The sequence below is a fragment of the Leptinotarsa decemlineata genome, unplaced genomic scaffold (assembly GCF_025532065.1).
Source record: "Leptinotarsa decemlineata unplaced genomic scaffold, Ldec_3_MD MMD2_tig00026340_RagTag_RagTag, whole genome shotgun sequence".
In the NCBI taxonomy this organism is placed as follows: Eukaryota; Metazoa; Arthropoda; class Insecta; order Coleoptera; family Chrysomelidae; genus Leptinotarsa; species Leptinotarsa decemlineata.
This window is the reverse complement of record NW_027412694.1, coordinates 1,777,584-1,921,762: the sequence shown is the minus strand read 5'-3', so window position 1 is coordinate 1,921,762 and position 144,179 is coordinate 1,777,584. Positions and strand designations below refer to the sequence as shown.

The window sequence follows — 144,179 nt, the reverse complement described above, 5'->3', positions numbered from 1 at the left end:
TCTGCTTCTTATGGTCATTGCTTCCTTAATCCGGCGCATTTGACCAGTGCGCCTCCTATTACATAATATAATAGGAGCTTCGTCGGGAGGTACAGTCTGACTTGCTCGAAGCAATACCGTACCCTATATGTAACATCACTTGTCTGGTATTAACTTCTCTGAAGTTTTCGTGTGGACAATTATTTATTACTTTGGAGACTGGCTATTACGGTCTATTATATTGCTTCTTTTGTGCGAAAAGGTAGGTCGTTGGAAAAGGTACAAAGAACACAAACAAAGAGTCTATAAAAACGTGAGAAACAGAATAGCAGTACCCCCATCCCCCATTTTACAATTTAATGTTATTATGTTTCATGAAGTGAATTATTATTTTTATAATAGAGATATTTAAATTCCCTAATACTATAACCATGTCCAAAGGAGCTGTTATGCCTGCTGTGACAAATTTGTGGTATATATCGTATTCAGGAATAACATTAATAGGACATTCTAGAAAATATGGTTAATAGTTTCAATTCGACCACATTCGCAGTAAGGGGCGGGAACCACTCCAATACGGTACAAATGTGATTTACTCCAACAATGGCCTGTTTTCATACGAATAATGCAGGAAATATGTCTTTTGTCCATGGCAGGTATATTCCAATACCATGGCTTCATAGGAAAGTCTGGGTGGATTTTACAATACATCTTTCCTTTAACTCGTATATCATTTTGCCATTTGTTATGAAAGCTATTATTTATTGTTTTCTTCAAATGAGGTAAGAAATTATTTTTGTCAATTTTTATACTCAATGGAACATTTAAAGTGGTACCTACTTTCGCTAATATATCAGCTTTTTCGTTACCCTTAATATGTTCATGACCTGGAATACATGTAAATTTGAAGTTATGTCTTAATATTGTAGAAAATATAATATTTTTAATTGTTAGGCTGATATGATCACTATTTACCTGAAAGCTCGCATGTTTAATCCGTTCTAATGCACTCATAGAATCTGTGAATATTAAGTTTTTCCTGCTACCCTTTTCTATACAAGTTTTCATTCCTTGATATATGGCAATTACTTCTGCATCACAAATATTAGTATAATCATTGATTCTAGCTGAGAATGCAAAGTCAAATTGTGGTATATTTATACCAATCCCCACTTTATCATTGTTCTTTGAAGCATCAGAAAAAACAAGAGTGTACTCTCCCTGATATTTTTCTACAAAACTGAGACATTTTTTATCATTTTTTAGTTTACTATCGATGATGTCTACCTCTTGTAAGTAAGTTTCGTAGTTAAAACTAAAACCTGGTATAATATCATTGGTGTATAAATGACTTGTTATTGCTTTGCAATTATGTAAGGCTTCCACCAAGTAAGGCGGTTGTTTATTTTTCCAAAAATCATTATTGTTTTGATAATATAAAATTCGAATAATTTCCAGAAGGTTCAAAAGATGGGGTTCAAAATCTAATCTTTTCATTATAAATTTGTGCGCTAACCATTGCCTACGAGTTTCTAAATCGACCATACCTGCTTCTGCTAAGATTGCATTTCGAGGTGTAGATTTCATACAACCTAAAATGATTCGGAGTCCCATAATATACGTTTTTTCTAATTTTTCCCAATTTTTTTTGTACACGGTCTGTATAATATGGAGCTATAGTCCAAATGAGTTCTGACCAGCCCATTACCCACATAGCAATAGATATTCCAGGTATATTTCATGAATATACATTTAAGGATATTGTATTATGCTATGAATATGCCATGGATATATATATCTTCTGGAGAATATTCCCTGGAAGTGCTCCTGGCGAACCTTTGATATATTTTAAGAATATTCCTTGGGAATATTCTTGGAATATCTTATAATATTCTTAGAATATCTAAGGTATATTCTATTAAGAATATTCCAGGAATAGAACCCGAGGAATATTCATAAAATATTCAGGATATTCTTAGTTTATTGTAGGAATATACAATAGAGAAACACCATAGAATATTCTTTAAATATATTTTATGAATATTCTAGGAATATTTGGAATATTCCAAGAATGTGACGAGTAACCGCTATTAGGCATGTATATATTGCATTTTGATACAAGATTCACACAAGTAATAAAACACATAATATTCATAAACAAATATATTTTAAAAACAATATACACTGAAATATTTGGCGTTTCAACCAATAATAAAAATAAAAAATCTAATTCAAAATATTTATTCACTGAATAAAATATTCCTGAATACTGTCATATTACAAATATTAGAAATGTATTCAAATTAGGATGTTCCTACTCTCGAACAAATGTATACTAAAAAATATACTAAAATTAACAACTCTGTGAATTCATCAGCACTAATTAAAAAATAATAAATATATCATTTCATTGAAAAAGAAAAAGTGTATTACATCAAGAAATAGGTTAGGTTAGGTTTCTCACTTAGAAAAATAAACCCACAAATGAAGTATTTAAAATGAGTGGTATGATGGGTTCTTCAATGAATTTCACTTACTTAAAGTTATTCAAACTTTGCTCACCAGAATAGTTTTCCTTATATTTGTCCAACAATGCATCAGCCAGTGTTTCAATAGTAATACCTGGAACAAAATGTACATTAACGTTCATTATCACTATTTGAAAGTGGCACAATAAAACTGGAATAAAAATCAAATAGATATTTTTCGCATAGGTTACTCATGAACATTTACAACATTTTATGACTTGGAGAGCAACTTGCATTGTCTTGTTGAAAAGTAATCATTACGTTTTCAGTTTACTATCGATACTATTGCATTTTACTTACTTTTCTTGAAGACTGAATAGATGCAACTCTCCTGTTTGAAGATCCAAAATCAAACTATTCGCTGTACTGCAAATTGGACAACCCCAAATTATAAATGGTACACTGAACGTGACAGAATTATACTTTGATAATAACACCAACACATCATGCATTACACACGCAAACCTGCCACGTCAACCGCCATGTTGAATCAAATGTCGAATTTAACGCAAACGCAAATGTACCATGCATTAAGGGACAGCCGCTTTCACAGAGCTTATTCGACTGTCGCGCGCTACACTTCAATTGACCAATGAGAAACGTTTACTCCAATTATTCACTTCCCCATTTCTCTGTTTCCAGAATTTTTCGGTTTGTAATTGAATAATTTCAAATACAAAAAGACAAATAGGATGAGAATTAACCAATTTATTGATGCAATTGGTTCATTTATTGGCCCATTCAAATTTTTTTTGTCGTTTCCAACAGTTGCTGTTGGAGCAATTCATCCAGAATCTTCGCGTTGAGTTCAAAAACTGGTTAACACTATCAGGGTTATATACATTAGGTTATGCATTCGATTAAGATCTTCAAATATTTTTGTTTTTAATAATATTGAATTATTTGAATACATTATTATAAGATAATTCAAAATTCCATTGTATAGAATATTCCAAAATATACCGTTGGGACATATTCTAAGAATATACCATATGGTATATTCGATCGACAATATTCTTAAAATATTCAAGGGAGAATAATCCATTTATAGACATTCTATGCACATTCTTTCGGGAATAATCCTGCCATATTCATTCAAGCATATTCTATGAATATTCTAAAGGTATGTATATATTCCAAGAATATTCTATGAATATTTGGAATATATACGTTCGTTTTATGATATACAGGGAATATTCCAAGAATATCTAGTGCTGTGTGGGTAAAGGCCATCAGCATTGTCTTGGGATCCGCACCCCACCATACTTTACAAAATGTTTTAATAACGTTAATTCCTTTGTTGGCGCGACTAATTGCATTATCGACATTCTTATCCCATTTTAAGTTAGATGAAAAAACAGTTTCCAAGTATTCAACCTCATTTTTTGTCTGGATCCTATTATTGTCTATCATAATTTCTTGTGTTCCTGAAAGAGGCCTACCTTTCTTAAATATTATACTTTCACATTTCCCTAGTGATAGGTGAAAGTCATGGTTTTTCATCCATGAGTTTATGTGTGTTGATGTGTCATTCATTTTAGCTATAGTGTCTTGAATATTCTGCCCTTTAAAGAGTATTAATACATCATCTGCATATGCAATTATTTTACCTATTGATGGTATTATGTCAAACAGCGAAATTAAGTATATATTAAATAGTATCGGACTTGATGGTGACCCCTGCGTTAGTCCTTTCGAATTTATGAGTGGACCGTGCTCCATTCCATTTTTATCAACTATGAAATTTTCCCTGTCATTATTTATTCTAAATATCAAATTCGCTAAGTCTGTTTCTATTCCATATTGTAGAAGGTAATTGTATAATATATTGATGTTAACATTATCATATGCCCCCTTAATATCTAATAATACTGCCACCACGCTCTGATTTAAACTAAATGCTAGTTGTACATATGTAGTTAAAAAAGCAGTACAGTCTGTTGTACCTAATCCTTTACGATAACCAAATTGGTGTCTTGATAAAATTTTATTATGTTCACAGTACCATTCTAGTCTGAGTTTAATTAATTTTTCTAGGATTTTTAATCCACATGATGACAAAGCTAATGAACGGTATGAATTATTTGTGTCTGTTCCTTCTACTGAAGGTTTTTTTTAATGCCAATTAATAAAAATTCCTTCCATGTTTCAGGTATTGTATCACCTTTTAAAATGTCATTGTAGGTTTGGAGCAGTGATAGTTTAAGTTGCATAGGGAGGTGAAAAAACATGCTATAGGGTATTCCATCTCTTCCTGGAGCAGTTGCTTTTTTATATTTTAAACAAATTTCGAGTTCGACTAAAGAAAAAGGTTTCGATTCTTTGTTGACAGGAGATAATTGAAATTCTGGATTTACACGACATAATGAATGTTGCTGGAGCAGTTGGTTGGCTACTCGCGCATCTGGTGCATTGTTTGAGTCATATTTTTTAAGTCTCTTATCAGAATAGCTTCTGATTATGTTCCATACATATGTGAGGTTGGATTCGCGATTTAGAGTCGAACAAAAAATCTGAAAGCTTTTTCTTTTCTTTTTTTTTAATCGTTTCGTGCTAGCTAATATTCTTTTAGCTTCTATGTAGTTTTGTATTATTGGGTCGTTTTGAAAGGTTATTATTATTTGTTTCCTTCTAAAAATAGCTTGCTTACATTCGTTGTCCCACCAGGGGCTTCGAGCGCACTGCAACCGTTTTGGTTGATAAATAGGTAAAGTGGCGTCAGCAGCCTCATTCATTAAGGAAGTCAATTCTTCATATGACCTCACAGCACGGTTTCCCACCTGTCCATACAAGTGTAAAGTATATGCATTCCAATCCGCTTTGGAATAAATCCGGGTCTTTTTGTTGTCAATTGGTATTATATTTTCCATCACATCGTTGTATCTGCAGATGGTGGGATAGTGATCACTATTTCCACACTCCTCCAGTACCTCCCAATGACATTTCACTGCTATATTGTTGGAAGTTATGCATAAATCCAAAGGACTTGGGTTTTCAGAAGGGTTTGTGAATCTAGTAGTTTTCCCGGTGTTTAAAATTACTTTGTTTTGAATATCTAGTATTGTGTTCAATATATTACCATTATGATTACTTATGGTACTGCCCCACAAGGGGTGATGCGCATTTAGATCACCCATTCATATAGTTTTTCCTTGAGTCTGAGTCTTCATTAATGAGATCTCTTCAAAATTTAGCCTATTATTAGGCGGGTTATAGGAATTTATGATATTTATATTGTTAACTTTTATTATTATGTATCGAAATATTCTATCATTTTCATTGATGCCATGTAAGGTAATAGGAGTATAGGTACAATCCTTTCGGATAAGAGTGACTATTCCTCCATAAGCGTCATCCCTATCCTTCCGTAAAATGTTATAATTTTTTATTTTTAGGTTACTCTTAGGTTTTAACCATGTTTCATCCAACAAGATCACATGAGGCATGTGTTCTTGTATAAAATTAAGTAAAAAGTGGTAATTGGCATAAATACTTCTTATGTTCCATTGAATTATATTGAGATTATTGTTATCCCCCAGACTTTCGAATGTTTCTAATTTATATTTTAGGTTTACCTATATCTTTATATTTTCCTGCATTTCCGTGTGTATTTATGACGTCAATTATTCTAGTTTTTGTATTTCCAGATAATTTAACGAAAAATTCATAAAAGTTCTTTATTAATGTCAAGTTATAGGCTAAGCGCTAGGAGCCTGAACTTTCTCAAATCCATTGTCTTGAAGATGCGATATGAAAAATAGTTAGAACATGGCGTCTACCACCACAAGTAATAAACTGGAGATATTCGAGGAACCTATGTTCCATCATTTTTTCGTCAGCCTCCATGAGCACACATATAAACCGTATGGATCACCATGTTACAAAAATTCATATGAAATCCGAATCCCAATCAATTTTCAAGATTTTATACTCGATATTGCAGACAGTTACATTTATTTCGACTAATTCCCAAGCCAACCTCCTTACTGCAGAATCCAAATTTACTGCTTCTGACCACGCTTCGGCATATGTTCGTAGGAGAAAAAACCCTGAGGCGCAGAGCTAACCCATTTTTTACAATAATATACCAAATTTTTATACTCTTTACAAAGATGTTGAAGATATATTCAATCTGAAATATCGAATTTGACTAGTGAGCGCGTTTTGGCACCAGTGTAATCTTAAGAACTTTGACCCATATATGTAAAAATGAATTTGACTTTGGATAAAGTCACACCGCGAATCAGTTCTTCTGTGAAATGTTCTGTGACACGTTTTGGAAGCCATGATTTGAAAGAAATATCATTTTCCTCGTCCAACAAAAGTACTAGAATGGATTTACGTGGGGACAGCATCGACATCTTCTCAAGTTTTTAACCCTTTTCGATAGTCAAAGATATTAAAGGCCTCTGCTTCATAGCCTCAGTTTGTTGAATTATTGCAGAATTGACCTTTTCGATAATACATATCAAATGATCCATTTCGAATATATGTTAGGATCACTTTACGGAAAACATCATCTCGTTTGGTTTGTTGCAACCCACGCAAAAATTTTTCTGTGTTCATACATTAAGAGCCGTAGATGTGACTGGAACCTTCGGTGTTAAAGAAGAAACATTCGAATGGAGCCCAATTTCTTAAACTCCAAACGTTTTTGTACTTGTTTCACGTTTTCACTATCCAAGTTAGCATCTTCAGAAGTGAAATTGATATTTAACATCAATTAATAAAATGCTAATTTGGTTACTGAAACGTGCATCGCGTACAAGTATGGTGTATGGGAAATTGAGCTCTAATCAAAAGGTTTCATTAAGGGGCGATTATAGTCTGGTATGATCCTCAACTTGGGATTATCTTATTTTTGTCAGCATATCTCATTTGTTGAATATCGCCATCCAATTGTTACAAAATTCTGCATCACTTCTATCAATAATAACAGCTTTATTCTATAATATTTCACAGTGTGAAACAGGGTAATAATTGAAAAAAAGTTGATCATAAAAATCAGAAACGCAATAAAATGTTTTCTCTATCAAATATTGTTTGAATTTGTTCTTGAACTTGTATTTGGAGTCGTCTAAATTTCAAATATGATCAAATTCAGTTTGAAATTATGTATGAACTCGCTTGAATAGAAAAATTGATCAATCAGATTAAAAGAAACGATGCTCAAAAAGCGACTCACAAACGTTAGTAACTGAAACTCTCAAATAAAAATGCAGTTGATTGTAAAAAATGTATTAGTGGTACCTACATACAAACATATATACATACATGCATGTATGTATGTATGTGTATCTATAGTATCTTTCACAGATAAATAATTTGTTCACAAAAAGAAGGGGGGTTTCTTCTTGAACAACTACTATTAAAGGCTTTGTATTACATAGAAATAACTTTTACTTGAACAGTTTCTATATTATTTATAATTTACATATGTACCTTGAATCGGTCAGATAACATTTATAAGATTACACATCATGTATGTATGTACTGTACAGAAAAGTACAGTGTGAATTTTAAATACCTATATTCATTCAACCTTGGAAATCTGTATGTAATCTAGTAACCCAGACAAATTTGTTTTTGCAAATGACAGCTATTCAGAGAGCTTTATCTAGTAAAGGAGGTTTTTCTTTCCTATTTTCAATGATTTGGTGAAGTAGAAGTCGAACACAGTTTCATTCAAACAAAATAATAAGTTTTTGAAAGTTATATTAACTATCATAGATTCTTCAAGTTTTATGTAACTTTTTTTTATTTCATGTCAACAATTTGATACCAAAATTAAACTTGACAGGTCCACTGCTTTTGAACATGGCCAACATAGCGACGCAAAGTATATGCGCGTACTTTTCCCGCCCAAGAGAGTGTCCGTGCTGATTGTTAGGTAAGCTCTGGTGAAATGGTGATCCTTCGACTATTTACAGAACTTGTTGATGGAGAGGGGGTGTCCTTCTGTACCACAAGCTGGGTATCCGAAAATACTGTTCCGAAGTAATTTTGTCTCCGTTGTGTGACGTAGTTAAGGGTCATTCAAAGTCAAACATTAAACACCTCTTAAACTTCACCTTGACTACATTGTGTAGCGTAGCTCAAAGCTTCAAAAAAGCCGTGTAACTGGTTCAAGTTCATTCGAAGTCAAAGTCTCCTTGTTGAACATATGGGAAGGGAATGAAGGTCATTCAAGATAAAATTCAAAACACTACCTAGAAGTCACCTTGCTTGTGTTGTGTGACGTAGGTCAGGGTCGTTCGAAGTCACCTTGCCTGCGTTGTGTGGCGTAGGTCAGGGTCGTTCAAGGTCAAACTCAAAACACCTTCTCAAAGTCAATTTGGGTACTTTGTATGACGTATGTAGAGGTTATTTCAACGTTGAAAATGATGGGAGAAATTATCTTTTCGAAAATATAGGTAGATACGAATATCTTATGGAATTTGTCTGTACTTTCACATCAGGTAATGTTCTTTGTATTGGGGCCTCTCCAGGTTCATTGCTTCTAGGAATGTGAATAGTTATGTGGAGTATTTTGAATGTTGAATCTTGTGATTTGATTGGTATTTGTATTTTTTCTTTGATAAGTGGATTATGGCTTTCGAATTTATGGATGTTTGGGTTTTCCCAGATGTTCTTACGATTTCCTTTGATGATTTGTACGAAGCTTACGAAAAAGATTTGAAGTTTCAATAACTCCTTCTTATTATATGCGAGCGCTTTCGATAGCAGGCTGTACTATCATCTTCATGACTCTACTCAAACTGACGTTTTATCCTCTTGTTTGTTCTTTTATACGGTTAGAACGCCTTCAAATTTGCCTGTATCTGGGTTACATCGGATAATAGCCTTTGTGTTGGAGTTTCTCTAATTTCATTGTTTCTAGGAATGTGTATTGTATTGTGTAGCATATTGAATGTTAGGTCTTGTTGTGTTTTGATTTGTATTTCTTTACCGATGAGTGAATCATGACTTTCGAATTTATGGATGTTTAGGTTTTCTCAGATATCCATACGGTTTCCTTTATTGACTTGTTTTATGAGTTTGATGTTTTCTGGTGGGGGTAAGTTATTTTTGTTTTGTATGGCGTGTGTTGCGAGGTTTGAGTGATGTGTTATTGGGTTTATGTATGGTTTTTTGTGCTCGTCGTAACTTTGGAGCAGTTTTTTCTTGGTTTGGCCGATATACAATATGTTGCAGCTGAGCATTGTATGCAGTACACTCCGTTTAGCCATATTTCGTGATGGTGGGTGATTCGAACTTGCGGGTATAGTGGTGTTTGTTTGTGTAGGTTTTCTGTATATTGTCATTTGAAATTTTTGTTTTGTTCTTGTTATTTGTTATTTGTGTTATTCTTATTACTTTGTTTTGTGATATGTACAGGTCATCATCAACGTATCTGTCTGAACCATTCTCCTTTTTCATCGTGTGTTTTTATTATTATTGATTTTCTCATATGAAGTTTGCAGGTATATTTCGGATATAATGCTAGATAGTAGGGATCCCATTGCTAGCCTTCTGTTTGTTTATAAATTTTTCCTTCGGATTCGAAATAGGTTTGGTTGGGTATTGTATTTAGCGGGGATTCCATCAGGTTAATGAATGCCTGTTTACGTTTACAAGGACTGTGGAAGGGCACAAACGTTGCCTTTTTAAGTATGCAACATAAAGGTATTCTCTAATCGATAAAATTACTAACCGATTCTGAGATATTTGCAAGAAACTGAAAATGACAGATTTTATTTTTTTTCTCTACCGCCTGCATTTTCGATGAAATAAAAAAATGACATAACTTCATTTTATGTTCTCCATGATCTGATTTGACTCATTTCTCAATGCGACGTTCCTTTCATTGAAATCCATCAAGGAATAATTTTTTTAAATACATATCTACTTGTATATTTTTTCAAACATTTTGGTAATCATTATAATTACAAATTCACTGATATATCACAATATATGTATTTCCCGATCTTTCTCCCGAAAACGCATCATCAATATTCTATTATTTTATTTTTGAGAGCTGGAATTTCAGAATTTAATTGAAATCCAAACAGAGTATTTCCGTCGGTGATGTCTTCCATTGGGATCCTGAATATCTATATCCACTGAAATCCAAATGTATTTCTGTCAGGGTTGTCTTGAAAAAGAGGAATCAATAATCTTTGTATCATTACCAAGCCAGTCATAATTCCTAAATATTTCTTGAAAATTTGTAGCTATATCAACAAAAACTACCTACTAGAAATACTGTATAAAAAAAAAATCCGTTTGAAAGCTGTTTTTCCCTTAACCAGATGTCACCCCCCTACAAACGACAACCCTCAGAAGTCAAGCTAAGGATTACCGAGGTCTTACCTTCCAACGTGCGATTCCTAACACGGGTTGGACGATAGCAAGTGAAAATCGTTCGTTCAGACTAGGGCTTGAACCACCGACCAACACGGCTGTTAATTCGAGTGAGTGAACAAAACACCCACGTCGAATTCCCTGGCTACCGACCGATCCATCAAAATTATAGATGATATTCAGGAGAAACATGATGAGCGATAATTTCTTGTTTTGAAATAAGTCATAAAGTACATGAATGTTAATGTCAAGTTCCAACGAAATAAATGAATTTTTCCAATGACGAAAGAGTGGATATGTTTTTTGTTTATTCGAGATGTTTGAGAAATGCTACTGAATCTCTGGTGTATCAGGTGTATCCTGAACGACGAAAAGCTAATCATATTTATTTTCAAGTCATCGAAGATACTTTACGAAATTTTGGATCCCTTGAAAAAATCTCTATAAAAATGTACTGTTACTGAATGTGGTGTCTTTAATGAAATCATCGTTTCAGGTTAGTTGAAAAAACTCACAATAACGATGAAGTAAATATTACTGGAGTTTGTCTCAACACTAAGCCGTTATTTTAACACCGTCACACGTGTTTCGATCACCACGTGATCATCTTCAAGAGAAAGATTGAAGTGTTTAATCTTCCAGTTCAATCTTCCCCTTGAAGATGATCACTTGGTGATCGAAACACGTATCAAAGTGTTAAAATAACGGTTCGTTGTTAAAAAAAACTTTAGTAATATTCATTACGGCACCAAAGGTTCCTAACAGTGCATCACAAGAGCGATAAAGTGACATTAATTTGATTCAGGATTTGTGGAAAATGAAGAAATTGAGAACAAGGAACTATACTTGAGGAAGATTGCTCGTAATTGGACGGTATTCACTACGTATGTACAGGAAATTTTGAAGAAAAATTAATTCAGGCCTTATTGAGTCCGGAAAGTCAGTAGGGGGCCAAAGCCGTCACTTAACCTTCCCCCAACAGTTGACCTTGACTTTCATTGAGGTCAAACGACCTTGAATGGCTTCACACCTAACCTTATTCACCACTTGCCCTTGAACATTGGCGTTGACCTTGACATTCGGGCCTTTGGTATGCTACCTGGAAGTTATATTGTCCAGTTGGCCTTGAATGTAACCTCATGGATTTACTTCGTATATGGAAACAAGACCCAACCAATGTGAACATGAAAAATAATTATCTAACAACCAAAAAAATAACTGAGAAAAAAATACGAGATGCAAAAGACGAGTATCATGGAAAGCTAATGGAAAATGAACAGAATACAAGCAGAAAACTATGGAAAACGCTTAATGAAATTCTGAAAATCGAAACAAAAAAACAAAATAACATCAAAAACGGGAAAGGAGAAGTCGTCACCGATCAAAATATAATCGCTGACATGTTCAACAGCTTTCTCGTGAATGTAGGAGGAAACCTAGCAAAAAACTCAAAAAAAACTTATTTACAAAAATGAGAAAAATATAAGGAATAATTGAATTTTTCTCACACCTACAAGTATGAATGAGATAAGGAATACTATACATGAATTGAAGAATAATAAATCTCCTGGACACGATGGCATCAAAGCCGAAATTCTCAAGATTATTATTGAGTTCATCAGCAAACCTCTAATGGACATCATAAATGAATCATTTCAATCTGGGATATTTTCCTCAGTTCTGAAGAAGTCAATAGTACCTCCAATTTTCAAATGCGGCGAAACAGATAATGTCACAAATTATAGGCCTATATCCCTTTTATCATCGATCAGCAAAATTTTCGAGAAAATTCTAAAAGCCAGATTATGTACATTTCTAACCAAATATAATCTACTGTCAACATCTCAGTTTGGGTTTAGATATAATAAATCTACTACTGATGCAGTCCATTCCTTAACAAGAACCATCTTTGAATCTTTAGACTCAAGTACCCCTTCAATAGGTGTTTTCATAGATCTGAAAAAGCCATTCGATACGGTCGACCACTCCATACTTCTAGATACCTTAGAAGATATGGGCGTAAGAGGTACTGCACACAAATTACTAAAAAGCTACATAACAAGTAGAAAACAAAAAGTGAGAATTGGAAGCCAAACCAGTGCAGAAATGGAAATGACATGCGGTGTACCTCAAAAGACAGTACTGGGGCCAGTGCTATTCGTGATCTATTTGAATGACTTATTCATACAAAAAACAATCGGGAAAATTATAAGTTTTGCAGACGACACAGTAATATACTATAAAGATGAAGACTGGTACAATCTTGAACTACACATTGAAAAAGACCTAAGAAATCTCAAAGACTGGTTCGACAGTAGATTACTTTCAATTAAATTTGACAAAACAGTATATATATATATATATATATATATATATATATATATATATATATATATATATATATATATATAACAAAAAAATATATGTTACTGTGGTGATTGGTTAAGAATGACCACTCGGCTAGCCTAGCGGTTTTGTAGGGGGTGGGTAAGGTAAATGAATCCACCACTAGAGTGATGTTTTGAAATTAACCTGATTTATTGATTTATAAATTAATACACAACAATAAATATGGAAAGGCCTGCTGAATCTAATTAAAAACAAATAAGAGCTTGTGTGATCACACCTCATCTACAATGGCAGCTACCCCAGTTGTATATGAAATATTGTTATAAATATGAAACATATGAACAATATGAAACCGAAAATCACTAATTCGGTGAGATGGCTGTCTGCGAAGCGGATGTCACTATTATGTGCACTATAGTCTATGCATAGCATGCATGAAGCGTTTGGTGTGATCAAACTAACTGGAAATTCTTCGATGATGACTATTACTGGTTGTTATTCAGCTGTTGACTGTCGCGTAAGCAACAAGGAAGGTTGCAGCATGCCGGAATTGGAAAATATGATAACTCACCCCAGGCGTTACCTAGCACTTATCTTGTTATAACTTATTCCTGCAATATGGAGGGCTGCAAAACTGTTTTATACCATGCAGTGTAGAAAGCAGGGGTGAATTCGAAATGAAGTTGGCCTGGAACCTTGGATCCGACAATCTGTCGATAATGTCGCAAGAAAACACTAAATCTTGCGCCTTGAATTGTCTGCTCTGTTTGAAACTCGAAATGCTTTTCGTAATTGGTAAAAACCACAAATTCCACCAAAAAATACAGAGAAGACGTGTTGCTCCCATGCACAACCATTACTGACTGCCCCTCCTCTCATTTTTTTCCCTCCTGTCCCCTTTTTATGCTTCTCACAATACACTGGAGTTACCTACATCTATTCCTCTGTTCTATAAGTTCTAAAATTCGCGGAAAATTCAATAACAACAGTTGCGACCGTTAACGGTTGCGTAACGTCACTTGTGATACGTTTAAATAACTAAATTCAAATATTGCCGCCCGGAACTTGAATTGACCAGCTCAGTCATCTACAATCAGTAACATCCAATACCTACTGAGCAACTGACAAGAATTTGACAAACGACACATATAAAGTTTACAATTTACTAATTAATTCTATATCTGATTCTGTACAATAAATATTCGTTAGGTAAGTAACAAGTTATACTACTACGTAATATTAAATCACTTTATTTCTCTGAATTATTTTTTTGAATGTTATTTCCAGGTACTATTGGACCAGTGACTAATCGACCACAAAGAATATAAACAAATTACAGAAATCGGATCAATTTTCAAAAATTATTGCTACGAGCATTCAAATGGATGCATATTTACTGGAATTACCGATATAATATAGGCATCGTACCATCGGCAGACGAAACGTGGCCAGATAGTGTTCGAGTGATAATTCCTGATACTGAATAAAATTGTTTTTAATAAGAGACGACTTGATGTTTCAAATAATGTGCATTCTGTTACGGTTCTTTGTGCATCTAGATATACTCTTTCTCTTGTGTTTTGAATGATAATCTCTTCTTTTTATATAAACTATGCTATTTTAGTTTTCATTTATTTCTGCTATGTTTGATATGCAACCCATTATACATCTCCCCGATGAACTGGTTGTCTATTTGAAAGGTGAAGAGTACCCATGAATTATTCCTTCAAATGTTTGTTACGTGGCAATACTTTGGCACATTACCCCCCTTACCTACAAAAAAAATTATTTTTTTTTCGTTAATGTGTTGGTTGTAACCCATCATCGTCTTCCTCATTCAAAGATTGATACGTAGTGTCTGCTTTGATGTCCTTCACGTTCCAGATTTCTCCTGATTTACCTTTGGCATCAAGGAGCTCATAAGCCCAGGGCGAAATTTTTTTGTGAATGGTGAAAGGTCCTACAAATCTCGGTGCCAATTTTGCTGAGAAATAATTTGCTGCATTCGATTAATGATGAGCCTTTCTCCAAACTTTATCACCCACTTGATACTTGACATCACGGTGGCGAAGATTATAATGATGCCGCCCCTTTTTATAAGCTTTATCCAAACGCGTTCTTACTTCCTTGAAGATCTTGTTGAAATGATCTGGTATATTTTCCACATTCCAACTTGGATCAGAATTTGGAAGTCTATCTAAGAGAATATGATCTTTGGCATGCGAGCACATTTCCCTTCCAAAAATCGTAAAATAAGGCGTTTTTCCAGTACTCTCGTGGACGGCTGTACGAATTGCGCAGGCCGCCTTTTGTAAAATTTGATCCGAAATTCTCTGATTATCTTGTATAAATGACCGAAGAATCACCTCCAATGTTCGATGTTGTCGCTCACAAGGATTCTCCTGCGAGTGATAAAACGGCGTTCTAATAGTTTTCACCCCATAGGAGTCCAAAAACTTCGACATATCATGACTGACGAAGGGCTTGCCATTGTCCATGATCAATGTTTTTGGTACTCCAAATAAAAGAAAGAGACGGTCTTCTAGAAGTCCAATAATAGTTTTAGAGTTTGCCGTTCGCATTGGAAAGAATAAACAAAACTTGGAGAAATAGTCTGATATGCTCAAAATATGACAGTATCCTGACGACGACTTAGGTAAAGGTCCGATAACATCTATAGATATTGTATCCCATGGTTTGTCTACATTTGGTCGGCCACAAAGTAGTCCTGGTGGAGCCTTCTGCTCTGGTTTTTGTGCCAAACAGATTGTACAGCCCCGAATGTAGCGAACTATGTCCACCTTCATCTTTGGCCAAAAATATTTTGCCGAGATGCGATGATACGTTTTATGGACACCTCCGTGACCAGATGTTGGGTTGTCATGGTGAGATTTCATAATTTCTTTGCGATGGGATTTCGGCACAACTATTTTCCAGTAATCCCTACATCTTTTATAAACATATTTTTCATCACACCGCCAGAGTGGAAAATTCAATGGAGATTCCATTATCTTCTTTCGCATATTTTGAAGCCAAGGATCTTCACTATTTGGAAATAAATCGTGCTCGGCATCTATACTGTCCACGATGGGAACAGCTCGCGACAGAGCATCTGGTACAATGTTATCTTTGCCACGACGATGTTCTATATCAAAACTATACTGTTGAAGTTTTACGCTCCATCTGGCCAGACGACCCGTGGGATCTTTCAAGTCATTGAGCCATTTCAATGCAAAATGATCGGTGATGACTTTAAAGTGTGTCGCTTCGATATACGGTCTGAATTTACCTATCGCCCAAAGTACACCAAGACATTCCTTTTCCGTCACACTATACTTTCGTTCATTTCGAGACAATGACCGACTGATATAGCTGATCACCTTTTCATTTCCTTCACTATCACTTTGAGTCAATACCGCTCCCAATCCATAATCACTAGCGTCCGTTTGAATGCAAAAAGGGCGGACAAAATCTGGGCAGCTCATTACTAGTGCTGAGATTAGCAGTTCTTTGATTTTAATGAAAGTTTGTTCACATGACTCCTCCCAAGAAAATTTCACAGTCTTTCTCAACAAATTCGATAAGGGCGCCACCATAGTCGCAAATTTTGGTATGAATCGCCGGTACCAACTAGTCATACCCAGGATACGTCGTATCTCTTTTACGTTTTTAGGCCGAGGCACATTTAAGATCGCCGACACCTTTTCGGGATCAACATGAAGTCCATTCTTATTCACTATATACCCAAGGTATTTCTACTTTGACCTGCAAAACTGACATTTCTCTCTCCCAACTCTCAAACCAGCTTCCTTAAGTCTTCTGAAAACTTCTGACGAGATTTCCAAATGCTTTTTAAATGTTTGCGTTACAATAACTATGTCATCCAAGTAGACAAAAACGAAATGTTCCAGATCAGCACCTAATACGCCATCTACCAAACGCTGCCACGTTGCGCTTGAATTATGCAACCCGAACGGCATACGGGTAAATTGGAAAAGACCACGGCCAGGAACCGTGAAGGCTGTAATCGGTTTCGACTCCTCCGCCAACGGCACCTTCCAAAATGCACTCTTTATATCCAATGAGGTAAGAAAGGCTGCATCTCTGAGTTTATCCAACGTAGTAGACACAAAAGGAAGCGGATAAGCATCTCTATCCGTGACTTTATTGACTTTTCTGAAGTCTATACAGAATCGATAAGTGTCGTCTTTGTTTTTGACCATGACAATGGGAGAAGACCATGGCGATGACGATGGTTCCACTACCCCTTGATGCAACATGTCTTTAGCTGCTCATACACATGCTTCAACAATGCCGGTGACATAGGATAAAATTTTTGTTTTATGGGCTCAGCTTTCGTTTTGATGACGTGTTTTACTAATGAGGTGCATCCTAATCCAGACGGCATATCTTCAAAAATTTTCTCCACTGTGTCCTTCAATTGCTTTCTCTGAAGATCTGATAAAAGCATGTTGTCAGTAATGCTCGCTATTTCAAACGCCGCTGGTTCATTTGAGAAAGTCCAATGATTACTTCTAAGGTCTGGAACAATTCCAACTTGTCGCCAGAAATCGGAACCCAATATTAGTAGGTGCGGTAGTGACGGTACCACTAAAGTTTTCACAACAACAACGTTATCAGTCTCTTGAAAAGGTAGGTCATAATAACCAATTACTTCACACTCGTTTCCATTCGCGACAGTACATGATTTTGTTACAGATCTATTTGATTTCAGTCCCAAATTCTTAATCATCTCATAACCACCTTTCCCAATGATTGTCGCTGATGAGCCAGAGTCCAGCAAACCCGTTAAATTATTACCCAAGATATTTACTCTGAGATAAGGTCTCTCATCTCCTTGGACATTGGAAAGAACGTAATCCAACTCATATTGCACACGTACATAATTAGTGTAATTAGAAGTGGCCGCGTGGCTTGACCCTGAGTTTACGATGCGGCCTCCTCGCAACTCTCCTCTGCGTTTCCCGGATAACGGGAATATTTTTCGTCTACTGATAAGTTCCTGCTGGGGTTGCCACATTGGTGACATCTTACAATCTTTGGCATTTGACAATTTCTTGAGATGTGACCTAGTTTTCCACAATTGAAACACTTAATATTTTGCACTGATCTGACTCCTTGTCGAAGAGCTGCCAGTTCGAATGTCGAGAACAACTCCTCGCTACCATTATCTTCTGGGTTTGGTTTATGTTCATTTCCGATTGTATCCGTGCGGTGCCTCCTGGAACTGTACATGAATTCTGTTTCAGTGACAAAATTTCTATTTGTTGGGGGTGGTCTCATTCTCTGTGATCTCATTTGAACATCCTCAATCCATTTACCTTGTCTCAAAAGTTCAGAAAGCCTATAGATAAGACCTAACGGCAATCTTGTTTGTATGACCTTCAACATGCGCTCTCGGATGAGTCTTACTCTCTCTAATCCTGATGGTTTCTCTTGCAACTTTCCAAAAAGGCTTTCCATATTGATGATGTAAGTTGCCACTTCTTCGTGTTGACCCTGAGTGCGATTCCCGATATCATTCCAGATGTCGTCATTATAATATGATGATAAGTATAATTTCCTCAAATGATAAGTGATATCTTCCCAAGTATACAAACTTTCAGTAGTAGTTCTGAACCAATGAAGAGGTGTACCTCTCAAAAGTATTAGAGTAAATCTTATGAGTTGACTTTTCGGAATATTGCAGGCAGTACTCAATTTTTCAACTCTCTCTATGAACTTTGTGACGCTCATGTTCTGTCCATCAAATACGAGATTCCACTTGGAAACGGTGTTGAAGTTTCGAGCGGTTGTATCTTCTCCCGTGCTACCATTCCACCTTAGACCTTCTTGGCCTAGTCGCGATTGTAGCATAAAACTTCCACTTCTGATATTATACCTTCCATCATGGAATATATAATCATTTCTCATTCTGTTAGTGTCCCATTTTACTCGGTAATTATCTTGCATCCTTCTGTTATCTTCAAATCTGGGTCTGCCATCCTCGACTCTTCTTGTGTAGTCACCGAATCTTAGATTTTTCAAATCCGAAACGTTTCCGCAGTAACCCCTTTCCTTGTCCATTTCTATTCTTCTGCGACTATCTTCATGAACTTCTGAATCCCAGTTCTGAAAAGATACTTGACGTTGCATAGGTGACTCCAGTAAATGTACATCTTCTATGTTCTCTTCAACCTCGTCTTCGTCCACCTGAGTACTTGCTTCCTTTTTCTTCTGTTCCAGTGGCACGTTCTCGTTTTCCAGTTTCATATTTTCTAATTTCTCACATAATTCTGCACTTTCTTCAAGAAGTTCTTCTTTTCTTTTCTGAGCACCTTCAGCCGCTATTCGACTGAGTCGATTCGAGACGTGTAACAATCTGGACATGATACGACTTTTTTCATTTTTTGCGTTGTTGTGATCAAAGTTTTCAAACTTGTCACGAAGTTCAGTGAGTTTTATTTCACAAGTAGCAATCTCCGCGTCCGCATCCAGTTCGAATGTGTAGGAAGGCGTATAACTACCGCGTTTTTCGAAATAAATACGTTTTCTTAATCGTGCTCTTAACTCATCAACAGTACCGTTCAACGGTAATGCACCCCGTATTTGAAGTTCATATGCTAATTCATCGGCTCTAAGTCGATTGACTTCCATTTCAAATTGTGTAGGCAAATAATAAATCATTCGTTTTCATAAAACGACTTACCCCCTCCCTCAAAAAAAAAAACAGATACTGGAATGAAAACAATCTTGCTATCTGGGCGTACTATATAAGTTAAAAACATTAAAAAAAAAGATAATCAGTCAAACCTTCCTAGAAACCGGTGAAACTATATTTCTTTTAATTAATTTTTTTTTATCTACTGAAAACTGATCCGAATATCTGAGTTTTTTTTTATTTAATAAATAACAAAAAAGTTAAACCCACACAAAAATATAACTTCGGAAATTGATATTCAATGATTCAACAGCTTGAAATATAATCAATGGTTCAAACAGCCACCAAGAAATCTTCCAATCACAAACTCCAAAAATACAAGAAAGCACCCTTCCCAAAACACCGCAGAGCTAGGCAAGCGCCATTTTGTTACGGTTCTTTGTGCATCTAGATATACTCTTTCTCTTGTGTTTTGAATGATAATCTCTTCTTTTTATATAAACTATGCTATTTTAGATTTCATTTATTTCTGCTATGTTTGATATGCAACCCATTATACATATCCCCGATGAACTGGTTGTCTATTTGAAAGGTGAAGAGTACCCATGAAATATTCCTTCAAATGTTTGTTACGTGGCAATACTTTGGCACAATATATATGTATATATATATATATATATATATATATATATATATATATATATATATATATATACCCGGTGTCCCACATTTTATGTGACAGGCAATATCTGGTTTGTTGAAGGAGATACACAAAAATGTTTCATACAAAAGTTTTAGGAGTTCATTAGAGCTATATTTTGATATAATTTTTAAATATACAGAGTGTTTGGTGTAGGTGCTACAGACCAAAATTCTATTTTTTAAAATAGAACGCCCTGTATATCATTACATATTCAGATGCTACGTTAAATTTTGATATCATTTCATGTTTGGTTTTTAAAATTCGGTTACGGCGTTGTTGAGTTATTGCTTAAAATGTAAAGTCTTGAGAACGACTATTATTTTTAAAAAGAATATCTCATACAATTATTCTCTCTGCATCAAATCACATGAAAATTAGTCAAAATTTTGGATGTTCGAAGTAATGGTTTCAATTTTGAGTTGTGGAATTCAGTCAGGAATCATTTTGAATATGAAACAATTGCGAAATTGAAAGAGGTGTATTCGAAAACAAATCTTTAATTAATAACAATGTAAATAATATAACTTGATAAATCATTTCATAAGAATGGTAGATACCTAGAAATAAGTCATAAAAATTGTTCAAAGTGATGCCCTTTAGATATTATACAGGCTTCGAAACGTCGAATCACTTCTCTCGTGCAAGTCGCTCTTATAATATCAGGCGTAATATCAATGCACGCTAGTCGAATTTTCATTTTCAGATCATCCACATTCAAAGGGGGAGTAGTGAAAACAATATTTTTCAAATAACCCCATAGGAAAAAATCAAGCGGTGGTAAATCTGGGGAACGAGCCGGCCACCGAATTGGACCCTTATTACCAATCCATCTATTTGGGTACGTTCTATCCAGATATTCAGTAATAACCTGTGAATTGTGAGGAGGACCACCATCTTGTTGCCACCAAATTCCCTGTCGTTCTGCTATGGAAATATCTTCCATCAACTGGATCAAATCATTTTCTAGAAAATGTAAATATCGCAATCCATTGAGATTTTCATTGAAAAAGTAAGGTCCTATGATGCGGCCATTGAACAATCCACACCATACATTAATACCCCAAGTAGTTTGAAAATTACTTTCGCGGACCCAGTGGGGATTTTCTTGAGACCAATAGTGACTGTTATGTCGATTCACAACTCCATTATTGTGGAATCGCAATTCATCGCTCCACAAAATTTGACTGAATATGTTAGGACTTTCATGTAATATTACCTGAATACAAGCAATGAATTCAAGTCGTCGTTCAAAGTCCGTGGGTTTCAAACCTTGTTCCAGCTGAATTTTGAATGGGTGGTATTTATTTTCTTTCAGAATTCTCTGAACATTAGAGTTACTCACACCGACTTCTTCTGCAAGAGTACGGATAGAAACATGTGGATGAATAATAATATAATCCAACACATTGATCTCTAAATCTTCAGTTCTAACAGATCTCGTATGATGACGATGCTTTATAGTAGAAGGAAATGACCCAGTTCGCAATTTTTCTACAACTCTCGAAAAAGTCATTCGTGACGGAATGGGTCTGTCTGGAAAACGTTCTTGGTATAGACGTTGTGCTTGACGGCAGTTTTTCTGACATTCCCCAAAAATTATTAACATCAATGCAATCACTTGGACTAAACGCGAAAGGCATACTGGAGTTTTCGCACAAAGAACACAGTTACTGTTTTGCAAAGAATCACTGAATCGAACTGACAAGTAGATACAATTCAACAACATTTGTTACTATGGCATCAACAAGCATAAGCTACTTGATGAAATTGTGCAATATAAAGCAATTCACCCTCAAGTTAGTCACATTCTCAAGAATTTCAATATTATATTCAACTGATATCGATATCGTATCGTAGAGGTGAGACTAATGGTTTGTATTCAGTAGTAGTCTAGTTCAATTTAATAAAAGATATAGACTGGATTCGTGTACGAGTAAATAAGTTTTTTTGAAACTTTATATTTAAGGAAAAGTGCAATAAATAACTCAACAATGCCGTAACCGAATTCCAAAAACCAAACATGAAATGATATCAGAATTCAACTTAGCATCTGAATATGTAATGATATACAGGGCGTTCTATTTTAAAAAATGGAATTTTGGTCTGTAGCACCTACACCAAACACTCTGTATATTCAAAAATTATATCAAAATATAGCTTTCATGAACTCCTAAAACTTTTGTATGAAACATTTTTGTGTATCTCCTTCAACAAACCAGATATTGCCTGTCACATAAAATGTGGGACACCCAAATATATATATATATATATATATATATATATATATATATATATTTATATATGTGTGTGAGTGTGTGTGTGTGTGTGTGTATGTATGTATATTGTATATGTGTATACCCATTATTCATTAGACATATAAGTTTTCTGCAGATATTGAAATGTATGTATGTCTATACTATTATAATATAAACCAATCAGGTATAATTTTAATTGATATATTTATTCTACACTCAGTTTTATATTTTATATTATCATGACTGTCTCTATTGTAATTCCACAAACAAGTATGTATGATACTTCTGTGGATATTATTATGTTTATTCATTTCATACCCAACTCTTATATTATTGTATCGATTTTATTTTATCACGAATAAACGTCATTATTATTATTATTATTTTTTCACCGTAGTGTGCGCTGGTCAGGCCCTATCCCCCGAAGCCCCGATACATTCGGGAGGGCACGCCAGCATAATCAACCAGTGATCATTGGGTCCGAGAATCATGTGCCCTGAGCAAACGCAGTGAGCCAAGAATGACAGCCTTCTGCATCTGTGCCGCTAAGATTTCTGCCTTAGTGCGGCAAGCCGGTATGATTTTGAGATTCGAGAGTAGAGAAGACATCATTCCACCAAGGACTCCAATAATCAGAACGACCGTCTTGACAGAGTGATCTGGATAGAGTCTGCGGAGTTCGAAGAGAAAATCTCGATATTTTATCCGTTTTTCCTCCTCTTTTCTGACGATATTCGTCTCGCCAGGAGCTAAAAACTCCACGACAAATATCGTTTTGGTCTAGTGGTCGAGAAGGACTACATCAGGCTTATTAGGTTGTATGAGCCTGAGGGTGGGGAACGAATAGTTCCAATAAATTCGGCACTTCTCGTTCCCCACAACGGATTCAATATCCCCCGGAGCGTAGGGCAACACCGGTGTCTCGTCAATACCGAAAGAGTGCCGTAGATGGTAATATAGCACTCTTAGAGCCGCGTTATGTCGATGGATATAGGCCGAGACCGCATATGCTGGACATGCTGATAGCAAGTGCATTAGGGTCTCGGGCGCCTAGCGGCAGGCTCTGCACCTTGTGTCAGGAACCTCTATACCCATCACGCGACTGCGGTAGACTAAGGTGTTGAAGACACCATCCTGGCAAGCCATGATGAACCCCTCAGTTTCCGACTTCAGCCCACTCCACCTGAGAAAAGCGAACGTCAGGCGCTTTGATAAGCCAAGGTCTTCAATATTATTGAAGAAGACCCCATGCATTGGCTTATCCCTGTGTCTCCGCAGAAGTAAGGTGATCTCTGCGGCTTTTATCAGAGCTTTTTGCTGAACGGGTTCCAACTCGGTGACAGAGTTGTAGTCACCTCGTTCAGAGTCGAAAACTATACCGAGTTCATCAGCTGCTCGAGAAGCTGCCCTAAGGAGAAATGCTCCAATTCCTGCTCTCTCATGGTCACGGACCATGCAGAGAAGGGGATCCGAACTCCTGACGACTTTACAGGCTGTATCCAGTACCATTCTGTCATGTAGACACTCCAAACTCAAAAGTCCACGACCTCCCTTTGTCGGGGGAAGTACAACCTTGGAACGGACGATTTGGGATGCAAACTCCTATAGAGATGCATCATTTTTCGGGTCCTTACGTCGAGTCCACTTCACTACTCCAAACGAGTAGAGTAAGATTGGAACGCAAGCATATTTGTTGCAGCAACTTTGTTCTTCCCCGACAGCTCCGATGAGCAGATCTGTCGAAGTTTGTGCTGATACTTGCCGCGGAGAGAGTTTTTTACTGCAGTTACCTCTTGTGAGTGGCGTTGTTCCACCCCGAGGTAAGTATACGTCTCTCCGGTATCCAGATGGTGTAGGATGCTTCCATCTACGAGCTGCACATCCTCTCCGTAGTCCCCGCATCGTCCTCTTTTGAGATGAACCATTGCACATTTGTCTATCCCGAATTTCATACCGATAGCATGCGTGTACTCTTCCACCACCCTCAAGGACTGATGGAGATCCTTCTCTCCAGAGGCATAAAGTTTAAGATCATCCATATAAAACAGATGGGTGACCTTGTGCCTCCGGTTTCCGGGGGTGCCACAGTTATACCCTCGAGTGTTTCTGAGCGCAACGGATAATGGCAATTGGGGATGAGAACGGTCTGCCCCTCGACAAACCAATCCGGAATCGGCTGCTCTCCGTCTAGCCATAAGTTGAAAACTCTGGCCAGATGGCGGTGGGTACTTGGTAGTTTTTTCCACCAATAAGTGTTGAGCCCATCTGGGCCTGGAGCAGCAAAGTTCTTGGAACCAACAAGGGCTCTTCGAACGTCATCCGGGGTTATCAGGTTGCGCAGTTCATTGAGCTCAGGCTGTCGAAGCTCTCTGTTGAAAGCTTTGAACTGCACTAGGGCTGAAGTGTCTAAGTTGAGTGGCTGCGGGTGTTCATAGATATCCTTCCAGAAGGATTCCACCTGATCAGCAGTCGGCGGATTATCCACAACACGTGGAGGCTCTTGGAATAAGCGAGAAGGTTTCTCGCGGAACCTAAGATTTTCCGCGATACTTCTCGCTCGCCTCACTAGTGACTTCTTAGCAGCCACTAGCATTCGTATCCTATCAAGGGAATGTTGTTTGGTGGTCAACAGCACGCCTTGGCTATTCGCCGCACTGCGGGCGTGAAAGGCCTATTGGCCGCTCTGTAGTCCATCACACATTGGATACGAGACGTGTGTTGTCTCGCCGACGTGATCTTAGCCTCCATCTTGTGTACACGCCGTTCAATCTTCCGAACCGCAAGGCCGGGATTTCGTCCTTCCGATTCGGAAAGCGATTGGACGACGTTATACACGGCGGTGTTGATTTGCCAGATATCAGCCTCTTCTGTTAGAACACTATGAACCTCCGCATCCAAACAAGCCAGTTCTTGTGGCTTCAGGGGCCTAATTCTGTGTAGCGCCCTGCGTGTTCTGATTGTCGTCTCCATTGGTGGTATGGTGTAAGTCTCCTCTCCAGCCGTGCCAACGGGCTGGAGAGGAGAAACGCGGAAAAGGCGGCATGCTCCGGATGGGTTTCACACTTTAGAGCATGCAATCTCGCCATGTACCCTCTTCGCGCGGGCTGACTACTCTCGTAGCAATGCATAAGGCTATCTCTCAGCTCATGCGTCCACTCAAAGCGTCCGTTGTCGTTGCCAGGGTTGTCATCAGTAGGCAAATCATCGTTATGGGCCCCACCACCTTGCCTCTGACCCCTCCGAGCGGGTCGATTGTGGGGGCCCCTTCCTTGATCACTGGGAACCAAGTGTTGGGTCCACCGGGTGGTTAGCCCCGTGGACCCACGGCCGGCACCGGAGGGAGAATAGAGTTCTCCTTCCCGGGTGCGCCTGGGCTGCCGGTCCGGTTTTGCACCAGTTGCTCGGGTAAGTGGTGTCGCAACTCACCAAAGGCCAAGGGTATTAGTGGCCATCCCTGCATAGACCCTCTTCTCACTGATGCACTCGAATATACTGTAAAGAAATATTGAAACCAAAATAATTTTGATTTTTGTTCAAAACATTTCTGACCAGGAAAGTGTGTGGCACTCAAAGTTGTGTTTCTTGACCAGTGTTTGAAAACTGTTTCAGTTTATTCGTCATTGAGAATGTTTCTGAGAAGATCCCTTTTTGCACTTAGTTATTTTTTGGTACCATTAATTCATATCTCATCTTCGTAATTTTCTCTTCTCTTTATATTCCTCAAAACTTTTCATCCTGGCTGCTTTTCATGTGTTATTATCATCTGAGAATTTGTAAATTTGAAAGAAAAACAATCATTCATTGATTTATTTTTTGAACATTTGCTACAAGGCTTCGTATAAAAATGGCAGTGCAGCACACAGATATATAGGTATATAAAATAAATATTCTCATATCAATGAATATTTACGAGTCATATCAGAACAAATGAAACATTATAAATTTAAGAAAATCTGATTTAAAGGAACCAGTTTTCGTGCATTCATTGAACTGTAATTGATTCGGAAAAAAAAGAACAAAAAAGGTATTGATGACATTATTTGTGAGGAGGTGCAAGAAATTCTTTGATTGTAGCACTAAAAATCCACAATGAACATAAAAAACTCTCAAAGCTACAAAATGTGAATAAAATTAAAACATTTTACTTTTCTAAACTTATTTTCTGAGTTTTGAATTAGATATCTGAAACCTTTATCAGAACTGTTTACAGTTGTTTACAGATTATTTTAACAAGTACTTGTTCACATTTTCTGAATATTTTTTGAATGCTTTCCATTTTTAAATTATATTAAAAAGGTTATGAAGATTCAACGTACTCAATGTCGACAGCATCAACTATTAGCAAAAATGTGAATTAAATCTTTGAATACATATATATCACAGATATTTATTTTATACATTTCAAAAGGGCAGCATATAACTGATCAACTTTTTTATTCATATTATTCAAACATAAACGAATATTTCTAGTCCTAAAACAATATACTCATCATGATTATATGATGGAAGATTTCTCTCAACTGCATATTTCCTAATTTTTACCTTCCTTCAAATAATTATTCCATTCATATAGTAAATAAATAACCAATTATTCATCTACATTTGAAAAAGACCAAATATGATACATTTAATGATTCAAGAAATTAGTTACACTCGATCTGATTAATATTCAACCAGTTTGCCACCTCCATAAATAATGATGCCCAATATTATTTTTAGCCTGCTTTAAAAGGAGAAACAGGGGAAATGATGGCCACTTGGTTAATGGTAATCATCAAATATTTATATATACAGCCCAATATTAGTTTACGATGACATATGTTGCGCAATCTATCTTTGCTGAATTCAAACTGAACGTGGAGGAATTTTAGACAATTTCAATTTGTGGCAAATTCGGCAAAAACAGAAAACTCTGGATGCAGTGCAGCATTTGCGGCTAATGAGAACACAAAGATTGTGTCAGATTATATATTTGAGATTATGAATATGACCGCTTGCAGAATTCGTTCTGTTCTATTTAAACATGTTCATAATTACAATAAGTATTGAACTTTGACGTGTTATTTACGTTAAAAATATGGATGCCCAGGCGGCCAAAATTTCCCTTATCCTCCCTATTCCCGGCAATAAACGTTTATATATTTTCTAAGAATCACGTCAAAATAATATTTTGATAGCCATGTCTTGAAAACCTTTGAATATTTTTATCATACTATTTTTGTCTAATACATTTAAGAACAACATAGAATTGAATCCTATCACTAATGAATAGTGATTAAAGTAATCCCATAATATTCGAAGTCTATGATTATAATATATGCTAAATCAATACATAGAATATATTATGGCCCGACTGTTTAAATACAATATTCAAACCATATATTTTTGTGTATATTGAAATAATATCCAGGTATGAAGTTTAATTAACACCTCACTAGTTTGAAATCACTTGCTATAGAAGTATGAATCATACATGTGACCATTTATTCATAAAATATAAATCCAATCTGTTTCTAATAACTGTTATTATAGTCCAGCTCGCATGGATGATTTTGAATTTCAGTAGATATGGAACTGATTTCTCAGTATTATAGTGTTTTCAATTTGATCGATAATTGTTTCAATGTAACTGAAGAAAACTATAGAATGACAATAATATAGAGTTGACTGCGATCATTTATAATAGTTCAGAAATTTTAATGTTTCAACTGCAACCACTCTTCATGAGGTAGGAGGTTATTCATTCTTTGCCACTGTTTGATTTTATTCAATCTCCTAAATAATAATTAGATAACCACACGCCACTGTTTATTCGAACCTGTCACTCGTGATATATGATATCTATCTCCATTATAATAAAAACTTTTTTTTCAATTGAATGTGAACATCGAATATTTCTGAACAAAATTTCTACAGTCGGCCTGGAACAACAACCTTTCGAAATAAACAGTACTAATTCAATTAGAAAGTAACATTCGACTAGACTTCAAACAGTCAACATGTGTCAACTGCTATGTCTCGTTTGTTTCAAAACGTGCTCTATATTTATACACTCCAATACTGCAGCACCGATGGAGCTTCTTCTGATACTCATCGGTGAGACAACAACCCATTTATTGCTTTTTGGATCATACTGTTCTACAGAATTCAAACTAGAGGAACCATCATTTCCGCCAATCGCGTATATGTAGTTATCTATGGCTACTACTTCATGAGTTGATCTGAAAAAAAACATATTATTTTTTTTATTCAGCCACGGAGTCAACAGTTCAAGAAACGCAAGAATGGCTTCGGAAGACGAGAACCATCAAAATATATACAGTTGCTGCCTATTAAAAAGTTGATTTGTTCAGTTTTGTGTTCAGTTTCATACCGTGTCACTGAGACGATATGAAAATTGAATGCTGTAAGTGATTTTACATATATTTTTCTAGATTCTCAACTCACATCTATACTACAAGATTAATAAGCAATATTCGACCGAATATTGTTGGTAAGAATACCCTAGAACGTGTATCCCTCTCTGTTTCAAACATTTGTATCGGTCATATTTTCGATCTGAAACATGATGTCGAAGTATTGTGAACATTCGAATACAGTTACCGACATGAGAATATGTCTAGCATTCCGCATATAGTGTGCGAAGATGTGAATTTCAGTAAACGAATTCAAGGTCAATAAACATGAACATGTATGTATATTGAACACGAAAAGAATAATACGAGTAGAGCCTAACCAATTCATCTTATATCTGTTATTCGAGTAATTTACTTCCAGAAAAGATGGTAATAGGCAATAGTGAATGATGAAAAGGTCCATGGAAATCTTATAAATAATTGCGACGTTAATGGCCATGTTACGATTGTGCAAGACTGGTGTAAACCTCGGAGTAGGAATGGGTCAATTGAGGCTGAGCCTATAGCAAGAAGCACTTGGAGTGCTTACTGCGCAACCTCTGCTGCAAGCAACCAGTGATGCAATTGAACCCAGGTTTTGTAGGGTTTAACAAACCCTACAAAATACGAATAGAACAGAACACAGAGTAAGATGCTACGAATGCAATACGCATATATACAGACGGCTCAAAAACCGAAGAAGCACACCCATGTTCAATCCCTGAAGAGGTGGGGTGGAATCAATGCCTACAATCTTGCCAGGATCACCCTGGGCGACCCTGGGAAGCTGGCGCCGAAGAAATATCTGGCGATGACCAGGAAAAATCTACACTTAACAGTAGGATTTCTTACAGGCCACTGTCAATTAAGAAAACACCTCCACAATATAAGGCTAGTGGACACACCTCTATGCAGCATGTGCGAATAGGAAGATGAGACTGTCAGGCATGTCCTATGCGAGTTTCCGGAGTTATTATCAATGAAAGAGTGTGTGTTCGGCAAGTCTTGGCCTACACCTACCGATATAAAGGAGATGTCTCCAAGTGACCTGTCCACCTTCCTGGAAAGGACAGGATGGACGATGACCTAGGAGGACAACTCCACGGGAGGATGTACAATGGGTCACATATAGCCTAAGTGATGTGGGCTTACAATCACTTATACAGATACAGATCTTATACATAATTGTGACGCTCAAAATGAAATATCAGCCTTAGCTGATTTTACCTCAATAATGTAACCACATTGTTGTAGTTAATCACATAACCATATATTAACTACAAACACACTATTCGTAATTATTTTCAAGCCGTGAATCGACTATGAGAAATATAAGCAACTTCTGCAGGGTAACATATAGAGAAATATTCTCATGTACTTAATCGATAACATTTCTGTATCTTACCTTCGGCTGTTCATTGAGGTTATAGGTTCCCAAGCATTTCTCCTGATGTTGAACTTTTCACCACTTGACATGCACATCGTACCATCATTTCCTTCAAAATAAAATCATTTCATAACGAATATATCTATTGTAATTGATACTGTACCTCCTATGCAATAAAGGTGGTTATTCAAAGCAGCAACACCGCAGCTGCTTCTTCTGGAGGACATCGACGGAACTGCACACCAAATACCTTCTCTTGGGTCAAACCTGGAAAAGTAGGAATCAATATCAGTTTATCACTTCATACTTTTAATAAGTATCGTGGACACCTATCCGTGCTGGTAGCAGTCCTCCTGAATGGAGTCTCATCCTGAAGTTTGTGTATTCCTCTAGAAAAAAAGTATGAGTAAGCCCATTCAGTGTCACTAACGGAATCATCGAGACGCTCTCATCATAGAAAGCTTTGTCACGATAATGTACTATTCTGTCGCGACAGACATTTTTTCTCTAGCTACTCATGAAACCTTTGTGGACCGTGATATAACCGAAGAACCCAGACCCAGAGTCTACAGATGAGATGGGCTTCATCTAAACAACCCTAAGAGTTCTCCCTGTAACATAGAACCAAAAGCAAGAGCTGCTCAGTTCTGCAATACTCGACATGTCAATAAATTCACGAGCAGGAAAAGCAGAATCTATGACATCTGATGCACAGATGCTATTATTTTGAAAAATTATTGTGGTCAATAACAAGGACGTTTCACACCTTGAACATTTGATAATAACCAATCATCTGGAATCGCTTCAGTATGCTTGGTGTAGTGTGTCCAATTGCATACTATACTACTATGATTCAGCAGTAATCAAGGATTTTCCAGATGATGATCCACAGGTTACGATTGCAGATTTGCATAATCCAACTTGGTTGGCTTACAGATTTCAAACCTGTTTTCCTTTCAACCAGCTGTCAAACGGCAAGCCTCAAAAGTAGAAACTTGTGCGAGCTGAAGATTAACAAGGCCTCACCTTTCAACGCGAGATTCCCAGCACAGGTTGGACGTTGAACCTGAAAATCGATCGTCTGCCATAGGGTTCGAACCACCGTTTCACATAACGGTCGACTGAATTACTATCGTGAACCACCCACGTCAATCCAATTGGCTATCGTAACAGAGATGATCAGGAGATGTATTCTAGCTCCTTCTCCAGATAGTTTACCTACCCACTTCACAAAAATAGTCGAAGACTTACCGTCTATCAGGTTATCACTACATTGAAGAAAATCTATCATGGTCCGTCAAACTTAGGGTGAATTATACCTCACAAGAAAATTCAGGCCCTAGTAGCAGGGCACGAACTTTATGCATGTGTCGCTGCGGACCGGGTCAGATTTTCAGAATGTAGCGGAGTCCCACCAGTTACTCATCAAAACTAATCCACTTCGTCAAGGAACTGGATTTATTTGGTCGAACTGGATCTATTTGGTCGAACTTGAATAGGTGTAAGCGACAATAAACTCCCTCGGCATGTAGTGAAGGATTGAAAAGACCACTCACTTCATTATCCAGATTGGTACTGTACTACTGAAGAGCCCTAAGGCAAGTGTCTTACGGCGAAACATTGATGTCTACCAGTGAGGATGACAGTGTTCCATGTAAGTGAAATTTTCATTTTTCATTTAATATATCGTGTAGAAATTATGTGAATGATATCACATCTAGGTACAGAGTTACTTCTTCTGAAATTGATTGCTTCCTTCCTTTTTTAGAAAAATCCCACATTTTTAGTAACAAGATGAAGTAGTAGAAAGCCAAAAATTGTCAAATTTTCTCTAAAAATATTTTGCTAAATCCCAACTTAAACACATTCATCCCAGTGATGAGGCTATTTTTTAATGTGCATAGACACAATGTGGTCAGTTGAAAACCCTTGACTTTTTCTTGACAGTTTTCCCAAAAAGATAATGTGTGGGCGGCAATATTGGGTGACCACATAATAGGTCCGTTATTCATTGAGGAAAATCTTACTGGTGTCCTCTATTTGGAAATGCTAGAAACAGTGATAGATCCACTGAAAGTGGCAACTGTCGAAAATAGTTCAGACGAATTTGACATTGAAATTATTTAACAACAAGATGGAGTTTCTCACCATTTTGCAGTTGCAGTGAGGACTTATTTAAATAGTGAGTTTTAATCTTCCTCTTTGAAGATGATCACTTGGTGATCGAAACACGTGTCGAGATGTTAAAAATAACGATTTGGTGTTGGGAAAAAACTCCAGTAGTATTATTTGAATACTGTTTATGCAGGACGATGATTCGGGCGTCAAGACGATGATATGTGTGATGGCCCCAAAATCACCAGATTGAGATCCTTTAGATTCTAGCGTTGCCTAGAATCTTAAGTCTACGAGACTCAGTGTCATTCTATTCAGGAGTTGGGTGCGTGGATTATAGAATTACTGGCGATAATTGGCACAGCGTCCGGACTGAAACTGATAATATACTCTATTTTTGCCAGGAAGTCAACGGGGAACATTTTGAACATTTTACATAACAGAAAAAGTTTTTGTTAGTTCAGTTGCTGTTTGTGGTGTGATTCTTTGCACGGTTGAGTACAGAATAAAACCCCTCTTCAATCACCACCCCATCATGCTATTTAAATTTTTCGACAGGGTTGGTCTTCTCAAGTGAGGAATTGAATTTGGGGTGAATTATTCATACAAAAATGTACACTGTAGAAATCAAAAATTGACGTGTCTCGACGATTTAGATAGGGTTAGATAGGGGAGGTCATTTCCTTATTAATTCCAATTCAAGATCTGCCGGACAGCTATCCAGGAATGGCATTGGAAAATGAATCCACATATTTCTAGAAAAGATACTTCTCTTGGTTATTCACATTTTGTCTTCGCCCGCCCGCTAGGCAGACGGTACTCGATTATATATAATTTTAAGATGCGGAGTTGAGTGCCAGTAAATAGTGGTGTAGACTGTTTTAGCGGTAGTGGCGTTGGGGTGTGTGTGTATAACTTATGATTTGAAATAACAAGTTAGAGTATACTTCTATTGAAACTAACTGAAAGCAATGGGAACTGAAGCTTCATATTTGTTTTGATAATGCATGCAAAAACATGTTTCTATATTTTGTCTGTCGCTAGCAACTCGGCTTCGCTTCTGTATCAGAACATATTTATATGCCTACATTTTTTGTTCCAGTATCAGCTTGTCCATAAAGACGGTTTCTAGTTCAACACATAGATGTGCCCTCGATGATATACGGGCAGGAGTTTCCGCCCTCTAAAACGTTCTAAAACTATGTGGAGCACTCGAGACTATGGAATGATATATCTAGTGCGTAATTAGTTTCGACCTGGTGAATAGCTGAAAATGTATACATGGGAATATTTTCTTTGTCTGAGACATTGGGGGTGTGTGTGTGTTACATCATAATAATTATTCGACCTTCAGATGGGCGAGGCGCATACACGGTAATGCAGATTATCGCTCATATGTGCCAAGTATAAACTATATTGTACAGAGCATACATGTCTGAACACCAAAAAGAAATTCCAACTAATGAGCAATCTGTGAGCTCATCTAGTCAGTGAGTGACAGTGGAGGGAAAGGGGGTAATGACATTGGAATTTGCATATACGGTGAAGATATCCTTCATAAATATAAAGAAGAGATTGCATACACGATAAAAAGCATAATCCTTCATGTGTATTCTGTACAAATCAGTTTGTATAGAATACACATACACGCACACACAAGCCAACATCATTAGTAACATCGAAAAAATCCACTCGAAACAAAGGTAATAATTTATCTTGTACCATTCAGTCCATTGGTGAAAACCGTATGAAAATTCGATATTTAGTTTTTCACTCCATTTCATTCAGACAGATACGGCGGGTATTGATATTGATTGAATACTCATTATTTATTCCAATGTTAGTTTACTTTATGTTACATTACCAAAGTTGTAAAGACTCAATTTCATTGAAAACCTACCTCTCTACGGACGCCTGGTAATTAGTAGAATCAAAACCTCCTAAGGCATATATACAATCGTCTGTAATGAAAAAAACAATGGATATCATGATTGATAATGACTCCTGAAATATTGTGGAAGAATCATTACCTACAACAGCAATTCTGCAGTAACGTCTTCTAGTATTCATTGCAGGACAACTACACCAAACCCCTGTTAAAGGATCAAATCTCTCCATTGAACTCAAGCAGGATGCTCCATCATAACCTCCACACACGTAAATGAGACCATCAAAAGAACAAATGCCTGAAAATAATAATGAATAATGATGATATAATTGAAAAAAATAATTGAGTACACATGGAATTATGGAAAAAGCAACCAAAATGTTGCGAGATATGAAAAGGCTACATGAAATGTTTGTTTTGCGAAATGCAAATTCCTCTGACACTGACATTGAATTAAGGTTATCATCTATTCATACTAAAAGAATCAATTCAATAGAAGTCACAAATATAATGAATATTTGGTATAATCTTCAATAATCTATAGGCGATTTAACTATTTTCCACGACAACTAGAATAACTGATAATAATTTCTGTCAGTTGAACAATATTCTTCACTCTATTGATGAGTTTCATATATGATATGATAAAACGATATATTACATTTTTAGTCACTATAATATTCACTACAAGAAAGTCTCATTCCATTTTTATAGCAGTTGCCATTTCAAAAAGTAATTATACCGTTTTCTCACACTTTTATTGATTCAAAGCAAAAAAGTTGTATTTGAGGCTAGGTGGAATAATTAGCTTCTGATTTGCGAAGGCAAGGGTTCGAATCAGTTCTTGATGTTTTTTATAGACATTCAATCATGAGTAGTGAAAGAGTTGGCAAATTGAAAAGTATTATCCGATATCCACCCAATTTTCAGAAATACTGTACCCCTTTCAATACTTGTCATTGTTGACCAACTGAGTTACATTGGAATAGAAGACACTTTGAGCATACCAAGAAAATAAGGAATACAGTTTACTTGAGAGTTTTGATGGAGTTTTGCATACCTAACCTTGAAATGAATGAGTGAATGAAAATAATAAATAATCAATATTGAATGTCACTATAAAAGTTCTGAAATTTTCTACTTTCCAGTTGTTGTTTCAATAAGAAAAGTAACAAAATCTGAGTCTCATTGTGACGAGCCAGAAAATCAGACATCGTATTTGAAGTAGGTGAGCCCAGAGAAGAATTAAATTAATCAATTAACGTGAAGTGAACGGCGCCGTTTTCCGAGCCCAATTAGCGAACGCCACTCTGTTCGCCGACCGACGATGAAGATAAGAATTGTCGGCATTGGTGTAATAATCATAAAACCTGTCACCGCTAATTTGCTGTCGATGATTAATGGAGTCAGAATCTCGCGACTCACGGAGACAGTCACGTAGGCGCACACGTGTTCACATTATTTCATCATTATTTGCACTATAAATATGAGGACAGAATCTTCATTAATTCCGTCCAGTTTGGTAAGTCAAAGTGAAGCTATATCCGTCAGTGATAGTGAAAATACGCGAAGGAACAACAGTGAAATGTAATCAATTGCAAAGTGAAGTTCCGTTGATACCAGTACAAATTCCGAAGTAAATAGACGAAAAAACATATGACATTCAATCATGAGTAGTGAAAGAGTTGGCAAATTGAAAAGTATTATCCGATATCCACCCAATTTTCAGAAATACTGTACCCCTTTCAATACTTGTCATTGTTGACCAACTGAGTTACATTGGAATAGAAGACACTTTGAGCATACCAAGAAAATAAGGAATACAGTTTACTTGAGAGTTTTGATGGAGTTTTGCATACCTAACCTTGAAATGAATGAGTGAATGAAAATAATAAATAATCAATATTGAATGTCACTATAAAAGTTCTGAAATTTTCTACTTTCCAGTTGTTGTTTCAATAAGAAAAGTAACAAAATCTGAGTCTCATTGTGACGAGCCAGAAAATCAGACATCGTATTTGAAGTAGGTGAGCCCAGAGAAGAATTAAATTAATCAATTAACGTGAAGTGAACGGCGCCGTTTTCCGAGCCCAATTAGCGAACGCCACTCTGTTCGCCGACCGACGATGAAGATAAGAATTGTCGGCATTGGTGTAATAATCATAAAACCTGTCACCGCTAATTTGCTGTCGATGATTAATGGAGTCAGAATCTCGCGACTCACGGAGACAGTCACGTAGGCGCACACGTGTTCACATTATTTCATCATTATTTGCACTATAAATATGAGGACAGAATCTTCATTAATTCCGTCCAGTTTGGTAAGCCAAAGTGAAGCTATATCCGTCAGTGATAGTGAAAATACGCGAAGGAACAACAGTGAAATGTAATCAATTGCAAAGTGAAGTTCCGTTGATACCAGTACAAATTCCGAAGTAAATAGACGAAAAAACATAATCAAACTGACAAGTCTTTCGATCTTAAAATAAACTGATTATAAAACGCGAGAAATTACATGTAAAAAATTAAAGGAAAGCAACCAGTCTCCGATATTGAAATAGTTCAAACAGGTGTTATCTCTGAATTTCAAGGAAAGAAAAAGGGATAGCAACTTATTACCGAATCAGAAAGATGAAATGTTATATTTTACATTTATCCTTAAGTGAGTATCTATCAGAATGATAGGAAACAGAACTTTTCTTGATAATTAAGGCGCAATGTCCAGAATGACAATCTTCGAATATTGATAAAAGGTGTCGTTACTCTCTTCTCGAAAATCTGTTCGAAAAATGGAAGCCATGGAATCAGTAGCGTACAGGCGTACAGGCAAGAAGGACGGGATAACAAATATCGACAGAATAATAGCGACGCCACGCAAATCAACAGGGATTCTCGAGATGGGACAAAATATGGAACACAAGTTCAAGATAGACAAGAGAGGAATAACCTTGCGAGATGTGAGTTTTGTGACAAGTTAGGGCACACAAAAAAATATTGTTTCATAAGATAGTGATTATGTTATTTATGCAGAGAAGCAGAACATAGGGCAACTAAATGCCCATTAAAGCAACGAATGAATTACCCCAACAGAGAAGTTTTTAAACTTCCGCCGACTTTCTGTTTTCCCTTGGAGAAAGTCGAAGAGAATTAGGGAATTGTTGGACGACCATATCTGCGTGCACAGACAAAGACGTTCAGAAGAATATCGTAACAATAGAGATTAACGGGATACATATGAAAGTATTGATAGATACTGGAGCCCTGGATTCAGCAAATATAGTAGATAGTAGAAAAATTTATCGCGGTAAAGAATGTGCCTTACAAAATGTTAAGGGAAAGTTGATACATTACAGGGGATACACGATGATGCAGATGAGGTCAAACAGATAGAAGATTTTACTACGAATATTTTATTAGGAATGGATTTTCTGTAAGGATATAGGGTTAAGATGTGTTGGAACACAAACATGATGTTTTTATTGAACCAAGAGGTCAAATAAGGAAGTGAATCTACGCGAGTTTTTGGAGCCAGAAAGGCTGATAAGATACAAGAGAATATGAGTAAATTAGAGAAAAGGATGAAACGTATAGAGGAATATTCGATTGCTAGCACGAAGGATATGTTAGAAATTTCCCAGATGAATTTGGTGTCATCACCACCGAGTTCGCTCAGCCGAGAAAGGAGTGATAACCCTTTCCGATCTCATGAAGATGGATTTTTCTCTACGTGTGTTGTCCATGAGAATGAAGATTATGTGAATCAAGTTTATGAAGAACCAACGACGTTCTGTAGCAAGTCGTGCTCCAAGATGGAATATGACAATGAGAATTTTAAGGTAGGACAAGGTACGTCTGATGATGAGAGGACAAGTCTAGAAGCAGATGAACGAGAAAATAGGCGCAGTACTTTCCTGTATGCAGAACCTGGTCGAAATCCTACTTCAACTGTGTACCAGAGAGAGCCTCGAAATGAAACTGGCTATGGTTACGATATAAGTGGTCAGCGTAGATATGAAAAGACTGGAGAATTGCCTGTCATTAGGTGGGAAGAACTTGAAACAGATGGACTGAAAGGTAGACGCAATACTTTTCTCAAAGCAGAGCTTGGACATACGATCAGCCCATTTAGAAATCAAGGAGAAAACCCAGTAGAATCAGGACACGAATACAGTGGAAATGAGATAGAAAATGAATTAAGTGTGTATGCAAGGAAAATGAAAGAAAATAATGTGAAAGCGGAATTCGTATCAGGATTGCAGAAAGAAATAGAAAGTAAACCAAGGAAGTAAGTAGAAAATGAACTCCCTTGCAGCAGTTTGAAAGAAAACGTAGTAGTAAAATCAAGTTGCAGAGATACAGAGATTAATGTAATTAGAGTAGATAGAAAAGTGAATGGCACCCTCAAATCCGCAGACGATAATAAGATGAATATGAAATTAGCAATGAGCAATGCAGAAAATTATCATAGTAGAAGGAATAGTCTCGAGAAATTGGACTTCAAAATGTGCACGACGTTTAGAAGTCATAAGTAAGACGTGTAAGCCAGACTGATTGGCGCTTGGCATTTACGATCACAGATATAATTTCAAGGGAGAGAAATACGATACTGAGCACGGAGATAACAGTTGGAACTAGATTCAAACTAAAATTAAAATAAAAAGTGAAACTTAAAATTGAACTAAAATTGTCTACTGTCACTAGTTCAGACTTTGAGAGACTTCTTGGGTACAAGAAGAGAACTGCGAGGTCTTGGAAAAAGGTTGATGTTACTGCATTCTCCTAAGTCGTCTTGATACGAGACTGGTGTTTTTGGTGGACTTTCTCGTCTTTTCATCTCGCTGAGTTGGATTGCTGGCGGGTATAACTGACTGTGACTGACTTAATTGTGGCAATTTATACAAATGTCAGCGAGTTTGGTTGGTCGGGGACAAAACCTTCCAATAATTGGAATCCAGCGACAATCGCAGCATCGACAACAGCAACAATAGAGAAATACCAGTATAACCTTTGTCACAATGACTCCAAATACAATGTTGTACCATTTGGAGTATTGAACGATAAATGGCTTGTTGAGATTCTGCTGTAGTATTTCATCGAATTGTTTGAGTTTGTGCTGGGCATGTCGTAGATCGTCCAAGTTGATATTATCCAATTTCAACGTTTCCATCTCACTTGATGAGAGATATTCTTGGATGTGGATGCAACAGTTATCTTGGGTGATATTGATCTCGGGGATGAAATTGGTGAAAGTTGATGACTGATTTGTGGTGTCTATTAGAAGTGTGGAAAATTTAAAACACTTGCATGATGTTCCTATAGACAGGATTCCAACACCTTTCAAATTTATGTCAAAGATTTCTGTGCTGTTGAAACAACTGATCGAGGCGGTGGTAGACTGAGTTAGCACGTAGAGCCATTGATTAGTGCTAATTGGGTGCCATAGTTCCATGATGGATTTTATTGTTTTTGTCGGAAAATCAGATGAAATCTGGGTAGTCGGTTGAATACATAAAACAACTTCGCAAACAGGCTGATCTGTAGTCAATTTGATGACGGGATGGTGACAAATGTATTCTCGTTCGAATAGTTTCTGACAACTAGATAAGTCTTTCAATCTGCCAAATTGTGTCTTGGTAGTACTCATCAACAGGTATGGGAACGGAGGATCAATAAAGGAATAAATGTTTGAATTATTGAAAGATGATGGCAATGGGATTAAATTATATAAGTTGAAAGTTTGATCTCGTACTAAAGGAATTTTAATAGCAAATATCAAAATTTCGTTATTATAGATTACTGATAATTTAGATATAGAAAAATAATTGTAGATCAAATCATAATTATCAATTGGTATAGGGAATTCCATATTTGATTTTAATTTGATTTTAGATAATTCGTCTTTCAGATGTTTCGGTGTTATTACTGACGGATGCAAGATATTTTGTTTTGAAAATAGTATAGATTGGATTATAACATCATATTCTTCATTTAATTCATTTATGAGTTGTTCCAAAAGATTTACATGGTATGTTATTGTTTGTGTGTAGGAATGAGCTCTGAGTGAATGAACAGTGCTCTTAGAGAATTGATTGAATATTTCAATATTCGAATTTAATTTTTCCTCATTACTTTTCAAAGCTAGATACGACTGATTATATTTTGATATAGCGTCTGATATTATTTGAACTTGTTGTTTCATTAATATCTGTACGTTATGATTTTGTTCCATGACTACATTGATCGAACTAGTGTAAAATTGTGCATCATCCGCATCGGGAATACCGAATAACCATTTGAATGCATAGGAAACTCCATCAAAAATACCACGTTTATGTTTTCTACCGGTTATATTGAAAGAATGACCAGTTGAATGGCTTATGATTTCGAACTTTTCATTGAGCTTGGGAATTTGTATTTTTAAAAATTTAAGTCCTTCACAACAATGGAATGTATGGACATATATCTTGTCATTTTCGTCTGAGTTATGAAAGTTTTTACAAATAGTTTCAGATTTTATAAAAATACTTTCTATAAACTTTAATAATTTTTGTTGATAAAAAAAAATATTGAGATAGGTTAGCAATGTGAAATGATCATTCGAAACTGATGCTAATCCTAAATTATGATAGAAAATTCCAGGATTTTTGTCAATAGGGTTAATTGTGTAATAAGGATCAGATGAAAGACAATGGGTTTCGGTTATATTAAGGAATAGGATTAGAAGGACCAGAGTCGTCGCAATTTTCCTCATCTGAAACAAAATGTTTCAATAAATTGTTATGATATGTGGTTATTTTATTAGATTTTATTTCTGAGTCGCATGTTTGATTATCGTTGACTTTCACTATTTTATATGGCCCTTTATAGTTTGCTGAAAGTTTTTTATTCAATCCGGTTCTAGTTTGTTTATTGAGAACGTATACCAGATCATTTATTTCGAAGTGTTGATGTCTTGTATTTCAATCATAGTATTGTTTTGATTTTTCTTTGGATTTTTTTATGTTTTCTCGTACTATTTGATAGGATTTATCAAATTTTAATTTCAAATTAGAATAATAATCATCGTAAGAATATCGAAATTCTGGATTTGCGGTTAGCGAGTTTGGAGTTGATGGTTTATGTCCAAATATAAGTTCATATGGGGTAAAACTTGTACTTTTGTGAACATGACCATTATAAGTAAACATTGCTAAACTTACAAATTCATCCCAGTCATTTTGTTGACTGTTTATATAATGTTTCAGATATTCTTTTAGAGTCAGATGGCTCCTTTCTAAAGCTCCATTCGTTTATGGATGATATGTGCTAGATAGTATATGTTTGATTTTGAAGAGTTTATTGGTTTCATTAATTAAATTTGAGGTGAAGTCGCTTCCTTGATCGGTCAATAATGATTCAGGAATCCCGAAGATCGTTATAAACTCTAATAAAGTGTTTGCTACTGTTATAGCTTCGTGATTTGCTGTTGCTTTTGCAAATGAAAATTTTGTTAAGTCGTCTTGCATAGTTATTATAAATTAATTTCCATTAATAGTGAGAGGTAGTGGGCCAACAACATCAATTGCAAGTCTTTGAAATGGTTTTTCCGAGGTTGTTGTAATTTGCATTGGAGATTTACCTGGTTTGTGGTTTGTCTTATTTGTTTGACATGATTGATACCTTTTTATAAACTTTTTTATATCCTTTTTCATACCGGACCATTTATAATTTTCCTTAATTCGTTTGTATGTCCTCAAATATCCTGAATGACCTGATACCGAGGATTCGTGATTCTCTTGAAGTATTTTAGTTATTTTTTGTTCATCTTTGGGTTGAGTTTTTGGTTTATTAACTAAAATAATTTCTATGTTGGATTTCAAAAATAAATAGTTCATCATATCATTGATCAAATCTTGCTTAAGGTTTGCGTTATTCTCAATAGGATTTTTCAAGTAGAGTTTAGTTATGTTGCTACTGGATAATTCAGTTCTCATATTTTTTTATGCATAAAATATATCTTTATAGGTGACCTTTTCGAAGTGATTGATTTTCGCAAATGAAAGATAAGTTATTTTACTTTCGTCATTTGTTAGTTTCAAGAAATCGTATAATTTCAAATCAGACGGAATCTGATTTAGATCATACATATTGTTCAAATTTTCTAAATGTTCGTTGTTCTCATCTAGGTCTTTGGAATAAAGGAACATATTTGGAAAATGTTTCATTATGTTGTCATTTATGATTTCTATTTCTGGAAGTTGAGTATTCGTATGATGACTTTTGATGAAGTTATCATACGTCATAAGTTTGAATGGTTAGAACAGGATTTCTCGAAAGCGAGTCAACGTTTGAGTTGATTCGTCCAGGTTTATATTGAATCGTGTATTGATACTCTTCCAATTTGAGTCTCCAACGGAGAAGGCGTGAACTAGGGTCTTTGCAATTGAAGAACCATACTAACGGTCTGTGATCGGTTTGGATAGTGAATTCGCGTCCATAGAGGTATGGTCGATAATGATTCGATTGCGAGGAGTTCCTTTTCCGTAGTGGAATAATTTATTTCGTGAGAATTTAAAGTTCGCGAAGCATAAGCTATTGGAAGATCTTTACCGGTTGTGAGTATGAATTCCTTTTCAAAATCTGGAAATTGTAATATTGGTGGATGAGTCAAGACTTCTTTGAAATATTCGAATGATGTTTGTTGTTCTTCGGACCAAATAAAAGGATTATCTTTTTTGAGGAGGTTTGTCAGAGGTTTAGCGTGCTTGGAAAAGTTTTCAATAAAACGTCTATAATATCCAGAAGTTCCTAAGAATTTTTTGATTTGTTTCGGATTTCTTGGAGTTGGGTATTCCGTTACTGCCTTAACTTTCTTGGGATTTGGAGAAATACTGGATTCGTTGATTTCATGTCCTAAATACGTGACTTCATGTCTCATAAATTCGCATTTATCTGGCTGAAGTAGTAAATTGTTTTGTCGTAATCTATCAAAAATTTATTTGAGTTTTAAAGAATGTTCTTGAATTGAACTTGCATATATTACAATATCGTCGAGATATACAAAACATTGGAGTCCAAGGAGTCCTGTCAGGATATTATTCATTAATCTTTGAAATATAGCTGGTGCTGATTTTAAACCGAAACTCATACGAGTAAATTCGAAATGACCAGAAGGGGTAGAGAACGCTGTTTTGGGTATATCGGATTCTCTTATGCCAATTTGATGAAATCCAGATGCTAGGTCCGAAGTGGTGAAATAATTAGAATGACCTAACTGGTCCAAAATTTCTTCAATGTTGGGCAATGGGTATGCGTCTCCTATTGTGACGTTATTTAGTTTCCGGTAGTCGACAACTATTCTTCATTTTTTTCGTTCGAAGCGTCGGATTATTTTGGAACAATCCAAAGTGAACTATTGTAAGGTGATACTGAAGGTCTGATGATTCCTTGCTTGAGCATTTCCGTGATTTGTTTATCAACTTCATTTTTATGAATTTGTGGAAATCTATAGATTTTTGACACAATGGGTTTATTATCTGTGGTATTGATCTCATGTTCAACAGCATTGGTTGAAGTCAAATCATCATTAGGTAGATATAAAATATCGTTGTATTCGTTGCAAATATTCAGTACCGAATTTCTTTCTTCTGAATTCAGATGATTAAGCCTGTTGAAACTTCCCTGGTTCCTTTCGTGAATATTTAAATTTGTTGACTGGTTTTCGATAAATGGTTCAAGAAACAGTTCTATATTATTTATTCCTAATTTTTTATCGGTTGTATTCAAAATTGTGGTGATGGCTTTTTGATTTACTACTTTGATGATTGATTTTGCGAGATAAACTCCTTCGGAAATCTGTATTTTTGGACAAATGCCATCTGTGAGGTTTTGGTTTTTGATGTTAATTTCAATTATAGTCTCTGATCTTGGATCTAGAATATGAGGATTAGATTTAGAATTGATTGTAATTGGATTAGGAATCGATTTTATTCTGAGTTCATTTTTATTGAGATCAATTTGCGCTGATTCTTGTGTAGCTAGAAAATCGTTTCCTATTATGCCGTCGTATGGGATATTAGATTCTTGTTTCACGATATGAAACTTGATAGGATATTCGAATTCGTCTACCTGGAGTTTGAGATTTATGGTACCCACGGTAGGAATTGGGGAGTTAGCGTTGATACCGTTTAACGTGATTATTTCGTTAGGATTATAAAATGATTTCGTTTGTTTAATCTTTTCCGCTTTTATTATAGATACGGTTGCTCCTGTGTCTATTAGGAATTTGAATTCGATTCCTTGATAAATAGTTCTGATATAATGACTATTGTCTGGAATGGTATGAATATTGGCGAGTTTTGAGTGATTTTGTTCGACGTTTGAGTTAGGAATTTGTTGAGAATCTTCACTATGATTTGGTTTTGGTAGATTTATTGATTTGATTTGAGTTTGTGGGGGTGTGGGGCAAAATTTTGTTGATGACGTATGAGATAGTGCATTTAAACGTAAAGCTTTTCATTCTTCGATTGATGCATTGAGAGCTGAATTCATATCATTAATTTCTTTTGATCGTAAAAATCTTGAAATGTCTGGCTTTGAATGGTATATGAATCTTTGTGAAGCTATTTCCCGGACAAGTTCAATTCGACCTGATAATTATTCAAATTTATTATTCTTGTAACTATTTTGTCTAGTCTATTATAGAAATCTATTACTGACTCTTCAAATCCTTGTTTGAGTGCACTAAGTTCTTCCATGAGTTGGGTAAAGTGTTTTTTATCAGCATAGATTTTTACTAAAATATCTTTCAGATCATTCCAGCAATTAGCTTCTTTTCCGGAGAGTTGAGCTTTGGCACTGCCAGTTAACCTTGAAAGAATGAATGCTAAAAGTGCTGTTTTTTGATAATTAGTTGCAAAGGTATCTGCATTATCGCAATTACTTATGAATTCGTGCAATTCTAATCTATTTCCATCAAAACATCTTGGAATCAATGAACAAATGAAAGACATTTTCAATTCTACGTTATTAGTCGAATTTGTTGAATTTGCTTGAGGCATGATTTTTATGTATGTGAAATGTTATATGAGATTCTGGATTTGGATGAGAATAAATAAACAAGTTTGATAACATAATTGAGTTCAGTTGAGTTTAAATACATAAATCGTTCAACGTTTAGATATGGATGTAAGGCTGTTAACTAAATCTCCAAATATTGATATACGAATGGTGAATGATAATGATAGGAAAGTATACGGACTTAAGATTACAAAGTTGACCCTTACGTGTACATAACAATCTATGATATGGGAAGGTATCTAACACAATGAAGAGGTGCCTTTCCTAATGGTAAACTTGTTGGATAAAGAAATTAGAATATCCGGCAATCATAAAATCGCTAGAAAATACGGTGCCGATACTGAGGAGAACCAGCCGGAAAGAGAGAATAATGTGAAAATAAGGTGCGTGCAGCAGAATCACGAATACGAAATTTTAGATTTGTTAGGTTTGAAAAGGGACTTGACACCCGACCAAGAGAAGCTGCGAAATCTAGTAAAAGAGTACATACATACATAAAAAAATCCCAGATCTGTAAAAATACTAATGAAATAATTGATATGTTAGAACTTACGAGTTGAGGTTGACAAAAAAGGCTTTTTTGTGTTCAGATTGCCTCTCTAATAGTATAAAATGAAAAGCGGAAAATAGAAATATTATAAAATATACAGTGTGTGAGAGAAAAATGGAATATATTCATTATTTCAGTTACGGTACATATTTTAACGATATCTCGAAAAACATCAAATTTAAATTATAATTTGACATACGTCAACGGAAAAATGCTACCGGAACCTTCAACACCCGTTGAATGACAGGTACAATCCCCAATTTCTTAAATGGGAAGTATAGGCTTGTGATATATCTTTCGAAGGTTTCTCTATTTTCTATTGAAAATGTTATCGCTTTCAAGTTCATTGCAACAATTGAGATAAAATAAATAAAAATCATGTGGTTACCGAAATTCGATAAAATACACTAGAAACTTATTGCAATATACTCAAAACTTATTTCATGTTGAGGTATTGATAATGAGAAAGTAAGCAAAAATCATAACTATGTTATTTTCAGATGGTATCCTTTAAAAAACTGTAGATAATTTTCGTGGCAACGTTAGTTTAAAGAACATTTTCAACTTGTTTTTGATGCTACAACATTAGTTGTTAGTATTTTGATTTGAGTTTGAAGTTTGTTAACTTCAAGTCTGACAAATGATTAGATTAACGGAAATGCATAAAATAACAGTGTAACAAATACAACACAAAAGAAAGTAGCTCGCTTATTTCATGCAAAATTTACTCATTGATGGACATGTTGGACATGATGGACATGTTGGATAAAAATGTCATCCAATTGGAAAATGTTGTTTTCTGATGAGTGTACTTTTTCTCTTAACGGTCATACTAATCGGAAAAAAATTGCCGCTACCGGTCAACGGAAAATCCTCACTGGATGAGAGAACACACGCAATACCATCAAAAGGTTAATGTTTATGCAGGGATTGTAGAAAACCATATCATTGGTCCCTTTTTCATTGAGGTCAACTTGAATGGCGATACTTATTTGGCACTATTTCAAGCTTGGCAAATTTATATCCTGATTCAGAAAACCCCCAATTTCCAGTGAATATTATATAGTTTCAGCAGGATGGAGCACCACTACATTACCAAGTTAATATCCGGCAATACCTCCATACAAAATTTCCCAATCGGTGGATAAGGAGGGAAGGATCGATTAAATGGCCAGCGCGATCTTCCATCATTAGATTTCTTTTTATAGGGATATGTAAAGGGTAATGTGTAAAAAACTAAAACTTCAGAATTGAATGACTTAAAAGAACGAATAACGCTTGGGATTAGGTCAGTCACGCCTGATATGATGAATGATGTTACAAGACAGTTTTATTTGAGATTACGATGCTGCCAAGATGCTCGCGGTGAACATTTTGAACATCTTATTCGTTAACAACCATAGATCTTTTTCGTATTGTACATTTCATTACATTTTGCATTACATTTTAGTTTTTGAGTGTGTTTTATCGAATTTTGGTAACCACATGATTTTAATTTATTTTATCTCAATTGTTGTAATGAACTTGAAAACGATAACATTTTTGAATAGACAATAAAGAAACCTTTCAAACGATATATCACAAACCTATACTTCCCATTTTAAAATTGGGGATTGTATCTGTCATTCGAAGGGGGTTGAAGGTAGGGGTGGCATTTTTAAGCTGAAGAATGTCAAATTGAAATTTACATTTGATATGTTTCGAGACTTTTTTCAAATATGTACAGTAACCGAAATAATTGATTTATTCCATTTGACTTTTACAAACTGTATATATGTGAATCATAAAAAGTTTTATCATTTGATTTCCTCAGTTGGCCTCAAAACATTTGTTGGTAACAGAATGGTTTGATGTTTATCAACTTTCAACCACTGTTATGGCCAATTTTGTCACACTTCATAGAAAATAGGGTTTCGTGAACTTTTTGGAACATTCCTAACTCTAGAAGGCCCTTCATTTCATATACATTTATAAAAACAAAACTCAGTTAGAGGACTTGAATCTGTTCGTTTGTTTCAGTCAAATTTAGTAACTTAAGTTTAACCCTCTTCTTGATGACAGATTGATCTGATATTCAGTACACCCATTTGGTTTTGATGACAATACAATTTAATGAATTCTGTATTATTATAGAACCAAGATGGCCGCAGCTGATTAGTTCGTTTGATGCCTCAGTATTACAAAGTGATATGTAATCCACCCTTTTCATTTTTAAAACAGTTTTTTACTATAGTTCTGTCAAGTGAAAACAATTAAACACTAAAAAAAATTGCATCCACTGTCGAAATGATCAGAATTATAGTGTCGTAAGACTCAAAAGTAATTTGTTTTTGTTATTATTGTAACAAATTAAAGAATGAACTGTCTTAATCAAATATATTTTGAACAATATTTCACTATCACAACTAATTTATGTACAACACTTAGTAACTAACGCTTAATTTATCTTCACAATTAGATTCCTTTCCTTAAACGCACGATTCACTTTCTAAGTACAGACTACCCCTCGGGATGGAGAGCGACATTTTTTATATAGTCAATGAACGTTCCGGATTTCTCTGCGGATTTCGGGACCCATCCACACCTTTCCCGCTGTTTCGCGATCAGACATGCGTTTGCTGACTGAGACATCGGTCAGGGCCGGCTTCAGATTCATTGCATTCATTGCCCCCTTCTTGAAGACGTTTCGCCCCGAAATGTCATCCTTGGCGTGTGTCGATGCCTGCAGAACTCTCCATATTTGCACTGTGAAGTTCGATGGAAGTAACACTCCACAGTCTTTATGCCCGGTCGTGGAAGATGGTTACCACACACCAAAATCTGGATACCGCTGGAACTGAAGATCGTTTCCAACATGCTTCTCACAATCCTCCAGTCCAGCCTGTTGAGCCCAGAGGCTAATTTCGGGATTGCCAACTCCACGAGATTCTGGTCGAGCATCGTCTCCTTCAGTCTGGTAAGACTTCTCCAGACATCTTCATAGGACGGTTTTTCTCGAGAATGCTTTTTGGTCACCAAATAGAAGATGTTTCTCTGACCCTTCTTCAACTGTAGCACTCCTCCGACTTCTGGATTCTGTTCTCGTAATGTTTGGAGCTGACCGAACTTCTAGTTGAATACCACAGCGATACCCTTGGACATTTTGAGATCCTCTGCCACGCAGTGAGCTAGTGCGTAATCAACTGGAACTTTGAAAAGGTCTCGTGGCTCTTCTCGAGTTACCCCATGTACGACCTTCTGTCCGTTCGAGTATAAGGCCATGAATTGTTGGAACGTCATTTCTTCCTATGGTGGTCTGAGGGCCCGAACTTGGTCGTGATTTCCAGCATAAGGAGCCAGTCTATTGAAATGGACGACCCTAGGCTTTCCTCGAGGTGGCTTATGGATTCGGTTGACGAGGTCATTAATCTTTTTCATGATTTTGTACGTACCTTCCCACGAGTTCCGCAACTTCGGTGATAAACCACGGCTTCGCTTAGGGTTGTACAGCCAAACTAGGTCACCAGTTTCGAATTCTCCAGCATTCGCCTTGATGTCATTCGCCTCCTTCATCCTATCGCTGGCACTCCGGATGTTCAGACGGACTCGTTCATGAATGTCGTCCATTCTCTGCCGAAGCTTGCTGACATAGTCTTCCCCCGCAGTGTCTTGTTCTGGAGGCGTCCCAAATATTAGGTCGCAAGGAAGCCGCAGCTCTCTTCCCATTATAATACTGGCAGGGGTTTGGCCGGTTGACTCATGCACTGCCGAACGATAAGCCAGCAGAAACAGGAGGTATTGGTCCCAGTCTCTTTGATGGTCAGAGACTACCTTGGACAGGTGGCGCTTTATAGTCTTATTCATTCGTTCCACCATTCCATCGGACTGTGGATGTAAGGCTGTGGTTCTGGTTTTTGGAATGTCCAACAGTTCTCAACAGAAATCGTCTTCCATTCACGTTTTTGTAGAATACGTGTATGGACGTGTAGAATACGTGTATGACTACGGCCAAGAGCTCCCGCCTGGTGACACAGTAATTACGCTCTGGTTTACTGAGCGTTTTGCTGAAGTAGCCAATAACTTTCTCCTGTCCATCCTGGATTTGAGAAAGGACTGCTCCAAGTCCCACGTTGCTGGCGTCCGTATCCAAAATGAACTTTCCGTCAGGTAAGGGATAGCTCAAAACAGGAGCGTTGATCAAAGCTCTTTTCAACTTCTTAAATGAGTCTTGGCATTCCTCAGACCACTGGAACTGGATCTGCCCTTCTGTGAGGTGGGTCAGTGGTTTGGCGATGTTGGCAAACCCCAGCACATATCGGCGGTAGTAGGTGCATAAACCAAGGAAGCTCCGAAGCTGATGTATGTCTTTTGGAATGGGCCAATCCTTAACTGATTTGATCTTTTGTTCGTTTCAATCCAGAACTCCTCAGACGCATGAACACCTCCTCCAGATTTTTCAGGTCATCGTCGAACAATTTTCCGACCACGATTATATCGTCGAGATACACTAGACACGTCTTCCATGAGAGCCCTTTGAGAACCGTCTTCATCAATCGCTGGAGCATTACAAAGCCCGAATGGCATAACCGTAAACTGCCACAATCCTGAGGCGATGATGAAAGCTGTCCTTTCTCGATCTTCTGGGGCCAATTCAACTTGCCAATTTCCACTCTTCAAATCCAAGGTCGAGAAAATTGTGGAGCCGGCTAGTGTGTCTAGACTGTCGTCGATTCTTGGAAGAGGGTAGCTGTCTTTCTTTGTCACGTGATTTAGTTGGCGATAATCCACGCAGAACCTTGTCGAGCCGTCCTTCTTCTTCACTAACGCGACTGGGGTCTGTCAGAAGGTTCGATGACTCCTTCTTTTCCCATATCGCTGACTATCTTGTCTGCCTCTTCTCTCTTGGCAAGAGGAAGTCTTCTAGCCGATTGCCGGATTGGTCGGGCATTCCCAGTGTCGATTCTATGCTGAACCATATTCATTCTGCCGCCTTTTCCTTCTCCAATATCGAAGATTTCCTGGTACCTCTTGACTAACTACCTCAATTTAGATCGGTGAGTTGATGGTATGTCTTTGGAGGAAATGTCAATTAACTTCTCCAACTCTTTAGGCAAGTTGTTGGCTTGGCTAACTGAACTGCGTACACTCCGTATAACAGAGGAAATGGACGAACAGTGCCCCAGCATTGTTCCCTTTTTCAAGGTCACGGGAAAGTAGTTGACATTCATGACCCTGACCGGCACAACTTTATCAACACGCAACAGAGTCTTCCCCAGTGCGATTCCTCGTCCAATTTTCTCGTCATGTATCTTGGGCTCGAACATTACCACATTCCCGCTGCTCGCACCACCGTCCAAGCAAGCCTCTAGTATGGTTTCAGCCCTCTCAGGTACGCACACGTCTTCGGCCAACAGGACTCTAATCATCTCTTCGCTTCTTTCATGAAGCACCAGCTCTTCTCCGCCGACACGTAGGACGCCGTCTTGAAAATTCAGCTCGAACCCTCTGGAATTCATTATGTCCATTTCAATGATCGCATCGTCCTCGATGTCCACCACCAATGCACGATGTTTCAATTTTGTGCTGCCCAACACCAATTCAATTGGTAGTTCTCCAAGTACATTGGCTGGCTCCCCTGTTGCAGTGCGTAGCTTCCAGCTTGACGGTTCAATTCTTGCCGGTGTTTTGGCAAAGGTTGGCCCAAGAATGGTTCTCGTTGCACCTGTATCTAGCAGCATAGTGCAACGCTCGTTGTTGATGAGGCTGTCTACGAAAACACCTTTGTCTTGTCATTGGAGAATGGCAACATATGCGTTTTTTACGGGGGCTTGCTGGATACAGGTCGACGATTGCCCCTTCTCATCGACCCCCCTCTAGTTTTCCTGATTTGGTGTCGATTCTTTGAAAGCTGGACATTTGCTACGCACATGTCCAATTTTCCCACAGTTCCAGCATCTTATATTTTTCCTATCAGGCAAAACTTCTTTCATTACTTTTCTGATGGTGGCATCAATATCTGCAGGCACTTGTCCATCCTTCTCGATAGCTCGAACTTTGCTCTGGCTCTTGCAGGATTGTTTCGCAGCCTCAAACTCCAGAGCGCTTGCCAGTGCATCCACGAGATGTTTGGGATGAGCTAGCGTCAAGGCCTGCCTCGTTTCTTGGTCGCGAAGTCCATCCAAGAATGCCTGAACTGCTAACCGCTCCATTACATTTTCGGGTGTAGCAGGATATGCCAGACGGACCAATCGAGCTATGTCGGCTTCAAACTCTTGTAGGGATTCTCCTGATTTCTGGCAGCGGTTCTTGAGCTGTGAATGGTAAACGTGCTCTAGGTGGGCCTGTCCATACCGCAGCTCAAGATGCTTTACAAGTTGGTCATAGTCTTCCTGTTCCTGGGCCGTGAGGGTTTGCAGGATATTCGTTGCTTCTCCACGCAACGCCAATGTTAATGCTACCGCCTTTTCCCCTGCATTCCATCCATTGGCTCTGGCCGCAGCTTCGAATTGTCGGCGGTAATTTGCCCAAGGAGATTTTCCGTCGAACTGGGGCGGCTTCATGGAGAGCTTTTCTGGTTCAGAACTGAGTTTGACATCTTTCAGTTCCGGAATTGAGATATCAGTAACCGTTTCTGTGGGGTGGGCAGAATTAACAATTTTGTTTTGCAACCTGCTAATTGTTTTCTATATCTCGCTGATTTCTGCCTGAACTCCGCCTTTGATTTCTTCTACTTCTGTGTTCATTTCCTTCCTGATTTTATCTATCTCTGTCTCAATGATTCCTACTTTTCTTCGAGTAGGCTCGCCACACTACAAAGCTCTTTCTTGAAGCCTTTTGCATTCTCAAGAAATTTATCTTTCGAACTTTTAGAATTTTCCAGAAGCTTCTCCTCCAGGCACTTCGAATTTTGTTGAAGTTCATCTTTCAAACTCTTCGAATTTTGTTGAAGTTCATCTTTCAGCGATTTGGTGTTCTGCTCGAGTTTGCTCATTATTGAACTCTAATCACCCCCAGAAACTTCGAATAAATATGTTTCGGGATCTTCTCTTGATTCAATCAAGTTGTCCCATAGTCTCTTCTGGAGTACTGATTTTTTTCCGGAAGAATCTAGTTCTCTCTCCTTCAATTCTTGCTTCAATTCGGCGACTTTCAAGTCCACTAGGCGCACTTTTCTTGAACTCATTTTATCTCTTACTGTCTATTTTACTCAAAACTGAATATGTCCACTCATTTAATGGAGTCCGAAACACTTATTTATTTTCACAAGTCTATTTTTCGTGAGAAAGGTCAATCAGTTTATATTTCCGTCGTCCGGTACTGTCCGCTTCGCGAAACACAATGAATTACCAGTCTATCTGCGCGAAAGTGCGAAAGTTTTGTAGTTAATTTCACTGTGATACAAAAATTGTCCACCAAGCGCTCACAAATTTATTTTGAAAATCCACTTCTGATCACCAATTGTAACGAATTAAAGAATTAACTGTCTTAATCAAATTTATTTTTAACAATATTTCACTATCACAACTAATTTATGTACAACACTTAGTAACTAATGCTTAATTTATCTTCACAATTAGATTCCTTTCCTTAAACGCACGATTCACTTTCTAAGTACAGACTACCCCTCGAGACGGAGAGCGACATTTTTTATATCGTCAACGAACGTTCCGGATTTCTCTGCGGATTTCGGGACCCATCCACACCTTTCCCGCTGTTTCGCGATCAGACATGCGTTTGCTGACTGGGACATCGGTCAGGGCCGGCTTCAGATTCATTACATTATCATATTCAGGTCCGATTTTTAGTTATAGATTTCTAATAAGAAGCTACAGAAATAATTAAATAGTCAAAATCAATGGAAACAAAAAGTATTGAAATAAAATTGAAAATTATCATTTTATCAAATGTGAGTCATTCGAATTTAGTCCCCTTTACTAGCCTGTCTTCATTTTTAAGGAATTTCTTAATTTCCTTTCGAATGTTGGGATAGAGTGTCATGGAAACAAATGAACTATTTATACCCTAGATGTCAATATGGAAGTGAATGCATCAGAAACAGTAACGAAATGCCCATTGAACGTCTCTATATACGGGAAAAATTGAAATTATACGGTAGTTTGTTGATGGTGCTCAAAGCAGCAGATGAGTTGTTTAAGAATTCAACAGAAGATATCCGCATCAAAATTGTATTCGACATGGAATGGCAGCCTCCGTGAATATACGTTTTTCTTGAACACGAAGTGTAACAAAGAATCATCTAACTATTGACAATCCACATCGAAATCGAAGGTATCCTAATGCCAATCCTCAAATCAGTTAACGTAAATAGTCTGAGCAATTGAATTCGAGTAGGGAAAAAATAAAAAGTTGTTTCGTTCGTTATAAAATTGAAACTTTAAAACCAAAGTTTTTGCAAACATTGAAAGAAACTGACGAATATAAATCATCAGATTATTGCTTTTGGGCTAAACGATAGAAGTTTCCTAAAAAAATTGTATTCACTGATGACGCTACGTTCACTACCAATGGAATGATATCTGCTCAAAATTGCAGATACTGGTCTACTAAAAATCACCACTGGGTTATAAAGTATAGGAACCAATATGTTAAAAAATAAAACTGTTTGAAATCTGTTCTTCGTTAACCAGCTGTCGTACCCCTACGAATGACAACCCTCAGAAGTCGAAACTTGTGCGAGCTAAGGATTAACAAGGTCTTACCTTTCAACGTGTGATTACGAACTCATAGTATGTGATACGTTGCTGTATTCACGATGAAAAAAGGAGTCGTATGCTGGGTATACTTTAGTTTTCGCCCAAATAAAATATAAAATTGATGATGTTCTCTAAAAGACGAAACGTCGCAGAAAATGCTGCTTACGTTATCGTGTAGTCCTTAAAAAGTGTCCGCAAAGTACATTTCGTTCGACAATAAAGTTAGGAGAAAATTAAAACGAAATGTTCAAATTTCGGTTTTTTTCGGATATCTCCGAAACTCCTCGAAATATTAAAACTTTCTGAATAGCATATTATTATGCACATAAATCCGCTACTTTTCTCTAATTCAATCGACCCTGTATCACTTACCGTTTCCGATATCCCCATGCTGTTCATTCCTATCTTGGACACTGTATAGTGTAATGTTTTGTTATATCTCAAAAAAAAGGCGACATTTTTCATTGTGTTGCTTTCCATCCACACACGAATAACTTCGTATCATCTCATCCAAATCACACAAAATACCGATAAACTATACGTCATAACTTTCTCCCAAATTGAAAACGTATCGAATATTACTTCACTGTGATATTTTCACGAAACAATTCACAGAGTCGCAGCATGCATTCAACAATACAATAGCTTCTTCATGCGTGTTTAACAGTAATGAATGTATCCTTCTGATTATTATTTTCAATAAAACATTAGGTAACACTAATTGAACCAAAAGCTTTCTTCTACGTGATGAAACACTCACCCAAACAAGACCTCTTCGTACCCATGGGCGTGATAGAATACCAAGAGTTATTAAGAGGGTTATAGTATTCCGCTGTCGCCAGGTCAGACGCTCCATCGTACCTTGAGAAATAATTTCAAAACAATAAACACAGAAGTATATACGTACCCTCCAACAACATATAGGAGCCTTCTTAGTCCTGTTACTCCAGATCTAGACCTTCTCCACTGCATGGGAGCTATTGCTGACCAAGAATCTGATTTTGGATTGTAAACTTCACATTCGGAATGAATGGCAAAGAGAGATCCACCACCTGAAGATAAAAAATGAATTAGTTCAATAGAAATACAACAGAATAGTTATTAATGGATTTTTCGTGAATTATAGTCGGACTTCAAAAGAGAAAACATACCTATAGCAAAAAGATAAGGGTCAGCACCGTTGGGCTTTCTTTCCATTGTGCGCGTTGTAGATAAGACACATCTTCTTTCAGGTGCTAAGTGATACCTCATTGCCTCAAGAAGGAGTTCTTTACATTCATTATTCTCTATAATAAGTTTTTCATTGTCTACCCTCGTCATAAGAAAATCCCTGTTCACCAATGGAAGTCTGACGTGTTGCATCAACTAGAAAAACATTGCATTGACTCTATTCAGTTTGTCACTACATTTTTTGACATGTATATTGAAATAAATATAATTTTTGAAAACCCCATGTATGATGAGTCAGAATAAAAATAACTTCATTTCACCATTCATATTTGTAACAATGATAATGAACAATATTGCCCAGAAGAAAACAACTAAGTAGTACAAACGCAACAAGTCGATATTAAATTTAGATCAGAGCTGTCATAGAACGAAACAATGTGTTGCATGTTTTTCGAGAACAAAATTAAGATGGTCAAACCAAGAAAGCCGGATATCTATGAAAACTCCTAGGAATCAAATTGAATGCTTTAGCTCTATAGATTCGTTATTCAACTTTACTTAGAAACTTTTATCCAATTCACGAGTTGAGAAAACCATCGGATCGGTTTCATTTTCATTCAGAACGAATCCATTTGAGAAGCAATAATTTTCATTTTATGGACAGAAGCGGATGCGACACCACTCAAATCAATGAAATTTTCAGATGAAGATGCTACTACTGTATCATCTGCCAAAAGATATAAATAGTGTCCCTCCAATCAACCAACTCAAATCAATCAACCTAAACGCCTTAACTTTTGAGATACAGGGTGGCAAAGTTTTCAAAAATAATCAGTTTTTTAATAATAACTGAGATAATTTTGTAGACATCTTTGGCATATTTGGTACATATGTTCCATGCCTCAAGGCGCATTTTCTGATGTACAATTTTCTTAATTTTTGAAATGTATATTTTTGGCAAAAAAATACTACGCCACTGCTTTATCTTGAATTAAAAATTATTTTTAAAATCTCCATACATTTTTGAGCACATTTGATTTGCTGGGTTTTCTTTGTTCGACGCATGGTTTTCGCTCAAAAAATTAAAAATCGCTTTACTTAAGGATAAATTCCTTAAAAATCTGATGCGGTATCGTGCATCGACTGAAAGCAAACTGGTATTTGTTTGTTGACAGATGCACTGTTCTCAATTAAAATTACGTCATAACGCAGCACCGCTTAATAATTTTTGAAAACATAAATTTAGTTATCCTGGAATAAATGACGTGTAGCAGAATTTATTTACTGCACCTCTCGGAAATTTGGAGTTTGTCGATATGTGATTTCTTTTAAAGATTAAAAGCAGAAAAAACAGCGTACCCACCATAGCAATAAAAAACGAATTCTCTGTATGTACAAACGTCAGTAGCTAATATTAATGTTGGTTTAAAGTAAGGTGTTGGTGTTAAAATCTGTCACAGCGCGTTTTGATTGATTTTGAAGTATTATTGAAGTTATTTTGGTAGTCCGCTGTTTTTCTGAATATCAGTAAATATGGTAAATTATACGAATGCGGAAATGGCGCAAATGCATTACCTATATGGCCTTGCCGATGGTAATGCAACAGAAGCCAGGCGCATTTACCAGAAAGATATCCTAATCGTGCCTTACCACATAGCCGAACCTTTTCAAATATTCATCGTCGACCTGGGGAAACTGGTAGTTTCAAGAAAGGGACTCCGGAAGGTAGACCTCGTGTAGTAAGAACTCCTGAAATTGAGGAAGCGGTGCTGCAAGAAATTGAGGAACATCCTGAGACGAGTACGAGGAAGATCGCTAGAACTCTGGATATTTGTCATCAAATTGTTTGGCGTATTTTGGTTGATTTTTTGTTATACCCATACCATATTTCAAGAGTGCAGGCATTACTCCCCAGAGATTTTCCACAGCGTGTGAACTTCAGTCAGTGGTATCTACAAAGTATTGCACTAAATCCGCAGTTTGGGACACAAATTTTGTTCACAGACAAAGCAAATTTTTCTCGGAATGCCATTCAAAATTTCCATAACAATCATGTGTAGGCTGAAGAAAATCCCTATGCAATAACCGAAACCCATTTCCAACAGCAATTTTCGGTTAATGTATGGGCAGGAATTATAGGTGATCATCTAATAGGCCCATTTTTTCTACCAGGACGCCTTGATGGTCGTTCTTATTTACACTTTCTCGAAGAAGACTTACCTGGGTTATTGGAAGAGGTGCCACTTGCGTTAAGGAATCGAATATGGTACATGCACGATGGCACCCCTGCTCATTTCAGTGTGATTGTCTGAAACCATTTAAATACAGTTTATCCTAATCGTTGGATAGGTCGCGGAGGACCTCAGCAATGGCCAGCAAGATCCCCCGATCTCAACAGTTTAGATTTTTTTTTATGGGGTCACCTTATAACTCTTGTGTATAAAACTCCCGTTAATACTTTAGAAGATTTAAGAGAGCGAATAGTTGTCTCGTGTGAAACTATACGAAATACGCCGGGAATATTTGAACGGGTGCGTAATTCCATGCGTAGAAGGGCGGAAGCATGCATACTAAGTGCAGGTGGCCAGTTTTGGTATTATTACTAATTAACAAATTTGTGCCATTCGTTTAGACTTACTGTCACAAAATAAAATAAAACTCGTTTTCATAAAAATTTTTGCAGATTATGTTTTCAAATATTATTAGGGAATTGGTAATGCGTTATGAAGCAATTTTCAGATTCTCATTCATTTTAGAATTGATCTAATTTCTTAATCTGCTTTCTGTCGATTTTTATTTTTTTGAGTGAAAATCATGCGTCGGACAAAGAAATACCAAGAGATCAAATTTTCTCAAAAATGAATGAGGATTTTAAAAATGATTTTATTTTGAAAAGAAAGCATTGGCGTAGTACTTTTTCCCCAAAAATATTCAATGCGAAACGTAGGGATGCCACTGTTTGAAAAAATACAAATTTGTGTACATCAGAGAATGCGCCTTGAGGCATGGAACATATGTACCAAATATGCCAAAGATGTCTACAAAATTATCTCAGTTATTATTAAAAAACTGATTATTTTTGAAAACTTTGCCACCCTGTATATCAAAAGTTAAGGCGTTTAGGACATACGTCCATAGGTTAGGTTAAGTTTTTTTCTTAAAATAGGTCTAAAAATTACCTCATTGAATATTAGCATGTGTTTGAAATAAATAATTTTTTTTTTAAATTAATATGAGTCACAAAAAGGATTTCAAGCTTTATAACTCCTATTTAATTATATGCGAGCGCTTTCAACAACTGGTGGTGCAGTCATCATCGAGGCTCTAGGAGTAGAGCCAATTATTAGAATAGAACAAAAATTTGAAACACAATCATCTGAATTGGAGCTGTTTCTCAGGATTTTAGATGAAGTTTTTCAGTTTCACCAATTGGTTGACACCACTGACCAAGCACCCTATTAGAATTTTGTGAAAATAATTGTCCAATTGATACCTACTCAGTTTTGTTTCATTATTTTAAATGATCTTTTTGTATATAAATCAATGAAAGATAATGCAACTGAAAGTGATAACATGAATATAATCGAATAAAATGATGTTGTCCACACATTGTTCAATATATCATTCAAATAGTAAATTTTTACCCTTGAGAAAATGTATTTCTAGAAGTATGGGTGAGTGCTATGTTAGTTATTCCATAGGTTGAAAAATCCAATGATCTACGCCCCATATATATTCTTCTGACAATTTCAAAAATTCTGGAAAGTGCTGTTGAGTATCTCCTTCTAGAACCTATTGCGAACATTGGTCTTTTGCCTGGATTTAGAAAAGTTTTGTTGCATGCTGTTGATGATATTTTCAGGACAACTGATGAGGGATGTACAGCTTTGATGTCTCAGCAAAAATATTGACACTATCCATCATATGATATTATTATCAATTTCACAATACATTTTTCGGTCAGATTCGGCTGTAATACTGCATACAAGGTATATCAAAAATCCAATATTGTTTGGGAATTATATATTATTTGTAATTTCGGAAGTAATAAATACGTTCATTATCATTATTATTGATCTAGGTCTGGGCCAGACCAGCTCAACCTTATGATCATCATCATTATCATTTTCATTGAGGTTGCATTGGTCGGACCCTCTTCCGGAGCTCTGACACATTCAGAGAGCGCGCGGGTATGACCAACACCATACCCTTAGGTGAGTGATGATTGAGTTCAAGAATTATGTGCTCTCAGTAGATGCATTGAACCAACACTGACAGACCTCTGCATTTATCCGGCCATATTATTATTATTATAAAACTAGTAACCCTGGAAACCATTCAGTGCTACCCCTTTTCCTGAATCTGCGTGACTGAAAAATTTCTCTACTCCAAGAAAAAGATGATAGGCTTCCAGAAGGCATCTACCTTGATCTCTCTTACGTTATTGAAATAATTTTTTGGACGATCCTCACCCTCAAAAATTTAACTGATAGATGGAGACAGTTGTATACATTCAAATTAAGGTAGTTTTTTGAACAACTGCTAACATATAATAATAATAATGATAATAATAGTAGTGATACAGCACTCTTACGGTATTGACGAGACACCGGTGTTGCTTTACGCTCCGGGGGATATTGAATCCGTTGTGGGGAATGAGAAGTGCCGATTTTATTGGAACTATCCGTTCCCCACCCTCAGGCTCATACAAGCTAATAAGCCTGATGTAGTCCTTCTCGACCACCAGAGCAAAACGATAGTTGTCGTGGAGTTTTCAGCTCCTGGCGAGACGAATATCGTGAGAAAAGAGGAGGAAAAACGGATAAAATATCGAGATTTTCTCTACGAAATCCGCATACTCTATCCAGATCACTCTGTTAAGATGGTTGTTCTGATTATTGGAGTCCTTGGTGGAATGATATCCTCTCTACTCTCGAATTTTGAAATCATACCGGCTTGCCGTACTAAGGCAGAAATCTTAGCCGCACAGATGCAGAAGGCTGTCATTTTTGGCTCACTGCGCTTGCTCAGGGCACATGATTCTCGGACCCAATGATCACTTACCCCACGTTGTGGGGAGTGGTCATTGGTTGATAATGCTGGCGCGCCCTCCCGAATGTATCGGGGCTTCGGGGGATAGGGCCTGACCAGCGCACACTACGGTGAAAAAATAATAATAATAATGTTTTATTCTTTTGAAATGATCATTCAACAATGATATAGGAAACGTCAAGTTAAAATAATTGTAATCCATGTACTGGATTACATGGATTACAATTATTTGGAAGTATACTCAAAATACTCATTGATAAAATAAATACATCCCTCTAAAAGGTATTCTTCAACTCTCCGTTTGAAAGTAGACATTAATGGGATAACTCTTCATATTTGAAGGTAGACAATTGAGTAGCTTGGAGCCTGCTAGAAAGGGTGATTTTTGAAACAATCTAGTACGATGTTGCTGCAGTTCAGTTAGATTTCCATTTCTTGTTGGGTAACTGTGACACTTTGAATGAGTTTCAAACCCAGACTCCTTCTCTTTTACAAAAAGTAGACAATTATAAATGTATATAGATGGTAGTGTTAGTAAATTTTCAACAAATGCTCTTCATTCATAAACTTTTTATGTTGTACCAATGCGCAAAAACTGGTGTTGATTCTCTTGCAAACATAATTTATGTAAACTTGCCAACTCAACCCAGAATCTATATGAAGTCCTAAAAATTTTGTGGTTTCCGACAGATAGATAGTGACATTATTTATATCAACCTGTATCTAAGTGTCTTCGGTTGAAGAATTGAACTAACACCGTTTTGTCGGCATTGACTATAAGTTTATTTGTGTGACACCATTTCGTAAATTTACGACTTACATATGCCTTGTATTATTCAATGAACATGCGAATTTTGTTGAATAATTATGAATCTCCAACGACAAATCATAAATACATAATGTAGGAAATGGCATGATTTCGAGCTTTTTTTTCTGAAATCTGAAAAATGTAATTGATTGTGAAATGCCCCCAAATCAAGACTGGAATAGTGAATGATTTAATATCTTCAGTGTCATCAAACCTACAGCATTCGTCAACTGTTCAAGAACAAATTAAAGACTAGACAGCTCACGAGTGTTTGCTTCAATATGGCTGGACCAATTAACTCTGGCATCAATATGAATACCTAGAAACTTAACACTGTCTCATAGAGTAACAATGGTGTTTGAGGATATCACAATATTCTGGTTTTTTTTATCGTTCAATTTCAGTTCACTCATATATGCTGTGAACCAAGTTTTTGCAAAATTTTTATTTCTGTCAATAATTTGAGGTAAACTGGTATGTGATTTGTCTGAGCATATGAGGGTTTTGTCGTTGGTATACAAAACACATTTTGTTGGTGAAATAAAGCTACATAAGTCATTCATATGAATGATGAATGATAACGGGTCGAAGACATAACCCTTAGGAACGTCATGAACAATTGACTTTGAATCTGACTTGATATTGTTGACGTCGTCGCAAGAGCAATGTCTCTTATGTCATATCAACTCAATTTTTGAATGAGAATAGAGTAGGAAACAGAATAGAAAGCCGTGGTCAAGTCACATAGGGTTAGAGAATTATGTTTACCCAGATCAAGACCCTTGACTATGTTCGTCACGACTCAATAATTAGCTCGAGCAGTGGATCTATTTTTAGGAAAACCAAATTGGGATTCGCTAAAATAGAATACAACCGAATTTTTAAAATAATCTTTATATCTTTCCGATAATTTCAATAATGCTAATAGGGCGGTGATTATCAGGTGAGGTTCTGCAGTCCTTTTTGAACAAGGGGATGACCCTGGATATTTTAAAAATATCAGGAGAATATTCCAGTTGAGAACATTTGATTTATTATCGATGTTGAAGGCACTACGAGTATATCAGTCACCAAATCCATCTCTGACTATTTAAGTCATGTATATCACGAGAATTTAAGTTTTTCATCGAATTAATTGCGGAATAAACTTTTTGTGGACAGACTGGTTCCAAGAAGGAATGAGTTGTTTTTTCAATCAGCACAGATGAGAAACACGCTAGACACGAAAAATAAGACATTATTGTTGTATTTTGTAACTGAGACACAAATTTTCACTCGGTAAATGATTCAAATAGCCCGCAAATATGTTTTTTCGATATATAATAATGAAGAATCTTGAAAATGAACAATGAAAAATCTACTGAAATATAATAAGAAGAAAATGAAAAGATTTTTCCAAGATATCACTGCGTGATATGAACCACTGTAGAATCCACTTGGTCTGTAACTTGTTTTCATAAATATTGCTTACAAATTGAACAATCAATACTTAACAATCTTCAGATAGTTAGAGACAATCAGAAACAGTTTCACTACTCGCCAGGATTCGATCAATGAAATGATAAATATGTATTATTCATCCAAGTTTATTATATTACCTCCAAAGTAGGACTCTCCTAAAATAATACGTGGCGTCCAACTAACAACCCAATCATCAAAACCTTTTTCGACAGCATGTTTTTAATCGACTTCAGTACTCGCTGCCAAATCACTAAAATGATATTTATTGACTGAAAATGAGTGCTTTGAAGTGGTTATTTGAATTTCAGAAAAATAGAAAATTGGCCAAAGACATATCAAGTGCCTGTTCAATAAAATTTATTGAGTTTTTGGTCAGAGATTCTTGCCTTGTGAGATGCGTTATCGCGGTGCAAAATACATGAGTAGTTTTTTTTTCCACATATCTGGTCTATTTCGACGAATTTACTCTCTCAGACACCGCATAATGCCCAAATGATATTTTTTATTTACTCTCACACCTTCTGGTGAAAAATTTGAGTACGCAACACCGCGATAATCGAAAAAAACTGTTAACATCACCTTCACTTTCGATCGACTTTGACGAGCTTTTTTTGGTTTCGGCTCAGTTATTCGTTATTGATTGGTTTGCATATCTAATTCGTCAATCTGTGTGGGATCGAAATTGACTCATTTCAAAATATTTCCAGGGATTTTTACGCAATTGAGTTTCTGCAGAAAATTTAGGTATTTTGGTACTATATCCCGGCTATGATTTCCAATACCGATTCAGACGCAACTTTGGAATATTTCTTCTTATCAGATTCGATTTCTCCTGTCAACGAGAGGAAATGCTGGAACCCCGAAACAAACTGAACGTTTCAGTTTGAGTAGAGCCTTGAAGATGACAACACAGCCAGCTATCGAAGGCGCTCGCATAAATGAATAGAAGTTACAAAGCTTCAACTCCTTCTTGTGACATAAATGTCTTCATTTACTTACCCTTGAAACAAATTGTTTCCTTTCAATCAAGTCGTGTTTGACCCAATTCAAAACTGCCGTAAATACATCTTCCTCTGAAGAAATGTTCAACTGACTGTTGGATATCAAATCGTTCACCTAGGAAAAAAAAATGTTAGTGTGATGTTGATCAAACAGTGTGGAGCATCTGTTAACCGAAACCACAAATGTGCGGCTGGCTTCTGTTAATGACTTCGTGAATTTGTACCTTTTTTGACAACCAAGTGTTGCCCATCTGTACACGTTCTAACGATGGATCGAAAGCACGAAACACGTGTCTATGGGGTGACATTTTTTGACTGCTATGTCCGATCGATAAATATCTCTTGGATATACAGGGTATATCTTGACGAGTTGATGCGTGCTTTATATAGAAAACTGAGAGTAGGGCGATTCTGAAAATTGGTAGGATAGGTGGAGAACTAATGAAGAATTCAACTGAAATATTTTCGTTGATGTGACGTTTCCGGTTTCTCCGGAAGTGACGTCATCTTTTTATTTTCAATGGCAAATCTTCTATTCTTTTCATGCTTTCAATTCAAACTATACCAAAAATGAACGGTTTTTGAGTTATTCCAGTTTCTTTATAGAAAGTGACAGATGCAGCTCTCGAACATACGTCAGTTTCATGTGAATTGACATTAAAAAAATATGCATTGAGTGAATCCTGAATATTGTAAGGTGAATGGATCACGCACTATTTTCATATCCACTGAATAATTCACAGGGTGCGCAAAAATGTGAGTTCGATGAGTAAATGAGAAAAATGAAATAACTCAACTTCTTCAAATGAAAACCCCTTTTTTCTTCTTCAAGGTTTAATTCTATTTTGAAAATGAGCCTTAGTTATAATACACTTTCCTATACCCAAAACTTATGATTTTGGAGATATTCTATTGTATTATCTAATTTTACATACTTGCCCGAAATGATATTTCCAGTGGGCTGCTGTCCATCCTTCAACTCAATGTTTGGTGACAAATGAAATGAATTTATTTATTGTCGGATTCGTACTCTCAAAAGGAACAATATGACTTTTGTGGTTTATAATAATCAAGATTTCTTTAATTCATTGGACATTTATGGCGAATATAATAAAGTTTCAACAAGAACATGATTTTGCTACAAAGTATCCAAAAAATTGGTAACCATCTCCAGATATCATTAGAAGAATAATCTCCAATCTTACGAACTTGGACAATATAGATAATGCAATAACAGTGCTTGTGTACTTCACAGGTTTTCCAGAAGCATCTTTGGAAGACGCGGCACGAGATTTGGGATTGAATAAAATGTCCATGCAGAGAATATTAGCAAAATATAAATGGCTTCCAAATTCTCATAATTTAGTCAATGGCCTGAAGCTATCCGATTATGGGAGGAAAATCAACTTTGCAGAGTTCTTCATGATGAGAAATCAAAAAACGACCAATTTTTTATGCATATTCAATGAAACTAGAAAGCAAAATTTACCAAAAATGGGATATTCAACAAGCCGAATTCCCACTACTGGAGCGATACACATCCGTATTCAGTTCAGGAACGTCAATTTCAAGACCATTGGAATTTCAATGTTACTGAGCTGTGAAAGACAACACCATAGTGATGGTGGTCTTTGAAGAGAGACCAATAGAAGAATTTTCAACAGGGCCTATGAACATGAACTAGCTGTTCGCAAATCAGATTCAGCATCATCTCTCTTTAAGCACCACCAGGAAACAGGCCACACAAGAAGCTTCGAAAACGCCAAGACTATTGCTAGAAAAAAAAATTTCAGGACAGGATGATTCGGGAAGCAATCTAAATTGAAAAACACCCAAACTGCCTTAACAAGCGGGATGATTCGCAGAGACTACCACAAACATAACTCAGGCACCCGGTCAGGCAAACCAGATAATTGCTACAACAACATGTGGGTCTCGAACAACAGAGTGACTGCCATTTGCCAGCCGCCATTACAGTGTCAATGGTAGCGCGACGGTTTTCACTTTACAGTGTGCCAATCCAGTCAAAACTTCAAAACTGTAGCGAGTTACTGTTTTCTTATAAATCTGAGTTCTTTGTCGGACATCGCGTCAAAGGACTGATGACGTGTTTCCAGGATACTGATATTTTTTGTTTCAGATCACTTTTACTTCAACAGTTACAGTGTATAGGTATTTCTTCAGTTTATTTCAGTTTGAAACATGATGCCGCCTACTGAAAAACCGAATTTGACTGGGAAAGATGTATTGAAAAAGAAAAGATATTCTGAAAGGGCTCGCTTGGCAAGAATCAAAAGTGAATCCATCAAATTAGCTGAATGAAGAAAAAAAACGAAAGAATATTCAACAAACTATAGACAAAAAACAAACCACTCACAATTTTATACACCAGAATACTTTAACTACTGACTATGAAATGCAGATAATAGTTCCTGAAAAACATATTGTTAACGAAGACCGGATAGCAAAAGAAGCAAAAAAAGTCAAAAAGCAATTGAATGTAACATAGTACAGTAATAAATCAATGTTTTATGTATTGGCTTGTAAGCTGCAAGACATGTGCCCTAATTTTATGAATTATACTTGGAACTTTCATGAGGCTGGGAAAGGGAGCACCCGTAGTTTGCTACTGTTATTCGCGAGAGATGTCCTGGTGTAGAAGTAGATGTGATCGAAGGCAGTGAAATAAATTAACGGAAAAGTGTCTGAAATGGTCGCTTTCAAGGGGACGCTGTTGGTCCATCAGATGGTCCACTCAGCCTGGAAACAGATTGACAATGAGGAATCTAAGTTGTTTCTGCGACCCTGATGAATGTGATAATTTTTGTCGGGTGAACGATGATATTGCATCATCTTCGGAGTCTGTGAATACGGTAGAAGTTTGCAGTCATGTACGTTCACTAGACAAAAATGATCACATCCATAAGGATCGCAGAAACAATTTAGGGGTATAGACCCCTATCTATTAATACAAGAAACCACTCTTAATTGCATATTCCACCAACATCAGAAGTTGGCGACTATTCACATTAACGAAGTCGTTATAACAGTGGTGATTATATTTTGGGCAAATATGTCACAAGAAAAACAGAAAAAGTGATTTGACACTGACCAAAACGGCGCTCTGTTGAAATTAGATGATATATACGTCTCTGAGTTCCGCAATGAATCAAATAATAAAAAAATACCAGTGTCAAACCTCGTTACAAAAGAGAATAAAGTGTTTTACCAGTTTATATCTCATTTAATTTTATTATAGTTTTGTTTCTTCTGTTTATTACTTTGAATAATTAATATTTTTCAGTAAATCTACCTGAAAGTAGAATAAGTAGTATGCCATTATTAAAAATGTCTAAAGACTGCATTTATTGAATTGAAGCGGTTATATTTTTAGGAGTGATTAATTTTGTGGGAAAGAAAGTTTATGGCTTTCTACTACTCCATCTGATACAAAAAAAAAGTGTTCTATGTGAGTACAGTTTATTACCATTCATTCAAAGTAGAACTCATGTGAATGATATCTGATTCTCATTCCACAACAAATGTTTGAAATACAAACTGAGTAGAGAAAAGTATCTTCTGTATAATTCAGTGTTCATATAGAAATATTTGTTTCGAAAGAATTATTTTCTTTCGTGTAATTCAATGTTTATATGAAAGTAGCTGTTTCAGGAGGACTTTCTTTCAGTTTTTGTCTGAAAGTTACTTCTTTGCATGATCTACACATTCATGTATAGAGTTTCAAATTGATTACTTCCTTCCTTTCTTTGGAAGATTCTCTCATCCCTTTTTTTGTATCAGATGGAGTAGTAGAAAGCCAAAAACTTTCTTTCCCAAAAAACTGCATTTATGTAATTCATTCTCATAGTATTACAATGTAATTATTGTTATTATCAGCTCAATATAAAGTCATACGTTAATTTATATTATATGTTGATTATGTATAAGTAAGTAGAACTATCTGAAAATAAAATAATATTATTACAAGACTCTCACGAAGGCTAAGATAGGTTCTTTCTCACAGTATTGCAATATTTATTTTTATTTTTGATTCACTTGAAACTTATAATTTAAAATAATTATTGTACCATTGTTACTTTGTAAGAGATTTGTTCCGAGTTTTAATAAATGACGTATTTTTTAAGATTTTGTGTATTTCATCAGTATCGTGTTACCCTCGTCAGTTTTCTGGCAATCAAATTCTGAAAAATCGAAATATTTCAGAATCTACCTACCTTGAATTGACCGCCCTAGACCTTCAACTCTAAGGCAGGGTGCATTCATTGATGGCGTTAGCGATATTGCCAATTCCACAATCTACTTCGTCACAACCGTTGTTTTAACTATTTTAGCGTGTTGATCAAGATAGATAAATAAAATATATAAATGAAAATCCGAGGATATCGAACATCATAGAATCATGGAAAATTAAAATGAAAACAAAATAATTTCTTACTTCTGAAAAAGGTAGTAACAAGAATTCTTCGGTACCAACTACTTGCTGGAAATTCTGAAGGGCATATATGTGTGACTTCATATGTAACTCTTTACAAGAGTGGGTATCTGGAAAAAAGTTAAATTTTTAATAAAAAAATCATTTCAAATAATGGAAAAGGCATGCCATTCCCTCCAAGCATACCATTATTTCTGAGGAACTTGTTAATTTCTAAACTCCAATTCAAATTATCCACAAGATCAGTCAAACTTTTTGAAGGCTTGATTCTATGAGAAATATTTTTTTATCAAGAAATCCGGGATGTTGAATGTTGGAACTCTTCAATCAACAATAATATTGGAAATACTTTTCAATAATAAAACCAATAAACTTTCTTTTCACTTCAACTCTCTTGAAACATAATGGTTGACTGCATCTGCTAAACCTACTTTCATAATTAATTTTGAATAGTTTTCCGTGAATTGTTAATGGAACAATAGAACTATAACTAAGTTTTTTCATATCGCTAATGATCTCAAGTTTATTTATTATTCATAATAATACATTACATTAGTTCGAACTTCCATTGTCTAATAAATGGGAAAAATGTACAAAGGCCAAAAATTAATCTATACTGAAAATATACTTCTTTCACTTTGAAAAACATTCCTATGGCTGGGACCAAATCATTCAAGCCAATGAATGTCACTATGTACTGTCATCGTTGACATGGGTAAGTTTAACATATTGGTGAAATAAAGTCGTGATTTTGTGAATGAATTAAATACTTCATCATGTGATATGATGTCTGACTCAATTCCATAACGAATGTATGAAGTACTGAGTAGAAAAAGTATTTTTAGTATATTTCAGTGCTCAAATAAAAGTAGTTGTTTCGAAAGTAATTTTTTTCGTGTAATTAGAAGTTCACATGGAAGTGGATTTAAGAGAAAGCTTTCTGCTCCAGTTCTTGCCTATATATCTCTGTATACAGTTTATTTCGAAATCAGTTGTTTTATTTCGAAACATCGGATGTTCAACATTGAGGATGACAGTGTTCCATGTAAGTAGCATTCTACCTCTTCCATAACGAATGTCAAAAGTAGAAACTGAATACGAAAAAATATTTTTTTGGATAATTCATTGTTCATGGATATATAAATAGTTGTTTCGAGAGTGTTTTTTCATGTAATTCAATGTTTATATAGTAGTTGTTTCGAGAAGGCTTTTTTTGAGTTTGTGCCTTGAAGTTACTTTGTTGCATGAACTACAATTATTGTTTTATAGAGTTTATTTTGGAATTGTTTTCTTTATTTTTTCCGAAAAATTCTACATTTTTTGTATAAAGATGGAGAATTTAGTAATCAAAACTTTTCTTTGTCAAAAATAATATACATTCCTGTATACTCGTATAAAACGGTCCACAGACAAAAAATATCACAATATTGAAAGCAGCTCATGGAATTTCACTATTATTTGGTAACGTACAATGAATGTATTCGTTTGTTAAAGATGCTGATGGTTGAGCATAATTTTGTGCAATAACCAGCATACGCATACAATCTGCAACACAATAAAGTATCAGTTTCTGGCGATATTTCATTTAGTAAGTCTCAAGTAGTCCATACTATGTTCAGTATTATGACATACCCAACTAGCAGTTTTATATTTTATAATAGTTTTGGAGAAACCTTTTCGCAATTTATAAAACAGGTATATGTAGGAAATTGGCACCGTTTTATAAAACATTATAGTCTTTATTATATTTTTGTAATTCCTTTCACAAACACTACAAAACAGTTTCATAAACATTTCGGCAGTTACTATGAAAATTTTCTGATATTCTTAAAAAGAAGTTCAATAAAGATACTTATGAAATAATCGGAATATAACTTTATAAGAGTTCTTCAATAGTTCCAAGTGAGAGTTATGAAATATAATGCAGTAAAACGAGAACGTTAGAGTAACGTTGATGTTGAAAAGTGTTTAAAATGTTTTCTTGAAGGCACAAGAAGTAATTTCGTATTCGACACTAGGAAAATATAATATTTATGTCACCAACTAAAAACTAACAAATATAATTGTTGAAGTCATTTTAATAACTTCACTTTTGTACTTTTGAAACCGTTAAAGACATTGTTTGTGCTTCAAGAAGTGATATTTGAACTGCGAATGAAATTTCATCGACAAATGGATCTAGTCTATTATCAGGAGAATTTAAGCGCACCACTCTTTTTGGAAAAAAATATTAATTATACAAAATCTCACTCTGTAAACAGGGCTCCGTTTCAAGACCTTGGTTATTCATCATTTATATAAATGACTTATTAGCATATAAATGCGTAATCTATGCCAATGATACTACTTCCTGGATACTAACCAAAACTGTGAGAACTTGCTCGCCACAATGAAAACTGCAGTAAATCAAGCTGAGAAAGGGTTCAATACTGAACTTTTTACCTTTTGAAACTTAATAGAGATAAAACTCTCTACGAATAATAATATAGCAAAAAGTTAAACTGTCAAACTACTAGGCATCACCCTAGATGATACTCTGAATTGGCCATACCACATCGAAGAATTAGGCTCGATACTTTCCAAATACCTATTTCTACTCAGGCAATTGAAGACTTTTGTCAACATGAATACTCACCAATCAGCATACTATGCTTTTTTTCATTCTCATATTAGCTACGGAAACTTTACTTTGGAGAAATTGCACCATTGCCCGAGAAAATATTTTTACTACAAAGCGAGCTATTAGAATAATTTCAAATGCCGGTTTGAGAGATACCTGCCAGCCTCTTTTCAAAAAACTAAACACAATGACGTCACCCAATATCTATTAATCTCTATTGGAAATTCAGAATTACAAATAAGAACATTTGACCAATATACAGGTTCTTGAACATAACACTAGAGGTACCAATCTCTTAAGACCACGCAGGCTGAAACTACACACATTCTCGATCAATACACTCAATGTTAATATTTATAACATGTTGCCACACACTGCTAAAGATCTACCTATATTTAGTTTCAAGAGTTTTACAAAAATGTCTTGACAACACATTGTTTCTATAGTGTCAACGAGTACCTGACCACACCAACTCGCATGTTTGAATCTGAATCATTTTAATCGTGGCCTTCGATATTAATATATATTTTTCAATTTTAATAACCATATTATTCACATATTTGTATCTCTCATGTACATTTGCGTCACCACTGGTGATAGTTGTGTTTTTTTCTTTTTAATTTATTTGTAACCTATTTGAAATGTATGTTGGTTGTTCATATGTTTGTATAGCTTAAACATTATTGATTTGACTTGCTACAAATGTGATTCTTTCACAAAGCGTGGTTAAATACGTCCATCTTCCATAGAGACCACTGTCCATTTCAGTTGCCACCTACGCATGAGGTTTTCCCTGGCTGCGTTTCTTCCCAAACCACTGTAGCGTTCCATATATAACGCATGCTACCTCAGCGGATATCATTCTATATGAACTGCACGTTCGAACGTTCATTTTTCTATGCACCGCTGTTAATTTCTGGACTAGTTTCTTATTTTGCATTGCGGTGTATCTAAAGAAAATCTGAACATTAATGGAGAAGTTGAAAAATGTACTGTCGTCCCTATTGTTGGTGACGGTGCATGTTTGTTTCGTGCTCTTTCTTATTTAATGTACTGAACACAAGATAGAGCGATAAAGGTGCGTTCAGAAATTGTCAGATATGTGGTTAATGTCTGGAGCAAGTTTTCAATTATGACACACGACAGGAATGGTGATAGCTACGTAACACCTGACGAATATTTTGCTGATACGATGAAAAATGATACTTATGTCGGATTTTGTGAGTTAATAGCAGCAGGATTATTATTTTCATTTAAGTTTGAAGTTTATAGAAACGGTCTCATATATACGGAATCTGGATCTAACGACAATCCGGTAAGGCGATTACGATTCAGCAAAGATTTGTCCAGTGGGCATTTTGATGACTATCTTCCCAAAGCAGCACAGAAAATTACTCGGCGTCATATGCAGGAAGATGTAGAAGAACATGATTTTGGAATTGATACACCTTTGCAACTTAAAATTGATAAGTGTTGTCAGGAGGTACCTGTTTTAGAGCGTGAACATTAACTTATTGCATCTTCAATAAATTATGTTGAAAATTTGATAAGAATTTCATTGTCCAAATCTGAGTCTGTGACATTAATAGAAAAAAAGAAAAAACAAACGTATGGCACGGTTTACTAATTACACACGAAAAAATCAAATAAAAAAGGCACAAAAAAATATGGACAGACTCCACCTGAATCCCACCGTAAAGCTGTGTCTGAAAATAAGAAAAAAAATCCCTGATGTACAGAGGAAAGCTGTCGCCACCTACCAGACTGCACACCCCGAAAAACAGAGGCAACCTGTCGCCACCTACCAGGCTGCGAACCCTGAGAAAACATAAGCAATCTGCTGCACTATATCAGACCAGGGATACCGATGTGCATACAGTGACGACAAAGAGAACAAAGAGGCAGATTTAATGCACCAACGGCAAATAAAGTGGATATTGTATTGGTAGATCAGCATTTTGACCGAAGAGACATCATCTTCGAAAGCCGAAGTAACTTGATTTTGTGCTGGGGGATGATGGCTATTTAATCAACATACCACAATGCGATCCCACAACTAAGTTGCCCTTTGAAAAACAGTATCTGCTGTGAGTTTTTATTCATACAGAATAATTATCAAAGAAGGAGAAGATAATTTTTGGGTAAATATCGCGCACTTTTCACTCAATAATTGCTAGATGAATATGCAAAAATAGATACTGAGAGACTAAACTACATAAAAAACAATCAAGCCAAATTGCGCGCAGATAATTATATTCATTCGAAATATGCAATTGGACGGCAAGATACTGAAGCAAATCAGCTGGGACAAATGGTAGTACTTCCATCATCTTTTACTAGTGGACCAAGATACATGCACGAAAATACGCAAGACGCCATGACCTATGTTGGACATTACGGTCGTCCCGACCGTACATGTAACCACCCTGGAGTGACATAAATGAGCACTTACTTTCAGGACAAAAATCTCATTATCGATACGATATTATTTCGCGTGTCTTTCGATTAAAGGTAGAAATGGTTGATTTGTTGATGAAAGAGAAAATATTCGGTGAAGTGAGATGCTATATGTATTCGACGGAATGGCAAAAGCGAGATCTTCCGTATATTCATATACTTTTATGGCTTGAATATCGCATCACTCCGGATCAAATTGACAATATTATTTATGCTGAAATACCTAACCTCGATCGTGATCCTGAGCTTTACGAAATTGTTGAAAGTAATATGATACGTGGCTCCTGTGAAAGTTTGAACCAAAATTCGTCATGCATGAAAGATAATTCGTGTAGCAAATGTTATCCTAAGGCTCTTATTAAGGAAACTGGTGATGATGGTTATCCGCAGTACAGGAGACGTTCTCTGGATGACGGTGGATTCTCTGTCAATATCAAGGGGGTTACAATAGATAATCGTTGAATGATTCCTTATAATCCAGTGCTATTAAGAACATGTAACGCTCACGTGAACGTAGAGTATTGCCATTCAGTGAAGTCAATCAAATACGTTTGCAAATACGTTAATGAAAGGTCAGATCAGGCTACGTTAACTTTAGAGAATGGAAAGGATGAAGTTGCAACCTACGCAAGAGGTCGATATATAGATTCAGCTAAAGCAGTTTGACGAATCCTTGAATTCCCAATACATGAGCGTTTTTCTCCTGTAGTGCACCTTGCTGTCCATTCAGAAAATGTAGAGAGAACTTATTTTAATGAGCAGAACTTGTGCGACAAATTAAGTAGTCCTCCTACAACTACACTCCACTCCTTTTCGATCTGTATAACGTGGATGACTTTGCAAAAACATTGCTATACTCGGAAGTCCCTGCGTATTACGTTTAGATTAAGCGATCGTTTCAGAGAAGCAAGAGAGGAGTGAATGTTGAAGGATGGTCAGGGGTCAAAAAAAAACGTTATACTTAGGTAGGGTTTATACTGTTCATCTACACGATACAGAATGCTACCATGTTACGATATTTTCTTAATTACGGGTACTCAACATTTTACTATTTAATATCGTCCTATATGTGGCTCCAAATACAAGTAAGTCGAACGAATACTTTTTGCGCGCGGAAAAAAAAAGACACCAGAGAATTCGGGACGAGGTCCACGGAGATTTTGTGAGAGGTTGAATAGATATCGGCTATATGAATGAACAAAATTTTATCGTATTATACGGATAAGTCATTCAAAGTGCCTTATGCAATATTGGTGTTATTTATGATTATATCTGGTGTATGGTATATGACTAATATTGTGAAACATTAAATTTGGATCAGTATCTGCTGTACGGTTGTTGGGAAAACGTCTTTGATGTGCTAGGAGACTCGACACTCAGAGGTAAACATTTTTCATAACCGTGTTACCCATACAATTCAATTCATTTTCGATCACAGCTTAATCTTTGATATCATTGCTTTATAGACGTTTTTTTTGGGAGCTATATCGGTGTTACTGTCAAGTAACAAAGGTGGAAAATTTTCTCTAGACCTTCATATGAGATACAAGGTGGCTTATTCATGGGAATAGCGAACTGAGCTGTTAGTTGAAAGGAAAAGTTTATCCACTGAATGTATTCAAGATCAAGGATCACGGATGAGTACCTCGTAGAGGAGATTTCTTTTTTTAATCTTCGATTCGTTTACATATTTTGATTACAAAAGCAATAATAATAATTATAATAGTCATGATTAATAATGATAGTAGTAATGGTGATAGTTATGATACTGTTGTTGAGATGTCAATAAGGCCTATATCTCTTTCCTAGTGTAGTGATAGGTTTATTATCTATACTTCTTGTACTCTTGCAAGAGCCCCCAAATATATAAAGTAGGAGCCAGTGTCAATGTTGTAAGTGGTCTATATATCGTTTTCATACAGTAATATATATATATATATATATATATATATATATATATATATATATATATATATATATATATATATATATATATATATTTATATATATATATATATATATATATATATATATATATTTGATAACTCGTAACAATTCATTTTTGTTGGGTTGGGGACTGCTGAGTAATTAATTTTAGTGGTTTTTTTTTAACAGCAAGGGCTTCAAAAACCACTTGGCGCCCAAATTATTTCATCAAAATTGTAATAAGTGTGTTAAAATCTTTAGTAACCCACGGCCCTATCAGAGCAGGCACATTACCTGCCTTACTTAACCCCCCTTCAAATACGGTCCAAAACCTGGAAATTAACAAACATACAGGTTGGACGTGATAAACTAGCGCCCGAACGTGGGGCCAATTTTATTGTTAGTACTGTTATATTGAAATATTTATAGTTTTGTCTATATATTGTCTTGAGTATACAAAAGTTGAATTATTGCTTTTGTAATGTATTGTTATTTATTTGTAATTTTCTTATTTTTTTAAATATGAAATTATTACTTTTGTAATGGTTTATTTATAGCTTGATTGAACAAATATGATGTGGTACACGTTTTTCCCGAGATTTAACAAAATTGGCATTTGCTTGCACCAATAATTTTGTCATTGTATAAGAAGGTTTTCATGCTGTTTTTTTATCTGGTCTAATTTGAAAGTTCAAGGTTTCATTGGTTCATTTAAAAAAAAAATGCTTGCAAGAAAATCGAATAAAGAACATTCACTTTTATTTCAAGTTAGAACTTCGCTAGATATCAAGGCTTGGAAAAGATTTAGCTCGTGAGTTTCGAAAAAAACACACAAGTTAGAAAGAAAAACATAATTTGAAACAGTATATATACGTTTCTTTTATCGTCCTTGAATCAAGTATTTTTTTAATTTCGAGTATTTGAATTCCATTGTATGAAATTGATAGTTTGACGGTTTTCAGTGCAAAATTGTATCTCGTGAAGCTTCTACTTTTTGTTTTGTTACATTCGAGTGCGCCGAATATTTGTATTTAAATTAGTTATTGCGTTCAGTAACTTCGAAAATGGATTTATCTGAATTAGTGAGAGATGAGTTGCAATACGAATTAAATGTTAGAGGATTTTCGGAATTTCAGTCCGAAACAGTATGCTCTATGCGACGTCAGTTGAAGGAACTCATTCAAACAGAAACTTTTGGTCAATTAGTAGAGCTAGACACATTCGAACCTGATATGACGCAAGAAATCGATATTTGTAATAGGAAATGCGTGGATTTGGAAAATTACGTACACAGTCATAGCTTCTAGTCGGGTACCACTAGTGAATCGCGATATGTAGATACAAAATTGAGACATTTATACACATGCATGGGCAGAGTTTGTAAAAGAGTTAAAGTCCGAATTTTTACCTGAGAGGTTTCAAGTAGACTTTTTAGAAGAAATTCGAAGTAGTAGGCAGGGGAATTGTGAACGTGTCGGTGAGTTTTTCGCAAGAATCACTAATATGTTTAATAGACTTCCAAAACCGTTGACGGAATTGGAAAAGCTGGAAATTATTCTCAGGATTCTGGAACCTTACTATATAGAAAAGTTAGGATTAACGACTACCGCAGCGTGAACAATCTCAAAAGTTTATGCAAGAAGTTAGAATCCGCGCGTAATTTATCCTTTCGATACGGAAATCGAGTGAGTGGAAGACATTCTGTTAATTTATTAGAGCCTGATTTAGCTTATGATAGAAGTGAGAGTCGTATGGCGAATCCAACCAGAGTGGAGGGATCTAGCCGATCAGCAGCAATTCACAGTATAAGTTGCTGGAACTGTCAAGAACAAGGTCACCCCTTTTCAACATGTAAGAAACCACGAGTTAATCCTTTTTGCTATCGTTGCGGTAAACCAGGAGTAACGGAATATAAATGTCCTTGCGCATCAAAAAACGAAAGACAGGGTCGAGATCGTGCCGAATCTCTACCCTGATTCATTCAATGAATCGGCAACCAGCGAACGATTCTTGGCCAGCATGGTTAGAATTTATTCAAATAGAATTTAAAAAGGTACAAATTGAAAGTGTGTTCAAAGTGGTTCCCAATGACCCTCGTCCATACTTAGAGGTCACCATTTTTGGAAAATTATTCAGATCTCTTTTGGATTCTGGGGCGCCACAAAGTATAATTGGCGGATCCGGTTGGGTTAAGTTACGGAATCTTGGTTTAGTTTTGCAAAAGTACCCTCACTCAGTTAGTCTAGCTAACGGATTCGAATGCGAGGTTCTGGGACAAGTGAATGTTCCAATTGTTTTAGATAACGAATGTAGGATAGTTAAATGTTTAGTAGTTTTAGATATAGATAAGGATCTTATGTTAGGATTAGATTTTTGGAGTGATATAGGCCTAATTGCAAATTTTGTGGAAAATAGCTGGGAATTCGAGAACCAATCTAAGGGAATACCAGAGGTACATGGACTTGAGATATCGGATTACGAACGCAAAGTTCGAGTCGACAATATGGTTTGTGAGTTTTTCGATAAGATGGGCAACGGGTTAGGATGCGCTAAGGAAATAAAACATAAAATCGACACCGGGTCTGTTGAGCCAATAAAACGAAGGTATTACAATGTTTCCCCGTATTTACAGAAAGTAATCAATGACGAAGTTGATAATATGTTGAAGTTAGGTGTAATCGAGCCTTCTAAGTCCCCATGGTCGTCACCGGTTGTTATGGTCAAGAAATCGTCGGGTGACTATCGGTTTTGTGTGGATTTTCGAAAAGTCAATGCTGTTACTCGCAAAGACGCTTACCAACTTCCCTATGTCAATTCTATTTTGGACCAATTACGCGGAGCTCGCTTTTTGAGTACTATCGATATAAAATTGGCTTATTGGCAGATAGAGCTGGAGGAAGAAAGCAAAGACGTAACATCTTTTACTGTACCTGGTCGAGGTTTGTATAGGTTCGTGAGAATGCCGTTTGGTTTGTATAATGCTGCAGCTATATGGCAAAGATTTCTTGAAAACGTTCTTGGAGCCGAATTTGACAAATCCGTTTTTGTATACCTAGATGACATCATTATCATTTCTCCAGAATTTGACAGCCATCTCGTCATTTTGAAAAATGTTTTAAAGAAACTGGTAGACGCGGGTTTAACGTTGAATCGCGATAATTGTTGTTTCTTGAAAGACGAATTGAGATATTTAGGGTACGTAGTTAATTAAGACGGCCTTAATACCGATCCGGCTAAAGTTGAGTCAATGTTAAATTATCCCACTTTGAAAAATGTTAAGGATGTTCGTAGATTCGTAGGTATGATATCATGGTATCGGCGTTTTATACGTGATTTTGCGACTCGGATGTCCTCTCTTACTAAATTAACTAAGAAAAATGTTAACTTTTCATGGAGTGTTGAATGCGATAAGGCGTTTAACGATATTAAACAATGTTTGGTATCGTCCCCGATTTTAACGTGCCCCGATTATTCGAAAGAATTCATTCTTCAATGCGATGTATCTCAAGTTGGGCTAGGTTGCGTCCTGAGTAAAATTTTTGAAGACGGCGATAAAGTAATTTCTTATGCGAGTCGGTATTTAACTCCACAAGAAGCAAAGTATTCTACAACTGAGCTTGAATGTTTGGCCGTGCTATTTGGAATTGAAAAGTATCGAGCTTATTTTGAAGGTACTCATTTCAAAGTAATTACCGACCATTATTCATTGTTATGGCTTCACAAGTTACAAAATCCGTCGGGTAGGTTAGCCCGTTGGGGTTTAAGGTTGCAAGGTTATGATTTCGAAATCCTGCACCGGAAAGGAAAGTCACATGTGTTACCAGATGCATTGTCACGAGCGATAGCGTATGTTAATGTTGAGCCAAGTAAGGGTGATAGATGGTATGAAAACCTAAAAGTAAATATTAGGTCAAATCCTACCAAATATCCTAAATTCAAAATTCATGATGATAAAATACTCAGGTTTGTCAATTTTGGTTCACCGACATATGATGAAGAATCGGACTGGAAGTTAGTTATCCCAAAATCATTACGGCCATCAGTATTTCTGGAATGTCACGACGATCATCTGTCAGGCCACTTAGGCATTTTTAAAACTTATAAACGGATCAGTAGTAGATATTATTGGCCAGGAATGCACTCAGATACCGTTAAATATGTAAGAGCTTGTGAGGTGTGTAAAGCCAATAAAGCTGATCAACAGTTACCTTACGAGAAGATGAGTAGGAGAGTCATTTCTCGTCCTTGGGAAGTAATTTGTAGCGATATCATGGGACCCTTACCGTTAACGCAAAACAAAAATAGATATATTTTAGTGGTGGCGGATTGTTTCACCAAGTACGCTCTACTATTTCCTCTTAAAACGGCGACTAGCTCGGCAGTCGTGAAACATACCGAAGAAGATGTTTTTCATGTCCATGGAGTTCCGGAAAGGATAATTTGTGATAATGGCAGGCAATACATATCAGGTGCGTTTACTAAGATGGTAAAATCATATGGCTGCAAAATCGTGTTTATTGCTGCGTATAGTCCACATGTTAACCCAACGGAGAGAGTGAATAGAGTGATAGGAACAATGTTAAGGTCATTTATCGATAAAGACCAGCGTGACTGGAATAAGAATTTATCTAAAATAGGGTTTGCTCTCAGAACGGCAGTGCATGAAGTGACGGGATATATCCCCGCTTACTTGAATTTTGGTAGAGAACTTATTATTGACGGACAAGCTCATAGAATCGAGAACGGAGATGGAGACATTGAATTCTCAGAAAGAGACCGTTTGGCAGACCATTTAGGGGAACTTCAACAGGTTTTCAATAAGGTACGGAAAAATCTGAGGGAGTCCTATGAAAGTAGTTCAGCAAGGTATAACCTTCGACGCAGATCGATATCGTTGAAAATAGAAGAAGTTGTTTGGAAAAAGAATTATATCCTTTCGGACAAAGCTGAATTCTATGCTTCAAAGTTAGCGCCGAAGTTCATAAAGTGTAAAGTTAGGAAAAAAAATTCTACTAATGTTTACGAACTTGTTAGGTTCGAGGATGGACGCTCGGTGGGTTACGTCCACGTTAAAGACATAAAGGTATAGCAGTCTGCTCCTAGAGTAATTGGTCAAATATCTTTTTTTTTTCTTGTGAGGGATGTGTTACGATATTTTCTTAATTACGGGTACTCAACATTTTACTATTTATTATCGTCCTATATGTGGCTCCAAATACAAGTGAGTCGAACGAATACTTTTTGCGCGCGGAAAAAAAAGACACCAGAAAATTCGGGACGGGGTCCGCGGAGATTTTGTGAGAGGTTGAATAGATATCGGCTATATGAATGAACAAAATTTTATCGTATTATACGGATAAGTCATTCAAAGTGCCTTATGCAATATTGGTGTTATTTATGGTTATATCTGGTGTATGGTATATGACCAATAATGTGAAACATTAAATTTGGATCAGTATCTGCTGTACGGTTGTTGGGAAAACGTCTTTGATGTGCTAGGGACTCGACACTCAGAGGTAAACATTTTTCATAACCGCGTTACCCTTACAATTCAATTCATTTTCGATCACAGCTTAATCTTTGATATCATTGCTTTTTAGACGTTTTTTTTTTGGGAGCTATATCGGTGCTTACTGTCAAGTAACATTGGTGGAAAATTTTCTCTGGATCTTCATATGAGATACAAGGTGGCTTATTCATGGGAAAAGCGAACTGAGCTGTTAGTTGAAAGGAAAAGTTTATCCACTGAATGTATTCAAGATCAAGGATCACGGATGAGTACCTCGTAGAGGAGATTTCTTTTTTTAATCTTCGATTCGTTTACATATCTTGATTACAAAAGCAATAATAATAATTATAATAGTCATAATTAATAATGATAGTAGTAATGGTGATAGTTATGATACTGTTGTTGAGATGTCAATAAGGCTTATATCTCTTTCCTAGTGTAGTGATAGGTTTATTATCTATACTTCTTGTACTCATGCAAGAGCCCCCAATTATATAAAGTAGGAGCCAGTGTCAATGTTGTAAGTGGTCTATATATCGTTTTCATACAGTAATATATATATTTGATAACTCGTAACAATTCATTTTTGTTGTGTTGGGGACTGCTGAGTAATTAATTTTAGTGTTTTTTTTTAACAGCAAGGGCTTCAAAAACCACTTGGCGCCCAAATTATTTCATCAAAATTGTAATAAGTGTGTTAAAATCTTTAGTAACCCACGGCCCTAGCAGAGCAGGCACATCACCTGCCATACTCAACCCCCCCCTTCAAATACGGTCCAAAACCTGGAAATTAACAAATATACAGGTTGGACGTGATAACCACCTACATGAGATCAGAGGCCCAATCCCATTTGAAGAATTGAAAACTGTAGATGGTCACTTACATCCCACTTTCCAATCCGCGTGCAAGGCTCTAGGTCTACTCGAAGATGATCGGCATTTGGATTCAGCTCTTGAAGGGGTAGCACTTTGTCAAACACCGCATATGATTCGAGAGCTTTTTGTTATCATTTTATTGTTCTGCCAGATTTCCGATCACCTATGTCTTTGGGAAAAATACAAAGAATACCTTTCTGAAGACTTTAAAAAACAACTGGAAAAGCAAGGTGACGTGGATGTAAAGCACTCATCGAACCTGATATTTAACAAATACCTGTCGGTATTAGAGGATGCCGTATTATCATTAGGCGGCCGTCCTCTTGAAGAGTATGGAATACCACAGCCAATATTATCAGTACATTTTGAAAAAAGAAAGTACGTGAAGGAGACCAGTTATGATACAGTGTCCTCAGAAAACACAGTAAGAAAAAATGAAGCATCCTTGAATGACGAGCAACAGGAAGTTTACAATAAAATTATCACAAGTGTAGATGCATATGACGGTCGAATATTCTTCTTATACGCTCCAGATGGAACTGGTAAAATCTTCCTTATTAATTTACTTTTGGCGAAAGTAAGAAGTACTCACAGCATTGCCCTGACTGTGGTGTCGTCCGGCATAGCTGCTACATTACTCGAATGTGGTCAAACTGCTCATGGTACTCTCAAGTTTCCACTCAATTTAATCACTGCCGAGACTCCCATTTGCAACATCTCCAAACGAAAAGCGAAAATGGAAACTGTATTGATACCACGAATCTCAATAATACCTAATGATCTCCCGTTCGAATTTAAAAGATTACAGTTTTCTCTAAAAGTCTGCTTTGCCATGACAATAAGCAAGTCTCAGGGACAAACTCTCAAATTTGCGGATATTGACTTGACAGAACATTACTTCTCTCATGGACAGTTTTATGTTGCTTGCTCACGAGTGAGTTCATTCAATAGCTTGATAGTTTTAGCACCTAATGACGCTAAAACTATGATTAGTTAAGAATATTGTGTACAAAGAAGTTTTGTAGGCCCTAATTTTTTTCAAACACTAAACAAAAGTAAAGCCGCAAAAACTATACCTAATCAATAATAATATTTCTTAACGCGAGCGAAGCCGCGGGCAAAAGCTAGTTTGACATAATTCGTCTTTTTGAGGCTTTAGGACCTCCGATATTGGGCATCAGGTTTGCTAGCGCTGTATTTGTTCTCTCCGCCTTGAGTACAATTTTTTTATATGCTCTACAAAGGTCAGCTTACTGTCGAGCCTTAATTCCAGGTACTTTACTGCCTTGTTCCTTCGATATCAAAATTGATTACCCCTATTTTTCTACGCTTTGTCAGGAGCACGACTTCGGTTTTTTCTGGTGATAGTTTCAGGCACCTACTTTTCATCCACTCCGATACTCGTAATATTGCTATATTTGCTACATTCATTAGGAGATTCTCGTTTCTGGCTGCCACCACTACTACAACGTCGTCTGCAAACCCTACCAAATCAGTTCCATCCGGTAATTCAATTGAAAAAGGCTCATCATACAGGATTTATTTATACCGCTATTTATACTAAAAGTTTTTGTGTCATCAATGGCTTCCAGTAAAATTTCTCTCTATCATATAAATTACGTTTTCCTCCATTCCTCTGTTTCTAAGGGCCTCTAATATAAATTGCCATGTTGCACTGTTAAAAAAATTTTTCACATGCAGCGTTATGGCTACGCATAGATTTAGTTGAATTATTGCCTCATTGGCAATATTAACTACAGTGTTTACGACGTCTAATGTTTGACGCCCTTTTCTGAACCCGAACTGTTGGTTAGCTAAACCCCCTGTACGTACAATTTCCTCATTGAGATGTTCGAGTATTAAGTGTTCGAAGAGTTTTCCTTCAGAATCCAAGTAACAGACAGGTCTTAATGATGACGGGTTAACTATAGGTTTATTGTCTTACCTCGACAGTAATAGTTTTGCCTTTTTCCATTCGGCAGAAAAGATTCCCTGACTTATCAATTTGTTATAGACAGCTACAGCATGAGCTGGTTTGTTTAAGGCTATAGATTTGAGTATTTCTTGGGGTATGTAATCCGGTCCCGGAACATTATTATTTTTCGGCTTTGTCGATACTCTTTGAATTTCTTCAAAGATGAAATTTGAAAAACTCCCCTTCCTATCACAGATAAACGGAACCTTCTTGTCCACAGGAAGAAGGTGATTTGTTACGTCTTCCATATCATCAAAAGTAAGGTTTGGTTCTGGTTGAAATCCAACTATACTCTTCGTGATTATTTTTTAGACGTCGCCCCAGATATCTTCGTCAACATCTTCGCAAAGCCTTTTCCAGCACTCATTTTTGGACTTCTCGATGCGGTTCCTGAGTAACTTCTTACACTTCTTGTAGGCTTCCCACAGAGTCACATTTTTGTTCAACGTTAACATTCTAGCTTTCCTGGTATACTCTCTACGTTTTCTATGGCACTGTTAACGGAGTTCAGCAATTTCACTATTCCACCAGTAGACTGGATTCTTGATGTTACCGCCTTTTTTTCTTGGCATAGTCAAATCGTATATTTCCCTCAGTTTCGTAGAGAATTATCCAGGGGTAATAGGGGGTTATTTTCATCAAGTGTAATTCGTTCAATTTTGCCACTTTCAGCTTTTTAACCTGCCATCCTTGGTTCTGTCGAACAGATTCTGGTGCTTGCTTCTCATCAACCACATCGAATATAATATAATATGCATTTTCTGCTTGTTGATACCAACTGATGGGATATAGCACAATATTACTGATATATTTCATAACGAACTAATTTCATACAATCTAATAGCACAACCTTTCAATACCAGAAACACATGTTCAATTTCATTGCACAATATTATTGCAATATTGTGCAATACAATTGTGCGTTAGAAGAGAGAAATCGTTCAACACCCGTCCGACATTGGAAAAAAATATTTTGAAATATTATATTAACTTTCATTCCATGTTTTTGTGGAAACTACACTCAAATGTTTTGTATCTCCGTCTTATCCTTGAGGGTATACACATGATATTCATGGGATATCATAGAAATTAGAAACTTACCTGCAAAACTCCTTATCCCCAGACAATTCGTTGGATGTAGCTGTTTTAGCAAAAAACGACAGCAGGCCTCTCTCACTTCTTCCATTTGAAGAAGACTACTAGCAGGAAGTAAAACCTGAACATTGTCGACAGTAATAGTTATTTGACCTGTGTAAGCATAGTCAATGAGCAGGTCAATAGCCGTTGGATCCATATCGTGAATTTCAATTTCTGGTAGGCATTGTTCTTTCATGTCCCCTAAGAGCAACACGAAAAGTGATCAACAAACAAGCAATATTGATTCAACTAAGACAGGGAAAGGATATTGTAGTTTGATTGGTTTACCAAATCACACAAAAAAAGAAACAAATAGAGTTGAGAATATTCAATGATAAATATAATCGGAACTTCTATAATCATAGTAAACATTGACGTAAACTTGAATAAATATGCAGAATTTCAACTAGGAAACTTGGAATATAGTTGTGTCTTCATTTCACCGTGGATATTATGATGAAATCACAAAAATTGATCATAACAGATACTTCAAGATCTTCAGGAAGAACATGGCCACAAAATATTCATCCAATATAGATACATCACTACCTCTAATATTATGAACTTTTATTTGTAACTATCGTTACTGCACTTTCGTCCTATCTGGAGTTTTATTGTAGTGTGATAAAAAATATATCAGCCAGACTCTGCGAGCCAATAAAATTCGTTTCAAAGACGAGTCCAAAAACCAGATAATTCTAAATGAATTTTATCAGTTCGGACTTCCATTGTCTAATATGATCCTACTATGATTCGAAATCTATGAAAGAAATAATAGAATTAGTATTCCTCCCTGTTGATGATCTCAGCATGGGAACATTCGATGTTATTCTGATGAGTCCAAACATGCTTTGCAATTCACGATTTGCTGGTTTCTCCTCGGTAAACGATCTTCTTCAAACACTACTAGTATAGTAGATTTTGGCCGTCAACTATGTCAATCTGTAATACACACTAAATAAATCATCTGAATAAACTCAACTCGTCATATTTGGTTCATTCATTTCGCGTTGCGATGATCATGAGATGAATTATAATAAAATGTACTTACCATTGAACATGGCAAAAAAATATGGACTAACTGATGCTAGAACAACTTTGTGTCCTCTAAATTTGTCTAATCCTATTTTCAAAGTAATATCACATAGCTACAACAAAAGATAAAAAAATATCAATACTAAACTATTATTAATTTTTGAAACGCACTCAAATGACTGATTGAATTATGCATGAATCAGTAATTTCCAACTTTACAACGAAAAATTACGTGAAAGAGAGAAATATGGTGAGAAAGTGATGATACGGTTATACTTCATGTATAGGTACAAATTTTGTACCCGAGCTGTTTCGCTATTTCAGTGGGAGCATGAGAGTTTGGTTCTCAAGACTTTTTTCAATGTGATAGAGGATATATCTTGCATCACTTTTTCTGCAGAGACTCAATAATTCATTTCCTGCTCATAAAATTATCTACCCGATATGGCTTACTGAGTGAAATGTCATGGGATATTTCTTGGTTGAAAAATCTTGTTCATATCCGTTTACACAATTTACTTTCAATGAATCTACTTGATAAAAAAGTTATCTATATGAAGAAAAGAGAATTGAAACTTCCTATGTTTTTTACACCTTTTATTTGTAATAACGTTAACTGCAGTTTCGTCCTATAGGGACATTTTCAAACGTATACATTAAGTTTAATGTATAAGTTTATAGGACGAAACTGCAGTAACGTTAGTTGTCAATGAAAGTGGTAAATAACATAGAAATATTCCATTATCTTTTCTTCATTATGATTTCCTACCACGTAGTAACGGCTACATCCATCAATTCATTGAAGTTATCTATATATTTCTACACAAAAGTATACGAATTTTACATGACTATTTCCTTCAACAAAAATTGACAGCTATAAAATTACCATTGTTATCCATTCAGTAGAATAATTGATTTAGCAAAAGTGTTTTGTGGTCTATTTTATCGTCATTTTTTATATTTTATCTGTTCATATTTTATCTGTTCAAATTACCCTATCTATGCCTGTAGTCCATATTTGCTACTGATTTCAGTTTCATTAAGAATACATTTTATTTTACTTCTTTGGGAGGTTAATTAAGAAGAATGTGTAATTCTTAGCAAACTAGTGGTATATTTATATTTCTGGATAAACATTTATCGTCGCACAACATTGACATAACCGCTTATTATTTTATAAGTTTGGTATTTATATATGAAATTGTTAGTTTGAATGATCAAGTTTGTATAGAAATGTAGGCCTACACGGCTGGTGTCAACAATAGTTAACACATCAAGAAGAGTACTTCGACCACACCACTGAAGATGACTGCCGAAGTTGCAGTTGAAACTTTAGGAGATTAAAAGTAAACAAGACCGCGACAAAACCACGAAGCCAATCAAAACAATCAAGTTTGTGCAAATAATCATCGATTGCCAAAATAATTCTGTTCCCGGGGGTCTCTGAATAATCCAAAGTTATCAAGATCAGTAGGTCTGACGGAATTTATCCATTTTTATGACAAAGTTCACGATTTGAATATACAGTACACTGTATTGCAAATACGCAACATTATTTGATACTTTCACGCGAATTATCAGTGTTAATTTTTTTCTTCTCTGAAACAAGTGGCAAATAGTTCTTTTTATATTTTGGAATTCACGTCAGGGAGACTATAATATATGAATTTTTAGTCAGTTCGTACTTGAATAAATAATAAGAAGTAATTAATTTTTGTAAGTTTTGTTCAATGTTTGGTGGCAGTTAGAAGTACCATTTTCAAACTCGCTTCTTTATTTGTTATAGCTGACAAAGAGAAAAAACTCAGAAGATAATTTTGAATTCATGGAGAAACTTTGCAATGGAAATAATCTCCCCAAAAACAAAATGTATCAGGTCGCACTCAGGTCTACTTTTTCAAGCACTCAGGATAATACTAGTGTTACTAACACTAGTTATTGCGTTTTATGCAATAATATTCATCTGCTATAAAGGTGTTGTAACGGCTAGTTTAGCGTTACTGTTCAGGAACACCCTCTAATATCCTTTGAACAAATTGAATTCATGGTTGCCTACTAACAGTTGAGGATTGTTTGACAGGCAAAACATAGATACTCCACAAAAAGTGTTGAATGCAGGTTGATTAAAAAAGGGCTCTCGAAGTTTGAACAAGAAATTGAATTGAATGAACGTAGCGAACGTTTCGCAAAAACTTTAAAGTGATTCTTGCATCCAAGTTTTGTTTTTTTTTTTTGTTGAATTTTATGTTACAGTGCTTGTTGTGTTGTTTTGTATAGATACGTTATACACATATTTGAGACATTTGTTAGAAAACTACTACATTCAGAAGGATTTACAGTCGTTGCTTGTTTTTACATAAATTTTTTTGCAACTTGAAACCAAACATTTTCAGGCAGCAGATTTCAACGAGTATGATCGAATAATATTCTCATCAGAAGGGGTAGTTTTAACCCTATTAGTAATTATACAATATGTTGAAATTTGTTTCTTGGCGCATTGTAGGGTCCAAGTATTAGGCTAATTCATTTCAAGAGGGCCAGTCTCAATCAGTTAGGTCGTTGGCAAAATGTTGATGTACTTTGATAGTGTTGAACAAAATACCTTTCGTGTAGTTGGATTCGAGAGTGCAGTATTGCAGTTTACCCGCCGATTATCAAACTATGCTGCAGAATACTCTCAAGAGATTATTTCCAATATTTCGATACTTTTCATTGTCATCATCAGAAACAAATTATTTTTGAGTTGATGCAGTTTTCTCTAGATATTTTTGTTATTTTCATTCATTAACATATGAATCTTATTTCTCATATCAAAAGCATATTGTCTCGGTCAACCATAGTGATTACTAATGATTCCGATAATGAAAATCACTGCAAATATTATGAATGTGATAGTCTGTGAGGATGGATAAATGTATGTATGTATGTATGTGTATCTTTCACGCCTAAAAGACTTAACGGATGTTGATGAAACTTTACATAAATACAGCTTATACATCAGAATAGCATAAAGCTTATAATTCACAAAGTTTTCGTGTAACTCTTGTCATAATATAACGTAAGTATTAAATAAGTGCGCTGCATATACCGCTGGAGTTACATGAAGATTATGTTCCGTAAAATTGTTGATCTTACAAAAGTTCTGAATGAAAGTCCGCGATAGCATATATCTACCTCTTATTTGGTAGCCACTATATGCAAAAAAGTGTTCCATAAATACAATTGAATTGGATACTTTTTCTCAATGCACATTTTAGAATATCTGTCAAATTCTTATGCAAAATGATGCAATTGTTGTTTTAAGTATTCAATATATATAAACTTTGTCTATTACACTAAGTAATTTGGACGAACCGTTTGAAAGTTATTACGTGTCGTGTCTATAGTAAGACGACGGAGAACGATGCGCAGGGGGTAGAGGGGAAGTCTAAGCAATGAAGCGCCATCGCCGAGAACGCGAGCAGACGCGTCAGGACAGACGTCGTTGACGTTTGTGGTAATTTTGCAAAATTTCTTTATTGGTTGAAGCTATTTATTACTTAGTGCAGGCATATTTTTTCATGTACTGTTTTTTTTAATGTGAAAATATAAATTACTAGCTGTTGCCAGCGGCTTCGCCCACGTAGAATTTGGTTTGTCACATTAAATTTCGTTACAGACTTTTCAAACAAATAGTTACAATATTTTTTATTAATCCAAAACTCCAGGTTCCTAACTTCAAAACTGACGAAATTCAATACAATCTTTGAATCTCTATTTTCCGCCTTGGGGGTGGAAATTCCTGACTTCCTTTCTTGATGCTTATTTACGCTTTACAGAGAACCTACCTGTATATTTCAAGATTCTAGGTTCAGTAGCTTCGGCTGTACGTTAATATAAGAATGTCAAACAATCAATAAATACTCACCTATAAAATACCAGCTGTTTCCCATTGTTTTACCCGCGTTACCGTGAAAACATACCCTATCTATTATTCCAGGTCAAAATCTACCTACATACCAACGTAAATTTGAGTCCGTTGAACTGTTTAAGCATGAAAAAGTAAAAGACGTGAATACATACATAACATTCGCATCCATCCTTAGAAACTTCACACATTTATAATATTATTAGTAATAGTAGGATTAATAGGATTACCTTTGTATTTCCTTCTAATCCTTTCAGTTTTGTTTTTGCTGATGCTATTGAATATTGTATAAGTGAGTACTTATTGATTGACTGACACTCTCATAATAACGTACAGCCGAAGCTACCATACCTAAAATATTGAAATTTGCAGGTAGGTTCTTTTTATAGCGTAAATAAGCAACCACCACAAGGGGTAAGAATTGGTGTTTGAAGATTGTATTCAATTTCGTCAGTTTTGAAGTTGGAAACCAGAAGTTCTGGGTCAATAATAAAATATTGTAACTATTCGTTTGAAATGGTCTGACACGAAACGTAATGTGACAAACCAAATTCTACGCAGGCGAAGCCGCGGGCAACAACTAGTAATGAATAAAAATAAAAATATATTCAAAAATGTTTATTTAAAACCCATAATAATTCCAAATATTTGTAGAAAATTAATATACAGGGTGACAATTTAAAAATTTACAATGGCTGTGTCTGAACAACCGAATGGAATATAAGAAATCGCTGAAAATAACTTCCGTAATGGGGAGGGGTAAACAAAAAGACGTAACAGCTAACTTCAATGCTACCCTACAATGGCACTTTGATGGTAAACTACAAAGCTACATCCGATGTAGTAAGTTTCGACTCATTAAATGAAACACTATTTATTGAAATTCAATAAATTGATGGATGTAGCCGTTACCACGTGGTAGGAGATCATGATGAAAAGACAAATGAAAATTTCTATGTTTTTTACCACTTTCAATTGTAACTAACGTTACTGCAGTTTCGTCCTAAATGGACATTATCAAACTAATACAATAAACTCAGTTTTTTACCACAATTTTTATACAATAAACTGAATTTATTGTATTAGTTTGAGAATGTCTATATAGAACGAAACTGCAGTAATGTTAGTTGCAATTAAAAGTGGTAAAAAACATAGAAATATTCATTTCTCTTTTCATTATTGAAATTAAAATTTTATTTTCCATTATTGACTCAAGAAACATTTTAAAACATTCTTAATACTACCGTAACAGCAACTTTAAAACTCTGAAACATTATACGCCTGTACTGTTTTTCTTTGTTTCTATCTGAAAAAATTTTACTCAGTTGATACGTAAAACTAACAACAAAGGGATGTTTGAAATAATCGTTTTTGAAAGATGTTTTTGTATTGCATTTTTCAATTCGAGACGAGGAACGATACTCTTATTATTATTGAATTTTATTTTTATTCCGATACGTTGTGAACGAGAAACATAATTTTAATCTGTAACAATGTTGTACAACACAACTGAATGTGCGGAAATGTTTTTCATTCATGGTAGAGAAGATCAGTGAACTATTTGTTTGAAGGTGATTGACAATGTTTCATGATGAATTTCACTAGTTCGGACTTCCATTGTCTACTATATAAAATGATTTGAAATCCCTGAGACAACTAAAAAAGAAAAATTAAAAATGAATAGCTGAAAATAACAATTATATTAACCAAAATAAACCTGAAATGAAAAAATAGTGGAATAAAATACAAGTAAAAATAGAACAATTGAATGAATAAAAATAAAGAAATGAAAAAAAAATAAAAATAAAAAGTGGAGAGATTCCAAGTCATGTTAGTTCACGACATTTCGATTGTTAGTATCTACAATCGTCTTCGGGTGATGACTGGATTGATTCCTCCGAGAGATGACTATTTATAGGTCGTTCGAGTACTTTCACTTACCTCCTCTTTCCATTTGCCGCTTCACTGGTTCCGTGGGAGATGACCGTTTTGGCGGGAGTTGGCCATTTTTCGCTTGATGATGGGTTTTCATATGTTGCGTATTTCTACGGAAACCCATATGGAAACACATCATCAAGCGAAAATGGCCAACTCCCGCCAAAACGGGTCATCTCCCACGGAACCAGTGAGGCGGAAAATGGAAAGAGGAGATGAGTGAAAGTACTCGAACGACCTATAAATAGTCATCTCTCGGAGGAATCAGTCCAGTCATCACCCGAAGACGATTATAGATACTAACAATCGAAACGTCGTGAACTAACGTGACTTGGAATCTTTCCACTTTTTATTTTTATTTTCTTTTTCCATTTCTTTATTTTTATCCATTCAATTGTACTATTTTTACTTGTATTTTATTTCACTATTATTTCATTTCAGGTTTATTTTGGTTAATGTAATTGTTATTTTCAGCTATTCATTTCTAATACTTCATTTTTAGTTGTTTCAGGGATTTCAAATCATTTTATATAGTAGACAATGGAAGTCCGAACTAGTGAAATTCATCAGTAAACTACTCGGACAGTTTGCAATGAATCATACTTTATCGACTCATCAGGCAGCTACAGCAAACGGATTAAACATTCCTTAGGGTACTTAAGATAACAATAAACCAATGTTTTGTAGATAGCTTTGACAGTATGAAAGCGAACATTTCATGTACACATTAGTTTACACGATCAGAAAGTATAAGCACCTAAGGCTGACTTTCGACCAAAAGAGGTCAGATGTCAATCTTGCTGAAGTGCCCATCAGTAAGTTGTGGACCGCTCGGAGAGCGGGGGTGGGTGGAGTGGAGTATTAGGTTTTCCTCGCAAACTAGTTGTGGGGCGAAGCTTTCACTTCAGGGCACTCAACCCGGGAGGGGGCATGGGGGGCACATTAGATTAGTCTTACCGAAGATTTTACTCTGTCAAGATCATTTTAATCACTAGTTCCTAAAAGTTTTTAAATCAATAGTTTTTAAAAATAAAGTTCCTTCGAGAAGAAACGTAATTGGCGCAGTCGTTGTAGAATCCAAAAGGCGAATTAACCAGATAAAAGTTCGTATTGAAATTCACAAAAAAAGACCAAAACAATGATGAAATTGAAAATTATGATTGAAAAATTTAAAAAATATTGATGCTTTTTGTTCTCGAAAAATTAATAGAGCTCCTGGTGAACATCAAATTACCCATGAAAACCCGAAAGAAATAGTTGAATTGATTTGTCTTCCATCATCAATAATATTTTTGGGAGTGAAAAGTTTTGGCTTTCTACTTCTCCAACTCCATACAAAAAAATGTGGGGATCTTTCAAACAAAAAAGAAAGTAATCAATTTTAGAAAATCAGCTGTATAGAAAGATGCGTAATTCATTGTTTATATGAAATGAGCTGTTTCAAAAAGACTTTTCTTCCAGTTTGTGCCTGAAAATAATTTCTTTGGATAATCTATACATCTTTGATATTGATTTTTTGAAATTGATTGCTTCTTTCCTCTCTTTGGAAACGTCCCCAAATTCGTAATATAAGTTTGACACTTATATTTCAATAAAATTAGAAACTAAGTGATTTCTCGTTGCTTACAAATCCACTCTTCTAGTATTGATGCTGATGGATGTTCAGAAATGAACATTAGTTATTTCAAACCAAATTAACACCCTTTCTTTCAGGTACTTCAACTTTCATGTTGATCCAACCGGTAATTCAGGTTTCTTCGTTTAAAGTTATCCAAATATATTTTGTTTCATTGAAAAAAAAAGCTTTTTATAATTGGCAACGTACTTTAGTTATTCAGGACTTCATATACTTTTTATATAAAAACTTTATTTCCACTGAAAGATGATCAGGAACGGTGGTTTCGAAATTTTTGAATTACCTTATATCCAATACAGAATTTTAAGTTTTGGAAACGAATTTTTGTAGATCAAATAACACATATGAATATTACTCAATTTCGATCTATTGATGAAATATGGCTCGCTTGTGCAGACGGATACTTTTCAAATGATTTCAATGATAATTGGTACAGACTGACTGAACACGTAACAATTTTCTCCGTACTCTGCATCATTACCACCATGCGAAAATGACATCATATCTACCTACATAGTTCATATATTTGATTGAGGCGTTAGGCTAGTTTATTATATTGCTCAGTTTCAGTCTGCTAAAGGTCAAAGACTTCCAAAGGCGATTACTAAACGTTATGATTGGACTGACCCGTAACTGTTGAAAATTTATAACATATTATCATTCGCACTTTTTCAAGGTGTATTACTCATGGAATTAAAAACATAAATGAATTTGCTTTTTGATAGGTATATTGAAGGATGATGAATGCTACCGGAAACGAACTTAGAAGTGAATAATTGTATTATCAGAATCCACTACTGGAAGTTTTTCAAAAATCTGTTTTCCGTTAACCAGCTGTCGCACCCCTACGAACGACAATCTTTAGAAGGCGAAACTTGTACGAGCTAAGGATTAACGAAGTCTTACCACGTCGAACCGCCTGACTACCGACGGTCCATTGATAATCAAAAAACTCAAATGAAAAAACTGCCAGGATTTAACATCAAGGCTGAAACTTGAAAATGCTGAAAATGACAGGTTATTTTCCAGAAGTTAATAAAATAGAATAATGAAATGAATTTATTAAAGTGGAAGCACAACAACCAGGTGAAACTATAGACCCATTACACTTCTAACATAGCAAGGTTTATCGATAGATTAATGAAAATGAAAATTTGTGAATTTCAAAAAAATCTATATCGTGGTGAAACAGAGGATCTACTGAAGATAATATATATAATGCGACCTCATTAGATAAAATGAAATAATAATTATTTAATTTTCAGGCCTTTATAAAACCTTCAAAGTACGAAATTATAGAAAACAATCATGAAATTCTGAAAATCAGCTTGTCAAACCGCAAACAAATAGTAAACATTGACGGTGTTCATAGTTTATCAAAAACAGTAACCAGGAAACTGTTCTTGGACCACTTTTGTATAATGTATTCAAACAGTATGCTGAACCTTGAGACAAGTGGCGAAATAGTCAGCTTTGCCGATATACCATAGATTTATATACTGCACCAACATGGAAAAAAACTCAAATAATAATTATAAAGGTTTTCAATGTTAGGGTGGTTAGGTAGCAGTATATATACATATACACTACCTATTCAATGATATTTAACCAGTTCATGGTCATTAAATTTTCAGTTATTACCAAATCCAGCATTACAAAACAAAATTTGACGAATTCTATTGGGTCATTGAGCAACTGTTCCGAATTCTCGAAACTACTAATTTCTGAGTATTTCCAAAAATAGAATTTCAATCTTTTCTCTCACGAATCGTGGTAATCATGATTGATCTCATGCATTCCCCCTTGCCATGATTTACAAATATTGAATTCGTTTTGTCATTCAAATTAGACATATATTAAGGTGCACTACGTATAATATAGGGTAGTATTGAACACGACTGAGAAAGCTATTGAAACACGTGTGATAGTTATTTAGAAAAATTTTGACTTTTCATAGACGATTTGATACAAGAAGTAAATAATACTAATGTCATTGATTATCACAATTCCAACCCGAATCTATCAAATTTTCTGGTATAGATGATCGTTATGTTTTGAGCATCATTTGTGTAAAATATCCAGTTGTAGATGAAACAATCCTAATCGATATTCAATATAATAGTATTAACCTTTGAAAAATTCTAGAAATAACATTTTGAGCTATCATTTTCGAACAGCTCCGAATAACTTCTTGTGTTTCTTAAAATATTTGTTGTTATTTTCATACAAACCTTTAGGTTCTGAACAATTCAATGCATTTTTAATGAAAATATTTCTTTATGAAAACCATAATGGGAGTATCTAACGTCTTGATCTATCATTTTCGAACAGCTCCGAACAACTTCTTGTGTTTCTTAAAATATTTGTTGTTAATTTCATACAAACCTTTAGGTTCTGAACAATTCAATGCATTTTTAATGAAAATATTTCTTTATGAAAACCAGAATGGGAGTATTACTTTATGATAATAATCAAAACTTTCTGTTGGAAATGGTTGACAATATTCATAGTTGCATATTGGAGGTGCAGACTTCCATTGTATAAATAATTTTACAAGTTAAGGAACCTAGGTATTTCATGACACTGCAGAAAGAAAATCTGATACAGATATATATGGAATGGAACAAATTCAGTGAAAGCAATTTCATTTGATGAACTTTCTCAAACGGTTTCATTCAGCTTGCCCTTTTTGTTTGGGTCAAATTCATACATTGAAGTTTGACCCCCTTCCTGTTCTGATAGATCAATCTAATATTTGGTACACACATTCAGTTTTGATGACAATACGATTTAATAAATTCTGGGGCGGGGTGAGTGGCGGGGGATCACTGTCTCTCTCTTATGGGTGTTTGACAGTCCCCCGGTGCAGACCACACGGCACTCACCCAGTAAAGTTATCGGTCAACCACCCAATCCCGCATCTGCGGGCAACAGGCGTTGGCCGATTTCAAGCTAGATGTGTGGGAGAGGTGTCTCGCAAAAGCCCTCGGCGGTTACTCATCTAACGCTGGAAAGGTAGCTTTCCTAACATGAGTGCCCTTCGGGGTAACGTAAGGGTATGCGGTGCAGACCACACGGCGTACACCCAAAAGTTGTTGATGAAGCGCCCTATCCTGCACCTATACGGGAAATGGGCGCGACATCTTCGACATATGATGTGTGGTAGAGGATGCTCGTGAGAGTCCTCGACGGTTACTCATCGAACGTTGGAAAGGGAACTTTCCTAACATGAGTTCTAGAGGGGAGGTGAGTGCCCGCTCGCGGCTGGAGGCTAGTGAGCCTCATCTCCAACTGGCGTTGGCCTCTTAGGGGCAGCGGCTCCGCTAGCGGGTAAAGGGATACGGGTTGCGGTAATCCATTCATGGGTGCATTGCAGCCCCATTCTGAGGCACTGGACGGCTTATGCTGTTCCGTGATCCTCGCCTGCTTCTGTACGGATCCAAGCGTTCGAGGTGTCGGGGCTCGCGGTCCTTCCGGGCTCTAGTATCCGAGTCTAGCCTTGGAGGGCACCAAGGCAGACGCTTGAGGTGTCGGAACCCGATTGGACGGAGCTACTAGTATCCGAGGTTAGGACCCCGGCCGGCCACTTCCGGGACCATATTCCCAACTGATTTGGCATGGCTGGCGGGGGCAGGTGTGCGACGCGAGCACTCTCTGGCGAAAGAAGAGCTTAGTTAACTTGTACGAACGTTCGGTCGAACGCTGCCGATGGTCCTGTCTCTTGGTTAGCCACACTAAGTAGATGTAAGGAAGCAATTCCGGGTTCGGTGAGCGGGAGGAAGCCCTGCGAAATCCTGTTGGTGTGGGGTGAGGGGCTGTACCCGCAAGGATTTCCCGAAAATCCACCCCTCCACACCCGATCGCATCCAACGCCAGGGTGCGTCTGGGGGCCTAACCGGCCCCCCAGGCCCCCCGGTACGGTCGTAACTATACTCTCTTAATGGCCGAAGATGGCCGAAGCTACAAAATGGCAGTTTACAAATATTTACACAACTACCTCAATATGGGTATCAAATGACAGAGCTTGACTAGTAAAATAGTAGTACTCTTTGAATAAGACGCAAATTCAAGATGGTCGCAGCTAAAAAACGTATAGAGAAGTTAGATTGCAACGAATTGTTGGAAAATGAACCTTGTGACACTGAGGCACTGAATGAACTGAACTGAATGGAAAGAATTTAGTTACAAAATTGGAAGAATAATGAAAAAATAATATGTTGAACGATTTTATTGAAAAAAAAAAGATAACAATGATGTAATGTACTAAAAGCTGAGAGATGATTCGGAAGGTCTAAGGTTACAGTCATCATACCACTACCTCCAGCAACCTACGGTATTAATCAGATAAAAAAATAATAAATTTATTGGGCGTAGTATTCACATATTTACTCAGGTCAAGCTACTCCCAATGATATTATTTTTTTTTATCTGATCAATAACGTAGATTGTTGAAGCGAATGGTGTGATGACGGCTACCTAGAATCTCCCGAATTATTTTTTAGGTTTAAGTACATCATCTACATCATTATTATTTTTTTTTAATGAAACCAGCCAACATAAAACACTTTTTTCATTTATTTTTTTCAATTCATATCCAGAAACCTGAACTTCCAACATTTGTGAAGGTACTTCAACTTTTTCGTGCTTGAATATTTCACAAGATTATTTCAGATAACAAGACATTTCGTGGAATTTTCACTGCTCTAGATTACCTAGTAACTGTGATCTTAGCATTGCAAATCGAACAAAATTTTTCACACCAAAAAATTCTACACATTCCTGAGCAAATCATTCAAACATGACCAATGATATGAAGATGGTTCTTATGAATTTTGATGATATTGTCGTAATCAACATGCAGCTACTACTGACCGATTCTTACCTGTCCGTGCTGTCTCATACGGTGTATATTAGTCAAAGCCTGATTGCTGTGTCCAGATGATTTGAGGCAATAGCCTTTAGTGGTAAATAACGGAGAATCGTATATTTCATTGGTTGGAGTTTGAGTTGATGCCTCAAATACAATACTTGCTACTGGGGACGACCTTTTTTCTATCGTGTCTGGATCCATGCTGATATTTCCCCACTGAAATATTCATATTCACATACATTTTTTATTTTCACCAGAAGAGGAAAAATGCATTGCTAAAAGAATTATTATTCTATGAAAAAAAGTGAAAAAACCCAATTGAAAACGATTTGTTAATGTATCAAACATGAATTTTCATGTAAACTTGTTCGCAACCTCCGTCGGTCATGAAGAGTGTCATTTAAGAAAATTTAGAAAGGCAACTGGACTAACACTTCTTGGACATAATTGGGTTAAAATTAATTATTCAACTTGCGCATACTGTAAATTTACATTGGAAACTCTTGCGTAGTATAACTCCATCGAAACCACTCTTTCCACATACTGAAAGTTTTCTATTACTTTCTGCTAAGAGAGCCAATTCGGTTGGTGAATCTATCGTAAACTAGTGTCAAAGTTTTATTGTATATTTTGAATAGTTGATCCACTTCTTAGGTTCTACAAAATGTTGTACTTGTAAGGAATGACTTTTGAAATATCCCGCTGCAATTTAAGTCAACAGAGCAGATCCGAAACGAGCATTTTTTCAATTACCAGGACTGTAATACTGTTACTGACTCGCATTTCACCAAGTTAGTAGTGGTCTATGGTTGGTTGAGGACCTACACCATTCCACATTGACCTTGAATGACGCCACGGAGTTGGCGCCAGAAGATGCTATCGTTTGAAACGAAACTTGGTGATAGGAGGTGTTTGAGGTGTCGAATTCGAACCTGATGTTCTTATTGCTCTCACTCGTAGGGGGCGCCACCTACACGTCTTTTTCTTTTTTGAAGATTCATAACTTTTTTGGGCGTACTTCTAGCACATTTTTCAGTAAAAAAATCGATCCTTCTATTCTTCTAGGTCGTAAATGAGTACCCTTGTTACTAGTCGCTGTAAGCAACCGTTTTCTAAATATTTGGACTTGAAAACTTCAAGTCGATTATTTGATAATCGATGCATGTTGAAGTTATTACGAATATTTTGCATTTTTCACAAGAATGCTTTGGAAATAAATTTGATGTTTGTGAGTAGTTTTGTAATTACGTATTTTGTGACAGTTACGTTTTGTTGAAGTTTCCGTAAGTAGAAGTAGAAAACACTTATTTTGAAAAATTGGATTATTTAAACAAGATATGCATTTCGTTTATGGCCTTGCGGATGGCAATGTGCGCGAAGCAAGACGTATTTACCAGGAGCGATTTTCTAATCAAGTACTGCCTTCAGCTACAACATTTGCTAGTTTCCACCGTCGTTTGGCAGAAACAGGTACCATTAAGAGGGCAGCTGATATTATTGGAAGACCACGAGCAGTCCGAACCCCAGAATTGGAAGAAGTTGTTTTGAACGCTCTCGAGGAGAATCCAGAAACAAGCACAAGAGTAATTGCTGAAGCTGTCAATTCTACTCAGTCCACAGTTTGGAGAATTATCCACGATCAACAGTTTTACCCATACCATATTCAAAGTGTACAAGCTCTTTTGCCACGAGACTTTCCCCAACGCATTACTATGTGTCAATGGTTTTTGAGAAAATTGGCTGGAAATCCTCAATATTTAAGATATGTTCTCTTCACGGACGAGGCAAACTTCTCCCGAAATGCTATCACAAACTTTCATAACAACCATGTTTGGGCTCTCGAAAATCCGCATGCAGTTAGTGAAAGGCATTATCAGTATCAATTTTCTGTAAATGTATGGGCGGCAATAATTGATAATTACTTGATAGGTCCTTTCTTTCTTCCGCTCCGACTGAATGGCGCAACTTACAGACACTTTTTAGAAAATGAATTGCCGGGACTACTTCAGAATGTATCATTAGAAATTCGTATCCGCATGTGGTTAATGCATGATGGGGCTCCGGCCCATTTTAGCGTTGTAGCTAGGGAATTCCTTAACACAGTCTATCCAAATCGATGGATCGGTAGGGGTGTAGAAGAACCTAACCAGGCGTGGGCACCAAGTTCCCCAGATCTAAATTCGATAGATTTTTATTTTTGGGGACATTTGAAGTCACTAGTTCATAAGACTCCAGTAGTGAACGAGGAAGATCTAAGAAACCGAATAGTAGACGCCTGTGAAACAATAAGAAACACACCAATAATTTTTGAGCGGGTACGACATTCAATGACTAGACGACTGACTGCCTGTATCTTCGCTGAAGGTGGACACTTCTAACAATTTATTTGAATACAATTTAGTTTCGTTTATTTTAGTGTATTCTACATATTCAAAATTTCCTGAAATGAAATGTTGACATTTCTTGCAGATTTCATTAAAACAAATACTGATTATGCACCCTCGATACAAAAATAACTATTTCGCTTAAGGATGTCATAAAGGAACGTACCCAACAGTAATGACCTCTTCAAACGAGTAAAATGTCAAATTCATTTCCAAAGCATTCTTGTGAAAAAAGCAAAATATTCGTAATAACTTCAACATGCATCGATTATCAAATAATCGACTTGAAGTTTTCAAGTCCAAATATTTAGAAAAAGGTTGCTTACAGCGACTACTAACAAGGGTAGCTTATTTACGTAGATATGATAGAGGAATCGATTTTTTTACTGAAAAATGTGCTAGAAGTACGCCCAAAAAGTTATGAATCTTTAAAAAAGAAAAATATTTGTAGGTGGCGCCCCCTACAAGTAAGAGCAATAAGAACATCAGGTTCGAATTCGACACCTCAAAAACTTCCTATTACCAAGTTTCGTTTGATTAAGTTCAGTATTTCAAAAGCTTTTTGAAAAAAAAAATGTCCGGAAACGAAGCGTTTCCGGACATTTATTTATTTGGACAATTCATATTAGAATATTGTGAGGAATCGCCTCCTGAAGTTTGTCAAAGTACTTCTGAATCACCCTGAGATTATGTTTTTCGTAATGATGAACTGAAAGAATTGGTTGATCGCCATCGATCACTTTGGAGTTCACGATTGGTTGGAGTTTAGTATATTCCAGCAAACAAGCAACATGCAACCACAGATCTCTGTGAGCACCAATTATGAATGCTGCAAAAATAAACCGTTTTTGCATTATGTTTGTACTAAGTGGTCAAATGTTTTTCACAAAAGTTGTATCCTTTCAAATTTTAGGAAAAAGGTTGCTTTTTTTTAACCGGTAACAAAATTATCTCCTGCAGAGAGAAAGATGAAGTTTATCCGAGATTGAAGAGAAGACAAGCAAACTGGAACAAACAATAAATGATCTGATTGAAGATGGTGATATGGGAAAAATATATTGAAAAATTGAGGAAATGAGAAGATTACTATGTTCAACAAGCACTGGATACAAAATCGGAGATGTCCAAGCTGATAGAAAGTCAAAAACCATAGTTGAAAATATGGTAGTTATATCAAGGAGCTGCCCTTAACAGATCAGTAGAAAAGTTCCATTCAACTATGTTGATACACGAACCGCTACTTTGCTGATTGATAAATTTAAGATAACAGATATTCAAACCATTGGCGGTGATGAAATTGATCGAAATACACCAAATGAATTTACCCAATTTTGTGATCAAAGAAAACATCAATCTATTCTTAATGAACCTGTTGGGTCGTAAACAGAAAACTTGTAGTCAAAAATAAAATATTTTTGGTTACAAACTTTGATGAAAGTGATATGGCTCACTATCTTGCAAATCAGGCACATCATCAAGTAGAGTGAGAATATCTTAACCAAAACCGCAACGGAATTAATAAAGAAGCTCTCAGACTCAGACTCCTCAGTACGAATTTTTGACGGCAACAATCATCTCCAACAAAATAACAACCAAAAAATGCTAAAACCTGTTCAAGAAACCTGATATTATTTACACAAGTAAGGCATTAGCTAAATACATTGAGCTGTTATTCAATACTAAATCAACTGAACAATCAGTTGAGAGTAACAAATGAAAATCTGGTTCCTGCTAAATAACATCAATTCATGAATCTGTTCAGTTCATCTACCCAGTCAGGAACTGAAGTGAATATCCTGTCAGAGAGCGACAAGCAGTTTGAAATTTCTTATGATGATTCATCACTAGACGCAAGACCTCTAGATCCACAAATTTCCCGACTAGAGGATTACTAACTTGAAAACAATCACTAAAATTTTTTATATCCCAAATTCTCCCAAATCTAGATCTAGCTGTAAATACCAAAATCATTGACGAGAGAAATAGTGCAGGTCTACTTCATCAAAATATACAGTGTCTCAATACCAGTAGAAATGAATTGGTTTTTTTGACTAGTGTTGATATAAACTTTCTATGTTTGACCGAACATTGGTGTTTTGAAGTGGAGTTGAGGGTGATGGATCTGACGAATTATAATCTGATATCCAGCTTCTGTAGAGAAAAAAGCAGCCATCGAGGAGCTGCTATTTATGGCAAAGACGGTACAAAAGGAAAATCTAGAAATGACATATGTGGGTTATCATTATTCAATCATTTCGAATGTGCTAGGCAATATAGTGTATTTGGTTTCATGTATACAGGGTGTTTCGAATTCGATCCTCACTATTGGGATCTCGGAAACTATGTGAGATACGAAGATGGTTAAATTGGGGCAAAGTTGCGTATTTACCTGACTAACAATATACTGTTGAGAACGTTCTGAAATTCCGAGTATATCCGGGGATATTTGGAACAAACAGACATTTCGTAAAACGCTTTTAATTTTTTCTGGCTTTATTTTTCGAAGGATTAGAAAATAAATTGCACCATCATATTGCCATTTTTTTCTGCCGCATAATGGTGTATTCATATTTGCTATCCAACGTTTCGTCTTTCGGCCACCATCATCAACCTTATTTTTTCTTATGGGCGCTATATTGGATTCTATCTGTTTTGAATAGAACCTGATTTTGCCTTTTCAATGATATATCACATGTTATCATTCTTTTTCTGAAAATTGGAGATATTATAAAAACCTTATCATAATGGGCTTTAACTTTGATTTTTCTAAATTTTACTTTCAATTAGTTACACTCAATGACATTTTGTTATGGTACAACTAACTGAATTTCTGGCTTTCACGAATGAAGAAAACAGATACATGATACACATTTATTACAAATACGATAGAAATAGTGTTAGGACATCGAAAATGTATTTAAACTTGTATCCCGATAGACGACAACTACATCGAACTATGTTCAAGTTATTGGATCAAAATCTCACAGAGTTTGGTTCGTTTGAAAAGCCAATGAGTAACTAAAATGTAAAGACAAAAGTAAATCACAGCAAATTTTCGAAATGCTGGCCTCGTTCATGATAACACAACTCTCACCTTTTAGGAAAATTATTCACTGCACGAATTATTCACTCTCTATCAAAGCTGTGTTGCTGGTCATCAATATTTTGATATTCCATCTGACCATAAACTTTATTCTTCAGTGTACCCTATAAGAATGTATCCATAACACTTGAGTCTGTAGACCTTGCAGGCCACCACACCGGCCCATTATTCCTTATCCATTTATCACCAAACCTGTCAGTCAGGTGATTAGATACTCGTCTGTTAGTGTGCGGTGGAGCACCATCATGTTGAAACCAGATGTTGTTATAGTTAGCCAAAAGTATATAATCCAAATAGTTTTCGAAAATCGACATTAGAAACTGGTGATAGGTGTCTCCATTGAGAATTCCGTCAAATAAATGAGAACCCAAAATTATGAATACCCCACAATTCGTAAAAGTGCTTTTATCTGTCCAAATTACATTTTCTAGGAAAACAGAAAAAGTCTTCTTTATAACCGATTACAAAATTCTAATCGACTTTCGGGATCACCTGTATGCAATTTTTGAGTTATGAGTATTTTGTAACATTTTAAACCGCTTTCTTTGAGATGTCTCCAAGCACTTATATGACAAATATTCATTTCGGAGAAAATTTGACGTGGAGATTTTTCCGGGTTGATGTTTATTTGCAAATTATAAATTTTTATTGAAAAGAACACAATGACTAACTTACCTCATACATACCTCATTTATCAAATTTTCTTTAGTTTTCTGGTCCATTCTGTCTCCGTATTTTTTCCTCGGCTTTTCAATTCAAATGAACCAATCTCGGTGAGATTTTGATCCAATAACTTTACCTTAGTTCGATATGGTTGCCGTCTTTCGGAATACAAGTTTAATACATTTCCGATGTCCGAACACTGTTTCTTTCGTATTTGTAATATATTTATATCATAAATATGTCATTTTTTCTTCATTCGTGAAAGCCAAAAAGTCAATGACTTGTACAATAACAAAATGTCATTGAATGTAACAAATTGAAAGTCAAATTTAAAAACATTATAGTCAAAGCCTATTATGATGAATATTAATTGTTTTCAATATCTCCAATTTTTCGAAAAAGAATGATAACTTATGATACATCATTGAAAAGGTAAAATCTGGTTATATTCAAAACAGAAAAAATCTAATGTAGCGCCTATGAGAAAAAAATAAAGTTGATAGTGATGACCGGAGGACGAAACGTCGGATAGCAAATCTGAAAACACCATTATGTAGCAGGGAAACAGTTGTACCGTGAAAATTCAATATATTTTCGAATCCTTCGAAAAATGTAGCCATAAAAAATAAAAACCATTTTCCGAAATTTCTGTTTTTTCTGGATACCTCCGGATGTACTCGGAATTTCACGACTTTCCCAACAACTTATTATTAGTCTAGTGAATGCTTAACTTGTTCCCAATTCAACCATCTTCGTATCTCTCATTTTCAGAGATCCTAATGGTGAGGATCAAATATGAAGCACTCTATATATTATCCTCCGAATGGAAGTTTGCAAGTATTCTTTACAAAAATGTCCTCTCTGCTCTCGTTAGTAATAAATTTTTCGTTTATTACTGCAGGAGATTTTGATTTGAATTCTAATGTGTAATCTAAAAAAAAATCTGAGTTATTAGATTTGCTAAACTCTTTTAATACCATCTTGACAATTAATGAATATACTCGCGTAACCAACGGATCGAAAACTTGTATTGATAACATCATTATCAAATCCGAAGTACGATATACTTCAGCTTTCATTGACTCCTGCCTTTCTGAACATCTACAATCCAGTGTTGAAAAATGATGATTATTTCATATACAAAATATTGAAAATTTCATTCTTCAATTCGAGCAACATAATTGGAATGAAATATTTCTACAGTAAATGAGAAATGGAGAACATTTTTAAAACAAATACAAGAACCTTCCAATTCCAATATTCCAATGAGAAAATTAATAATAGAACAGTCAAACTCTTAATAAAAATCTATAACGAATATAGGGAAGCATATAGACAACTTTTGAATAAAACAAAAGTGAACACTTCATTAATTCAATACGAAATAGTGATAATAAATCAAAAACACCTGCAATGTAATAAATTCTTCTAACAAGAAACATTTGAAAGAAGAAATCGTTTTGCCATGTATTATGTTGATCTAGCAAACTGCTTCAATACAAAATTTTCGCCTCTTATAAGCAAAGAGGGATCATGTAATCAGATAAAAATCACACCAACTAGATGTCAACAGTTAAGAAGACATTTTTCATGCATACAGAAAACTAAAAAACAAACTGAATAGCGGTACTAATGATTGTCCACCTAAATTATTGAAAAAGTGTGCCCATTCACTTTCTATCGTACTCCGTCATTTTTTTGAAATTTGTTTAAAGTCAGGAATATTTCCAGATCAAATGAAGCTGGCAATAATGTTACCACTTTATAAAAAGGGAGAACAGAACGATATGGGTAATTATAGGCCAATCAGTTTTTTGACATCTATTTCTGAGTTATTCAAAGTTATCTTATTCCACTAGAACTATTAATTTCTCCAATGCCCTTAATTTGTTCAATGATTTCCAACACGGTTTTCTCAAAGGAAAAAATACAGAAACAGCATTCTTTGATTTCATAGACAAACTTCATTCTTTACCTGAACAAGACTCTAGCGCTTGTGGTGTTTTTCTAGATATGAGTAAAGCTTTTGACTGTGTGGACCATGCTGTGTTAATATAAAAACTAAGTCATCACTGAATCAGGGGTAAAGCTTTAGATCTTATGAGATCGTATCTTAGCAACAGAAAACAAAAAGTTTTCATTGAACACTAGGCAGAAATTTTTTACCCTGACATATCTGATGTTAATGAAGGTGTTCCACAAGGAAGGGTGCTAGGTCCTTTGTTATTAATTATTTATATAAACTATTTTCCTGAAATTATTGAAAACACCAGCACCAAACTTGTCAATTACGCTGATGATTCCAATTGTTCAACCTCTTGACTGCCATATGAATTTGGAAAGTAATATTGTAGGGGGTATGTAGATGACAAATCTAACTTCGACGTACACATTGAGCGTCTTGCAAAAAATTTGCTAGCAAATGTTATCAATTAGAGTGGCTTGAATACAGTTGCACTAGAAACGTCATACTTTGGAACTATCTATCCTTTCCTATTCTGGGGTGGAAGTTCTCTCTTGGATCGCATTTTCACTATGTAAAAACGTATAATAAATACAATGCTTTACATGAACTTTACAGATTCCGGTAATAATATTTTCAAAAGTAATAAATTACTCAATTTATATGGGATTTACATTCATGTTTTTATTATTTTCGTTAATGACGATAAAGAAAAATCCATCATTCATAAAAACATTCATGAGTACTTCACTAGGAATAACACGAACCTCATTCTTCCTTAACATAGATTAAGAAATACCGTCGGTGAAACCAGAAAATGGTGTAACTCCAAATTTCAAAATTGTACAGGAGAGCAATAAAACTGAATATGCTTGAAAAATGGCCCCGCAAATATCTTTTTAGAGTTTACAATAATGCGATTGGTTAATACCAATTAATTAGAAAACATTTATTACTATTTTAACTTTTTGCAATTTTTTTTCTGGAGATACACTTATTTCATTTTCAATTCTGCTTTTTTTTGGACATACACACATTTTTATATAAGTGAATATGGAAACAAAATAATACAAAAGTACATAAAAGTTACTATTTTATTCATGAAAAAGCTTACAAATATGAAATGAAACTAATAATGGGGAAGATTATCGTAAAAGTAATGATAATCTGCTTTCAAGCTCTTTTTCAGTGATTGTAAATGCTCGAACTTTTCTTTTTTAATTTTTCTTCTCTCTCCATATAGAACTGGTAATAGGGTACTATTCACGTGTTGTTTTTTCTGTCCTACTGTTCTTTGATTGTATTCCTGCCAAATATTTTCAGTATGCCTTAATTTATATCTTAGTACCCCTCCTTCGTATTTCAATTGTTTTATGTCTGTGACTGTAGGATCTCCTACTTTGCGACCGGGTCTTATAGAAGTATAATATTTTATTTCTGAAAAATTTCTGAAGAAAAAGGTCTAAATAAAACACTTTGTAAGGAAATGGCTTCAGCCTAGCATTTTCACAGTATGTCACATAATCAGCTGGTACATTAATGTCTTTATTTCGAATTTGTTTTTCTATCGTGGTGTGCATGGAGTCTGCTTCCATTTGTGTGTGACGCTTGAACAAATATTTTTGAAATATAGTTATATTATATTGCATTGATGTATTTAGTAAAGCATTAGCCAAACATGCATTTCGATTTTGTCCAGTACAAAATATTATTGTTCTGTTGTTATCATTCATCTTTGGTAAGACCTGTTTTTCAATAAACTCTATTAAAATTGACGAAAACTCGTTAGCAATCAGAGATCCTTCGACTTCACTCCATAGATAGCAGTACCCTTCCTGATTTTTTAAGTTATAAATTGTGAAGTTGTGTACCGCCAATTTCGTTTTATAGTACATGCTCGAAACTTTATTCTTGGTAGCTAGTAAAACAGACTGCAAATCCATAGTAAAAACAAATTCTGTATTCGAGTCAGTTTTGTCTGTCATTTTTTCATTTCTTGCCTCTTGCTTCAATATCAGATGTTGCTGATATTCCTCTTCTGTTACATTTTGAGTCTTTTATGCAACGCAGGTATCGCATTGATCTTTTTTGGGATGGAATAAAGATAGATTCATCCCATGGAACGTTTCGTTAAAAACTGTACGGGAATAAGGCTTCACGTTCTGTTCTTTGCAATAATTATTCACATAAAAGCGATACAGTTCTTGCATAGTTTGCCAAATAGGTTCCAAATAATGTTTTTGTGTAGAAGAACGACAATAATGTGATTCTATTTTTGGAAGTGATTCAAAAAAGTCTTTCAGCTTTTGATAAATAATGGCAGATTCACGTTTTTTCCTATCATTTTTTCCTTGTTTTCCAGTCATAATATCCTCACGATCTACTTCAGAGATATTACTTGGCCTTATCCAGTTTAAAACGCAATTATACTTTAATCCGAGGGTGACATTGAACATTCTTTTGCATACCCGTAATCTCACAAGGTCTTGTTCAAGATAATAATTTATAGAATAATTTCGACTGGAATTTTCGTTTGTACCTCTTCGCCTGTTCACAGTTTTTAATATAGCAAGACCTTTAACATATTCACGTTTCTCAGGCCATTATTTTTTCCAAAAATTTTCAAATAGCGCATGCCTTTTAGTTTCGATTAGATTTTGGCATTTTTAGATAATTTACAGTTACATGGATTTGACAAAAATTTTCCCTGTTTTGCTATTTTATAGTCCCAGTTTCCATCAAACCTTTTTTTGCCTTTATATGGCAAGCCCAATTCTCTCTTTCTCTTATTTTCTTGGTAAGTCACGTCCTGTCTTGCTATGCCAAGCTTTCTTTTCTTTCTACCATTTTGTCTAGATTCTTCTTCTATTTCTTGATTTCTCTCTTCTCCATCACTGGAATCATCCGAATCATGGGCTATAATTTCCTCTTCAATACTGTCATTTTCACTGATATCTGATTGAATTGAAGGGTGGTAGTCGATATGGCTGTTTTCTCCCATCTCATCTTGAGTCAGCTCTTGATTTTCAGAACCCGCTGTATTGTTCTGAATTATTGCAGAAATATCACTCAAAATATTTTTTCCTATTTTCGTCTCTTCTTGGACTGGTCTTGTAATGTGTGTCTGTCCTTCAAGGAGATCTGATTTTAATATGGCGGATTTGTTTAAGACAATATTGTCATTCTCAATAAAACTTCTCATTTCTTCCGTATTTGAAATACTGGAATTATCCAATGCAAACAGTATTTCGTTATTGATTGCTTCATTTAGTATATCTTCTGCGTCTGTATTCAAAATTGACGAGTCTGGTGGTTCATCCGGTCGGATTGGGCATTGCAGATTCAACATTGCGAGAATCTTCAATCCACGTGACATGATGAAAAGTCTTAAACAAAAAACTTGTATCAACAAAATATTTGCCAATAATTGTTATTCATATATATTATTTTAAAAGTATTCGAAATATTCCGGCCTTTTTGAAAAATAACAGTGTGTATTGAATTTGTCTGGAAAACTGTGTATCACCATAAAAATATATGAATGGAAAAAAGTGTATCTCCATTCGAAAATGAAATAGTAATTATTCATGTTTAAATTACACAAAATTACTTTATATATATAGAAGAAATGTAATATAATAGCACTTACCTCAATATGATCGTGTCATACAAATACACTTTTTATCAGTTCTATTAACTTCACTAATGTTTGCACAGCTCTCACATTCAGCACGAATCAACATGCTCATAGCGGAGTTACACTCATTTCGCGTCACTCTGACATAAGCCGGAGATACACTGATTTCTGATCTAAAAATTTACAGAATACTATAAGATATTTAGAATACACAAATTTCTAGTCAATAGCTCTCAACCAATTTAAATAGATGGCGCAATAACCTCATTTTCAATAAAAAGTGGAGATACACAATTTTCTGGTTTCACCGACGATACAGAAAGAGGTCCACGCTATATGGCCATCAAATTATACAATCATTTACCAGTGACAATCAGAGGAGAAGGCAGACGACATACTTTTGAGAACCTAGTTTTCGATTTGATATATAAAATGGAACCATACTCAGCGAAATAATTTTTTATAGAAATTTCATGACGATTGCAGAAAACAGAAGAATAATAGACACTAGTATTTAGTTATTAGAATTTTCATAATCTCAACAATTATAGACATGATAAAAGCCATAGTATGTTTTACTTATATTTCAATATTTATATAAACAAACCTGTGATACTTTTTGTTATATTTTACAGTTATATATTTATACCTTACTGACTTGAGTTTTCATATGTTTAATTTGAAAACTTCAGTAAATCTATTTATCTATCTATCTATTTATCTTAAAAGCACAATGATGAAATATTGGGCATAAATGAGAATTTACGTGGAGAAGGATTAATTGACTGCAATATTATGAACTCCATGTGTGGAACTGGCTGAGTTACTCACAGACAATAATAACAATATGTATCACAACTGATAAATTCGGGTGTGGAAAAGTAGGTGAGCCAGTTGTTGGAAGATCGGGTATTGGATTCATTCTTACACCACATGGTGATGATGAAATTCAGAACAAGTGGTTGCAGAATATCGGTGAACCGGTAGACGGTATAGAATCTGTCAGGATATGTTGACGACCACATTACAGAAACCGAGGAGTTAACCCTGAAGGCTGTCTAAGAATTCATTGTACCAGTGCTTCGTGACGTCATAGAACACGTTCATTCAAAACATACCGAAATAAGATTTAATATTGACAAAAATGCACGCATCAATTCTGCATTGAATGATCAAATGAGTATGGTGGAAGAGCAGATTGGTATTAAAACCGAGATGGTTATTACTTTTACAGAGCGAGTTGTTAAAGTTGAACACTCAGTCGTTGAACCTCCACATAAACACTGGAGAACTGAATCCTCACCTTCACCGCCTTGAAGAAGTCTAGAGGAGTACTATATGTTATGCAAAATGGCAGGTTGTGAAAGAAATACATATGCCGGATCGTCAAAATTTTTCTCATCCTAAGACAACGATGAATCCCACATCTGGTGGCAATATTGAAGTCATGCTATTCCTCAGCAGTCAAAAGACTCATTGGAACGACATTTTCAGAATATTTGTCAGCCTCCAAGTTCGAAAAAGGCACTTTAGCTGCATCAGGAGCTCTATATGATACAAATATGTATAAATATATATATATATATATATATATATATATATATATATATATATATATATATATATATATATATATATATATACATATATCGAATCGAATAGGTATAATTTAAAAATCAAAAATGTAACATTCAGTGGACACAACACTCCAAAAGTGAGGCAAACCGCGGACACGTGTTTCTGGCTATTGGTCTCATCAGCGCGGAGCTGCAAGTAAAAAGATGGGCAACACTTGTTCGCCGAAAGCAGGAAACAACACATATGCACGGAGTCAACAACAGGAGCCAACCGCACATTTGTGGTTCCAGTTAGAAGACCTAGAATTCCCAGGCTACATCTAACATGACCACGTAGGCAGCTATAGCTACCTACGTGACATCCAGGTCCAGGATATAAATACAAAGAGAGATTTAATCGAGTGGGTATGATATAAAAATCAAAAATGAAACAATTAGTGGACACAACACTCCGAAAGTGGGGCAAACCGCGGACACGATTTTATATATATAAATATATATATATATATATATATATATATATATATATATATATATATATATATATATATATAAATCAAAAGGAGGAAATTCGTGGACATGACACTCAAGAAATATGGAGGCAAACCACGGACACGTGTCATGTCCACGAATTTCCTCCTTTTGATTTATATCATACACACTCAATAATATCTATATCTCTATATATATATATATATATATATATATATATGATGTGTTGTTTTTCTATTCGATAGTCGACGTTTCGCCATCATCTCAGATGGCATTATCAAGACGAGTTACTGTTATACGAGTTATATATATACATACATACATATATATATATATATATATATATATATATATATATATATATATATATATATATATATATATATATATATATATATATATATATAGAAATTGAATAATCAACATAGTTCTTTATGTGATATCAGAAAGGATATGGTTCATGAAAATAAATTTTATTCGTGGAAGAGTCAGTAGGATTTCGTTCATTTTCATGTCCTGGTTTGAAGTGAGTATGGCGTTTTGAAGGCTACTTTTTGAAGGCTATATCTTTTTAGAGAGTCGAATTTGTATGAACTCTACTCTTTACATTTCATAAATAACGCATATATGAAGGATACATGTTACTTTCAGCTAAGTCCCTGATACCATTTTTTCATATCGTACGTTCCTTCACTCAAGGGGAACGTAACAACCCTTTGGACAGAGAAGTTTGGACCTGTAATTTTGTAGTTAATGATGTGAGCTATCAGGAATCTTTGTGAAAGTACTGATATTCTTCCTGTAGACATCAAATTCCAGACCCTAGTTACTCCTACTCACTTAGTCATCGAAGAATTGTAACTCCTCCTTTATATCGGATCCAAGTCCATGGAAAGTAATTCAACTCATCATTTGCTTCCAAGTAGAATCGATTCATGAACTGATTAGCTATGAAGTGAGGCAATGGGTATTCCATTGCTTTGCCTTCATTCTGTCTGTAGAAACAGTTATTGAACCGGAAACCATTCTTTTCCTTGCAGTTTTTCATCATTTTTATGTAGTATTCTATTACCTTTCCACTGAGACCATGTACCCTGAGAAGATTCTTCAAATATTCAATATTTTCTGGTAGAGAAACACTTGCTATCAACAATATCACATCAAATGGTACTAAACTCGAAACTTCACATACTCAACCTCCTGTGTAAGAATATGTAAATAAAAAATTCAATTGTGAATTTGGAAGTGTCAAATTGTTTGGTTAGCCATTTAGCCATTTTATTATTGTGGAAACTGGTGATGGTATACCGCATATTTTAGTAACTGTAGGATTAGAAACCTGTAGACTGCTATTTAAAGTCTGTGTGATTACATTTTGACAATTCTTGAATGTGTTTTTACACTTCTGAAATCATCTCAGGCAATGGGTTCCTTGCTAATTTATTGAAGGGACCGGTCTCGACTAAATTTTCGATTTATGTTGATGTTTTGTGCTATTCCTAAAGATAATCACACGAAGTACTCGAAGTAAATAGTTACAACCCTGAATTACAATTTACTGTAGATATCAAAATAATTCGTAGAAGTAATAATTCATTAATAACAGATTGGCATATAAAACCCACGAATTCAGAAATATATATTTATAACCAGAATCTAATGAGAATCAATGTACTACCTATATATAGTAAACAGAAAATATGACCAATAGTACTAATTATCAATTATGTGAAAAGAATATTCAAATTCCAAGAAAAATTGTTAAAGTAATTGGAAATTCCTAAACACAACTCTACGATGCAAACACTTGAGTAATTGTAATTTGAATTATATTGGAACAACTTCCAGAATTTGATCAAGGAGAATAACCTCCAATGATAGTGATATAAGATTGAATCAAAATTCCTGAGAACTAATATTCTCTTGGAACATGATTTTCTTTTGGGAGAAGTTCTTGAGATATCTCCCAAAATACCCTGTGAATTTCAAACTGGCAGTAGTTTTATTACAGATTTTCAATTATTTGAAGTATTACACCCCTTCTTTCGCTCTGCAAATGAATTATATCAGTACGAAATATTCGTAAAATGGCTCCCAATACAGACCATTGATTTGATTCAGATAGTATTTTTCTGAGAAGTCGTCCATTCGATTTTTGTTATTCGAGGGTAGATTTATACCCTCTCATCCCTTTTGCAAATCTATGAAATTGATATAAGAAGTACTGAGCGTGTGCTTTCTGACGTGTCGATTGAAGTTTTCCTTATAGGAATTGCTATTTTATGAGATATTTTTTCACCGACGCCACTGGTTATGTGGCTGCTAGAATCTAAATGGCTGCTAACTTCACACCAGTTAGTAGGTTTGGTTAGGCTTACATAAAGAAATTTCATCAAGTTTTTCTTTGAGAACTAAAAAAAAATGATTGAGCACTAAGAAAAAAATGAAGAATAATTCGGATAATTTCATTATTCGAGTATGTGTGATTTTACTCTATGGTAATTCATGATCACTTAAATTAAATGAATAAAAATACATTTGTCTAAATACCACTGGTAACCGGTTTCGGGTTTGACCACATTATCAAGTATAAAACTGGCATCATTCGAGATTGATGACAGAAAAACTATATAACTCTGCCTCTACAGCCAATGATTGAGTGGGAAATTGATGTTAAAACATACAATGGTTGAAAATTTTTTTTTTAAAATACATATTTAAATAAAATGAACATTAGGAATAATAATAACATCGATATTTGACATCATTGTACTACACGTGATCCATCACGTGTAGTAGAATGATTGTCAAATACTACTCTAATTTAAAATATTTCTCGTATCTGATCACGTTATCCTCGATAGAAAAATGCTAGCCCCACCCGTCTATCGACATAAATCGTGACCACAGGACGCCACTTCAGTAGTGGATGAAGCTATAATTTTAGATCGGAGCGAATACTTTGCCTCTCAACAAAACATAAAACTTTTGACACATATCTGTTCCAAATCTTTTTTTCCGTTAACAGGTGTCGCCCCCAACGAATGGCAACACTTGAAACGTGTGCGAGCCGATTATTATCGAGATTTTATCGTTTAACGTGTGATTCCTAGCACGAGATATGAAAAAAATCAAACTAAACAGTTTTTGTTGAGAATTTGCTCCTTTGCATATTTTCAATCTCATCTACAATAACTGTTACTTATATTCTGTGCCAGTAATTTTCACCATTTTCATCTATTATATTTTTATAATCAGAAACACGATAAGTGTATACGAACTTTCCACTCCATTATTTCAGTGCAAATGTCAACAGTCTACGATCCATGATGAAAGTAATTACCCAGCGTGAAAATATATTCAGCTCTCAGTTATTCAATTTTAAAGGTCATTAACGTTTCCCCTCTGCTGCAGTTTCAACTGAGTGTTTTGCTTTCTGTCATATGAATATTTGCTATTATCTTTCCATATAATTTCAAATATGGTTGACTCGAATGAAACTATATGATAGTAACTAACTTGTATCAGGTAATGTGAAACATATTGTTATTTTAATTTCGAAGCATGTAAAAATTTAAATACGATAATGTAGTCGAAATGAATATTAATTATAGTGTACTGGCATGTTTATATCAAAACAAGATTCATTCTTGAAAATTGTTCGGTTATATGGGACCCATACTATAATGTAAATATAGATTTGATTGACAATGTTCAAAAGAAATCCTTAAGGAATCGTGCTTTTCAGTCTGGTATTCAACGAATTGAATATAAGTACAGTCAACTCTTAACCAAGTTAAATCTAAAATCATTGGAAGATAGGAGAATTTCTATGAATTCGAGTTTTCCCTCTTAATTAATGAATAGTAAGATAAACTGCCCAGAACTACTTCAACTAATAACTTTCCATACCAAACAAAAATTTACGAGAAACACTGACATTTTTTATATGAATTTTTTCCATACCAATTATGCTTTGAACAGTCCGATTCATCGTATTCTAAAGCTGGGAAATCATTATCATAATAACTTAGATCTATTTAAAATATAAATGGCTATAGCGTTTTCGAAGCAATTCTTTACCTTACCATTTTCTTTGTAAGTACCAGATTTGTTACATCTTTTTTTTTTGGAAGTACCAGAATTGTTTCATCTTTTAGCAATGTAGTCACTAGAGATGGATGTATTGATATTTTGTATTTCACACTTCGCTAAATGTTTTGTGAAATTGTAAATTTTAATGTAGACATCAGACATAAGCATTTGAAAATACTTTGTAGTTCCTCTCACTTTGTTGAATATGTTTTTGTGAATTGGCTTTGGCGTTGAATAATTGAATGAATAAATAAATAGTTCACATTTTCAGCAACATTTCTACTGAAACTGATTCACATAAGTACAGAAACAATACAGAAAATGGATAATGCTTCTGAATTACTTACCCAGCGGTGTTTTAAAAAAAATGTTGATCTATAAAAACTCTCAAAGAACAGTTGACGTAGATAAATTAGATGGATTAGCATATAATATTGCACAAGTTCCTAGTTTCTGGTAGTGAAAAAATGTCCACAGGGAGTATTATTACTATCCTCCTACATATTCTTATGATTAATCTTATGTTCGAATATAAACGTTCAAATTTGTTTCTGTAGCAAATAACAATTATTCTACCCAATTCACCCATAGGAACAATTATTGCACTGATACTGATAGTACTTAGTGTTTGGAGATCCAAGTTGAACAAGACTATCACTAATGTGGAAGAAATGATAAACATATTCGTGATTGAACCTGTTCTTCATGAACGACCAATGATATTTGGCAGTAAATAGACCATCAGTACTCTAGATGTTGGAATGTATTCAATGAAAAATCTATATGAAATTCATAGGTCTAAATAATACTCTCCACTATCTACGTCCACAACAGAAAAATTAGGATTATTTTTTTTAATGGAGATGGCTATTTTGTGGACGGAATCCAGCAGCTTCAGGGCTATGCTTAGGGGCAGAGCTCCATACATGAAAACAATTCTCCAAAAAAGATCTGATCTGAGATTCATGAAGCATCAAAAGTTACTGAGGTGTTTTCTGGTTCGGAACAGTGTTCCAAACTTTTGAGAAGCAGCATTTACAATTCCAGCGACATGATTGTGCCAAGACATATTTGTGTCCATGTCAACCCGAACTAACTAATCGAAGCAGAAAGCAGAGTTGTCTGAAATGACATTTTTATATCTGGTTCGAAAACAATCCCACACATGAATCACTTATTTTTATTATCACTTGTAGGTAATTCCCCAAAAATTATACAAGCATTTTTATAAAATTTTTGTTGCATAATTGCAACAGATTTTGTCACTTTTTCGTTTTCTAAGACTTTCAAGAGACTTGGCATCATGAGCCTTTTATTGTTCATGTTTACAGATGAAGAAGCCGTGACGAACAAATCAGCTTCATTGTCATATTTTTTGTTCGCATTGGTGATAATGTTTTTAGTTGGTTTTACTTTTTAGAATCATATTTTTCAACTTTTTTTTCCGGAAGATGTTTCGGAAACTGCATTACCGTTGTTGATATCTTTGATGTATCCATCACGTAAAGGTATTGAGTTATAGTTATTCTTATTTCATACAAAAAATTTCACATATTATAAGAAAACAAAAAAAAACAATATATTTTGAGGACTTCATTTACAATACATATGGAAAAACATCAAAATGAAGCCTTTGTGCATAACCTTTTTGCAAATGTTGAGTTTTGTTTATATGTTTTGTTGTTTTTCCTCATAAGGAACCAAAAATAATCTCCCAACATTGCTGCATCCCATCTGCCTTGGTAACGTTGCTGCATTGTCAATATGTCTTCGTGGAACCTTTTCAATTGTTTGTCACTGACAGCACCCAAATTTTCTGGAAAAAAATTCAAATGGGAGTGCAAGAATTGGATTTTGAGAGACATACGACATCCCATTCTGCAGTACGTTTCAATTAGTTCTGTTTCGTAATTTTCTACTTTCTTGTTTCCTAAAAACTCCAAAACAATTCTTTTGAGTGAACTTCACGCAGCTACTCCAACATAACTCAATTTTTGATCAAACTGTTGATCACTTCGTAGTTTTCTAATTTGTGGTCCAACAAATATACCTTCCTTGAGCTTTGCATCACTCAATTTTGGAAAAACGTGTTTGATATATTTAAATGCATCACCTTCTTTGTCTAATGCTCTTACAAAATTTTTCATTAACCCCAGTTTAATGTGTGTTGGAGGTAACAAAAGGTTTTTGGAATCAACAAGAGGTATATTCTACACGTTAGCTTGACCTGGAATATATTTATCTTTCAGAGACCATTCTTTTATTTGATAATGGCTCTGTGTTGCCCTACTGTTCCGAAGTCAAAGAAAATAGCAAAACATCGTAAACCACCCTGAAGACCTAGTAATAGTCCTATGACATTTAGGTCACCACATATTTGCCACTTATACGTATTATAACTTATTGCATTTAGAATAATTGCCATACTTCCGTGTATTTCCTCAATGGCAACTGCATGTGCATGTACACTGCAGGATCTTTTGTTACCAATATGGAGCAGAACGGCTTTTGAACTTGTTTTGGACCAATCTATAAATAAACGTCATTTGTCCGGGTTATGTGCAAATCCTAATTTTTCCATCACACCATTTGGATTTACACAAACACACATTTCATCCTGCATAGTAAAAAACGAGGATATCTTATGGTTACTAAATATGGTAACTTTGGTTTTAGGGGCTTGTAAGTTCCATTGTTGTAATCTAGACCCTGATAGTTCAGCATTTTCATTGGTAGAGGTCCCGAACTAGGATGTTCTTCTTTCACTCTCTGGAAAATTAGGACCGTCTTTTGATCAATTGGCCATTTCTGTGATTTGGGAGTAAACTGACCACATATTTAGCCGAAACTATCTGCGGGATTAACGCAGCCACATTTCTGTACTTTTGACATTTTTGTACTGTTGCGTACGTCGAGTTCAAATATGTTATACTGCGTTTACAGGAGTCAACTTATTTTATTCACATAGATAAAACTAATATAATATTCTTAATATTCGCGTGTTTGCTCATCTCGCTTCTCTAATACTAACTCACCACTACTCGCGTTGAACCCATATTGATAATCCGATTTTCAACCTGCTACTTTTATAGCGGTTCCGTATTTCTGCTATTTTCTGAAAACTTCGAGTATCGGAAGTAAGAAAAGCAGCGTTACAAGTCTCACATATAGCGAAAGCAGATTCGAATACTGGGCAGAGCCACTGTGTTGCCGGATTTTAAACAATTTCTTCAATTTAGGGGAAAAACAAGTTTGGAACGTCGTTTAAATTTTTGTGAAAATAATCATAACTCAATTTATTTAATTTTTCATTCATTTGTAATATAAAATTTATTATAAAACTAAATATTAGTAGGGAAAGAACAATTATTTCACACTCTATAATTTCAAGCCACAGACAGTTTATTGGACTTTTCTCATGGCTTTACATGAGAAGTAAAGTTATCAGCCTTTTGGGGAGACCAAATTTTTGATATTCCTTATTTGCCTCTTATTAGCCTTCTATAAACCCCTTCTGAGCTTGGTGCCCCAGCCTTTCATCTCATGTAACACCTTTCCTACTCATTTGCAACTTGCGTTCTTCCGACGACCATCCGACCATCAACCAAATGTTCATTAAAAGTTTATTGAACTTTGTTACTGCTCTTGAGGTAAACCGTTTTACTGTTTGCATCATCTCGCACCTGGCAGTTTTCATCTCCTTGTAGCACACCATATGTGCGTGGCCGATTTCCGGCTGAATAGATCCTTTCTGAGCCTGGACGTTTCCTGCTTCTGCTTCTGCATTTCAGTGTAGCACACCTAGTGCTTGACATTCACAAGTACAGTTAAGTAGGAACTGCCTAACCTGCTCTTTACAAATAATAATAATAAGATAATAATAAAAATATTTGATGGGTATAGAGGTTCCTGACACAAGATGCAGGGCCTGCCGCGAGGCGCCCGAGACCCTAATGCACTTGCTATCAGCATGTCCAGCATATGCGGTCTCGGTCTATATCCATCGACATACCGCGGCCCTAAGAGTGCTATATTACCATCAACGGCACTCTTACGGTATTGACGAGACACCGGTGTTGCCCTACGCTCCGGGGGATATTGAATCCGTTGTGGGGAACGAGAAGTGCCGAATTTATTGGAACTATTCGTTCCCCACCCTCAGGCTCATACAAGCTAATAAGCCTGATGTAGTTCTTCTCGACCACCAGACCAAAACGATATTTGTCGTGGAGTTTTCAGCTCCTGGCGAGACGAATATCGTCAGAAAAGAGGAGGAAAAACGGATTAAATATCGAGATTTTCTCTTCGAACTCCGCAGACTCTATCCAGATCACTCTGTCAAGATGGTCGTTCTGATTGTTGAAATGATGTCTTCTCTACTCTCGAATCTCAAAATCATACCGGCTTGCCGCACAGATGCAGAAGGCTGTCATTCTTGGCTCACTGCGTTTGCTCAGGGCACATGATTCTCGGACCCAATGATCACTTACCCCACGGTGTGGGGAGTGGTCATTGGTTGATTATGCTGGCGCGCCCTCCCGAATGTATCGGGGCTTCGGGGTATAGGGCCTGACCAGCGCACACTACGGTGAAAAAAAAATATTTAATAAAAATAATAATAATATAATAACAAATATATAAATAATAAAAATATTTATTTACCAAAGAATTAATACGTACACTTTCAATTCATTATTGAAGAATGCGAGTAAACAAACACAGAGAAAATCCACAAAGGCTAACCTGCGCGTGGATCACTGAGGTTACTATACAATGAATTCTAAAATAAGTAACTAGTTATTTGTAAATATATAGTAAATTTATAAAATATTGGACTAAATATCGGAAAGCAATTAAATAAATAAATAAAATATATGAAATAATTTCACGCTAGTCAACAAACATAAACACAATCACATAATATTAAAATACTAATGAGGAAAAAAATTAAGAACATCGATACAACTAATTGAAGCACAGTCACATATATATATAATTGATATGCTGAATGGAATTTATGATTTTACAAATGATACACAAGTAGATACGATTTTAGAACATGGATACATTTCAATTTGCATTTTTGAGGTCTATCAAAGAGTGTATCTCATTTCTTGGTTTCATATTGATCCATTTCTTGGCTTCCCGCTTAAATAGGGACAGTGAATTGAGATTCTTAATTTCAGTTGGAATTTTATTGAATAGTTTGGGAGCAAGAAAAACATAACATCTCTGTCCAAAAGTTTTAGTCATCTTAGGTACTTTCAAGGCTTCTTTCTTATATCGAGTGTTGTATATATGATGTACGTGTTTGCTTGATGAAATATATTTTCTTTTGGTATACTAAGAGTGTGAGTAAAAAAGTTTGGCGTATATCAAGAAACTCTGATTCCCTATAAAGATAATTACTAGAATAGTCACGTTTTTTACCGAGTATAATTTTTATGAGCCATTACTGTAGTGTTTCGAGATTTTTCAGGTAGTTGTTAGTTACTCCACCCCAAGCAATAATTCCATAACTGATGATTGTTTGAACAAGTGTATATAATACATGATGCGTAAGTGATGTATATCAACCATTTTCTTTAAATATTTGAATTTACTCAAATAGAATCGGAGTTTTTCATTATGTTACAGATGTGAGCATCCCATCTCAATTGACTATCTATTGCGATACCGATATATTTAACAGTTCTGTTTTCCATCAGAAGCATAGATTGGTTTTCAATTCTAACTTCAATTCGGTCGAAATCGGGTAAGTTTGGTTCATAACTGGTCAGTGGTAAGTATACTGTTTTTCCAACATTTACTGTCAGAAGTTTACTATTGAAGAACTTGAATAAAACTGGTAGTGCATTTTGGATTTTCTCTTTCAGAGTGTTCCAGTCTCGATCTTTGAAAAAAACAACCGTGTCATCAGCAAAGCCAGTTATATCTCCAGGAATGGGTAGGTTAAACATCTCATTGATATAAAGTATGAAAAGGAAAGGTCCTAAAACAGTGCCCTGTGGAACTCCATGACGAATAGCTTTATTGTTACTCAGGGTGTTATCTATTTGTACACATTGTTGCCGATTATTCAAATAGCTATTTATTAAATCCCATGATTTTTCCCTGAATCCTATATTTTCGAGGGACTTCATCAAATCTGGATGGCTCACAGTATCGAAGGCTTTTGCCAAATCAATGGAGACACAGATGGCCGATTCCTTAGTGTCTACCGCTGCGTACATCTTTTTGATTAAATCGGCCATTGCATCTTGTGTTGATTTACCCTCCATAAAACTAAATTGATTATCAGAAATTAAATTGTACTTTTATACAAAACTGAAAATTCGTTTTTTTATAATTTTTTCTATTATTTTACTAATATTCGAAATAACTGAAATAGGTCTATAATTTGTAAGGGAACTTTTAGTTCCTGACTTATAGAGAGGTTTCACTACAGCGATTTTCAATATTTCTGGAAATACACCAGTTTCCAAGACTAAATTTACGATTCTTTCAATAGGATAAATTAAGAGGTCAATGCATTTCTTGATGGTATCTGATCTTATTCCATCCAGTCCTGGGGCCTTATTTGATTTCAGTTCTTTTACAAACTGTTTTATTTCGCCCTCATCTGTTGGCCCCAAGTGAAGTGTATTTGAAATTATGTTTGCGCGGAATTGTTGATCTGTTCTCGTTATCTCATCAGCAAGGTTTGCACCCACACTGATGAAATAGTTATTGAATGATTCTGCTATAATGAAAGTGTCTGTTTGGGTTTCATTGTCTACCTGTATTTCTTCAATCCTATTGACTGATTCTTTCCTTTGTAGTTTTTTTACACAGTTCCACATGTGTTTCAGACAATTCTTATTTTTATTGATCATTCTTTTATAATAGTCTGCCTTACTTTTATCAGTAAGAGAATCTAGAGTGTTCCTGTATATTATAAATTCATTTTTTAAGTTCAAATTACCTGGGTTTTTTTAAATTTTCTGTACATATCATTTTTTTCATTAACAAATTTTACAAGCCCTAATGGACCTAAATAATGAATGTGAATTGTATGCATAGGTACAGCGACTTTTTCTGTTGCACTACTGACCTGCTGATACCTTGTTGTAGCATCAATTCAAGCAACAACGAATATGTCTAACAACATATTCATATTTGCAAACCAATAATTTCACTTCATGAAAGGCAACGTCTGTTTAGGCAAAAAATGTCCAACTGCATCATGACAGCTTGACATGACAACAGTTACAGTATATCTCTCAGTTTGGGGTACAATCCATTTGAGTCCAGGAGGTGATCCTCTGTACATTTTGTCATTTTTCAGCACATATTATCCATGCCCTTCTTTTTCCTCCTTATCCTTAGGTTTACTCAAGAAACCCACTGTAAGTATTCATGTCGTGGATCGTTCAACTGTACTACTAATATCCAGTCAACTTCTGTAATATTGATTACCATCCTATCGACTTCTTGAAAGAATCAAGGTTCGTCCATCAGATTACGGCTCAGAGCGTCAACGTGCCTTTCGTATATACATGTATACATGGAATTGACAGTATCTTGTATTGGAACATTGAAAAATAGTCGATTGTTAACCTAAATGACTTAGGAATTAAAATCGTCTAACTATGATGAACGAATGTTAATGTACGAAACGTCAAGTACGAAACGTTAATTCAATTTTAATAAAAAAAATGAGATTTCTGATTCGTGTAGCATTATATTTCAAAGTTTGTTGCGACTGTTCCATTGTGACTGGCGGTCGGTGTATAGCACTGGGTCAACACCATTGAGTTTTTTGAGTGAATTTTCAATATTCAATCAGTGCTCGATAATTAAAGAAGTTACGAAAGTGCTTTCATTAAAAGTGAGTGTGGTTGTGTTTCCTGTGGATTTATCAGTAAATCCACGTTGGCAAGGGGTCAGCATGTTGAATTTTTCTGGAAAGTTTGAGTCTCTCGTGCATGCATCTCCCCAATACTTTCGAAAATAAACTGGTAATGGAGATACCCCTATAAAAATTAACATTTTTTGAATTTCCTGATACTCTCAGAACATCTGGGAATTCTCCTTTCACTACGGAGAAATATATGCTTTTTGCAAGAAGAAAAAATAGGAATTCTTTGCAATTTCTTATGAGTTCCATCGGAATTTTATCAATACTAACCGATTTCTTATTTTTCAGTCGACACACAATATTTCCCACTTCAAACTCAGAAAATGTATGGTCATTACAGATATATCTGGAACTAATTTTGTTATCACTGAATACAAATTTATTGTTCACTTTTTGTTTTATTGAATTCACAATGTGTTCGATAAAAATGTTTGCTACTTTTTTCGGATCATTATTATGTATGTTATTCATAGTTATAGTTATTGGTTTGATTCCTGCAGATTTTCTATTCATTTTCATATTAACTATTTTCCATTTTTTTTTCTTTGATTGTCAAAATAAACCCCAAAAATATAATGATATACACGGATCATAACAAAATATATGATTCCACGACGGAAACTAGAATTAGACTGTCGTTATCTGTACTATTTTCCATTTTTTTTCTTTGATTGTCGAAATAAACCCCAAAAATATAATGATATACACGAATCATAACAAAATATATGATTCCACGACGGAAACTAGAATTAGACTGTCGTTATCTGTACTTCGACTCACCAGAATGACAAATCCACATTCATAACATTCAGGATTAATCATTCTCCGTTTCAAGATGACAGGTTATCTTGTAAATGAGTATCTTATAGTAATGCCACAGCTCACTGTATCGATCTTTCGGGGATACAAAATTGCTTTCAACTAATTGATAGAACAGAAATATTTTTTAAACCAACTTTTATTGATATACTTAAATGATTATAAAATTAACTTTCAATTATAGGAAATTCATGAAATCATTACATTTCACAATTTATATGATATAAAATTTTCCAATTCATGCCCCTCATATCTGAAAAACTGTGATATTGTTGAATTGTGAATCGTCAGAAATATCTGAATCTTGTATTTTGTTTGTTTATCACAAATAACATTCCATTTTTGATAATGCGATTCTTTGAAAGTGTTCACACCAGTTTCACCACCTCAGATGGCCTGGAAAACTATGACGTGGTGTTTTTCTGTTGAACTGGTCATCAGGAATAAAAATTGTCGATTCTGTAGCTGTAAACATTAGATTTTCGAAGATACGATTTTTAAAAGTTTCCATCTCATATCCAACCCCTCAGATGGTCTGTAAAACTACGACGTGGAATTTTTTTCGAATCTTTTTTCAAAAAAAACATATATCAATCTTAAAGGTGTGAACATTCAATTTTCGATTATACGATTTTTGAAATTTTCATTCCCCTTTCCACCCCAGTTCCACCCCATCAGACGGCCTGGATAACTCTGACTTGATGTGTCATCAGAAATAATATATCTCAATGTCGTAGGCGTACACAATGAATTTTTGATGATACGATTTTTCCATTTCAGTTCCGCGCTCTCAGACGGCTTGAGAAACTCTGACGAATCAGTTGTCAGAAACAGGTAACGTATCTCAAACTTGTGGGCGTACACAATCAATTTTCGATTGTATAAATTTTCAAAAGTATTCACCCCATTTCCATCCCCTCATCTGGAAAACTTTCACGTAAAGTTATTGTTGTTTAATCGGTCACCAGAAATGACATATCTCAGTTTACAAAGAGTCGGTAAATGAAAAAATAGTTATTCAATGTTTGTTTCTCAATGTACTTCGTTAATGGTATCATCCGTTGCTTGACGGAACAGATAGAAAGTAATTTTCATTTAGCGACCTGTCTGAACTTAGCTCTGCAAAAGACCACCTTTGGTGCCCTACTTAATTTCTTATATTCGTGATTTTAATTTTTGGAATTTGTCCTTCACGTCTCAATAACATAATTACATATCGGATTCCAAATTGCATCGAAAATTGTGAAGGTCATCGGTCCCGACCCAAGCTTCGAACTTCAGATCTATATTAAGCAACACATTATTAGTAATATTTATAGATATTCAGTTCACTTCAACCACGACAAATTTTATAGTAGTCCTGGAGTATAAAACTTGTTAAAAACATCATTTTATCCAAAAAATACTATATTTACTATAAAATACATTCTTATTCCTTTGCAATATCCAATTGTGCCAGTCGTTTCCATATCAACTTATGCCAAATATAACGAAAATTATTACCATTTTGTTGAAAAATAAGACTATTTTTTCTCATTTGCTCTTGAATAAGTTGAAAAGTGAAATATTCCTGCCTACCAGCACGAAACTAGTTGGTTTTCGAAATTGTGTATGTAACAAGTTGCTGTTTACTGTAATAAGTCACGAATAATGAGTCTTTCGAAATTTAAAAATAACCACAAAGAAAAATGCAACAATAACCTTTGTTGGAGTTTGATTTTTCACATAAAAAATTATGTATCAAACTCTATAGGTTTTTTCATGATAATTAATTATCTATGAAAATAATTTGGACCATAATCAGCGAAATATTATAAAAACAACACCAATTCTAAACTATCATTGCTTGAAATTACATGAATGAAACATATACTTTAGTAGTTCTCCATGCATAAGGAAGCCTTGCAAAATACTCACCGATATAACAGTTTCACCCCTTTTGATCCTGAATATTATTTTGAAACAAGTCAATAAAATTTCACTCCACCTACAAAACAGCCGAAAGTCAACTAAGGATAGGGAAGAATTCTAATATACATATACGCATGTTGTTTTGTATACTAGACAGTAATGAATTTATGGACAAGGTTGTAAACGCAAATTATAGCTCTAATGCACTCCACGTTATGTTAGCATATTGGTTTGTTATCCATGTCGTGCTAGACATAACTGACAATTCAGAAAATACAGAGCCGTATTTTGGGAAACGCATTGAGAGGAAATGAGCGGTAATCACGAATATGATTATTTATATGTTTGAAGAATGTGTCTTAGCTATTTTTGAGATTGAGAGGCTACATACAGAGTATTTCTATATGCTCCTCTGTATCAATATTGAATATTATTAGTAATGTATAAATAGTTTACAAATATATTTCACAAAAATCTAATTTTGAATATCAAAGAGACCTTTCAAATCATTCCGGCACTGTACAATTATGCTGACTGTTACAAAAAATTTAAATTCATCAATCACGAATAATTGAAGGGGAATATCTTATAAATGGTCAGAACATTCGTATATTATCCACAATATATTGTCGTTCTGAATCACATCTTGTCATAAAGATTACTTTCTGTGTTTTCAATTTTCTCGCTATCAAACTATATCTCTGTAATCAAGGCCATGTATGTAGTCGTTTCCCGAAGTCACCTTCAGACATAATTTCCAAGTTCATGAAAATAACACTTTTTTCTGAAAGTTTTTTGGGGTCTATTTTCGAATTTATGATGATAATCAAACAATCAGGTCTGCCTTCGGTATGTGACCTTCAGGTTTATATTTCCTCGAACCCGTCCTCATTTTTGATGATGATTTTCTTTATGAGCTTAGTGTATTTTCTTCATAAGCTTAGTGTATCATTTAGTTTAGACTAGGTACCTGAAGTAATTGAATAGTATTTGTTGGAGATTCTAAACAACTTTCACACCCTCCCCACCCCCAATCTCTACCAGAAAACTCAAGGTATACTCGAAGATGAGCGAGTTTTTTTTCAATAGGTCATTCCGTGTATGCAATTATTTTCTCAGGGTTGTTCTTTCACACATACCAGTCAATATAATAATGATAATAAATGGACTTTATTCATTGACATACATTGTTTATGAAGAAGAAGAAGATAAAAAAAAATCAATGAAAGAGCGTAGTTCAGCCGAGGATGTTTCACAATTTAACCTAGGGGATAGCATGTATTATAAAGAAACATAAAAATAATTACCTAGTATACATTGGTAAGTGAGTAGTTCATGAATCTTTGTAAAACTAAGATAAAAAACAAAGGTTATAAATTTCAAAGTAAATATTGGTAACCTATTAAGCTTAGATAAGGTGAAATAGCCATAGCAAAAACATATAGCAAAACACAAAAGAAAACCATATGAGCAAGGCATAACATGAATATATTATCTATCCAGAAGACTTCAGATATGTTATCAACTTTTTCTTGTAATTATATATGGAGTAGTGTCTGAATTCACTGAGCAGAGCGTTATATTGTTTGATAGAGTTGTAAATAAAACTACGAGAAAGGCAGGCTATCGATTGTTTTGGCATTATAAAAGTGTGACGGTTTCGTGTCCTCGAATAATTCTGAGATTTGAAAGTGTTATATCATTCATAAATTTAATTCGGCTTCTTGTAAATGAGGAATTTATGTGTATTGACGAGTAGGTGGAACTATTAGGTTTTAGCAATCGGTAACCAACCTGACTCCTCGAACTTGGGGATATATGGTCGAATTTTCTCACATCATAAAAAAGAAGAATCCAATAGTTTTGTATTTTTTTAAGCGATTTACATCAATTTGTATCAAAGCAGGCTCGTAGAATATATCGCAATATGCTAATCTAGACAATATGAGGGTTTCGCAAAGTTTCAACCTCAATTTGGAAGTCATAATATCTCTACTTTGATAGAGTTGACCTAAGATACTGTACGAGCTACGATAAAGTGGATTTATATGTTTGTGAAATATCAGATCAGCATCTAGCCACAAACCCAAGTTCTTGCTTTCTGTAATTATTTGTAATAAGTCTTGTCCAAGTTTGATTTCAATTCCTCCTTCAATTTCCCACCCTTTGTTTTTCGGGACAAAAAGTATCAGCTGAGATTTTTTAGAATTCAATTTTTTCTATTGCCACCTGCTAGTTACAGATATATACAGAGAGAACAGAACGGGGCCAAGGATAAAGCCCTGAGGTACTCCATAGACAACAGGTAAAGCACCAGGACACTTTCCATTCAGACATACTGACTGAGTCCGATTTCTGGGGTATTTTTTCAATAGATCTACAGTCTCTTTAGTAAATTCGAGAAATGACATTTTCCTACACAGAATATTGTGGTCTAATGTATTGAATGCTTTACTGTAGTCCAAGATTACCATGGCAATCACTCCATTATTATCAGTTGCTTTGAATAAATCTTGGGAGAAGGTAGATGTTGACAAGAGCGGTGGTGGTGCTATAGAGTGTACGAAATCCAGATTGAACATTTGTTATTAAATTATTGTTGTATACAAAAAAAAATTTGATCTTTCAGAATCTGCTCATTTAAGGCCAATTAGCAAACTGTGTGTTTGCTAATTGGCCTTAAATGAGATGATTCAGTTGGATTTTCATATGCAGAAGGAAAATGATTTATTTCTATAGAGAAATTGAATATGTGTGTTATGTAGTTGATAAGATAATTTTCAATATACTTCAACATAATGAGAGAAATGCTGTCAGATCCAGCCCAGTTACTTTTCCTACCACTGATGTATTGTTGAGTCTGGACTGGTGTCACTCTACGAAAATTCAGAGTAGGTCCATTATAGGTCTGAGTATATCTTTCAATGAGTGTTCATGATGATCAGCTTTTGCAGGATGAATAATATTCGTGAAGTGGAAGTTTATTTGATTCGATCTGATAAATCCGCCGGAAGGTTACGGCTATGTTTATGTTTCAAAATTTCAAGTTTTCTCAGAGTACCCCAGATCAAACTGGAATTTCCGTTTCTCCAGACAAATTCTAAATAGGCTTACAGAGTTCCTTATAGCTTGTCCAGTCTCTATAAGATTTGGTTACTTTGAACTTTCCAAGAGCTTTATCTGTTAGTTCAAACATTTCCTTGATGTTGAAGGTAAACCATGGAGCGGGAGGTTTTGTTGTTCTTATAGACCTAACTGGGGCATGTGTTGAAAAAATTGATGTGTTTCTGGTGAAAAACTCTACCATTGCATTTTCTGTTTCGAATTGGAAGATTCCATCCCAATCAAAAAGATGGAGATTATTGAAAAAATCATCTTGGTTGAAATTTCGAAAATATCGGTAGCAAACTGTTTTGTATTTTGATGTTATTTCCAGTGATATAGTTTCACAAGTATTTGCAAGATTATTGAAGATACCAATAACTAAAACTTCAACTGACTGCATATCATCCTTTTCTGATGTTACCAAGATATCAATAAGGGTATGAGTATTAGCTGTTACTTTTGTAGGGACTTCTATACGTTGAGACAGATTATAACTTTGAAGAAAGTTTAAAAAGAATTCTGAGAAGTTAATATTAATATATCTCACTGAGTTCAAGGAATCGCAGTTCATTGAAAAAATTGAAACGATATCTTCGAGTACGGCGATGGAAAGTGATACATTAGCTTTCTCTGGTCGGTATACAACTACGAATATATATTTTTTGCCAAATTTACTCACCGATATCCAGATATTTTCGAGATATTGGTTAATCTCAGAAAAAATTACTCGAAATTGTATTTAATTTTCAATGTAGAAGCACACCCCTACTCCTTTACATCTCTGTCAGCTCTAGCAATACCTGCTGGACATTATCAACAGCTCAATCACTCTCATATACTTCCCTCGAAGATGGAAGCATGCCGTTGTTGTCATGATTCTGAAACATGGCCAGAACTCCCTGTTTCCCCAGAATCATCGTCCGATAAGTCTGCTTTGCTCAACGGCTAAGTTGGCTGAGCGTGTTGTGCTGCAAAGGCTAACAGAAGAAGTTGAAGACCGAAATGTTCTGCCTGAGAAACATTTTGGCTTCAGGAGGGCACACTACACCGAGCTGCAGGCCCTGAGACTGGTCGAAAATTCCATCTCAGAGCTGAACAACAGGAAGACAGTCCATCTTGTCCTCCTAGATATTTCGAAAGCCTTCGACCGAGCCTGGCACGAAGGCCTGCTACACAAAATGCTCGATTTCGATCTGCCTCGGGGTCTGGTCCGGTGGATTAGGTTCTTTCTGAAAGGCGGAACATTTCAGGTCCGAGTTGAAGGAACCCTGTCTCCCGTCAGGGAAATCGGAGCTGGAGTGCCTCAGGGAGCTGTACTGTCTCCACTACTGTATAGCCTTTACGTGAGCGACCTTCCGAGGTTCGATCACATGAAGGTTTACCTTTATGCCGATAATACGGCTCTCCTCGCTTCTTCCATGGGTCGGGCGTTGGCGGTCGTCTACATGCAACGCGCATTGGACGACTTCGAATGCTGGTACCTTGACTGGAAGATTCGAGTGAATCCAGAAAAAACTCAGGCGATAGACTTGGGGGGACGTAAAGTTTATCCAGACACAAGGGTCACGATTTCAGGCAGGGAGATCGAATGGCAAACGCAAGTCAATTACCTAGGTCTTTGGGTAGACCGCCGACTCACCTGGGCAAATCACATTGATTATATCGAAAGCAAAGTGCAGATGACGATAGCTAAACTCTATCCTCTGGTCAATAGGAATTCAAAACTCAATCTTGAAAATAAGATTTTTCTATACAACACGATGTTCAAGCCTGTCATCATGTATGCTTCAGGTGTTTAGGGACAAACCGCCCCGTCAAACCTTTCCATTTCGGAAAGGTTGCAAAACAAAATTCTCAGGATGCTGGTGAATGCTCCATGGTTCATTTGGAATGAAGCCATCCGCAGAGATTTGAAGCTGTTAACTATAAGGCAGTCCATTCAGTCGAGGAATCAGAGAGTCTTCGAGTCAGCGGAAACTCATGATAACCCATTAGTTAGGGAAGCTGTAGATTACACTATAGATGACCCCACTCGATTCAGAAGGCCCCGTCGCTCGGTTGAGTGAAGACCCTAGTCAGGAAGGGGTACACAAGGCCAGAGTGGCATAGAGGTCATTGACTTTTATGTCGCTACCAAAACACCTCACCTTATGAACCATTCGTCCTCCTGACGAATCTCAGTTGAGAGGGTAAGGGAAAAAATTTCCATCCTGATAAAAATAAGATGACTATGAAGCTCTAGTAATAATATAATTGTCAAATTCAACCACTTGTAGAGAAATATTAGGACTGAGCCAAGTTTCCGAAATACCAATAATATCTATATTGTCAAAAACCAAATTGTCAAAAATTCTAATTTCCGAAAATATTCAATTTTCCAAATTTATAGCCTCAGTGAACCGCACTGAAAATGTCGATCAAGTAAAAGTCCATTTACCTAAATAAAGTTATGATATTCGGCAATTAGCAATAATGTAATAATGCAGTAATGCTGATAGTAATATTAGACTTCGACCTAAAATCGGGAATAAGAATGGTTGAGCATTAATGATTCGGTTGCCACCTTCTGAAGATAACACCCCTGAAAATGTACCTTCGGTCAGTGTATCTTTTGATTTATATTATTGGCTTGTTGAACCATATTTTTGAAAAAGTGTAATATTTTTGGGGCCTATGTTGTTCATTCATTTCAATAAACTTCAGTATTTTTTATCTATGATTATTATTTTTATATATATATCCTACCGAGTTAACCCCTAACTTGCGAGCCATTTGGGCCGCGACATGAGGTGGAGGCGCCTAACGCAATTTTTCTGGTAATTTCCATTATGAATCAATTCAAAAACCTTCAACAATGTACCCAAATATCCTATTCACTATTCATTTTTACACCAAGTATTTTTTATTTTGAAATATTTCATTTTTTATTATTTGCTCCCTAATTTTCTTTATAAATGTTGGTTTTTGTATTACAAACGAGAACTATTCTACGTTCGATAGAACATAGTCATTTTTGTAAACGGGCTCAATTATTTTCATTTTGAAACCATCAGGGCATATTCCAGAATTTAAAATAATATTTATTAAATGCACTGAAGGTTTTGATATTAGATCTTTCAATGTTTTCACAACTTTAGAAGTTATCATATTCAGGTAATTTTCTGAGTTTCATACTATCAATTTCATTTTAAACTTAAGATTCATCTGTTTTTTTTTTCATATAAAAGGAATTCACATATTTTTTAAAGTGTTTGTACCCAGCGTGTTTTTTATTTTTCCTACCAAGCTCTCCAACTTCAGAATAATAATTTATAAATTGATTAGTCATAACTTTTGTATCCAATGTAATTACGCCATTAGTTATTTTGATGCATTCAGTGTTATAATTTTCAGTTTCATTACATTTCTTTTTTCAAACAGCTCAATAATTCTTTGGATAGTCAACTTTTTTTGTTAATTTCACTCTGATAAAAGTTATTGACAGCTTTATTCAGAATGGTTGTTAATTTATTCTTATACTCTTTATTCTCGATTTCAAGTAGTTCATTATTTCTGTTTTTCTGTGATTTAGTATATAATCCATGCTTTTTACTTACAGATTTCAATAACCCACAGGTCAACCATTCTTTTCTTCTCGATTTATTTTTTATTGTGACTTTTTTAGTATTTTCATTAATACAATTTTGAATACTTATGATGAGATGATTAACTAGATCATTTAGGTACATACTTTATTTTATAAAAATCATTCCAATTCACATTCCTTATTTATCAAAATTGGTTTATCATTTTGTTTTTCGGGCAAGGATTCTTCCGTTTTTATACCAAACAAATTTGAAGCCATATTCATTAGTTTTTTTTGACTTTCCAAATGAATATTTATTTCTTGAAGTCAGTTCTTCATTAATGTGAATTATATTTGTAGATCCTCTTATTCCTAAAGTTCCAGTGATGCAATTTCCGTTTGTTCTATAAAACATTTTATCAGCATACAAAATATTCCCTTTTGTTTCTTCTGTTTCTAAGACAATTTTCAGACCATGTGCCGGATGTTTTTGAGTTTTGGTTTCAACTACTCTATTTTTATGTTGAATTTGCACTTTGTCTATAATCAATTATAGCTTTCGAAAAATGTCATGTACTATGTCCAAATCAGTTTTATTTTTATGTTCAGGAAAACCAATGATTTTCAAATTGTTCTCTAGCTTCTGTTGTTCATAAAAATCTGTAATTTGTTTTAATTGACTCATCTCCTATTCCATTCTTTCTGTTTCTTTCTTGAGCATGTCATTATCACGATTCATTTCTGATCTTTCTACTTTCATTTCTTTCAATAAACTTTATATCTCCTTATTTTCATTTTCAACTTCGTCATACTTGCTGGAAATAAATTCAATAGTTTTTGTAGTTCTTTCACGGTTTTTATTAGATTTTGTAAGACTTCATTACTTTTATCGTTTTTTTTGTCTGTTGGATGTACCACTGTTGGATGTACCAGCACTATTGTGATCTTGAGAACAAACAGGAAGCTTTTTTAATTTTTCTTGAGTGAGTTTTCCACTTGCAGGATATTTTAATGGCAAATATCCACTCTCTCCCTCCAATGTTTCTTCAGCTTCCATTTTGTTTACGTTTCCCAATTTTTTGGATATAGTTTTTTCTTCCCATTTGGACAAATATGTTAACTTTTGTTGTGGAAATGTCATTCACAATATAATAGAAATGTTTGATACATTTTCTGCTTTTTATGTCCACCAACAGTTTTATCATGAATTGAATGGATCAGGAATCAGTTTTGATATATTCGAGCTATTTTAAGCATTTTTTACATGAAAATTTTCAGTTCAAATCGAGAGAAATTCCTTATGTCATAGTGACGAAGATTCATTGGACATGCACAAAATCAAACAAAAATGTGGGATGAAGTAAAAGGATATTTTATAAAGGAGTTTACATGAAAGGAATAAAAATAGTCATTGGAAAGAAGACTATATCGCATGTCATATAGAAAAGTGACACAACTTAAAAAAGGCCAATTTTCAATAAAGCTCATTTATGTGGAACGTCACACTATTCCTAGTTATATACTCGAACCCCAAATTGCTGGAGGATTCTAAACAGAACACGAGTTTTACTTTAGTGTCCTTGTATGTTAGCATCTCAACGATTTGAAACAATAGTTGAAATATTTTTGATTTTTGGCAAAATTTTGAGTTGTAACATTTTTCTCCCAATGAATCAATGCTTTTTTTCAGTTGCAACTCTTCCACATATTGAAAAATAAAATTAAATAGTGAGTTCATTATTGTTTTTTGACGATACATTTATTGCTATACAAAAATACAAAGGGTGATTAGCTACTAAGTACAAACAGACATGAAATATATCGGTTAATTGAATAATGAGGTATAAAATTCTCTGTATGCTGCTGGAATATGATGGGCATTGATGAGATCCATTATATCAATTCTTTTGCGGTGGCCTACTTTCAGCTTTTTGGTATAGGCTTGCTTCTCTGTCCATGGCGTATCTTGCTTTGATTTCCGTTTGGTGTTGCGTATGACTATTTTTTGATATTCTTCCTTTTCATACGATGTTTTTATGAAGTAGGCACCAGGAGTATCTTTTTTGACTCTTATTATTTTGTAATTTGTCATGTATTGATGTTCTTCATTTTCAGTAATAGAAAAATTCCTGCCTAAATGGCGACGAAGATCTTTGAAATCTAAAAAATCTTCGTGGGATAATTTTGTGACTCTATAGGGATTAGCTTGCTTTTTTGCTCCACGTATTATAGAAACGTACTGGTATGGAACGTAAATTGGACCAGATTTTAATGAACGTTTCACTGCCTTCTCGATAACCGAATGAATATTATCTCCCTCATTTTGGGTGTGTCCAGATATCAGAAACTCATGCGTAATCGATTTTATATGAGGTAATTTGGTTACTGCATGCAAATAAGTAGCTATCATAAAGGAATTTTCTTGCTGGCCTCCGCAGTTGTCTGAATAGAAAACGACGTCCAAGTCATAACGTGCTGTACTTGTAATTTTTTGCAGGTATTTGTACACACAAGAACCAATTTCTATGGAACCTCTATTGCCTTCTCCTTCATGCCAAAAAAACAATGAACATTATCACCCTTCTTTTGGAGTCGATAAATTGTCAGGTTGATGCTATTCAGTTTTGATTTATAATGAAAAACAGACACATCTTCTCGTGGGACTGGTAATACTGCTTGAAGGTCATAGCAAGCTACGAGATAATTCTCACTTGATTTTTGTTTGTCCTTTTCTTTTTCTTCCCGAGACAGCTTCTTTTCTTTCTGATGGATATCATACTTGGCCCTCAAAACTTCCTTCTCTTAATTTTCAGCATTTGTGAACGCTACACAAAGTTCGCATTGCTCCTTTTTTGGTACGAAGAATGAAATGTTGAATTCGTGGTTGAACATGTAAGTGTACGTTGATAAAGATGCATAGGAATTTTTTTTTTCGGTATAGTTTGTTTTATAATCCCTATAATTCGAATTCTTCGAATGAACTCTCATCTGACATTACAGCATAATCTTTTTCAGATGATCTTCCTTTAGGCAAACGAATTCGCATGTCGTTTTCTGAACGTTTCGCAGACCATTTAATACCATGCATTCTTTGTTGTCTTGATACTTCTCCAACTATTTCAGAAGCATGTTCTTTATTCGTATCTTTATAATCGACATCTTTCTGACTACCGCCTTCTTTCTCTTTATATTCTCCATAATCATAATCTGCTGTTTTATTTTCAGGAACTACTACCACTTCCTCAACCGTTGTAGTGGATTCAATATTATTCTGATTCACTTGTATATTTTTTCCATTTCAATTTCACTCATTATTTTTTTCTGATTTGTTATCTTCTTCCGTAATATTTTGAAAATGACTATTTTTGGGATCTTTCCAAATCCGACTAGTTCTTCTTCAATCCTTTCTTTTTGCAAAACTGGCTCATCTATTGAATTTTTTTCTCTAAGGGCTTCGCGAACCATGCGCTGAAAGCATTGTAAATCTAAAACGAAAGAAAAATATGTAACAAGTTTACACTGTTGTTCTAGTTTCAATGACTAATTTTTGTGAAATGATTTTACTAAGTCCAAGTAGATAGAATGAATGTGACTCATCCACTTGAGAAACAACGTTACAACTCGAAAGGGTGCGGTAAAGAAATCACTTCAAGGTATTTTAAAAGAGACACAATTCAAAACAAGTCACAGCAAAAAGCACGTAGAAAATAGTTTTATCACAGAATACTGTCACAAGGAGAAATCAGAATTGTATTTATTCAAAAATAACTTAAAGTATAAAGACATTTTTTGACATGTGACGAAAAAAAAAGTTGAATGATTACTTACCTTATTTGTAACAGAAGTTACAAAACAAAATATGACGGTCTATAATCCTTTATATATGAAGAGTAACGGCGTGATTACAAAAGTGTCGTTTGCAACCGACCACATTAACAAACCTTCCTGCATCAACTACAAAGTGACACTGTTCCATATGAATGAACAACCAATATCGTTATACTGGAAAACCGACACTTCTTCCCTCTGGTGGCGACCGTTCAACATAAATTGTGACACTGTTCTATGTGATGGCTCCAAACCTTGGCTATACCGCTGTGGTATCAACTCAAAATGGCTGAATTTTGAGTTGCGTCGATTTTCTATGTGACGTGCGATATGATTAATATGTATATGTGTATATGTGTGTGTATGTGTATATATGTGTGTATGTATTTATGTATGTCGTGTGTGTATATAAACAAATCTCTGTTCTACTTTGCCAAGCTTTCGCTTCTAATGGGAAGCTTCTTCAGGACAGTAAAAATGAGTTAAAAACAATGAATTGAACATATAAACTGATGGAGAAGGTTGAACATGTATAAGATTTTTTGGTTTTGACAAATGTCATACCTTCACATAAAATTATGTGAAATTATATATGTCCATCAGTTTATATGTTCAATTCATTGTTTTTAACTCATTTTTACTGCCCTGAAGAAGCTTCCCATTAGAAGCGAAAGCTTGGCAAAGTAGAACAGAGATTTGTTTTTGATTTTTTGACTGAGAGACCCCGTTAATCCATTTTGCTGTAAATATATATATATATATATATATATAGAGGAAGGGTAGTCGTTGCTGACTAGTTAAGAATAAAAACTATTGGATAGTGGGGTATTGCAGCAAGTAAATGAGTACTCTTTTAAGTTAGTCCAAGCTTTCGGAAAATTTTATTTCCATCATCAGGGAAACTACAATAATATAAGTTTTAAGGTAAAATCAAAAATATTAATTGTTCATGACTTACATCTTATGTGAGGATGGTTACATTGATGTTAAAGAAAAAATGTTGATACATTGGAGAAGATGAAACTTGATACACAATTCTAAATGCTTGAGATTATTTTTTATAAAATATTGTTATTCGTCAGACCGTTATTCATACCATGCGTGCAGGATTCAAATGAACGAGTCTGAGAATAGAACGTTAAAATGCCAGAGTGACATCTGTCAATTGATAAAACTTATATGCTCTCACTAGGAGTACCAAGTGTACTCTAGTGTATAATGTAAAATTTATGTTTGGTAAAATTATTATGAAAGATTAAATTTAAGATATATTATACAATGGAATTGTTTAAATTGATATTGTTTTTGTAAAAGCTTATTGACTCTAGATAAAAGCTTTTACAAAAACAATATCAATTTAAACAATTCCATTGTATAATATATCTTAAATTTAATCTTTCATAATAATTTTACCAAACATAAATTTTACATTATACACTAGAGTACACTTGGTACTCCTAGTGAGAGCATATAAGTTTTATCAATTGACAGATGTCACTCTGGCATTTTAACGTTCTATTCTCAGACTCGTTCATTTGAATCCTGCACGCATGGTATGAATAACGGTCTGACGAATAACAATATTTTATAAAAAATAATCTCAAGCATTTAGAATTGTGTATCAAGTTTCATCTTCTCCAATGTATCAACATTTTTTCTTTAACATCAATGTAACCATCCTCACATAAGATGTAAGTCATGAACAATTAATATTTTTGATTTTACCTTAAAACTTATATTATTGTAGTTTCCCTGATGATGGAAATAAAATTTTCCGAAAGCTTGGACTAACTTAAAAGAGTACTCATTTACTTGCTGCAATACCCCACTATCCAATAGTTTTTATTTTTATATATATATATATATATATATATATATATATATATATATATATATATATATATATATATATATGTATATATATATATATATATATATATATATATATATATATATATATATATATATATATATATATATATATATATATATATATATATATATATATATATATATATATATATATATATATATATATATATATATAAAGCAATGGGTAGTCTTGACTGACTAGTTGAGAAGAAATACGGAATAATGTTGGGGATGCAGTCAAAATTGCTGAGCTGTTGTTTAAAGAATACTCTTTGTTATTTGGTCGAGCTTTCGAGAATATTCATTCCCTTTATCAAGACATCTACAATAAATTGATAACATTGGAGAAAAATTGTAAAACAATAGATAAAAAGTACTTACTAACTTGAGGTTATAGAAAAAAGTCGAAAATTTCACTAAGAAACACAAACTTAGTCCTTTTCATTATGTAGAAAAGTGTCACACATTAAATTTTCATGGTTTGAAGAAAAAATATATATAAAACTTATTCAGAAGTAACATTTAGAGGATTTGAAATTTTAAATTTTATTTTAACGGCCATGCATGGCACTTACTAGTGCCGTGGTAGCAACTAGAAAGAAAAGAAACAGGAAATATTTGCAAATTGATAATTGACATTATGACATTATGACATTTGAAGTTTGAAATTTGAAAATTGACTGTATAACCAAAACAGGATTACCAAAAGGCATACCAACAACAATGTTAACACTAGCAGTTTCAAAAAGTATCTGAATATGGATACAGTGCTGCCAAGTACTCATAAAAGAAGTGAATAACAAGACTCAGCACTGCTTCCAAACTCACACACTATCTGTTACTTTGGGAACCTGGGGGAATCAGTTCCAATTTCAAGATGTAATTATAAATATTACTGAGGTTGTTAATCTCAGTCTTTTTGTTCATGTTGTTTGTATCCCTTTTGATAAAGAACATTTCTTTAAACGGCCGTTTCTGTAAGTTACTTTCAGTACACAATACTCTAACTTCGGTGTAATTCATTGTGTGTTTTGTATTGATGACATGTTCAACCAATGCACAGGTAGCTTTATTCATATTACAATCACTTTTATGTGACGTTATACGTCCTGATAAAATTCTAGATGTTTGACCAACATATGTTGGTCTGAAGTTTTCAAAGGAGTTTTAATTTTGAAAAACAGACTATTCGTAGTGGTGACAATTTATTGAGCAAATTTAATATTTTCACTCTTGAAAACGTTCAAGAGCTTGGGTGTTAAAGACTGAAAATATGGTAAGGTTTTGGAAAATAATGAAGTTGGAGGTATATCTCCACTGTTTGATGAATTTAAATTATTATTATTTATGGGGTTAACTAAATTATTTGAAACAGTAGTCACTGTGGAAACAGAGCTGAAAAGTAATTTATTCAAAAGTTTGCAAGGATATGAATTTTCAAGGAGAATACCTTTTAGTTCTTTGATACAATCATCTTTGAATAGTGGATGTGTCAGATTGATCACCCTGTTTTTCATGGTGAGGACTAAATTTATTTTCATCTTTGTAGGATGGTATGAATGGTAGTTCAGTATATATTTATATATATGTGTGTGTTGTTGTTCCGGGTGTTCGAGAGGTGTAACTCCTCTCGAAGCGAAGCAGTAACTCGTCTTGATAATGCCATCTGAGATGATGGCGAAACGTCGACTATCGAATAGTACACAACGGATGAACACCCGGAAAAACAACACATCATATTCTACCATCCGTGAAAACCTACATTGTAATTTATATATATATATATATATATATATATATATATATATATATATATATATATATATATATATATATATATATATATATATCCGGTCTCCGGATTCAAATCCAATGGATTTAAATCTGGAGACCGCGATGGCCATGAATATGGCCCACCTCTACCAATCCATCTATTGTGGAAAATATGGTTCAGATAAACTCCTCATTCGTATATATCTATCCCTGGTATCTCTTGAATCACTTTTTTCTCATATAACTTTTTCATTTCTATTTTATATAATCTTCAACACATATTTCACTATCTATCTTATTTTCATGAATTCTTAAGCATTTCTCGTTTAATATATTCACTCGTGTATTCTTATCAAGTCTATTTTCTCTTCGACTTTATCTATTTCTTAACATTTATTTCACAAAATATTTTAGTTTTATAAATTCTTAATCGTTTCTACTTTTTATAGTCACTCGTATTCTTATTTTTCCTTTCGACTAGCAAGTCTTATAATATACTTTCAAGTGATTTTACAAGCACAGTTCGGGCCCAGAGCTTATTGAGCTCGAAAAATTACTCAAATAATTCAAATAATCGATTACTAATCATAATTCACCTGTGGCTCATTAATAACACAACACAATAAAAAAATATTTTTTGAATGTTTCCTACACCAAATTAGTCAATTTCCACTAATGTTGGGGTGATAAAAACGAAAATAACAATGAAAAATTTTTATTAGCTCTGGTTTTTGAGATACACAGTACTTAATCTTGAAGAGTAGTTATACTATACGTGAAAAGTGAAAGTACATAAAACAATATTGTTATGTTTCTTTTAGAATATTTTAAGTACAAAATCAATAAAAAAAACATTATTCTTAGTGTTTTGACAAATAAAAGAAGTTTGTACCACCAAATTTCAATTAAGTCCTTCCGATTCATTGTAACATCGCTGTCGTTTAGCTTGTCTTTTATAAAACACTTCTGGAGCATCCCTACACACAGACCAGCAGTAGTCTGCAAGCATTGCTTCATTCCAACGGCCCTGATATCTCTGTTCCATTAAGGCAATGTCTTGATGGAATCTTTCTCCATGTTCGTCACTCACAGCTCCACAGTTTTGTGGGAAGAAATTAAGATGAGAGTGAAGAAAATGAATTTTTAAGGACATCTTGCATCCAAGTTGGTGGTAAGCTTGAAGAAGATCTTTAACCAATGCTGTGAAGTTATCATCTCTTTTGTTACCTAAAAACCCATGTACAACCCCCTTAAAGGCTTCCCAGGCTCTTTTTTCATTTCCTGTTAAAATCATGTCAAAAGCAGGATCATTTACGATTTCACGGATTTGAGGCCCAATAAAGATGCCTTCCTTGACTTTAGCATCACTCAACCTGGGAAACTTTGCTCTCAAGTACTTAAAAGCTTGTCCTTCCTGGTCAATGGCCTTCACAAAGTTTTTTATTAGTCCCAACTTAATATGTAATGGGGGAAGGAGAACATCCTTAGGATCTACAAGAGGCTCGTAAACTACATTTTTCTCATTAGGGTTTAGGTCTCGTGTAGGCCAGTTCATTTTTTTATAGTGAGATTTTCTATCCCGACTGTCCCACAGACACAAAAAACAACAGTACTTGGTGAACCCTAATTGTATTCCTAGGAGTATAGCAATGACTTTCAGATCACCACAGATGTGCCACTTGTGTTGTTCATATTTGATTGATTGGAGAAGTGTTTTCATATTTATATACGTTTCCTTCATGTGAACTGCATGACCTATAGGAATAGAGGGTAGCTGATTTCCATTATGCAGAAGTACAGCTTTTAAGCTTAGTTTTGAAGAGTCTATAAACAGTCTCCATTCAGATGGAGTGTGATCCAAATTCAGGCAGTCCATCAAACCATTAACATCAGAACAAACTACGAGGTTTTCTTTTTTCTCAAAAAAAGGAAGCAAATCTTTTTGACGCTGTCTGTACTGAGATATTTTCACATCATGTTTTAGAAGATTCCACTGTTGTAGTCTTGACCCTAACAGCTCAGCCTTTTCCTTAGACAAGCGAAGATCTCTTATAAGGTCACTCAACTCTGCTTGACTAATTCTGTGCGGATCACTAGACCTATCGCTTACCTCAAAATCAGGGTCATAGGATGTAGAAGGATGGGTTGCTCCTTCTAAACAGTCTTCATCACCTTCCTCTAAAATTTCATAGTTTTGGGGTGGAGAAGGAACTGGCAAATTGTCTGAGTGTGGTACAGGCCGAAGAGCAGATGGGAGATTAGGGTATTTAACCGTTCCTCTTTTCTTCATAGATAAACCTTGCTTAATGGGAGTAGTTAAGCAGAAATAACAGTCGTCTGTATGATTGGTAGGCTCACGCCAAACCATAGGTACTGCAAAAGTCATTGCCTGGTTTATATTTTTCAGCCACTCTCGCAATATGACGGAACAAGAATTACAACATATATGAGGAGCCCATGATTTATCTTGGTCCCCAACTTTCACACCAAAATAATGTTCATAGGATGTCTTAACGATAGGTGTCATTTTACGTTTCTGAGCCTTAAATGTTATTTCACCACATATATAGCAAAAGCTATCGACAGAATTCACACACTTTCGAGGCATTTCAGATCAGCACTTAAATTAATTTAAAAATCAACTTCACACGATAATTTCAATAGCAACCAGTTGCGTACAATTGACAAACTCACATAGGTTATGTTTACTACTTAAGAACAGCTGATGAGAGGGGTGTTATGTAAACAAACATGTGTACC

The 144,179-nt window shown here is 35.2% G+C and overlaps 1 protein-coding gene across 2 annotated transcripts; it reads right to left on the bottom strand.

Annotated features, from left to right (window-relative positions):
- Positions 1 to 26,610: 26,610 nt before the first annotated feature.
- Positions 26,611 to 127,417, bottom strand: LOC111514419 (kelch-like protein 17). 2 transcript variants are annotated; one of them, XM_074183384.1, is made up of 14 exons: positions 127,283 to 127,417; positions 98,745 to 98,948; positions 86,401 to 86,497; positions 85,314 to 85,550; positions 68,853 to 68,959; positions 64,395 to 64,511; positions 56,056 to 56,269; positions 55,812 to 55,956; positions 55,665 to 55,765; positions 34,746 to 34,901; positions 34,616 to 34,676; positions 30,764 to 30,867; positions 30,619 to 30,709; positions 26,611 to 29,039 (listed from the first exon to the last, which is right to left on the bottom strand). In XM_074183384.1, the coding sequence occupies exons 2-14, from the start codon at positions 98,931 to 98,933 to the stop codon at positions 28,823 to 28,825; spliced, it is 1,836 nt and encodes a 611-aa protein (XP_074039485.1). In that variant the 5' UTR covers positions 98,934 to 98,948; positions 127,283 to 127,417; the 3' UTR covers positions 26,611 to 28,822. The 2 variants fall into 2 exon arrangements, with proteins under 2 accessions (XP_074039485.1, XP_074039486.1); XM_074183385.1 differs by lacking the exons at positions 86,401 to 86,497; positions 127,283 to 127,417 and having other exon boundaries at positions 98,745 to 98,874.
- Positions 127,418 to 144,179: the final 16,762 nt, after the last annotated feature.

Coding starts and splice junctions, on each gene's coding strand:
- LOC111514419 (XM_074183384.1), bottom strand. CDS start 98,933: ATGGATCCAGACACGATAGAAAAAAGGTCGTCCCCAGTAGCAAGTATT. Junction 85,551..86,400: donor TTTTTTTGCCATGTTCAATG/GTAAGTACATTT, acceptor TGTTGCTCTTAG/GGGACATGAAAGAACAATGC. Junction 55,766..55,811: donor CTCCTATATGTTGTTGGAGG/GTACGTATATAC, acceptor TTATTTCTCAAG/GTACGATGGAGCGTCTGACC.